Source organism: Ylistrum balloti, unplaced genomic scaffold (genome assembly GCF_031769215.1).
Source record: "Ylistrum balloti isolate Yb309-2 unplaced genomic scaffold, AGI_CSIRO_Ybal_v1 Utg370466, whole genome shotgun sequence".
NCBI lineage: Eukaryota > Metazoa > Mollusca > Bivalvia > Pectinida > Pectinidae > Ylistrum > Ylistrum balloti.
The window spans coordinates 662,789-806,967 of record NW_026782307.1 but is presented as its reverse complement, the minus strand read 5'-3'; the positions used below and the strand labels follow the sequence as shown (position 1 = coordinate 806,967).

General features: G+C 35.8%; 3 protein-coding genes across 3 annotated transcripts in view; 2 read left to right on the top strand and 1 right to left on the bottom strand.

The window, feature by feature from the left end:
• Positions 1-32,780: 32,780 nt before the first annotated feature.
• Positions 32,781-93,355, top strand: LOC132555256 (mucin-17-like). The gene is made up of 34 exons (XM_060219605.1): positions 32,781-32,915; positions 36,695-37,037; positions 37,937-37,966; positions 46,295-48,481; positions 48,932-50,098; positions 50,558-50,857; positions 51,335-51,643; positions 52,420-52,523; positions 55,265-55,323; positions 56,610-56,809; positions 57,072-57,164; positions 60,355-60,544; positions 61,192-61,316; positions 62,529-62,828; positions 63,440-63,730; positions 64,190-64,489; positions 64,969-65,277; positions 66,052-66,155; positions 69,154-69,212; positions 70,496-70,695; positions 70,958-71,050; positions 74,469-74,658; positions 75,306-75,430; positions 76,643-76,942; positions 77,546-77,836; positions 78,296-78,595; positions 79,083-79,391; positions 80,166-80,269; positions 84,212-84,270; positions 85,557-85,756; positions 86,019-86,111; positions 89,495-89,684; positions 90,330-90,454; positions 93,351-93,355. Exons 1-34 carry the CDS (start codon positions 32,781-32,783, stop codon positions 93,353-93,355), a joined length of 9,189 nt encoding a protein of 3,062 aa, XP_060075588.1.
• Positions 93,356-105,507: 12,152 nt separating this feature from the next.
• LOC132555255 (monocarboxylate transporter 14-like) lies at positions 105,508-112,411 on the top strand. Its single transcript, XM_060219604.1, has 5 exons — positions 105,508-105,797; positions 106,769-106,983; positions 110,576-110,719; positions 111,103-111,978; positions 112,194-112,411. The coding sequence occupies exons 1-5, from the start codon at positions 105,508-105,510 to the stop codon at positions 112,409-112,411; spliced, it is 1,743 nt and encodes a 580-aa protein (XP_060075587.1).
• A 31,406-nt stretch (positions 112,412-143,817) lies between these two features.
• LOC132555253 (monocarboxylate transporter 12-like) overlaps positions 143,818-144,179 on the bottom strand; it is a 4,775-nt gene continuing 4,413 nt past the window's right edge. The window contains exon 5 of the mRNA XM_060219603.1: positions 143,818-144,020. Coding sequence (XP_060075586.1) covers positions 143,818-144,020 — 203 coding nt within the window. The remainder of the gene's footprint in view (positions 144,021-144,179) is intronic.

Genomic DNA, 144,179 nt, shown 5'->3' with positions numbered 1-144,179 from the left:
ATTACACTCAATGTGGCAATTCCACTTACAGTAAGCGTAAATGAACACGCCCAGATGTCTATGAGAGTCAATTAGTTCAACACTAGTACCTTGCAGGTTTATGTCACGGGTCATAAAAACACACAGTCGCTGAATAATTACGGGACGCTGAATGACAGACAGTAGTACATGATTTCCAATATGTTGTCAAACACAAAAAAAGCTCCGAATTAATTCCATCAAACCGAACACCATCCCCTGCCACCATTTCATCAACTTCAACAGTTACTAGGCCTACATCTGATGTCACAGTGTGTTTACCATCGTCATCACAACAAGAAAACACGGTTAACACCTACAATCCTGTATCACAGAAACAATCTGAAAATCGCATCGAATCCTTGTTTTCTGGTTCTCACATTGAAAATTGCCAAATCACCGTAAATATCACCAAAAATGTTCCACCGCCCAAACGTCGTCGAATCATGGTGATCGAGAGCGACAGCGACTCGGAATAGGAGATCGTGTGACGTCACGCCTTGAATTTATGAATGGAATTCCTTTGACTATGGTGACGTCATGTCAGCGTCACAGTATTTTGAAAAAAAAAATGTTAAAACAGTAAAAAGATACATTGATATATTTCTTAAAATGATCAAATATTTGATTTTGATGATAAAACTATATGTTGAATTATAAAAATCCGTTCCTTGTTGATTTCTTTGAAGTATTTGTATTATGTATGTCATTCTATGAAATACATAAGGAAGGGGAGGTAACTGTAATTCTACTTTCACTTTTGTTTCTAACTCTCCTAAATAGGAGGCGGAATTAAAAAAAGTTGAATAAAATAATAAAAATGGAAGACGTGCTTTGTTCTTCTGAAGCTTTCCAGATCGGTACTCTATGATCCTGGAACATGGTGGAGAATTCTAATCGTGTTGTGGCACATTGACGGTTTGTACAATGTTTTCGCTGAATGATGATTACAGTTTTATGAAAGACTGGGATATTTCTGACAGATCTTCTACTCCCCGTGGTCAATCGCGCACCAATAACCCAACCAATATGGCCGCCCCAAACGGCGGGAACTTTTCATTTTTCACCCCCAGACCCTTACAAACTTTTCATGGCTATGCTCATGAGGATCCGTGTGGATTTTTGCAAGAATTCACTTCCTATGAGGTATTGCAAGGACTAGAAGGAAGGATGCCCAAATTATTGCAGGTTTTCACCTACATTTAGGGGGTCCTGCACTCACGTGGTTTAGCCAGCTTTCTACCACAACGTTAGTGGCTTGGCGCAGAGTGAAACAAGCATTTGAGCAACAATTTATGTCAACAGATCCAAGTCAGAACCCACAGTTGATAGCTGATAATGAACTGTTTAACACTGTCATTTTGAAAGTGGGACAGCCAATAGAAGACTTTCATTCTGTATTAGTCCAGAAAGGGCGGAGATTAGGAAAGGCAGAAATTGATATCATGAACAGGTTCATCGATGGTCTTCCAGATCAGCTAAAACTCTATGTGCGTACAGGCAGACCCACATCTTTACACGAGGCTTTGTCACAAGCGAAAATGGGGGAAGCTTACAAGTTGAGGTATTCTCCATCTCCCTTTTCTCCAACTGCAGTTCAATCAGTGCCAGCACAGGTCCCACATGTGGTACCAGCACCACAACCTCATCAGCAACCAGCACTGGTCCAGTCAGTACCAGTACAGGTCCAGCATGTGGTACAAGCACCACAACCTCATCAGCAACCAGCACTTGTCCAGTCAGTACCAGTACAGGCCCCACATGTGGTACCAGCACCCCCTATGGTCCAGGCTGCCACGATTCAACAAGACAATGGTAATGCTGCAGCTTGTCAATCTTTGGCACGACGGATGGAGGTGATTGAGTCAAAACTGTCCAATCTTGTGTTAAATTCACAGACCCAGCAGCAAAATTGCCAAGGTACAAGTTCTACACGGCGGACATGTTACAAGTGTAAGGGACAGGGCCATACTAAAGCTTACTGTAAATGGAATGGCAAAAGATCCAGCACTCCTGAGATACAGTGTCAAATATGTGAACAATTTGGACATACGGCCACAGTGTGTTTGGGAAACTAGCCAGTCCCAGGCGGTTACAGGCGCCATCGTCTGGGGAGAGACTCAAATGTAATAACTTTGAGCGCCAAGTGTTAACGGACCAAGACAATGAAAATTTTTCTTCGGACACTGATATTGATTGTGATCAAGACAATTTTTCTCATTTTTTGTTTATGCCTATTCATATTGGTGTCATGAAAGTGTCAGCATTGTTAGATTCTGGTAGTTCAATTAATTTGATCTCTAAATATTTGTTTGACAAAATACCAAATCATTGTAAAGGAGCAATAAGTAGCTCAGGTCAAGAAAGTATGAGACTGGCCAATAATCAGGTTGTTAGTGTTCAAGGTCAGTCAAAGGTCAAGGTCAAAATGCATAACAAAGGTACATGTACAATTACAGTGTATATTATTGACCAGGTATCACACCCACTTATTTTGGGTACAGGTTATTTGAAGTCAAACAGTATTGTTCTAGATTTTTCTGACAGATGTGTGAAATCTTCAAAGTTTAATGTGAAATGTAAACAAACAACAGAAATATTGCCCAATAGTGAGGCTATTATTTGGGGAAAGGTACCTGATGGACTTGCATTTGGTACTCAGGGTGTGTGTACTATTGGTGCTCATGTGTCTAGAGCAGGTCTGTTGGTAGCTAAAGCTGTAGTTACTGTTACCTTAAACCATATGGTTCCTGTGAAAATACTTAACCCAACAGACTCTACTGTTACTGTGTTTAGGGGTAACAATTTAGCAAAATTAACACTACTTGATAGTAATGATGGTGTTTTAGTGTGTAGTAGTCCAAACCAAGTATCAGATGGTAACAAAATGTGTGCTAATGTACAGACATCTAAGGTTACTCAGGACCATACTGGTATGTCTGAGGGTACATGTAAGCAAAACAGTGACAACACAAACTATGAGGAAGAATTTCATGAATTTATTGAGAATTTTGACATGTGTAATGACAATTTGAACAATGCACAGAAAGAAAAGTTAATAAGATGTCTGTTTGAAAGTAAAGACTTGTTTGTTACCAAAGATAATCCAGCCTTAGGCTTTACTACTCTTGTTCAACATAACATTCGCTTAAAGCCGGATGCGAAAACCTTTCATCAGAGGGCGTATCGCTTGTCGCCAGAGAAGCGCGAGGTGTTACGACATCAGTTGGAGGAACTAGTCAAGCAGGGTATTATTTCCCCTGTGAGTGATGGTGAGGATTTACCCATAACAAGTCCTGTCGTACTTGTATCTAAGACAAATCAACGAGCAAAGGGGAATAACTCCCGGAAATGTAAATTTGCCCAGTCAGAGATTGTGTTTTTAGGCCATTTGATAACTCGGTCAGGTATATCACCACCACCCAAACAAGTTGCTGCTATTAAGGAGTACCCCCCGCCCACCAATGTCAAATCATTGCGACGGTTCTTGGGAATGATCGGATGGTTTCGGAAATATATCGCTAACTTCAGTCCGATAGCCTCTCCTCTACATCGGCTACTCAGGAAGGATGTGGCATTTGTATGGTCATTCGAACACCAATCCGCTTTTGAGGAGTTGAAGAACAGCTTGCTCAATTCTCCAGTACTCGCTTTTCCTCGTTTTGATAAACAGTTCAGATTAGCAGTGGACACATCAAGCCATGGTATTGGGTACATGTTGTACCAATATCACAGTGATACCGACACAGAATCCAAGATTCCTCATGTAGTACGGTTTGGATCTAAAGCCCTCTCTAAGTGGCAACGTTCCTATGGTCCGACAAAACTAGAACTATTAGGTATGACAACAGCCATCCTGGATTGTGCTTCATACTTACGAGGAAACAAGTTTATTGTCGAATGTGATCATCAAGCACTCCGTCCGCTGTTTCAGCAGAAACTCAAAGGAGCCATTTATGAACGTTGGTTGACAATTCTACAACAGTTCAATTTCGACATTGAATACAAACCTGCAGCACAGATGGTAGTTGCGGACGCATTATCTCGTTGTATGCCACATACAAATAAGGTCGATTTCCAAAGCCCAGATGAGGAAGATCCACATTTTCCCTATGTACCGGAATCTACAGGACATATAAGGCTACCAAATGGACGACACATTGAAGAGTTGCTAGGCAACAGAGACAGTGACAGAGCTAATGATACTGAAAATGACAATTCTTGTGGTAATACAAACAGTGGTACAGTGAACATGGACAAAAATGTTGTGAATTCTGTTGCCATACCGTTACCCATAGTACCCATGAACACTGACATTGATTTGGGGTATGACGGAGATACTGATGAGTATACAGTCCAAGGTAAAAGGTCAGGTGTCAAACGTCACCGTCATGTTAAGCGTCAACGATCTATTGACAGTAAGGAGGTCAAGCTAGATGACGGTCATAAAGCTGATCTTAGTCAAGTCAAGGAACCAAAATCTCGGAAAAAGCAACCCAGATTTATGGGGAGTGCGTGGGAACGCAGACTCCAAAGTGTTACTGAATCTGAACGCGAGTGTATGATATCTGGATGTCATTCCGACACTGATTGTGTTAAGACGACCCCTACTATCTCTACACTTCCTACTTGTTACTCTACGGTAGACGACAACTCAGACAAGGCTAGCACAGTTACTGAAAACCCAGTTACTCAAACATCTAAGGACTCTTTGGAAAACACAAATGTTTCTGATGTTACAACAGACATTGACCAAAGGGTAGATGTATCACAGAGTTATATCAGTACAGAGGTTGACACAGATGTGAAGTCGTGGTTTGATAAAACTACAGAGATAGACACTACAAGTACTTTGAAAAGTGATTCAGGGGACATAACTCTAGAACCTACTGATTCGGATAATCAGGAGCGCTTACAAAAGAGGCTAGATTCGGTTTCTCGGATTAACTTGACAGACCAACAAATCAGGGAGTTTCAGAAACTAGATTCAGGTTTAAAGCCACTTATTGAATATTTACAACATGGAAATCTACCAAATTCTCAAAAATTGTCTCGTCAAATTCTGTTGGAGTCCAGTGACTATCTTCTAGTGAACAATATTTTGTTTCATTCTCGAGTGCCTAAGTCAAATCGAGCTCAACATCTAAACCCATATCAACTTGTGGTACCTGAAGTGTTACAAACGACAATCCTTGATTTGTACCACAATTCACCGCTTGCTTGTCATGGTGGTATCCAGGATACATTGGATAAAGTCAAAGAACATTATTTCTTTAAACGTATGCACACTGTCATACCAAACTATGTACGGTCATGTAATGAATGTCAGCGTAGGAAAATGACACAACGGCACACAAAGAATGGTATGACAGCGTTCCCTTCCCCTCATGCACCATTTCAAGTGTGGGAAGCAGATTTATTTGGACCTTTACCAGTAAGTTACAGAGGCAATTCATACGTTTTTACAGCAGTAGATATGTACAGTAAAATGTTGGTGGCTACACCAATCGCAGGAAAGGATGCGTTATCAGTGGCTACATCAATATACAACATGTTCACACAGTATGGTGTGTGTGACACTCTCATCACTGACAATGGTTCAGAGTTTACAGCACAAGTTACAAAGATAGTATGTAAATTGTTGGGACTCAAGCAGGAATTTACTCCACCTTATGCACATCACTGCTTAGGGGCTTGTGAGAGAACTCATGCTTCATTAGCTGTACGTATGACGACAGTACTGGAAAAAGATACTCGATCTTGGGATGAACACGTGGCAGGAACGGTTTTTGCTATAAACTCTGCAGTTAACGCCAGTACAGGATACTCACCTTTTGAAATTGTGTTTGGAACACGTCCTCGTTTCCCATTGGCACCTTGTCATACTCAGCTAGGAGGTGTTCCTGATGATCTTTAAACTTACCTGAAACACTTCATGGAACGGTTGGAAACCATACGTACAAACATGTTGGAAACGGTTGAGAAATCTAAGGCAACCATGATTGATAGAATGAACAAAGGTGTGAAACAATTACAACTTCAGCCAGGTGACTATGTTTATCGTTTACATGACCCCACAGGTCCAGGGCAGAAACTGCAGGACAAATATGATGGTCCCTTTGTTGTTAAGGAAATCTGTTCCGAACATGCCGTGAAACTGCGACATCCGAATTCTCAAACAAAACTGGATTCTCTTGTTCATATCGAACGACTTAAAATGGCATATGTGCGAGAACCCTATCCATCTCCTTACTTTCTGGGTAAGGTAGTTACCAATGAGCAAAGCCGTACTCGTGTACATGTTTCAACGCAGACCTTAGAACTTGTGAACAGCCAAGAGTCTCAAGGTTCATCGGTTGGTTCAAGATCAGAGGAACTTTCCTCGGAGGACACTAATTTGGACGTTCCTTTGGGAAGACAACAGCAACTTTCTCGTAAACGTCGACAACTGCCTGCTTTGCCTCAGCAAGTTGAATCTGAAGCTGCAGATTTGCCTTCACTAACCAGACCTCGTCGTAATGCGCCGAAACCAAAGCGATATTGCAGTGATGATAATGTGAACACTTTCTCTTCTGAGGTCGCAATGGACACAAATGATGTGTATTATAAAGTTAAGAAAGTGATAGGGCAGAGAAAGCACAATGGTGTTATTGAATATCTGGTACATTTTGTAGGAGAATCAAATGTTAGAAAGGCTGTACAGAAAAATCCGCCACCCACTCTGCACTGAACTGGTATATTAATAATGTACATTTATAGAGACAGTTCAAATTTGATACATGTTAAGGTGATGACAAAAATGTGTTTTCGTTTAATCAGTTGTTTCTTGAACTTTCTGAGTTGCATGTAGTTTTTGCATTTCAAACTCAAAGTGTTTGGTTTTTTAATTAGGGATATCCTAAAATGTTTGAAAATGTTGTATAACAATGGTAACACTGATATTTGGTGTTTGATATAATTGACATTTTCTATTCACCATATTGTATTTGAGTGAATTTCACATAATCAAAGCATATAGTTTTCAATGATTTATGAACTGTTGTTTTCCACAGCATACAGTAACAATGTTCATTTATTTACACCATGAGAATAGTATCCAATTTTTAAGAATTTTTTTTCATTTTTGTGAGTTCAATACATGTTATGAAGTTACTGAGTTTTATGATAATCAACTCACAAGATAATTGTATTTTGGATGGATTTCATAATGGTGAACACTGAACAATGACCAATTCTAGTAATGATCATAATTCTGCAGTTTTTCCAGTGACTCATCTACAAATTTCATTTTGTTCAATACAATATATGATGTAATAAGATTATGTAATGTGACTTAATTCCTATATGCATGGTCATAAGTTGATAATACTTTGATATTGTTGCATATGCAATTATTTTTTTTTAATATCTTGATTTTGAATATGTCAATCTTACTTTCTGATGTTTCTTTTGAATGCAATAATGGAAATTGTGGTATTATGTTCTTCAGCAAATTTGGACTATATATTTGGTCAAATGTACATGTATTAAGAAATATTCATTAAATGAATCAATTACAATGTGCTTGAATATAAGTCTTCAGATTTATGTACTGCAAGAGTAGATAAAGGATACTAAGTACTTGAGAAATCTTAGTTAATGTTCATCACAATTTTGTCCAAATTGTTTGCATATAATTTTTGTCCTTGTATATTTTCAGACACCAAAAGTAGTTCAGTTATGAAAATATTGCTTATTATCACAGAAGCTCTGAGACTATATTGTATTAATTCAAATGATAGTGAATTATCTTCCTTGTTTCTAAGTGAGCTTGCTAGTATTTGCTAATATATGTCAATGCTTTTGCCATATTTTCTCTTACAATTCATGTTATCTCCATACCCATCGAAAATTTGGTTGCAAAATTTTGTTTTGTGGGGGGATATTATGTATGTCATTCTATGAAATACATAAGGAAGGGGAGGTAACTGTAATTCTACTTTCACTTTCACTTTTGTTTCTAACTCTCCTAAATAGGAGGCGGAATTAAAAAAAGTTGAATAAAATAATAAAAATGGAAGACGTGCTTTGTTCTTCTGAAGCTTTCCAGATCGGTACTCTATGATCCTGGAACATTTGACGGAACAATTTCTTTTCGCGGATGTTAACTTACACGTTCTATATAATCACACGGAGATCATTTTTGGTTTTTTCCATCTGCAAATATTATATTCATCTTGCAATATACCGAAAAATGGTTTGAAATTTTACAGCAAACTAGAAGTTTGCAAAATATGGGTATAATCGTTAAGAATATCCAGTTCGTTTTTTATATAAAACCTCGGATTAAAAAAATGAAAAAAAAAAAAAAATGATAAAGATAATGGCCGACCGACTGTCCTTTTCCCAAAATTTTGGTAAAGATATGAGAGAAAAAGACTCGGCAGAGCCTCGGGTTTCACCATATTTTGTGACCCTCGGGTGGAATATCCCTATCCTACATACACGCATATGAAAGAGTCTTATAATCTATTCTTGTCGGTCATTTGACCACGTTAGTCAAATTGTAGGATTTCATTAAGTCAACGAGTGTGTGGTTATCATCTAATGCTAGAAAGTCAACATTTATATTACCAAGTATAACTGCATGCGGAGTTTCATTCAAAGCTGTTTCAATTGAGAAACGAAAGAAGTCCCAAAAGGTTTGAGGACTATTTGTTGGTCTATAGACTATGCATAAAATGTTTTTTTTTTTTTTAACTTGGAAATTGGACCTCCACCCATACAACTTCACCGGACGGAAATTCTAAGTCATTTCTACGACACGTCCATAGGAGACTGGAAATGTATACATTATTCCCCGGTGACCGCCTTATATTCCGAAGGCCCAATAGTCCGAAGGCCCTAAAGTTCGAAGGCCCAATAGCCTGAAGGCCCTAAAGTCCGAAAGCCCGTTAGTCCGATTTGTCTTAAAACATTTACATAATATTGCATAATTTCTATCCAAATACTTGCCCTGAATAGGCCAGTCAACTACAATCATATACATGTACTTCTGTATAAAAAATACTGATTTCTATTCTAGTCCCGTCAATGGTCTGGTCGTCTTGGTCTATGTGGATCAAACTTCACCTCTGTTTATTTGGTTGTTTGTGTATTTTTTTTAAAAATAAAACTTCATAATAGTTACCAAGTTAATCATCAATAAGGATTTATTAAGGACACACTTGACTTTGAATGTCAATACGGCGAGTAATTTTACTTTTCAGATGCAAAGAAAAATAAATGGCAGACAATTTTGTCATATTAAGCAGTTCATGTAAATATGTATGAATGCTTATACGTTTGATCTTGCCTGCAATCTCCCTACCCGTTGAAAACAATATGCGATTTTTGGAATAGTTGAAACTAACTCAATTATGAGGTTTGAGTAGAATATTCACAACCACCAGAAGATGGAATTATTGTACTCAACCCACATATTTTCACTATTTCGAAACTCCCTTATTGTCATTGAAAAAAATACACAAAAACCAATGATAAAGTTTTAAATTTTGATATTCGATTAACGAAGTACGTGTACAATTTTCATAGACACAAAATAACCCGTTATGTAGTCATGTTCAATATTGATATCAACACACTCTGGTACAGTCAGTTTCCATGGAAATGCACGGTGCGGAATCAAGTCCCACACTGATATCGACAAGAAAAGGCGTGGTAACTTATCTGAAGTCCTTAACGACATAGGATATAGCGGCCCAGTACTGATCCTATGTGCGTGCCCCCGATCTATATTGTCGCTTCTGTCTTCGGATCCTCCTTTCCAGTCGTCGCCACTTTGGCCTTGGTTTCAACTCGTTCTGTCCTTCATTAGCTGCGATTCGGATACGTTCCCGTCTTTCTTCATCCTTATGTTTCCTAATGAAAACCCACATGGAAGAATGTTTTACACCAACTGAACTGTTCCAGCGACTGTGGAAGCCTGAAATGATTCAATTGATAAGCCATATTATAAATTTGTTTTTGGTTTTTGTTTTTGTTTTTTTGTTTTGTTTTTTGAGAATTTTATCTTTCCCTCAAAATAACATCTTGTGCTCATGTACTATTGGTCATTGATAAACAATTTATCTGCCTAGTTAACTGGACTAGATCGCTATGAAGCACCGGTGTACAGGGTTGTGAGTAGAAAGTTTCTCTTATCTAAGGCTTTGGCTCATAGAATGGATCGTGATGTAACATAATACTGTAATGCGTTTATATTTGATAAATTCATTTATAGGATTAATTACTGTTATTCCAAGTTTTTGGTAAGTATTTCTTCTACTAACTTCAACAAGATTGAAAAAAAAACTCAGTTTCTTATTTTATTATCTTTTTTTCTTCTTCTTCCTTTTCTTCTTCTTTTTTTTTCACCAGCCAATCGTGCCCGCACGTTTTCTTGAAAAGTACTCAACCGATGTTGATGACACTGGTTAAGAGGAAATGCGCAGCACGTGATAATTTGATCACCGTGTACATCATACTTGACCACTCAGTGTGTCCGAAAATAAAAACAGTCGATCGTCGCTCTATAGGAAACTAAATCATTACCCAACATACTATGCTGAGAGGTATATCACCTAACACAAACTTTATGTGGATAACGAAACAAATTAAAATTAATATTAAATCGGCACTGCCTAAAGAGCGCAAATTGATAAACATCTGGAACTGCGTGATTCATCGCTTCACTGAAGCGTGGATTTTTTTTATTAGCTTAACTGTTGAAAGATTTTAACAAGACACACTCGACATACCCACATATACCAATGTGTTACCACGGATTCGATCTATCTCTGTGGTGTGATCGCCGTTTTATATACGAAGACCATGTCAGAGATTGGAAACTGATGTTATGAAAATTGCATCTTTATGAACCAGGTCGTATTTCATCATTGCATACGGTATCTAAATATCTAACTATTCATATCAATAGGATCTGTTATTCTGTTATTTCTTCCATTCGTTCAAAAAAAATTTGCGTAAGTAAATAAATTCATTGCTGTGTAACACATATACATTCACTGGTGTGTAACACATATACATTCACTGGTGTGTAATACATACATTCACTGGTGTGTAACACACATACATTCACTGGTGTGTAACACATATACATTCACTGGTGTGTAACACATATACATTCACTGGTGTGTAACACACATACATTCACTGATGTGTAACACACATACATTCACTGGTGTGTAACACATACATTCACTGGTGTGTAACACACATACATTCACTGGTGTGTAACACATACATTCACTGGTGTGTAACACATATACATTCACTGGTGTGTAACACATATACATTCACTGGTGTGTAACACATACATTCACTGGTGTGTAACACATATACATTCACTGGTGTGTAACACATACATTCACTGGTGTGTAACACATATACATTCACTGGTGTGTAACACATATACATTCACTGGTGTGTAACACATATACATTCACTGGTGTGTAACACATATACATTCACTGGTGTGTAACACATATACATTCACTGGTGTGTAACACATATACATTCACTGGTGTGTAACACATACATTCACCGGTGTGTAACACATATACATTCACTGGTGTGTAACACATATACATTCACTGGTGTGTAACACATATACATTCACTGGTGTGTAACACATACATTCACTGGTGTGTAACACATATACATTCACTGGTGTGTAACACATACATTCACTGGTGTGTAACACATATACATTCACTGGTGTGTAACACATACATTCACTGGTGTGTAACACATATACATTCACTGGTGTGTAACACATATACATTCACTGGTGTGTAACACATACATTCACAGGTGTGTAACACACATACATTCACTGGTGTGTAACACATATACATTCACTGGTGTGTAACACATACATTCACTGGTGTGTAACACATATACATTCACTGGTGTGTAACACATACATTCACAGGTGTGTAACACACATACATTCACTGGTGTGTAACACATACATTCACTGGTGTGTAACACATATACATTCACTGGTGTGTAACACATATACTTTAACTTTGGCGAAACACATATACATTCACTGGTGTGTAACACATATACATTCACTGGTGTGTAACACATATACATTCACTGGTGTGTAACACATACATTCACTGGTGTGTAACACATATACATTCACTGGTGTGTAACACATACATTCACCGGTGTGTAACACATATACATTCACTGGTGTGTAACACATATACATTCACTGGTGTGTAACACATATTCATTCACTGGTGTGTAACACATATACATTCACTGGTGTGTAACACATACATTCACTGGTGTGTAACACATATACATTCACTGGTGTGTAACACATACATTCACTGGTGTGTAACACATATACATTCACTGGTGTGTAACACATACATTCACTGGTGTGTAACACATATACATTCACTGGTGTGTAACACATATACTTTAACTTTGGCGAAACACATATACATTCACTGGTGTGTAACACATATACTTTAACTTTGGCGAAACACATATACATTCACTGGTGTGTAACACATACATTCACTGGTGTGTAACACATACATTCACTGGTGTATAACACACATACACTTACTGGTGTGTAACACACATACATTCACTGGTGTATTACACACATACACTTACTGGTGTGTAACACACATATTTGTTATTAACTGTGAAAAATATTCAATTCTCTACAAGTTGATGGGTAGAAGCTTTTTTGAGTTACTTTCAGTTATATAGGACAAAACTAAAAATACCACACGCTACCATTTCCCTATTTCTTATCACAATCCGAAATTAAAGCAGATAGTTAGTACTTGCATTTCATTAGGGTGTATGGCGGAACTGTTTATACAAAATGGTCTTTATGGCCTGGATCATATACAGAGTAAGTTTGACGACGACTTGTGTCTAATCTATTGTTATAGTGTCAATAAAATTTATTGATATTGAATTCATTTTCAAATCCATGGATTTGTGTTTCAGCGCATAGAAGTACCTCCATATACAGATACATCATACAACTGTTTCGTCCTGCTAGGACTCGTCAATGATGCTACATCATACAGCTATTTCGTACTTCTAGAAATCGTCTGTGATGCTACATCATACAGTTTTTTTTTAAACTTCTAGGACTCGTCTTTGATGTTACATCTTACAGCTGTTTTAACCTTCTAGGACTCGTCATTGATGTTACATCACACAGCTGTTTTGTCCTTCTAGGACTCGTCAATGATGCTCCATCATACAGCTATTTCGTAGTTCTAGAAATCGTCTGTGATGCTACATCATACAGCTTTTTTTAACCTTCTAGGACTCGTCATTGATGTTACATATTACAGCTGTTTTAACCTTCTAGGACCCGTCAATTGTGTTGCATTTTACAGCTGGTTTATCCTTCTAGGATCCGTCAGTGATGTTACATCATACAGCTGTTTCGTCCTTCTAGGACCCGTCAGTTGTGTTGCATTTTACAGCTGGTTCGTCCTTCTAGGACTCATCAGTGATCTTGCATCTTACAGCTGGTTTGTCCTTCTAGGACCCGTCAGTTATGTTGTGTTCTTCACACCTGTCAGGTCAATTGTGATACGAGTAATAACGAAACATTACACAAAGTAGTTGTGTTTCTACGGTGGTACGTGTATCGTAACAAAACATTATGCAATAATATAAAAATACACTTAAAGAAGATCTTAAAAAAACAAATTAGATAAATAAATAGCATAAAACAAATATGTATACAGTTTATATATAAATAAACAAAATAGAATTAATAACGATAAATCGGTTGGAATCTGCTTAGCATGTTAATCATAAGAATAATATATATATATTAGTATGTAGACATTGATATATCTTTGCAAGGTAACTACATACGTTTTGTCACGTGTTTAATTCAAAATCATTTTTCGACGGAGCTTCAAATCAATAACATAATTATTTATTCTTGATAGACTCTAATACGTTTCCTAATAGACAACAATCTGCCTACCAGAAGAACATGTGTAGTTTGTGTACCTCTTTCAATCTTCAAGAATGTGTCAGATATAATTTGGAGCACAATTCTGATTCACAAGTTGCTTTTCTGGACAGCAATAAATAAGAACGGGCTGCTTCTTAAGCTGTATAACCTTGGGTTAGCCATGTCACTTTTAAAGGTCATCTGTCATCTCCTGTACATAGGAAACGGGGAATCTTACAAGGTAGATCATTATCTGCTAAAATGTATTTTGTCTTTATCAATGACTTACTTAACGATGTAGAATCATTAGATCAATGTGTAATGGTGGTTAATTCGAAAGTTGACATTCCAACCCAGGCTGATGACATATGCTTAATTAGCAACACATGTACTGGATTACAACATATGGTTGCAGTGTGCAAAAATTATAGTTATAAATGGAGATTTTCTTTTTCTGTTAATAAAAGTAAAATTGTTGTATTTACCATTAGTAGGAAACAAGCTTTGCCGAAAAATGTGTTTGTATATGGCAAAGCATTGCCAGTTGTTGAAAACATTACACATGTTGGAGTTTTACTGAATTTCAAGTTGTGGTCATATGACAGGACTGATATGGGTTGTAAAAAAGCTAAAATGTGACACAATGGTTCCTATAAAATCTGGCTCTCTTTCCCAGAACTCTCAATCCGTTAACTGTGGCAAAAATTGTCAAGTCTAAAGTATACTCTCCTCTTTTATATGGATGTGAATTATGGCAAACAACAAAATCAGAGCTTGTTAAATTAGAACGCACTCAGAATTTTATTGTAAAATCGATACAAGGTTTCAGCATTAGACCTAGAACAGACACGGCTAACTCCTTAATCGGGCAGACATCTGTTGAAGCGTATATGGATATTAAAAAGTTAGAATACAGATAGAATCTGTAGGATGAATTGTAAGTATTATCACATGAAATGTTTCTTAAACGTGTATCTATGTATCGTATACACGAGTTTGCTTAAGGTGGGTTTATTCCCGATATAGTGAAAATACTGTAAAAATATGATTTTTTTTAAAACTTTTTACTTGTGTATTTAGCAAACGCAGTTTTTCCGAGCAAGTCGCAATGGAAATCGTATGTATGTAAAGCGGTATATAGCTTTGAAGAATTAACGATGTGTAATAGAATGGAAAGCGACTCTGATTTTTCTAGATTTTTGTTGATTCATGATGTGTTTATCACCATACTTTATTAAATACGTCTGATCGTTTGGGATATAGTAATATCTCAAAATCAAATGCAATAATAGATGAACGCATTCAAAGTGTTGATGCTTCAGTGTTACTATAATGTGGTGATGCTTCAGTGATACTATAAAGTGTTGATGCTTCAGTGATACTATAATGTGTTGATGCTTCAGTGATACTATAAAGTGTTGATGCTTCAGTGATACTATAATGTGTTGATGCTTCAGTGATACTATAATGTGTAGATGCTTCAGTGATACTATAATGTGTTGATAGTTCAGTGAAACTATAATGTGTAGATACTTCAGTGATACTATAATGTGTTGATACTTCAGTGTTACTATAAAGTGTTGATGCTTCAGTGATACTATAATGTGGTGATACTTCAGTGTTACTATATAGTGGTGATACTTCAGTGATACTATATAGTGGTGATACTTCAGTGATACTATAATGTGGTGATACTTCAGTGATACTATAATGTGTTGATGCTTCAGTGATACTATAATGTGGTGATACTTCAGTGTTACTATACAGTGGTGATACTTCAGTGATACTATAATGTGTTGATGCTTCAGTGATACTATAAAGTGTTGATGCTTCAGTGATACTATAAAGTGTTGATACTTCAGTGATACTATAAAGTGTTGATGCTTCAGTGATACTATAATGTGTTGATGCTTCAGTGATACTATAATGTGTTGATGCTTCAGTGATACTATAATGTGTTGATGCTTCAGTGATACTATAATGTGGTGATGCTTCAGTGATACTATAATGTGTTGATGCTTCAGTGATACTATAATGTGTTGATGCTTCAGTGATACTATAATGTGGTGATGCTTCAGTGATACTATAATGTGTTGATGCTTCAGTGATACTATAATGTGTTGATACTTCAGTGATACTATAAAGTGTTGATGCTTCAGTGTTACTATACAGTGGTGATGCTTCAGTGTTACTATACAGTGGTGATACTTCAGTGTAAATATATAGTGGTGACACTTCAGTGTTACTATGAAATGGAGATATTTCATTGTAACTATAAAAAGCTGAATCTTCAGTGTTACAATAAAGTGGTGATACTTCAGTGTTACCATAAAGTGGTGATACTTCAGTGTTACCATAAAGTTACTATAAAGTGATGATACTTCAGTGTTACCATAAAGTTGTGATACTTCAGTGTTACTATAAAGTGGTGATACTTCAGAGTTACTATAAAGTGATGATACTTCAGTGTTACCATAAAGTTGTGATACTTCAGTGTTACTATAAAGTGGTGATACTTCAGTGTTACTTTAAAGTGGTGATGTTTCAGTTTTACAGTAAAGATATGATACTTCAGTGTTACTACACAGTGGTGATACTTCAGTGTTAATATATAGTGGTGATGTTTCAGTGTTACTGTAAATTTTTGATATTTCAGTGTTACTATATAGTGGTGATACATCAGTGTTACTATAAAGTGCTGATACTTCAGTGTTACCTGACAGTGGTGATACTTCAGTTTTAATATATAGTGGTGATACTTTAATGTTACTACACAGTGGTGATACTTCAGTGCTACTATAAATTGGTGATGTTTCAGTGTTACTATGATGTGGTGTTGTTTCGGTGCAACTGTAAAGTTGTGATACTTCATTGTCACTTTAAAGTGGTGATATTTTAGTGTTACTATGATGTGGTGATGTTTCAGTGTTACTATACAGTGGTGATGCTTCAATGTTACTATACAGTGGTGATGTTTCAGTGTTACTATGATGTGGTGATGTTTCAGTGTTACTATGATGTGGTGATACTTTATTGTTACTATATAGTGGTGATGTTTCAGTGTTACTATAAAGTGGTGATGTTTCAGTTTTGCTGTAAATTTTCGATATTTCAGTGTTACTATATAGTGGTGATGTTTCAGTGCTACTATAAATTGGTGATACTTCTGTGTTACTATACAGTGGTGATACTTCAGTGTGACTATATAGTGGTGATACTTCAATGTTACTACACAGTGGTGATACTTCAGTGCTACTTTAAATTGGTGATACTTCTGTGTTACTATACAGTTGTGATACTTCAGCGTTACTATACAGTGGTGATACTTCAGTGTTACTATGATGTGGTGATGTTTCAGTGTTACTATATACTGGTGATACTTCAGTGTTACTGTACAGTGATGATACTGTAGTGTTACAATATATTGGTGATATTTCACTGTTACTATGATGTGGTGATGTTTCAGTGTTACTATGATGTGCTGATACTGCAGTGTTACTATACAGTGGTGATACTTCAGTGTTACTATACAGTTGTGATACTTCAGTGATACTATAATGTGGTGATACTTCAGTGTTACTATAAAGTATTGAAACTTCAGTGATACTATAATGTGGTGATACTTCAGTGTTACTATACAGTGTTGGAACTTCAGTGATACTATAATGTGGTGATACTTCAGTGTTACTATAAGGTGTTGAAACTTCAGTGATACTATAATGTGGTGATACTTCAGTGTTACTATACAGTGGTGATACTTCAGTGTTACTATATAGTGGTGATACTTCAGTGTTACTATAATGTGGTGATACTTCAGTGTTACTATATAGTGGTGATACTTCAGTGTTACTATATAGTGGTGATACTTCAGTGTAGATATATAGTGGTGATACTTCAGTGTTACTATAAAGTGGAGATATTTCAGTGTAACTATAAAATCTGAAACTTCAGTGTTACAATAAAGTGGTGATACTTCAGTGTTACTATCAAGTGGTGATGTTTCAGTGTTACTATGATGTGGTGATACTTTATTGTTACTATATAGTGGTGATGTTTCAGTGTTACTATAAAGTGGTGATGTTTCAGTGTTACTATACAGTGGTGAATCTTCAGTGTTACTATATAGTAATGATATTTCAATGTTAATGTGAAGTGTTGATGTTTCAGTGTTACTACACAGTGGTGATACTTCAGTGCTACTATAAATTGGTGATACGTCTGTGTTACTTTACAGTTGTGAAATTTCAGTGTTACTATAAAGTGGTGATACTTCTGTGTTACTATACAGTTGTGATACTTCAGCGTTACTATACAGTGGTGATACTTCAATGTTACTATAAAGTGGTGATGTTTCAGTCTTACTATGATGTGGCGTTGTTTCAGTGCAACTGTAAAGTGGTAATACTTCATTGTCACTATAAAGTGGTGATATTTCAGTGTTACTATGATGTGGTGATGTTTCAGTGTTACTATATACTGGTGATACTTCAGTGTTACTGTACAGTGATGATACTGTAGTGTTACAACATATTGGTGATAATTCAATGTTACTACGATGTGGTGATGTTTCAGTGTTACTATGATGTGATGATACTGCAGTGTTACAATGATGTGGTGATACTGCATTGTTACTATATAGTGGTGATATTTCAGTGTTACTATATAGTGATACTTCAGTGTTACTATGATGTGGTGATACTTCAGTGATACTATAAAGTGGTGATGTTTCAGTGTTACTATGATGTGGTGATATTTCAGTGTTATTATAAAGTGATACTTCAGTGTTACTATAATGTGGTGATACTTCAGTATTACTATAAAGTGGTGATGATTCAGTGTTACTATGATGTGGTGATGTTTCAGTGTTACTATAACGCTGAAGTATCAGCGCTTTATGCTTACACTCAAGTATGAAATTGCATATTTCATATTAAGTTTCTGTCTGTAGTCTTTTCCCAACATTATTCAAAACACTTGCAGATTCAGGGTTGAAAACGTTTTAAAAGGTAACATTTACCAACAGAAATTTTGCAACATTGTTTATCTGTATTCATAAGATTTTTGCCACAACAACAATTAAATTACAGATTACATGTGCTCCTAATTTACCTCGGGTATGACAGAGCGTAGTACGTAATGATCATAGGGTTATAAGATACGATACACAATATTGATACAAATTAACATGTTTAACAGAGCAAAGAAACACAGGAGAGTGACTATAGTGTATGTTCTTATATTGTCCACATAACAAACGTAATAAAGTAATTTTATAAAAATGCACGAGAGCTTCAAAGCAAATCTTATATATTTAACAAAGTTATACAAATCTTTTATGTTATTAACACTGAGCAATTGAACAAGTTTTTATACACCTAGACGACGAAAGTAATACGCCTTCAGTTATCTTGCCCATTAATCTGGATAAGTAGACTTAAGTATAAAGTGAACCACACCTACAATGTCATCAGTATTTCAAACTGTACTCTATTGGGCCTGGATGCAGTATTGTATCTTCCACTTTCAATATTAAACTTATGAGAACTTGAACGAATATATGAAATAATATTCTTATATAACTGGTCGATAGTTTTTTCAGGTAATATTTCAGCCCATATTTGTCTACTTAATGCTGATACAATGTTCCTTTTGGAGAATTTTTGTCTTGCGCGTGTCATTTATTCCATAACTACCCTAACCAATCCAATCATCTTTATCAACCATTCTCTGTTTATAACATACTTTCAATAAACAAATTCCTCTTTCTTTCAATTTAACCTAATATTACAATACTTTCATTTACCTAACAATATACATTACACGTCTGCCTAATTCGTTATATACAATGTCATTACATGTATTTTTACCCACATCTTGCCTTTATTTTTCTACAAAAAAATTGTATGAACCTTTCAATTTCTAAGGCTTTAAAAAAACCTATACTTCACTTGCATACCCCAATATACATCTTCCATAGGTGTCGAATACTGAACATAATATTTCAGTATTAAATTTCTGGTTCTTTATTTCACTTTTTCCTTTCCTTTTCTGCTACTAGTTGTTGGACTTGATGAAATCCATTAACTACCCCAACTTCGCCTTAGCCATAAAAACATCTCTCATCATGTTTTACAATACCACCATTCCTTCAAACTGCAATATTATTTTTTTTCTACATTAAGGTTGAGCTTCCATTCATTGTTATATAAAGCCTCTAACATAACAGTGTTTATTCAATAAGAACTGTGTCATCTGCGTATATCAGTAAAAATAATGATATCATACCAATTCCAACCGGTTGACAATTTTCTTTCATAAAATTCAGTTCACAGTCATTGACAAATACATTGAATAACCTTGTGAGAGAATTTCTCCATGGAAGAGACCGAATCTGTTCTAAAATATTCTGAAATACAACAGTTGTATTTAACAAAAAGGTTTAACATTTTCTTACAAGGTGTATAATCTTTGGCACTTTACCTTGAACTCCTTGTTTAATTAGTTAACTTTCCTCTATCTATAAGGTCGAAAGTCTTCTTGTAATCAACGAAACAGCAGTATAACATTTTCTTTTTACCTAGAGATCGATTAATAAATGTCTTAAGTACAATTATATCATCTACAGTTAGGTGACTAGCTTTAAAACCAAAATGAACATCAGTAGTAATAGACTGTTTCTTTATCCCATTGCACAAGTCTTCTATTTAGAACTTCGGTAAAACATTTGCCCAAACAGCTGACAAGAGGTATGCCTCTGTAATTAACAACATCATTGATATCACCCTGTTTGTGTAGAGTGGGACAGTACAGTCACGTGACAACATTTCCGGAAAGAAACCCGATTCAAATATTGGACTGAAAAGGTTCGTGATACAAGGGATTGAAATGTCTTCACGATCTATGAAAACTTCATTAAAATCAAATCTCCACTACAGCTTTTATCTCTTTTTCAGATTGTGGATTGCAACATGAACTTCATGTTCTGTAAAAGATTTTATGTAGTTCTTCAAATATTGTCAAAGCTATGTCTTAATATAAATCTGATTTCTATCAGAAAATGTTTTTCATTTTCCACTTTATGCTGGTCACATTTGGAACAAAGTCTGTACATCGGGTAGCCTGGCGTATCGTCCCGTCTCAAAAGGCCATAGGAAGTGAGCCCTGTGATGTCTTGGTAACGTCATTCTTGAACTGTCTTTATGTTTGAAGCTTGTTTTTCGTTCACATTATTACAGTTGTCAATAAAGCTGAGCTTGCCATTCACGACTATGTTTTAGTAATAATTTCGACGAGAGTTTTCTTACTACAGATTTTGATGAAGTATAAATTGGATTTTAGGTTGCGTCTATAACGTCACATAGACGTTGTACTGAAGCATTTAACAATGGTTTCACACTCGAACCACTTTGTTTATAGATACACGAACGCCACCCCATATGACCGCTGGTAGTGATATTGGAGGTATATTTTCCAACACCTAGGTAGAAGCAACATGCTTTGTTTTGCGCAGTGTTTATAATAGAATGCATCTTGATTCCCCTTATAGCACTGTGTACATAAGCATTGGTTCTACAGCTGAATGTAAAACACCGTACGTCATAACATCAGCTGAAGATATCGACAGTGATTGTAACCTCTGGAATAAAAATAATGATACATAGCTATTCAATAAAAACGTAATCAAACAGTGATGGTTGAATCCTGGTATTGGGTGTGACGCAATAAGATATATGGTCGTTGATACATGATAAAATGAGGTGAGATGTTCAAACTAATGAATTTCTTACAAAAACAGTAAACGTGGCGAAGGTTGTGTTTTATGGTCTAAACCAGACAACAATGAGTGTAATGCTGTTAATATTTAATGCCGTCGAAAGATCGATTGAAATTAAATTGATAAATGATTGATTGATGGAAATTTATTGTCTGTAATTGACTAATTAGTTATATTCTAGAGGTGTTTAAACTGTCATCATTCATAACCGTGATAAATGACATAAATAATCTCGTAAATTATGGTTTTCTAGTGTTGAAATTGAGTCGTTACTGACATCGAGGTATAGGATGTAACACCAAATGAAATAAACTTTCCTATTAACACTCCTAACGCTCGACTAGCCGACTAAGATGTTTCTATCACAGCCTTTTACGTTCTCAGATGATCTTCTATCCACATTCCTAGGTATTTATACAAATCTGTTGTTCACTTCCTCCGGGTTGCTATTTTCTTTTTCGCCTTCCTGTTCGTTTTGTTGTGGATCTTTGTTGTTTTCCTCTTCTGTATTATCCAACTGTACTTCTTCGTAAATTTACGTATTGTTTTCAAATGATTGTTGATGTTGTCGTGGCTGATGATGTTGTCGTAGTTGTCGTGGCTGTTGTTGATGATGTTGTCGTGGCTGTTGTTGATTATGTCGTGGCTGTTGTTGATGATGTTGTCTTGGCTGTTGTTGATGTTGTTGTAGTGGCTGTTGTTGATGATGTTGTCGTGGTTGTTGTTGATGCTGTCGTTGCTGTTGTTGATGATGTTGTCGTGGCTGTTGTTGATGGTATTGTCTTGGTTGTTGTTGATGTTGTCGTGGCTGTTGTTGATGATGTTTTCGTGGTTATTGTTGATGATGTTGTCGTGGTTGTTGTTTATGATGTTGTCGGGTCTGTTGTTGATGCTGTCGTTGCTGTTGTTGATAATGTTGTCGTGATTGTTGTTGATGTTGTTGTCGTGGCTGTTGTTGATGTTGTTGTCGTGGCTGTTGTTGATGATGTTGTCATGGTTGTTGTTGATGTTGTCGTGGTTGTTGTTGATGTTGTCGTGGCTGTTGTTGATGATGCTGTCGTGGCTGTTGTTGATGATGTTGTCGTGTCTTGTTGATAATGTTGTCGTGGCTGTTGTTGACGATGTTGTCTTGGCTGTTGTTGAAGTTGTTGTCGTGGCTGTTGTTGATGATGTTGTCGTGGCTGTTGTTGATAATGTTGTCGTGGCTGTTGTTGACGATGTTGTCTTGGCTGTTGTTGATGTTGTTGTCGTGGCTGTTGTTGATGGTATTGTCTTGGCTGTTGTTGATGATATTAACGTGGAGTTTGTTGTTGATGATGTACTCTGATTGATGCGTTTGAAGTAGAATAAATGCAAAGATAAAGAAGACGCAGATTTCGTGTTCTTAACAACTCTATTGTTTATTGTTACCATTTTGTTAAAATGTACAGATAAATTCAGGTTCTCTTTTTTCATATTATCCTATCCTTTTCTTTATCTACGTCACTTCAACCACTCACTCCATGCTGTAATATGCAGAATCCGTTGTTGAAAAAGATACCGAAAAGGGTAAGTAAACAAAAATGATGACGTGACACACTCCAATACATTATATACGAAAAAAACATACATTTCTGTGTTAGGTAGACCTATTGCCGTTTGAGTTCGCGGTTGAACGCGCGGAGAAAGTGTACATAACATACCCGCTGTAAAATTAAGCTCTAGATATCCGTGCTCGTAGGGTAGTGAACAGACATCTGCTGTTTCGATTTGATGACGTAATTTTTTTGAGATATAATTGGACACTTGGTATTTGGAAATCGTTTAATAATTTAAGGATGCCAAGACGATCCAGAAAAAAGGTAAGAATTTATCTTGATGAGAAGAGATATAAGCGACGTTTATTTAGTACGTCGTTATTACCATTTAACTATACATTGGGAGATCATGGTGCCATCTTTTTCCTTAATATCACTGTAAATAATTATATTTTCAACACAGATATAACACAACTAAATGTTAGAAATAATTAGTTAACGGTTTTGTTTTCACACCATTAGAATGGTGATTGCGATGACTCGTTAGATGTAGGATCACTCTTGGCACTGAAACATGAAACAATGGGTTAGATTACCATGACAGCGGACTAAACTGACCTTTATTATTATTCCTTTATTTCCTCCAAAATGAAGATTCTTTAAGTTCTTATGTACAATTGATTAACGCAAATTAAGTTGATTACAATAACATCATAAATACATGTATATATACGATGACACTAGCGAATTTGTTATCGTAAAGTAAAAGGTTAGTATACTTGCCATTTGTAAAGCATGACATAATAGACGTTCATTATAACATACATTTTTATCCAAGTAACGTCATATCTGTAGTACAATCTCAGCATTTTATCGATGAAAATTGAAGAGTGTAAAACAAATATTTCGTAATCATTTTGGTCCATTCTGAAGTTAGGAGCACCACCAAGCAGTATATACAAAGCCAGGGAGCGCATGCAAATACACACGAGATTCATTATCAAGCAATGTGATTAAAAGGCATCAGAGATCATCCCGAAGACTTTCAGTTTTTTAACAATGGAGAACGATGTATGTTGTACGGCCATTGTACAAAAGATAGCAAAAATGACATAGCTCAATATCACTAGACAATTTTAAATCTACACATAATCTCACTATATTTCCGATCTTTTCCAAATGTTCGGGAAACTTTAAAGCAGTAATCCATTAAGTATGGTGATAAACACATCATGAATCAACAAAAATCTAGAAAAATCAGAGTCGCTTTCCATTCTATTACACATCGTTAATTCCTCAAAGCTATATACCGCTTTATATACATACGATTTCCATTGCGACTTGCTCGGAAAAACTGCGTTTGCTAAATACACAAGTAAAAAGTCAAACAAATCATATTTGACCAGTATTTTCACTTTATATGGAATAAATCCATCTCAAGCTCGTGTATACGATACATCAATAAAGGCTTAAGAAATATTTCATGTGATAAATACTTACAATTCAACCTACAGAGTCTCCCAAAACAATTATTATTATTACTGCGTTCTTAACGGCCCGTCAACACATAAAAGGTCATTAGGGTCATGAACTGGTAAAACACAGAGCGATCCAAAAGGAAAGAACAAACCAAAAGATATAAGACAAATGCTAAAATTTTTGAATGGGTGTATTAACACAAAAGATTTAAATGGTACGTCATAACTCTATTATATAGACCAACATCGTTCAGGTAATGTAGAATTTTACAAATTTCAACAGTTTCAAAAATGGTTTTTAGACATGTAGTGTTACGATAAAAACATTCTGGAGTAGACAGAAGGTCAATGCAGTCCAACAAAAAATGTTTAACGGTGAATGGCTCATCACATCCTATGCGCCGAGAATTATCTTCTCCTTTCAACATAGATGAATGTGTAAGGTATGTATGGCCCATCCGAAGACGGGCAAGGACAACTTCGTCTCGGTGGTTGTCTCTATAGCATGGAGACCATTCACTGATAACAGGTTTTACGGAGTGCAATTTGTTATTGGTATATGTATTACATTCCTTCTGCCACTGAGCTTTTAAAATTTGTTTAATAAATGGTTTAAAATAGGTAAAATGAAGTTTAAAAACAACAGGTGGTAGCGATAAAGCTTCCTTTGCAGCACGATCTGCTTTTTCATTGCCTAGTATTCCCATGTGCTCAGGAATCCAGCAAAAAGCAATACGAAAGTTAAAGGCAAGATTATGATATAGTGCTAATGTATTACGAATAAACATATTTTCGATATTTCTATTGCTAAGACTCTGTAGAACAGAAAGAGAGTCTGAAGGAATAACAGCTCTAATTGCTTTGTTTCTTTGAATATATTCAAGGGCGAGGTAGATAGCTCGCGCTTCCGCGGAGAATATTGAGGCGTTGTTCGGTAGCCGGCATCCATAGGTTTCATCTTGTGTAACCATGGCCGCAGCAACCTTATCATTATCGTTTGAACCAGCAGTATATCAATGTAGTAATGTTTTATATTTTAACTGCAATTTCGAGAAAAAGGAACTGTGGTTGTGTTTGTTTTAACCATTTCATGAAGTGAAAAGTCAGCTTCAGGTGAAATTCATGAGCCAGGGTGGAATTTCTATCGTTCCAAATGACTGAATTTGGTCAATAACAATATTTGTGTTTTGTAAAAGAGCGGAAATTTGAATACTGAATGATGGAATTGTTTTGCTGTAGGTGTGGTCTTAAAAGCTCCGAGAGCGAGCCTGAGACCTTGGTGTTGAACAGTGTCGAATGATTTGAGATATGAAGGTCTAGCAGATCCATACACAATAGAACCGTAGTCTACTTTTGTTCTAACTCTATAGAGTATTAGCAAAACTTTTCTTACAGCTCCTAAATCTGTGTGGGACACAACCTTTAGAATATTCAGTGCCTGAAGGGATTTGGCTTTTAAGGTATTTTATATGTGGAAGGAACGACAATTTCCTGTCGAATATTACACCTAAGAATTTCGTTTGCTTAACAACCGGAATGGGTACACCACAAAGAGACAGATTTGGATCGTCGTGTTGTTACCGAATTTGACAAAAATGCATACAAACTGTTTTTGTTTGTGAAAATTTAAAACTATTCTCGTTTAGCCAAATTTGTAGTCGATTCAAACATTGTTGTAGTTGTCTTTCGATAGTTTTCATATGCTTAGATCGATAGCATATGATGAAATAATCGACATAAAGAGCGCCCTCCATTGAAGGGTATATTGTTTTGGCAATATTTTTAATGTTAAGTCCAAAAAGTGTATCTGAAAGAATGCTGCCTTGTGGTACCTTCATTTCCTGCTGATGAACATTGGAAAGGGCCGTTCCATTCCGGAATTGAAATACTCTTTCTGATAGAAAATTTGAAATAAAAATTGGTAGATTACCTTTAATACCTATATCGTGCAGATCTTGCATTATTCCGTATTCCTACGTTGTGTCGTAAGCATTTTCCAAATCGAAGAAAACAGCAACCAAGTCCTCCTTCTTTAGAAAAGCCCTCAAAAACAATAACATTTTAATATCAATATACGCTTCAACAGAAATTCACCCGATTAAGGAGTTAGCCATGCTGAAACCTTGTATCGATTTTACAATAAAAATCTGAGTGCGTTCTAATTTAACAAGCTCTGATTTTGTTGTTTGCCATATTTCACATCCATATAAAACAGGAGGGTATACTTTAGACTTGACAATTTTTGCCACAGTTAACGGATTGAGAGTTCTGGGATGAGAGCCAGATTTTATAAGAACCATTGTGTCATATTTTAGCTTTTTTACAATCCATATCAGTCCTGTCATATGAGCAAAACTTGAAATTCAGTAAAACTCCAACATGTGTCATGTTTTCAACACCTCTTTTTCCGCAAAACTTGTTTCCTACAATTGATAAATACAACAATTTCACTTTTATTAACAGAAAATGAAAATCTCCATTTATATCTATAATTTTCGCACACTGAAACCATATGTTGTAATCCCGTACATGTGTTGCTAATTAAGCATATTTCATCAGCCTGTGTTGGGATGTTAACTTTAGAATTTACCATCATTGCACATTGATCTAATGATTCCACATCGTTAAGTTAGTCATTGATAAAGACCAAATACATTTTAGCAGATAATGATCCACCTTGTAAGATTCCCCGTTTCATATGTACAGGAGATGACAGATGACCTTTAAAAGTAACATGGCTAACGAAGCCAGTGTACATGCTCTTTAATATAGTCCAAATTTTACCTGTAAACCCAAGGTTATACAGCTTACAAAGCTCTGTCAAATGGCATCAGAGGCTTTATTGCTGCCCAGAAAAGCAACATATGAATTAGAATTGTGCTGCAAATTATAACTGACACATTCCTGAGGATTAAAAGAGGTACACAAGCTACACATGTTCTTCTAGCAGGCAGATTGTTGTCTAATAGGAAACGTATTAGTGTCTTACAAGGAATCCATTCTTTGAGCCAGAACTGACTCGAAAATTTTGAAGAAAACTGGTATCAAAGTTATACCTCTATACATGTAACTATTGGGGTCATTTCTGGGATTTCCCCTGGCTTTTATACAAGTAAAAATTATACCTGTTTTGCTAGCTTAAGGTATTTGTGCATTCTTCATAATGAAATTGAATAATTTACTGATGTAAGTGAGCAAATTATCTCCTCCATATCTAATATGTTCATTAACCAAATTATCACAACTCCAGCTTTGTTGCTTTCCATACAAACACGTCGTATTTCATCAACACTAAAATATCTGATAAAAACGTGTTTTTTTCTATGTGAATATCAGTTCGGATTTCACTAATCTTGAGTAACACATTTTGAGAAAATTGTCGTCAAATGACTCAAAAGAGTTATATCATTATGAAAATGTTTACTGAAGTGATCACCCCAGAGAAAAATTCTTAAAAAGTTTCTAAAAGAGTTCTTCGTCGACATCGCCACATTTATCGAGCTCAGTGAATTTTTCCTTCAAATACACATCAAATGCGCAACGAAGAAGTCGTCTAAATTTGGTTTTGATAGACTTGTAAATTCTAAACAAATTACTTTCGCCTCTTGGTCGACTCGATGCGATCCGAGTTGAAGTTTTGAAAACCATCTCACTATGGAGAAGTGATAATTCTTTGTTCCAGTATGGTTTTAAATATTTCTTAAAGGAACTTCTTTTTATCGACCTCTCTGCAGCCTTAAGTAAAGAAGATTGGATCTGACTGTAAAAAACTTCTACGTCATCTACTTCTGTATCATCTTCAGGTACACTTATATTATCTAGGAGTTCATTAACAGTGTAAAAGTCAATCGATCCATTTATTATTGCGTCTCACATTTAAATCTCACTAAAGCGGGGCTTAACGTTTTACTAGGTTTTATTTAGAAATATTCATAGTACATTCGGTTCATGATCATCTAAAACTTCACAATTGATAACCAAATCTAAACAAGAAGACTCGATCATAATATGATCAATAGTAGTATTGTGGCCTGTTGCAGGAAAATACGTGTACGTAGGACCTTTACACATCTATGAATTTGAATGACCTATCGTTCCCAACAAAGTGACACCGACTACCATGAATTTGGACATTCATATCTCCCAATATAATGATCTTTCCTTTTACGGAATATACAGAAGCTAAAGATTCCAGCATATCAATATGTCTCACAAAAACTATTGACCTGGCGGTTGCTGACATGCAAACAAAAAAAGATATATTCACTACCTGGCAACTGAATTTCAAGTCCTAATATTCTTAGACTTTCAACAATATATTCCTGTATTCTGAAGTGATCTCTAAACAATACACACACCTTTGATATCACACCTGTAGCGAAACGGGTTTAGTTCTTGAACTGGTTTAACAAAACAAGAATAGCCCGTGCCTCTAAATGAATCAAAAAGGGACAAGTTACATTCCCTGATCCAATGCTCTGAAATTCTACATATATCAATGCCATACTTCTCTAAAGAGGTCAGGAGGTACGGCATCCCAGCCATAATACCTTCGATGCTCCAACACATAAGCTTTGAATTATCTTGTGTCTTCATGTTGATTCTGGAAGGCACCTCGAGGTATCCACTCACGAACATTGACACTATCTGGCCAAAACGATGGATCTTCAATTAGGTTTATGAAAGTTCCATCATCAGTTACAATGAGTTGAGCCGATGAAGTACGTTTCCAAGAACGCGAGAAATACCGTACATAAGAATATTTGATAGAGTTCAGGACAGGTAATCGCGAAGTGCCTCAGCTGATGACTTTAACTTGTTTATGCCATGTATGTAGTATCTTCGGACTCGTCTCATTTTTTGTTGATGTGAATCCGACAAAACGAGAACTAGAGGATGTTGCCGACTGCGGTGCTTGAACAGCAACTTTCTCTATACTATATGAACCGCACACGGAAGAAGGAAAATGAACTGGAATCGGGACTTCAGTCTCTGTTTTAATTCCTTTATATTTTTCCTGCTCGTTTTGCACAGTTTCACTCTTATTCGACTTGAGGAGAGTCTTACCTCTTACTACATCAAAGATGACTGTTCTGAGGTTTAGAGGTACTCAGGTGTGGCGAAGAAAGGATGTGGAGGCGGTTGTGCGGGTTCCTGGTTTCTGTTTTGTTCTCCAGTTACGTTAGGAGTCATATGTCCTGAATGTCCCTCCTTTTCCTGTTTCATTTGTCTCTTGATATCGTTTACTTGTTTCTGAAATGCCACCATTGTCTGTTTACAACGTTCGCTGTTTTCTGTTGTCAATTCAAGACTTTTGTTCATTTCCATGACAACCTCTACACGGTTCTTAATTGTCTGAAGGACATATTTCAGTTTGTTTTTGAACCTTTCGATTCCGCTTGAGTGATCATCATTGAATCCCTGAGTAATTATCTCACAATTAGTTGTTTTTGCCAATGTCTCATCAATTCGCTCTTTAGAATTGCGCACGACTTTTAGAGTTTCTGACACACGCTTTTCCAGTTGATCACTCTTGACACTGAACCATGAAACTACTGGTTACATTAGCATGACAGCGGACTAAACTGACCTCATTTTACCACTTTCCAACTTGTAAATTACCATGTTGATAGTTGAAACAGCCTCGCCAATCTACGGCTAAACATTAAAGGGTCATGCTTCAGTTAGGACGACGTCTGGGATCGGACAGCAGTCGCGTGACACAACCCAGACAAGGGCAAAGGCTACCCAAAAATCATTATTATTTGACTCTACTGTATGTAATTCTTATTTGTATTGATAGGTACTATACATTTGTGTGTTGATCTTCTTAAAAAATCTTCGTGGGCTCAAATTTCGTCTGAAGTGTAATTTCTTTGACCCTGGAATTCGATCACGAATGGCTGTACACACACAATTATGCTACTGTCAATTTAAACAGAACTCGATGTTAAAAGATATCTAAGAATTATTTCTTTACTAATGTAAACAGTCAACAGTTTCATTGACATATCAATTCAAGTTCAGCGGTAACCATTGAAAGAGCGAAAATAAATCCCACGCAAATGAACTATTTTTCGGTATTGCCCTTCAAAACATCAAGAAAAACATGATAGAAATGTACAAAAAAATGAGCGGCGAATGTTACACCTGTGTAAGAATTTAGTTTAGTTTAGTTAGTAAAATTTAACCTTCAAACAACAACTGTGGACATAAGTGCAACTTCCCCTGCGCATTGGTCTGTAAGACTACCTCCCTGATGTGTTGTTCAGTAAGACTACCTCCACTGTGTGTTGGCCAGTAAGACTACCTCCACTGTGTGTTGGTCAGTAAGGCGACCTCCCCTGTGTGTTGGTCAGTAACACTACCACCACTGTGTGTTGGTCAGTAAGACTACCTCCATTGTTTGTGGGTCAGTAAGACTACCTCCCCTGTGTGTTGGTTGGTAAGACTACCTCCACTGTGCGTTGGTCAGTAAGACTACCTCCACTGTGTGTTGGTCAGTAAGACTACCTCCCTTGTGTGTTGGTCAGTAAGACTACCTCCACTGTGTGTTGGTCAGTAAGGCGACCTCCCCTGTGTGTTGGTCAGTAACACTACCACCACTGTGTGTTGGTCAGTAAGACTACCTCCATCGTTTGTTGGTCAGTAAGACTACCTCCCTTGTGTGTTGGTCAGTAAGACTACCTCCACTGTGTGTTGGTCAGTAAGACTACCTCCACTGTGTGTTGGTCAGTAAGACTACCTCCCTTGTGTGTTGGTCAGTAAGACTACCTCCCCTGTGTGTTGGTCAGTAAGACTACCTCCCCTGTGTGTTGGTCAGTAAGACTACCTCCACTGAGTTGGTCAGTAAGGCTACCTCCCTTGTGTGTTTGTCAGTAAGGCAGTAAGACTATCTCCCCTGTGTGTTGGTCATTAAGACTACCTCCCTTTTTGTGTTGTTGAATAAGACTACCTCCCGTGTGTGTTGGTCAGTAAGACTACCTCCATCGTGTGTTGGTCAGTAAGACTACCTCCCTTGTGTGTTGGTCAGTAAGACTATCTCCCCTGTGTGTTGGTCAGTAAGACTACCTCCTTGTGTGTTGGTCAGTAAGACTACCTCCACTGCGTTGGTCAGTAAGGCTACCTCCCTTGTGTGTTGGTCAGTAAGACTATCTCCCCTGTGTGTTGGTCATTAAGACTACCTCCCTTTTTGTGTTGTTGAATAAGACTACCTCCCGTGTGTGTTGGTCAGTAAGACTACCTCCACTGTGTATTGATCAGTAAGACTACCCCCACTGTGTATTGGTCAGTAACACTACCTCCCCTGTGTATTGGTCAGTAACACTATCTCCACTGTGTGTTGGTCAGTAAGACTACCTCCCTTGTGTGTTTGTCAGTAAGGCTACCTCCCTTGTGTGTTGGTCAGTAAGACTACCTCTATTGTTATCAGAAAGAATCTCTTTGATGTGTCATGTGTTATATTTTATAGATCACTAAAGTTGATACCTGAAGCAATATGCAAAAAAACATGGGGTTTCCTCGTCTTCAAGTGCAATTTTAACACACAGCGAATACATGTACTAACTTCAAGGCAGCTGAATCTAAACACATCATTTTCGGGACGTAAATGTTCTATATTAAGACACGGTGACTCCGAATACACATTTACTGAAATAGGTACTCCGCCATGGTAAATGCACTTCCCCATCTAGATACTGACATTTCACTCTATTACTTGTGATTTTCTTCCTAGGTTTCAAAATTTAGGCCCTTAGCATCACTGACGAGTCCTGAAAAGCCTGAGAGGTGCCATGTTCGGTCTCCCAAAACGCTTGTGTAGTGCGATGTTCGGGTTCCCGAGACGTTTGTGTGGCGCGAGATTCGGGTTCCCGAGACGCTTGTGTGGTGCGAGATTCGAGATCCCGAGACACTTCTGTGGTGCCATGTTCAGGTTCCCGAGACGCTTGTATAATGCCATGTTCCGGTTTTCGAGACGCTTATGTGATGCCATGTTCGAGTTCCAGAGACGTTTGTGTGATGACCGTTCCGGGTTCCCGAGACAATTATATGGTGCGATGTTCCTCTGGTTTAAGATAATACCCTCAAAAGGGCTGATTTATGAAATACGGCTAGTTAGCAAGATGGTATGTTGTGTATCATTATCGGGTTTGGTTACATAGTTTAGGTTTCTAAGATTGCTGAAAGAGTTGAGGTACTCTTGACGACGCAAAACACTGACATTCGTCGGCAAGACATCGCCAGCCACAAGAACAGTAAAGGAACCGGCAAACCTGTAACCAACCAACCACGTGCCCTTGTCGCATATACCTCAATAACGTAAAAATAGTTTTACAGTTAATCCTTATGATTTACTTTTAAAAGATACCAAAAAATCTTACGTTCAATTTCCAATGTTTATTCCCTTCAAAACAAGTCACCTGTTACTGACTATGTTAGAGGTATGTCAGAGTGGTGAACCATCTAGTCACTTTTTACTGACTCAGCTAGAGATATATCACAGTGGTGAAAAATCTGGTCACTTGTTTCTGACTCAGCTAGAGATATATCACAGTGGTGAAAAATCTGGTCACTTGTTTCTGACTCAGCTAGAGGTATATCACAGTGATGAAAAATCTGGTCACTTGTTTCTGACTCAGCTAGAGGTATGTCACAGTGGTGAACCATCAAGTCACTTGTTACTGACTCAGCTAGAGGTATGTCACAGTGGTGAACCATCTAGTCACTTTTTACTGACTCAGCTAGAGATATATCACAGTGGTGAAAAATCTGGTCACTTGTTTCTGACTCAGCTAGAGGTATATCACAGTGGTGAAAAATCTGGTCACTTGTTTCTGACTCAGCTAGAGGTATGTCACAGTGGTGAACCATCAAGCCACTTGTTACTGACTCAGCTAGAGGTATGTCACAGTGGTGAACCATCTAGTCACTTGTTACTGACTCAGCTAGAGGTATGTCACAGTGGTGAACCATCTAGTCACTTTTTACTGACTCAGCTAGAGGTATGTCACAGTGGTGAACCATCTAGTCACTTGATTAACTCAGCTAGAGATATGCCACAGTGGTGAACCATCTAGGCACTTGTTACTGACTCAGCTAGGTATGTCACAGTGGTGAACCACATAGTCACTTGTTACTGACTCAGCTAGGTATGTCACAGTGGTGAACCATCTAGTCACTTGTTACTGACACAGCTAGGTATGTCACAACTGATCTAGGTAGAATATTTTAACAATTGGTATACCAAAAAGTCACTTGTTACGGTAGTGGCAAGCTGATTATATTTTTTTCACTTTTCTACAGATGTGACATCTCAACGTATCATATATGAGGGATATGATTTGTCTACATAAATAGATATTACCATTTATTCTGAACAATGAGACGTTTCAACAATAACGTTATCTCTGTTATTCTGTCTAGAAATGGATATACTTGTCAATCTGCACATTTGAAAACAAAACTTTTCAACCATGAACACCAGACAAGAGGTATATAGTATCTATACAACCAGCCTTTATCAGCAGAGAACCTTGTCCGCTTGTTTACACCCAAGATATGCTCTCATTGTTCTGAACACTTATTGGGCCAATTCATATTGGTTATATAGTGTCCTTATTTTACATATCATACGCAAATCATTTCAATGAAGTTAACAGCGCATGACCATGGACACGCATTTACCACGAGAGAGTGCGAAGCCGATGTCACAGTTATTCATCCAGTTATGAATCAGAGCAAAACCTTCGTTTGATCTTGCTTTATACATTTCGACTTTAAAATCTATCTTTTTTTTAAACATTTCATTTCAGAGGCGATATGACTAACTCGTCTCGGAAGGTTTGCTAAAGTAGACACTTTTTTAGTAGGGGCATATTAGTAAAATTTTAATTTTTGGGATAATGGCATTTATAGACACTACACATTGTGAACTTTAAATACATATAGTTATATATATCTTTGAAGACTGCAATGTTCACAAAAAAAAATAAAAATAAATAAAATAAAATAAATAAAATAATGACAAACAACAATCCTTAATCACAATGACGTCATAAAATCTTTCAACTACATGTGACATTGTTTGATTGTTATGGTATTTGGTCCATGTGTCAGTATGCCACCTGATACAAGGATATCAGAAATACAACCAAAGTACATAGTCCAACAAGGTTTGTAATGATGATAGGAAGGTCATCAGATGATAATTAAAATTAGCACAGTAATGATATGCATGATTATCGTATTTGATACACTTTGTCAAACATTAAGGATACTAGGCCCGACCACTGTGGACCAGTCTTCATGAGAGAGTTTCCAAACATTAAGGATGATAGGCCCGACCACACTGGACCAATCTTTATGTGAGAGGGTCCAAACATTCAGGATACTAGGCCCGAACACACTGGACCAGTCTTCATGAGAGAGGTTCAAACATTCAGGATACTAGGCCCGACTACTCTGGGCCAGTTTTCACGAGAGAGAGTCCAAATATTAGTATACTTCATGAGAGAGAGAGATGGTTCAAACATTAAGGCCCGACTACTAGTTTTCACCCAAATATTAGGTATAACACACCACCGGACCAGTCTTCATGAGAGAGGTTCAAACATTCAGGATACTAGGCCCGACTACTCTGGACCAGTTTTCACGAGAGAGAGTCCAAATATTAGGTATACTAGGCTCAATAACACCGGACCAGTCTTCATGAGAGATGGTTCAAACATTAAGGATATTGGTCCGGTCTGCGCAGTAAAGTATCCAGTCATTAAGGGTAAGTGGCCCGAACATACTGGCCCGGTGTCGATGAGGAAGCGTCCTGTCAGTAAGGCTTCTTGTCCTCACCATACTGGCCCAGTGTCGGTGAGAAAGCGTCCTGTCAGTAAAGCTATTTATCCTCACTATACTGGCCCGGTGTCGGTGAGAAAGTGCCCATAAAGCTAGTCAGTCCTCTCTCAGCTTGTACCTAGTCATTAAAATGTATTTGACTAGACCATACTAGTCTGATTTCGGTTAGAGAGCGTTCATTCATTAAATCCACGGTCAGGTCTCCATGAGAGAATGTGCCGTGATTAAGGCTACTTGCCCCAAACATGCTGCCCTGGTCTCAGCGTGAGTGCGTGCAGTCATTTCAACCGTAATATAAGTACAGAATCAGCTGCACAAGTGGCATGCATTCTTTCTGAGATATGAAGCCGGATGTGTTTGATGCTCGTTATCAGGTGGTCCCGTTGTTGCTCCACCTGTTAATTTTTGGGAACATGACGCTACATGGATTGACTTGGAGGGGCACTTACCCTTCCGGAACACCTGGTATTTTTCTAATTGTATTGCGATGACTTTTTTGGGAAATCTTTTTTTGTTTGTTCATATTTTGTAATGTTTTTTTCGAAATTTGTGTTTGAATCATTATTCTGTTAACATGCCGGTCTTTTCACGTTTTTGTTCTTAAACTGACAACTAATCATACCATACCATATAAAATTGTTTTGCATTAAAATAGCATTTGATGGTTCACACGCAGACAACATAAATAACGTTATATCTAATATTCCATTTCTAAATAGTATTATACTTCCTTCTGAAAAAGGTGTTTACATGTCCAGCGTAATTCAACTTTCTTTGGCCTTTAACCAAAGAGAGTGTCGAGAGATGAGAGTAGATGAAGACTATTTGAAGGTTTAATGGTCTCAGTCATGTTGTTGTGAAATATTTTATTCCTGAGAATGATATGAAGTTCGATTCAATTCAACACAATTTAAAGTAGATTTTTTTCTTCCATAATACACCAATTATTTGCGTAACAGTTAGTAGATTTCGTTATTTCACATGACTCTTCCTTTGTGAACATGACATTATTTCAATTGATCCAGCTTCTGTGATACATAACATGTGCTTATTGTAGGAGAGGCGTCACAGTCATGATGACGATATAGATTACACCTACGACAATGCTTACAGAGGATATCAGTACTCCGACTACAACACTCCGGACAACCATGGTTATGAAAACACTCTGAAAGAATCTGCCATAAGATCGTGGAATCCTTTGAACTATCTCGACTTTTATAACCATGACAACTTCCACAACACGCGCGGAACCTGGAGATCAAGGTCGGATGAAAATATCAAGGACTCTAGCAGTGGGTCGTTCCGGAGACTCCTCATCGGTGTTGTTATGGCGATTGTCTGCATACTCATCATTATCGGAGTGACTATCGGGTTGCTGGTTTCCTCAAGTGATTCATGTGGGTATTCATTAATATACAGAAGTTATGAAAATAATATTCACTCGTAAGGAATGTGGTTATTAAAGCTAATGAATTGACACATCTATTGATAACTCATGTTTATTTCGTCTTTTTATTTTGTTTTTGTTTACTTTTGTGTTATCTGTCTATTCATTTTTGTTTGTTTATAAAGTTTTTTGGTTTGTGTTTTTTCTCTCACATAATTATTCCCCAACAAATGCATGGAATTCATCCTAAGTGGCTAAACACAACTTCCGGACCTATCACTTTACCCTCTTTTTAGAGGCTTATGAATGACTGAGGTTATTATTTACCAGTGACAATTGACGACAGAAAAGGGAAATAGTTAATTTATTGCAAGATTTAAGGCCAAGACTTTCTTAACTTTCTTATTTGAAACTTTACAAGCGTTCCACAGCTTCATCTATAAGGGACATTTTTTTCTTATAAAATTCATACACTTATGAAGGACAATACCATGTGGGAAAACTTTGAGTTATTATGTTATATAGGGACAAGATCAATATCATCGTTGCTATTTTGAGTAAAATGTAATCCTCGCAATATTGACCTAATTCCTCGAGAGATTTTGATTAAATTTCACTCACTCCATTGCAATTTTTCCAATTCTTCTCTATATCGCAGTGACGAAGAAGAATTTTCTGCACAGCGCATGCGCACACAGTTTAAGGGCTGTCCTAATCACCGTTAAGTAGTAATATGTACGCTGTAACCAAACCGGCTCATTTACTAAATAACTGTGTTCCTCTAATAAATTGATTTACTGTTTACACATTACATCTTCTTGCACAAACGTTTGGACGGATTCCTATCACATATCTTTTTAGTGCTGGGATTTTGACAACATTGTGTTACTTTATTCCCTCTTTTTACAGCTTCAGCAATGCCTAACACTGACCAACCTGGTACGTATCAATGAAAGTAAATGTTTTTTACGTTAAACTTTAATATCTATTGCCATAATGGTTGACGCATTATACTTGTGATAAGTTTTATGGACGTAATAACATTTTTTCATAAAGTAATATGTATGGAAAATAATTCTTTGAGCAATATGATGATAGTATTTAGTTTAAGCGTCGAAATACGAAATCGGTATTTCTTTTTACAATTTCTACTAAACTACCCTTTCAGAATTTCCCACTGAGAATGTTATCGTTTTAGTATTGACCAATAAAATGACACTTTTCAGCGTTAACGAATAAGAGGCCATGATACCTTTTTAGTATTAACCAATGAGAGTGGTACATTTGAGTATTGATCAGTGAGATTGGTACATTTGAGTATTGACCAATGAGAGTGGTACATTTGAGTATTGACCAGTATGAGGGGTACATTTGAGTATTGACCAGTGAGAGTGGTACATTTGAGTATTGACCAATGAGAGTGGTACATTTGAGTATTGACCAGTGAGAGTGGTACATTTGAGTATTGACCAGTGAGAGTGGTACATTTGAGTATTGACAAGTGAGAGGGGTACATTTGAGTATTGACCAGTGAGAGTGGTACATTTGAGTATTGACCAATGAGAGTGGTACATTTGAGTATTGACCAGTGAGAGTGGTACATTTGAGTATTGACCAGTGAGAGTGGTACATTTGAGTATTGACCAGTGAGAATGGTGCATTTTAGTATTGACCAGTGAGAGTGGTACATTTGAGTATTGATCAATGAGATTGTACGTGTTTTAGTGATGACCAATATGAGTTGTACTTATTTAAGTATCAATGGATGCGAGCCGTGCTATCTTTAGTATCGGCCATATTTAAGCATTGACCTGTGAGAATGTTGCTTTCTATCTACAACACACCATCCCCTGATTTTCAGACACGTTTGAAATCGATATTTCATTCCTAATTCGCACACAAGAACATTGATATTCTCGAGTTTACCTAAATTTCATCTAACAATTTTCTCATTGAAAATGTGTATGTTAACTTGCTGCATGCTTAATGAATCACACTTTGAGGAGATTTAAAGTTTCGAATAATGCTTGTATGATGTAGCTAGTTTGAGATGTAGAGTTAAGCAAAGCAATATCTCTTTATGTTGGTAGAGAATAGCAAAGAAGACAATAGACTTTTGAAATTGTCAATTACTTGTTCCATTATACGTTTTATAGCGGAATACATCGGGGAATTAAGTTTACAAAGACCCTGGGATCCAGACTATTTGAACACCAACAGTCCAAAATACCAAGAGTTTCGTCAAAATTTCATCAACATGGTGAGAATATGTCATAGATATGAATCCTTTACAAAATACCAAGTAAATTAAGAAAAGGAATCGGCAGACTTTAAAAAAAAAAATAGAAAAGAAGAGAGGAAAATGGAAAAAATAGATATCTCTTATTTATAACATAAAAACGTAATAAACAAAATAAAAATGTAAATGTTGAAAGTGATAAACAGGATACTGAACGGCAAATATACATGTACCTATCTTTATCAATAGAAATGACTGTAATTTTTCTTTATTTTTTGTGTTTTTACTTCAGAACATCTATAATGCTTTGATCGTAGTTAATCCGGAAAACCTGTTGTTTGTTAAAGCGGTCACACGCATGAATGCTATTTAAAACTCTACTGTAGGTAACAATACTTACATTGACAGATGGATGCTGGTTTCGGCAGAGGTAATTTGAACGATAATTACGCTGGCACAACACTGACAGGACTGAGGTAGGTACTGGCGAGCAGTAGCATTCGATTAGAGTACAAATGGCAGATCAGTGAATAACACATTTTAATACAATATAGTAGAGTCAAATAATGAATTAAATTACATCATACAGCTGTTTCTTCCTACTTGGACTCGTCGAAAAACATCGAAGAAGAGAACAGAGATAAATGTCAAAATTTTGATAAGAAGATGCACTAAGGTCCATAATTTAATAAATATCACGATTTTTCGTGTATTTGATAAAACTGTATTTTGTAAACCACTGCTCGAATAGATTAAAGCGTTGCATGAAGGTTATGGCAAACCTTGATGTAAAATTGTAACATCTAAAATGTCGAAACCAACGTAGTCTATACCTGTATACTTCTTAGTAACACAGTCTATACCTGTATACTTCCTAGTAACGAAGTCTTTACCTGTATACTTCCTAGTAACAAAGTATATGCCTGCATACTTTCTAGTAACAAAGTCCAGACCTGTATATTTCCTAGTAACAAAGTCCACACGTGTTTAATTCCTTGTAACAAAGTCCAGACCTGCATACTTCCTAGTAACAAAGTCTTTACCTGTAAACTTCCTAGTAACGAAGTCTTTACCTGTATACTTCCTAGTAACAAAGTATATGCCTGTATACTTCCTAGTAACAAAGTCCATACCTGTAAACTTCCTAGTAACAAAGTCCATACCTGTATACTTCCTAGTAACAAAGTATATGCCTGTATACTTCCTAGTAACAAAGTCCAGACCTGTAAATTTCCTAGTAACGAAGTCTTTACCTGTAAACTTCCTAGTAACGAAGTCTTTACCTGTATACGTCCTAGTTACAAATTATATGCCTGTATACTTCCTAGTAACAAATCCTATGCCTGTATACTTCTTAGTAACAAAGTCTATGTCTGTATACTTCCTAGTAACAAATCCTATGCCTGTATACTTCTTAGTAACAAAGTCTATGTCTGTATACTTCCTAGTAACAAAGTATATGCCTGTATACATCCTAGTAATAAAGTCCAGACCTGTATACTTCCAAGTAACAAAGTATAACCTGTATACTTCCTAGTAACAAAGTCCAGATCTGTATACTTCCTAGTAACAAAGTCCAGATCTGTATACTTCCAAGTAACAAAGTGTTTACCTGTGTACTTCCTAGTAACAAATACTATGCCTGTATACTTCCTAGTAACAAAGTCTATGCATGTATACTTCCTAGGTACAAAGTCTTTACCTGTATACTTCCTAGTAACAAATGCTATGTCTGTATACTTCCTAGTAACAAAGCCTATGCCTGTATATTTCCTAGTAACAAAGTCCAGACCTGTATACTTCCAAGTAACAAAGTCTTTACCTGTGTACTTCCTAGTAACAAAGTCTTTACCTGTATACTTCCTAGTAACAAATGCTATGTCTGTATACTTCCTAGTAACAAAGCCTATGCCTGTATATTTCCTAGTAACAAAGTCCAGACCTGTATACTTCCAAGTAACAAAGTCTTTACCTGTGTACTTCCTAGTAACAAAGTCTTTACCTGTATACTTCCTAGGTATAAAGTATAACCTGTGTACTTCCTAGTAACAAAGTATATGTCTGTATATTTCCTAGTTACAATGTCCATACCTGTATACTTCCTAGTAACGAAGTCTATGCCTGTATACTTCCTAGTTACAAAGCCCATACCTGTATACTTCATAGTAACGAAGTATATGCCTGTATACTTCCTAGTTACAAAGTATATGCCTGTATACTTCCTAGTTACAAAGTATATGCCTCTATACTTCCTAGCAACAAAGTCTATGCCTGTATTCATCCTAGTAACAAAGTCCAGACCTGTATACTTCCTAGCAACAAAGTCCAGACCTATATACTTCCTAGTAACAAAGTCCAGACCTGTATACTGTCTAGTAACATAGTCTATACCTCTTTACGTCCTAGTAACAAAGTATATGCCTGTATACTGTCTAGTAACATAGTCTATACCTCTTTACGTCCTAGTAACAAAGTATATGCCTGTATACTTCCTAGTCACAAAGTATATGCCTGTATACTTCCTAGTCACAAAGTATATGCCTGTATATTTCATAGTAACAAATACTATGTCTGTATACATCCTAGTAACAAAATATATACCTCTATACTTCCTAGCAACAAAGTCTATGCCTGTATTCTTCCTAGTAACAAAGTCCAGACCTGTATACTTCCTAGTAACAAAGTCCAGACCTGAATACTTCCTAGTAACTAAATCCATATCTGTATACGTCGTGGTGACGTAGTCTATATCCTTCCTAGTAGCTAAATCCATATCTGTATACGTCCTAGTGATTTGGTCTATATCCTTCCTATTAACTAAATCCATACATGTATAGGTCCTAGTGATTTGGTCTATATCCTTCCTAGTAACTAAATCCTCACCTGTATACGTCCTTGTGATTTGGTCTATATCCTTCGTAGTAACTAAATCTATACCTGTATATTTCAAGTTCTACCCAAATCAGACTCAATGAAACTACTAAATGTGATCTGTTTCACTTACCGATGAATTTGAACAGATTAACATTGACAGTGCGTATGAATACAAATATTAGGTAAGGGGAGAAAACTCCCAAACTTCTACTAAACTGGCAATATACCACAAGTATGAAATTTAGAATTATCAAAATAAAAATTTAAAAAACTATTGAAAACTATTAATACAATTTTTTTAAAAAAAATATGCATTCAACATTTAATAAATGTAACTTTACGTTTCAAAAGATTTGAAGCGACTGAAGCCTGATATTTCTTGTTCTCCGCTTCGATGTCTGTAAAAAAAAATGGCCGACAACGCTTCATTTGCGAACCGGCTCACCACATCTAGACGTTATTCCTCCGCGGGGAAAATGCATACTGTCTTTGTTTCACAGTATGATTTAGATCTCATTTAAGTTGTCGAAAAATGTATTAAATTTTGTTCTTATTTAAAGTTTCCACGCTGAAATAGATTTCAACCTGTCACAATGATATGTCTTCAAAGGACGGACTATTTGCTTGTATGACGTAAAACGATACGATGACAAGAAATGAAAATGAAAGTAGAAGATAAATTGCGTCAGTTGCCATGCTATAGAAAAAAGAAGCGTGAATTGAAATATAAGTATTGAATCTTGCTTATGTCAATTTCATGGGATGATGAATTAAGTTGGTCTTCAGACGAATTCAACAAGAACTGCGAAGTTTGTCTCAAGACCAACTCAATTCATCATCCCATGAAATCGACATAAGCAAGATTCAATCCTTAAATACATCCTAGTGACTTTGTCTATATCCTTCCTAGTAACTAAATCCATACCTGTATACGTCCTAGTGACTTGGTCTATATCCTTCCTAGTAACTAAATCCATACCTGTATACGTCCTAGTGACTTGGTCTATATCCTTCCTAGTAACTAAATCCATACCTGTATACGTCCTAGTGACTTGGTCTATATCCTTTCTAGTAACTAAATCTGTACATGTATACATTCTAGTGAGGTAGGCTATATCCTTCCTAGTAACTAAATCCATACATGTATACGTCCTAGTGACCTGGTCTATATCCTTCCTAGTAACTAAATCTATACCTGTATACGTCCTAGTGACTTGGTCTGTATCTTTCTTTGTAACTAAATTCATACCTGTATACGTCCTAGTGACTTGGTCTATATCCTTCCTAGTAACTAAATCCATACCTTTATACGTCCTGGTGACGTAGTCTATATCCTTCCTAGTAACTTAATCCATACCTTTATACGTCCTAGTTACGTAGTCTATATCCTTCCTAGTAACTAAATCCATACCTGTATACGTCGTCGTGACTTGGTCTATGTCCTTCCTTGTAACTAAATCCATACCTGTATACGTCCTAGTGACTTGGTCTATATCTTTCTAGTAACTAAATCCATACCTGTATACGTCCTAGTGACTTGGTCTATATCCTTCCTAGTAACTAAATCCATACCTGTATACGTCCTAGTGACTTGGTCTTTATCCTTCCTTGTAACTAAATCCATACCTGTATACGTCCTAGTGACGTTGTCTATATCCTTCCTAGTAACTTAATCCATATCTGTATACGTCCTAGTGACTTGGTCTATATCCTTCCTAGTAACTAAATCCATACCTGTATACGTCCTAGTGACTTGGTCTATATCCTTCCTAGTAACTAAATCCATACCTGTATACGTCCTAGTGACTTGGTCTATATCCTTCCTAGTAACTAAATCCATACCTGTATACGTCCTAGAGACTTGGTCTATATCCTTCCTAGTAACTAAATCCATACCTGTATACGTCCTAGTGACTTGGTCTATATCCTTCCTAGTAATGTAACTTTATCTGTATACACTTCCACGCAATGTAGTGTACGTCTGAATCTTTTTGGGGTTTTCATTGGAAGTGATTACGACGATATACTGAGTGTTATTTGTTCTAATATCTTTGCAATGAATTTTGGTTCAGTGAAAAAGAATGGATTCAGTTCGTAATCTTTTTTCTACATTGCATGAAAGCAAACACTGATACTTATCTGAAGTTTCACTACAAATCACCTGTCATACACTTTCTTTTTGAAAGTTAATCTTTTTTTGTACGGTCTGATCAAGAAACATCATATCAGTGGATCTGATAATCAGGACTCAACAAATATGTGTTTAACCTTCTCCTCGTTCGATGACGAAGGCAAGACAGTATACAAATGTTAGCAACATTATATATTGATGTTTTAGTGTCCGTTGTTGGCTAGTATCATTGTGTATTGCTCCGAAATACTTCCAGTCAGTGCATCCGACTAAATACAAAGGAATTTGCGTTTCAGTGAAGGGAGTGTGGTTTGCAGTTTTATCGTTTCATTCACCTCCATCACAGTTGGTCAAGCCATCGTGAGTCCTCAGCAGATCGGTGATATTTTGTTATCAGGACTGTCATCTGTGTCCAGCGAGGCGGGACCTACCGATAGTACACGGCTGCTCATAGAGGACTTAATCACCTCGACACTGCAGGGCACCGTACAAGGTAGACTTAATTCAAATAATAATTCTAGTGTTTTTTACCAATAACTAGGGAACAGTTATTACAACACGTTAAAATGCGTAAAAAATATCTATATTTTTTCTTTGATACTCTGGAGTCATTTCGCCAAAAGTTGTTACCTTGGAAACCATAAAATTTGTTTCCAGATTTTGGCACAGGTTTTGAAAACATATATATTTTATTTTTATGGAATTTGAAAAATTCCTAATATCACTGTTTTTGTCTTTTTTATTTTTTACATTGTTTTATTCTATTTTGTTTCTTGTTCTCTTTATTTGTATTATAATATTCAGTCGTTTTTCATCGCCCATTTTGTCTTTTTTTCCCATATTTTTACTTTTTTCATACCCTCGTCATCATTATCATTTACGGGAGGGACATTTAGTATTAACCATATCTTTCCGTCCAATAATCTCACATCCCTTTCTGTGAAAAATGAACAAAAAAATACCAACATGTCAACATAATCATAATCAAAACTAAAATGTTTTGATCTAGGGCAAAATATGAACAATAGAAAAAATACATTATTATTATTATTTATGATAAGTACAAAAGAACAAAATCCAGTGGTCCGGAAGGATAAGCGCCTTCTAAACTGCTGACAGCTAGTGCTAACACATCAAACAGTCGCGGGAACATTCATGTCTTAGACATTTTCTAGTGTAGAAACTTTCTATTTCTTTGTGTGATATAAAACTGGACGTGTTTGACGCCAGTACGTTTGCCTGTTGTTTTCGTTGTTGTATACCTTGTTCACATTTGAGAACGTGGTTATATGGCGGATGCCGTCGACGAGATAGAAAACGTTTGCTCTTCCGGAACACCTGGTCTTATTCATCTCGTACTTTTTAAGGAGTCTCCGGGAAAATCTTAATTTTGTTCATATTTAGCCCTAGGTTGATTCAATATGAGTTTGGATTATGTTGACATGTTGGTATTTTCTTGTTTTTCAATATTCCACGCTAAATACTGAACAGTATGCTTACTTTCTTTGTTCTTCACTATTTTTTGACAAGGACGGATGAAACAACGGTGTCAACCAATTAACAGAATTAGGTCAAATTTCTGATTTACTAGCGGGTTATCAATATTGAATCCAAATTACATCGAAATGTTTCAATGTGAAGTTTAATAAATGCGTAAGAATTTTCAAACTTACAGCAAATATTTTGAAAAGCTGGGTTTAGCTCACAGTTGTGTTAGAATGATGATTTTATTGTTTTTTCTTTACAGCCGTAACAGCTGTTAGAACAACAACAACGACTACGACTAACACCCCAGCAAATACAACCGAAACTACTACAACTCCAACAACTACAGCTACCCCAACGACAACTACAACTCCAACAACTACAACTACCCCAACGACAACTACAACTCCAACAACTACAACTGCCCCAACGACAACTACAACTTCAACAATTACAACTACCCCAACGACAACTACAACTCCAACAACTACAACTACCCCAACGACAACTACAACTCCAACAACTACAACTACCCCAGAAGCTACGACAACTACCAGTACAACAACTTCTACCCCGGAAGCTACGACAACTACAACTCCAACAAGTACTACCAATGAACCTACGACAGCAACTGCGATAACTACTACCCCGGAAGCTACGACAACTACAACTCCAACAAGTACTACCAATGAACCTACGACAGCAACTGCGATAACTACTACCCCAGAACCTACGACAACTACAACTCCAACAACTACTGCCCCAGAACCTACGACAACTATAACTCCAACAACTACTGCCCCAGAACCTACGACAACTACAACTCCAACAACTACTACCCCAGAAGCTACGACAACTACAACTCCAACAACTACTACCCCAGATATTACGACAACTTCCACTCCAACAACTACTACCCCGGAAGCTACGACAACTACCAGTACAACAACTATTACCCAGGAACCTACGACAACTACCAGTACAACAACTACTACCCGAGAACCTACGACAACTACAACTACAACAACTACTACCCAGGAACCTACGACAATTACAACTCCAACAACTACTACCCCAGAACCTACGACAACTACCAGTACAACAACTACTGCCCCAGAACCTACGACAACTACAACTCCAACAACTACTGCCCCAGAACCTACGACAACTACAACTCCAACAACTACTACCCCAGATATTACGACAACTTCCACTCCAACAACTACTACCCCGGAAGCTACGACAACTACCAGTACAACAACTATTACCCAGGAACCTACGACAACTACCAGTACAACAACTACTACCCGAGAACCTACGACAACTACAACTACAACTACAACAACTGCTACCCCAGAACCTGCTACAACTACAACTCCAACAACTACAACTACCCCAGAAGCTACGACAACTACAACTCCAACAAGTACTACCAATGAACCTACGACAGCAACTGCGATAACTACTACCCCGGAAGCTACGACAACTACAACTCCAACAAGTACTACCAATGAACCTACGACAGCAACTGCGATAACTACTACCCGAGAACCTACAACAACTACAACTCCAACAACTACTGCCCCAGAACCTACGATAACTACAACTCCAACAACTACAACCCCAGAACCTACGATAACTACAACTCCAACAACTACAACCCCAGAACCTACGATAACTACAACTCCAACAACTACTACCAATGAACTTACGACAGCAACTGCGATAACTACTACCCCAGATATTACGACAACTTCCACTCCAACAACTACTACCCCGGAAGCTACGACAACTACCAGTACAACAACTACTACCCAAGAACCTACGACAACTGCATTTTCAACAACTACTACCCCAGAACCTACGATAACTACAACTCCAACAACTACTACCAATGAACTAACGACAGCAACTGCGATAACTACTACCCCGGAAGCTACGACAACTACCAGTACAACAACTACTACCCAGGAACCTACGACAACTGCATTTTCAACAACTACTGCCCCAGAGACTACGACAACTACAACTCCAACAACTACTGCCCCAGAACCTACGACAACTACAACTCCAACAACTACTACCAATGAACTAACGACAGCAACTGCGATAACTACTACCCCGGAAGCTACGACAACTACCAGTACAACAACTACTACCCAGGAACCTACGACAACTGCATTTTCAACAACTACTACCCCAGAACCTACGACAACTACAACTCCATCAACTACTACCCCAGAACCTACGATAACTACAACTCCAACAACTACTACCCAAGAACCAACGACAACTACAACTCCAACAACTACTGCCCCAGAACCTACGACAACTACAACTCCATCAACTACTACCCCAGAACCTACGATAACTACAACTCCAACAACTACTACCCAAGAACCTACGACAACTACAACTCCAACAACTACTGCCCCAGAACCTACGACAACTACAACTCCATCAACTACTACCCCAGAACCTACGACAACTACAACTCCAACAACTACTACCCAAGAACCAACGACAACTACAACTCCAACAACTACTACCCCAGAACCTACGATAACTACAACTCCAACAACTACTACCAATGAACTTACGACAGCAACTGCGATAACTACTACCCCAGATATTACGACAACTACCACTACAACAACTACTACCCCAGAGACTACGACAACTTCCACTCCAACAACTACTGCCCTGGAAGCTACGACAACTACCAGTACAACAACTACTACCCCAGAACCTACGACAACTACAACTCCAACAACTACTGCCCCAGAACCTACGACAACTACAACTACAACAACTACTGCCCCAGAACCTACGACAACTATAACTACAACAACTACTACCCAAGAACCTACAACAACTACAACTCCAACAACTACTACCCCAGAACCTACGACAACTACAACTACAACAACTACTACCCAGGAATCTACGACAACTTCCACTCCAACAACTACTGCCCCAGACCTTATGGCAACTACCACTACAACAACTACTACCCCGGAATCTACGACAACTACAACTTCAACAACTACTGCCCCAGAACCTACGACAACTACAACTACAACAACTACTGCCCCAGAACCTACGACAACTATAACTACAACAACTACTACCCAAGAACCTACAACAACTACAACTACAACAACTACTACCCCAGAACCTACGACAGCTTCCACTCCAACAACTACTGCCCCAGAACCTACGACAACTACAACTACAACAACTACTACCCCAGATATTACGACAACTACCACTCCAACAACTACTGCCCCAGACCTTACGGCAACTACCACTACAACAACTACTACCCCGGAATCTACGACAACTACCAGTGCAACAACTACTACCCAGGAACCTACGACAACTGCATTTTCAACAACTACTACCCCAGAACCTACAACAACTACTGCCCCAGAACCTACGACAACTACAACTCCAACAACTACTGCCCCAGAACCTACGACAACTACAACTCCAACAACTACTACCAATGAATTTACGACAGCAATTGCGATAACTACTACCCCAGATATTACGACAACTACCACTCCAACAACTACTAACCCAGAAGCTACGACAACTACAACTACAACAACTACTACCCCAGAAGCTACGACAACTACCAGTACAACAACTACTACCCAGGAACCTACGAAAACTACAACTACAACAACTACTACCCAGGAACCTACGACAACTACAACTCCAACAACTACTACCAATGAATTTACGACAGCAACTCCAACAACTACTACCCCAGAACCAACGACAACTACAACTCCAACAACTACTACCCCAGAACCTACGACAACTACCACTACAACAACTACTACTCCAGAACCTACGACAACTACAACTCCAACAACTACTACCCAAGAACCTACGACAACTACAACTCCAACAACTACTACCCCGGAAGCTACGACAATTACAACTCCAACAACTACTACCCCAGAGCCTACAATAACTACAACTCCAACAACTACTACCCCAGAAGCTACGACAACTACAACTACAACAACTACTACTCCAGAACCTACGACAACTACAACTCCAACAACTACTGCCCCAGAACCTACGACAACTACAGCTAGAACATCTACTACCCCGGAAGCTACGACAACTACCAATACAACAACTACTACCCAGGGACCTGCGACAGCTACAACTCCAACAACTACTGCCCCAGAACCTACGACAACTACCAGTACAACAACTTCTACTCCAGAACTTACGACAACTACAACTCCAACAACTACTACCCCAGAAACTACGACAACTACAACTACAACAACTTCTTCCGCCGAAACCTCTACGCTGACAGGTAAGTATTTAAGTATCTGATTGCTCCAATTAACTAAATGGTTATTGCAAGTAAAATTATTTTTCATGTGGGATGGGGCTCAGATAGTTTTTATTAATTTGCTCATAGAAGATGCACGTTTGAAATAATTCACATACACAAGAACTTGATACTGTATAGTCAAAGAATGAATTCAACCGTACCATACAGTTAACTCGTCCACCGTGGTCAAAAGAAACGTCATAAACCAGACGAGAAGGTGCATTAAACTTGCAAAATTCAATAAATTTCATGATTTTTCACATTTAATGAAGGAAATAAAATGAAATGAATTTAGTTTTTCAGAAAGATTAAGCGATTGTACAAAAACAATGTTTCTTCATCAAGAGAAGTGAGTCAATGTATTTGTTTTGTTATTTCGAAAATGTATAATAACATACAACAACATATATTGTAAAGATGTTGTTTTTTTTTTCAAAGATATTCCAACAGTGACGGTTCTTGTCCGGAATATAACAGCAATTGCTGGTGACAATGTGACGCTAGCCTGTAACGTGACCGGAACGCCTATTGTGACTGATGTGTTCTGGCAGAGAATAGTCAGTGGGGGCGAGATCGAGACACTGGTGGTCGATGGTGTCCGTTACACGGGCGTGACCCCAGGTGACCCTTCTCTAAGAATAATCAGCGTAGCGATATCAGACAGTGCTGTATATATCTGTAAAGCCAACAACAGTGTTGGAACTGGAAGTAGCAACCTCATCACTCTTGAGATAGAAGGCGAGTAACTACCACTAAAAAGCGAGATTTTTAGTTATTTGATTAATAGTAAATACAATTATTTGACTTTTTTATATTTATATAAAAAGGTCCTTGTTATATCATACGACTCCATATCTCCTGTGATAAAATGCGAATGGATACCCACAAACAGAAGACGCGGGTTATTTAAGATAAAGCAATTGAGGTTGTGGTGATGAGAATGCCTGTTTTGAAGCATATGATATAGTTTAAAAAGTGAAGCAAAGGGATCTTAAGGAATAACTCATTTAATAATTTTTCAGAGAAGGCGTAGGGTTCAGGGGTTGGGGGAGTGGGGGAGGAGGGTTGTGTGTTACAAAAACACATTGAAGGTTGCAGTGAGTTGCAGGGGGTGGGTGGGGGGGGGCAGTGTCAATGTTAAGATTCTGTTGAGACCATGCTATTTTCTTTATTGTTTCTAAGCTTAACGCTTAAAATTATAGCTTCTTTTTAAAGGTGTTCCCATCGCTACAATTCCTAATACATTTGTATCTGGGGATCTCGGATTCAATGTGACTTTGACGTGTAACGTCACTGGAAACCCCCCGCCTGTTGATGTATACTGGCAGATGAAAGTCAACGAGACAGAACTTAGAACGATATTGGTTGATGAATCCGACTACAGTGGAGTGACCCTGAATGATGCTTCTCTCATCATTATCAAAGCTAGTTTTGACGACAGCGCCGTTTACATCTGTAATGCAAACAATAGTTTAGGGACCGGAAGTAGTTTACCGATAACTCTTAACGTCTCAGCTGTTGCTGGTAAGTAATTTTGGAATGTTTTTACACACGTTCATTACCAGAAAACTACAAATCCAGTATTTATAAACATTTTCAAACCTTCTAAAAATTGGGTATCGATGGTTAAATTACCCATTTCTATAAGGTTTCATACTGTGTATAACTACTGGACTTAAAGTGCTTATAAAGTGACGTCATACATTACTCAAAATCCGGAACCCCTGTGAGAAAATACTTCTGCATCATTATAATTGTTTGCTAAATAATTCCTTTACGTCAATGTCAAAAATGACAAAAAGTGAAAAGTTAGAATATTTATTTTTTACAATCCCATAATTTTCTCCGTTGAAGCAAGTGAATTTTCAATTGATAATATAAAATAACCTTTCTATTGATGATGTAACATTTCCAGGGAAACATAACTTTCGTAGTTTTGACCAACCAGAGCGGTTCATTTCTAATATCTACATTGAAATTCGCCGTATTTCTCCAACAAATTGGTATTCATATGGGAAATAACTGTCCCACTGTTGGCTGACTTTTGTTTTATACGAGGCTAATTTCATCAAAACTTATCATAATAGCTCACAAAAACTCTTTAAATAACGAAATTCATTGATAACGTTTATGGTATATACCCACCTAGGTGTCGGCGATGAAGTAGAAAAAAGACTATTGTACTTCTTCAGGCGTTTCCATGAAAATCTTTCTTTTGTTCATATATTTTCCCTAGGTTTATCAAATTCGAGTTTGGATAATGGTGATGTTCATATGATGGTATTTCCTTGTTTTTATAGTGAACTACAATGCAAGCCTGTCATTAAATGAAACATTTAATCCCGAGTTACTCAACACAAGCAGTCAAACGTTTAGAGATAAGGCAGAAGAGTTTTCTAATGCGGTAAGTAGAAAAATTTAAAAACAAGGTGTGGTGTACAGTAAATTCTCAACCCAAGGAGGAGATTCACATCTGTCTAACCCGAGACTTGGCTTTTCTTGGGCTTATACAGTCATGAATTTCTTCTTCAGGTAGGGAGTTCCCTGTCCTAACTGAAGGCTTAGCTTCGCCTCAGGTTAGACAGTAGTGAATTTCCGCTTCAGGTAGAGAGTTCCCTGTCCTAACTGAAGGCTTAGCTTCGCCTCAGGTTAGACAGTAGTGAATTTCCGCTTCAGGTAGAGAGTTCCCTGTCCTAACTGAAGGCTTAGCTTCGCCTCAGGTTAGACAGTAGTGAATTTCTTCTTCAGGTAGGGAGTTCCCTGTCCTAACTGAAGGCTTAGCTTCGCCTCAGGTTTGACAATAGTGTATTTCCGCTTCAGGTAGAGAGTTCCCTGTCCTAACTGAAGGCTTAGCTTCGCCTCAGGTTAGACAGTCGAGAATTTCTTCTTCAGGTAGGGAGTTCCCTGTCCTTACTGAAGGCTTAGCTTCGCCTCAGGTTTGACAATAGTGAATTTCCGCTTCAGGTAGAGAGTTCCCTGTCCTAACTGAAGGCTTAGCTTCGCCTCAGGTTAGACAGTCGAGAATTTCTTCTTCAGGTAGGGAGTTCCCTGTCCTAACTGAAGGCTTAGCTTCGCCTCAGGTTTGACAATAGTGTATTTCCGCTTCAGGTAGAGAGTTCCCTGTCCTAACTGAAGGCTTAGCTTCGCCTCAGGTTAGACAGTAGTGAATTTCTTCTTCAGGTAGGGAGTTCCCTGTCCTAACTGAAGGCTTAGCTTCGCCTCAGGTTAGACAGTAGATAATTTCTTCTTCAGGTAGAGAGAGTTCCCTGTCCTAACTGAAGGTTTAGCTTCGCCTCAGGTTAGACAGTCGAGAATTTCTTCTTCAGGTAGGGAGTTCCCTGTCCTAACTGAAGGCTTAGCTTCGCCTCAGGTTTGACAATAGTGTATTTCCGCTTCTCGTAGAGAGTTCCCTGTCCTAACTGAAGGCTTAGCTTCGAGGTTAGACAGTAGTGAATTTCTTCTTCAGGTAGGGAGTTCCCTGTCCTAACTGAAGGCTTAGCTTCGCCTCAGGTTAGACAGTAGATAATTTCTTCTTCAGGTAGGGAGTTCCCTGTCCTAACCTGAGGTTTGGCTTCGTCTCACGTTAGACAGTAGATAATTTCTTCTTCAGGTAGAGAGAGTTCCCTGTCCTAACCGGAGGCTTGGCTTCGCCTCAGGTTAGAAAAGCGTGAAACTCCGCGAGTAAAAAGTTCTCTATCCAAACCTGAAGCTTGACATCGCCTCGGATTAGACAGTCGTGATTCTCCTCCTCGGGTAGATATTTATCTGTCCCATCCTCACCCTTTATCTCCAACATGCTAGAAATATATGAATAACGGGATAAAATTAATACATTCTGACAAATATAGAAACAGGCAAATAGCGACCGTTGTTTTTATCTTGACCGATTTCTAATTTACATTTACGTTGTTAAAAGTCAATAGTGATGATAAATCATTGTCATGTCATTGTTTTAAACATATTTGAATACACAATGATGTTACGGACAAAATGCTCTTCATACTGCCTTGGTATGTACGCATTTTCGAAAGATTTTATTTTTGACGATAGTGACTTACACAAGTTAAAGATGCTTGAAAGGAAATAAAATGACAAGCTTTGACCCACTTTCAAGGTTTTTTTTTTTTTTTTTGTACAAAAGTGATATATTGGTTGTTGGTAACCTTGAGGAATATTATTTACCGGTTGTCGTCAAAAAAGCAGAAAACGTTTATCCTTCTCGAACGCCTGGTTCTATCTTCTTTGAACCTTTTTTTGGGGGTCTTCGTGGTAATTTGTGTTCGCGTTAGTTTTATCTTGGTTTCATCAATTGTGAGTTTGAAGATTCTATGGACATCATTTTGTTGTCTTTGTTTTGTATGAGGTCAAATGTTGATATAACATTTGAACATTAGCACACTTTCAAGGTCAGATGACTCAAACATGTGAATGCATAAGGCAGAACTGCCCAGTCCGTTGAAAACCGAAGAAAAAAGGAAATACTGACATGTCAACAGAATCAAATTCTGTGAAACTAGGGCAAACGTAGTACAAAAGACACACAAGTGAATAGCACCTTTTCACAACTTAGAGTAAGTTATAGTATAGCCAAATAATTAAACTGCATCATACAGCTGTTTCCTCCAAAGTGATCAAAAGCAAAAGTCAATATCAAGACGGGGAGGTAAAGCAGCCCCATAATTAGATATATTTCATGATTTTCAAACATCAGATAATTTTAGAAAAAGCATCAAGTACATGTGTATTTTCTGAATCGTGCCACTATTCAAAGGAATTGAAACGTGGCAAGCACAAACGATTTACATCGAGAATGTTGAAATAATACAAGGTGATTAAGGTCATGTGTTCCGGAAGGATATGCGTCTTCTGCTTCAACGATGACACACGGGAAGTATTTATCGTGCTTAACTTTAATGATCACAGTTAGCTCATTAGATAAAGGTAAGTTACCGTCTACTCTAAGGTAATGACATTGGTATTAGCTGTATTTGATAAAAGTGCATGCAAAGTCAAAGAGATTAAGGGAATGATACAGGACATTGCATATGCAGTCCGTCTGTTTCTGAAGAATTTATGTGGAAAGCGGTATTTGCTATTTATTTATAAATGTGTTATTATTTCTCTCTTTGTATCGTTTTCTTGTAGATGGACAGCACAGTTCTAAGTTCAATAAATGGCACACTGACGCAGGTGATAAGTTTCAGGTAGGTATGACTGTTGAGGATTGTCCCTGATATAACGATTTTTCGTGGAAGTTGTCAGAAATTGACAACTGAAACATATTGATCTTTTCAGGAAATAATTCATTTCGTTAACCTTCTCATTTGGGAATGTAATTTTACTTTTGTATTTGGATTGACCAAGGGTTACATTATGGTTGTCGTCGATGAAGTAGAAGAAGCTTACTCTTTCAGAACAACTTGTTCTATTCGCCAGGTACTTTTTTCATGGATATCCGTGTAAATGTTTCTTCTGTTCATATTTTGGTCGTTTGTTCCGTCGCATTTGAGATAGAATTCAGATTTTATTGACATGTCTGCTGCTTTATTGGATCCTTTTTTGTCTCCAATTCAATATGTTTTTAGGTAGCCTATATCCCTGTTACTAGGTAGTCTATATCCCTGTTACTAGGTGGTCTATATCCCTGTTACTAGGTAGTCTATATCCCTGTTGCTAGGTAGTCTGTATCCCTGTGGTTAGGTAGTCTATATCCTTGTTGTTAGGTAGTCTGTAACCCTGTTGTTAGGTAGTCTATATCCCTGTTGCTAGGTAGTCTGTATCCCTGTGGTTAGGTAGTCTATATCCCTGTTGTTAGGTATTCTATATACCTGTTGTTAGGTAGTCTATATCCCTGTTTTTAGGTATTCTATATCCCTGTTGTTAGGTAGTCTATTTCTCTGTTGTTAGGTAGTCAATATACCTGTTGTTAGGTAGCCTATATCCTTGTTGTTAGGTAGTCTATATCCCTGTTGTTAGGTAGTCTATTTCTCTGTTGTTAGGTGGTCTATATCCCTGTTGTTAGGTAGTCTATTTCTCTGTTGTTAGGTAGTCTATATCCCTGTTGTTAGGTAGTCTATATCCCTGTTGTTAGGTAGTCTATTTCTTTGTTGTTAGGTAGTCTATATCAATATGTTGCTAGGTAGTTTATATCCATGTGTTGCTAGTTAGTCTTTGTCCATGTTGCTAGGTAGCCTCTAACAGTACAATAAGTAGCCTGTATATTGCGATGGAACCTAAGTCGACACACTGAACATAGGCTGAACTTGACGTTATGTTGATATGAAGTACCCTTCCAAAAGAAATGGTCTGATTTTCATCGTACGTTTTAAGGTTTACCATTTATTCCTGTCTGTTGCTGATGTATTTCCGTCCTTTCATAAATTTTGAAAAAAAATGCTGACTGTGACTTTTTTCATTGTTATCTTGTATTCCGTTATCTTGCTTATATTCTACCGTTTATGGAATTGAAATGTTATTTTTTATATTTCAGTAATGGAAGCAGCACGATTGTCGATTTTGTCATCTGGTTCACCAGTAATTTGTTAACGAGAAGTAATACTACAGTTGTGCTGGATGAGAGTATAATCTGGACCGTGATTGCAGATTCTCTGCAGACCATCAGAAATCAGTCAAACACTCCAACAATCATATCATCGATAATTTTAGAATCTGTCCAAGGAATCGTAAAAAGTACTATTAAGTATTACATAAGTCAAATAATTGTTAATTTGACAGAAAAAGGTAGTATAGTAAAATAAAATGTAGTATTGCATGGAAAGCTTTTTATCAATCAAACAGCCAGCAAAACCCTGGTAATAATGTACAAAAGAGCAAAATGTGTGGGAATCTAACTAATGGAGTTAATTAACTTTTTATTAATGCGTTTAATAGTAATACCATATTCATAGATCACTTGGAACTCACATTATTGTACTTTTTTGTTGTGTTTCAGTCTTTGATATGTTTTCGAATATGAGTGACATTCTCCCCCGAAAATCATTCATCCATACATTATTTGTATTAGCTGCCTATTCGTCAGATGTCCGTACATGAATTGTTCATACATTTGATAGATCCATGTACATAACACAGGCTATTTGTTTATTAATCATTTTATATACATTCTACAAAATATTAAATAATCAAATAATATTAACCACCCTTATTGACACGAATTGGAAAACACGTGGGGTGTTCTTGGGGAAGAAAATCGCAGTACGCAGGGAAAACGCACGTGGTCCTGCCACACAATGTGTCTTATTCGATGGGTTTGCAATTCAAAATTATGTGCATGAAACACAGCCATAATTCATCATAGTAGCATTGTAATGTATTTAATGGTTTCCAGCTTGTCCGGAAGTATATTACCATATCCAATCAATCCAGTGCTCGCTTCGTGAAATTGGTATTTTACAGTAACCACTTGTTCACAGATATTGGGTTTAACATGGCATACACTGCAATTACAGGTACCTTGCTGTTCTATAATTGTATTAATCACTTTTAACAATAATCTACCTTCCACATTTGAAAAAAAGTAGTTTTTGTTTATAGTTATTTTTAGCTCATCTCAGTCATCCAAACGTTTGATGCTATTGTACTATTTTGGTTGTCCGTTCATCCATCCTCGCTTTATAATTTTTCTTTGAAATGTTGATAACCTCTAAATCAATATCTTATTGATTCTAATACATCTTTGGTAAAGGGGTTTGATTTATCGCTTTAACCTAAGTCTCACTCATCAGTGCCTGTCTCTGGGCCGACTGAATAGGTAAAATTAATAATCATTTCAGACAGGTTTCATGTCTCAGCATATCAGTGATATATAACAAGATATTCTACTCAACATGTTATTGTGTAGTCTCACTAAGCAACTTTGATCCATCTGAATGCAGTGCTTTACTGATGAGCTTAATATTGTGCAAAAGTTACAATTTTGTTCGAACAATAATCAAAATATCATGATATTACTTCCGTTAAATGAAATGATAATTCTCAATTTACAAATCTCTTATCAGCTGTTAATAAACGTGAAATGTGAACATACTAAAATGGATTCAATTTCAGAGTGAATCTAATCAATGCTGTCTTCCTCTTTTAAAAGAATTAACGGCTGAAAATATAAAAACAAATAGGAAAGTCTAAATTCCTCTATTTCGACCGTACTTGATTTTGTCTGTTGATATTCAATAACTTTATGATTGTTTGTAACATTATTGCATTTTATGTTTACAGAAAGAAATAAGCTCAAACACTTAGGAAATACTTCGCTAATACAGAAACAATTGTTTTGATAAAAAAATGATAATTATCTTAATTATTGAACTTCATATTCTGAAAAGCAGGTTCTAGTGAGTTCATTGTGTCTAAGTTTTACCCAAGTTGTCATTTTCCCCAAAAAAGCATTGAGAAGTCTTTTTCGTACATTTTTTATATATATATATATACATATATATAATAAATATGCAAAGTCCATTATCAATCATCTTCGTATTCAAACATGGAAATCATAAAAATCATATCAGTTCTAACATTATAATGCACGTACATCATTATCATCCTTATCATCATCATAATTCTTGCACAAAATGGACCCATGATCGTTCATTCATTCAAAACAATTGATACCGTTCTCCGAAAGATTTATATTGTTTTGGAGTGGACCCTCTTTATTTTTTTTTTTTTGGCTCCTTAACAATATGTAAGGGTTCAGTCTGGTACGACAGTAAAAGTTTTAGTAAAAATTTGATTTTATTTACAGGAATGTGTTAAAAAATCATGTAAATTAATAGAAATTATCATAACTACATGCATATCCTGTATAACTGATTATTTCCCGAGGTATAGATATATATTCACTTTTTCGTGGTACGTGATGTGATCGCGAAAATTTAATAATGAGACTGGTATGGATTTTAATTTTTAGAAATCCCAAATCGTGAAATCATTTTGATCATTTAAAAAAAAAAAGCCAAAACTTTGACCTGTGAAAGATACCAACTATTCAGTACATATTCCTCACAATTTGCTAAAAATTATCTATATTAAAACACAAAAAAAAACCAAATAAAAACAAAAACAAAAAAACAAAAAACAAAAAAAAAAACAAAAAAAAAAACAAAAAAAAAAAAAAAAAAAAAAAAAAAAAAAAAAAAAAAAAAACCCCTTGAATCGATTTGATTTCTTTTACTGATATGGCATAAGATGCTTCAATGCTGTAGAAGTGAGTAGGGGTACCATAATGTTGCCAGCTGGCCTATTCTAACGTCAGACTGCGGATGTCTCAAAATTATATGATGTCAAGAATGTATAAACATTCTAAGCAAACAGAGACCCATTCAGACATCATTCTATAGGCTGGTTAAGGTCCACAGCACAGTGCCAAGGCCGATTTTCGCTCATACACGCATGGTTTCACAGACAGCAGACTGTCACTGCTTTACGAAATGGCTTCTGTTAAAAGTACTTTGGTAGCCGTTCACTTGTAAGGAAGTGTCTTAAAGATGTTAGTTTAAAGATAATTTCCAACCATGTTAGAGACTGATTAAATTAAATAAAAATGAAATATTTTTGCCTCAAAATTGAAATAATTCATAGTACTAGTACTATTTTCGAGTAAGATAACGACAGCTATCGGATTCACACATAGGATTTTGAAAGATGTAGGTAGGTGTAGATTATAGGGAAGGTTAATGGTCATCATAGTGATCGAACCTATTATATTTCTTTGTATGCTATGACGTTTAACGTGTTGAAGGCTTGTTGGCACGTGGTTCCATTGTCGTTTACATTGTTCTATTTTGGGAACAGGATGTTATTCACATCGATTGACCAAGCTTTACGTAGCAAGTTTCTTCAATAAAAGAGAAGACAGTGTTACCCTTTACAGTGCGCCTTGTCTATTCTACTCTGTTTTGATTTTGTTTCGTCGAACTGGAGATTCTGTTGACATGTTGGTGTTGTTTGTTGTTGTATCTATTAAAACCAGATGAGTTACATAGGCATGTTGTCCATCTTGTTGAATTATGGAAGGACTCTTTTTCTTGATGATTAAAAATTGTTTTCCATGAAATGATTTTGAAACTTTGATGTTTATTCATATTGTTAAAATAAGGAATTCTGCAAAACAGAAGTGGATTTATCTATGATTCAGAATTTTTTTTTGCTTCTGTATTCATTGAATACATTTGTATTCATTGATCAGTTCTTAATTTGAACTTTTGATCTTATTTCAGACACTCCAAGGACTATATACAGTCCTAACTTTCCACAAAACTACAACAACCATGACAATGTTCTGTGGATTAAAGAAGTAGATCCTGGATATTACATAACTGTAACTTTCATGGTTTTTAAAGTTGAAAATGGCTTCGATAAGCTGAGGATATATGATGGATATAATACGTCTGCACCACTGATTTCAAGGTAAACTGAAAAGTGTGGAAGCTACTGAATACAGTTATAGAGGGGAGCTACATAACCAATTTATACAAAAATAACTTGATAATTCTTTGTAATAAACTGTTGTTACCTTACCCTCTAATATTATCGCAATCCACCATTGTAACCCCCTATGTTGTAAACTCACCCTCTAATATTATCCGAATCCAATATTGTAACCCCCTCTGTTGTAACATAACCCTTTAATGTTACCCTAATCCACTATTATGAACCCCACTGGTGTAAACTGACCCTCTAATATTACCTAAATCCATTATTGTGACCCCCTTCTGTTGTAACCTTACTCATGAACATACCCAATGGTGAAATATCATTGTGACAGCTGTGATAATATTCAACATTCACCATTTTGCACCAAGACACACAACACTCAACATTCAGAATTTTGATATAGCATATCACAATACACAACATTCAACATTCAGAATTTGAATATAGCACACCAAGAAACGCAACATTCAACATTTAGAATGTGAATAAAGCACACTATGACACACAACATTCAACATTCAGAATAGAAGTCTGATCCACTGGTCTCGCATGGAATACAATGTCTCCAAAATGCTTTCAGCATCTCAATGTTTACTGACTCTTCTTATTTTTGTTTTCAGTTTGTCCGGACATAGTCTTCCTCATCCTGTATCATCCACAGGCAGTGTAATGTTGCTACATTTTACAAGTGATTATTCAATCGTCTACCAAGGGTTTTTTGCCACGTATGCTGCTGTAGTAAAAAGTAAGTCAATAACTGTTCCCATTATACAAATCGTAACAATTGTCAATTTAAGTCAATTTTATTATTTACAAACAAAAGTTTACAAACAAGGGGATTTGACAACAGGTCGATATACAAAGGTATTAGTGTAAATAATAATGGTTCATAACTTGACAGTACTTAGATAAAATTTAATGAAAACTGGTCAAATGTAATGATTTATAAAAGTGTAAGTTTCCAAAGCCTTTACTATGGAAAAACAATTAAGGATCCTGATTGGTCAAAATAAAATATTGTCCAATCATGTTAATGTTTTAGAATGGCAATTACTATTTTCCAAAAGACCTAATGTCATTTAGTTGTCATGATAACCATATAATGCCCATGGAATTTGGAAAATAATTTTAATGGAACTATACAGAAATATTATGAGCCATATGTACAATGTAGATGTGTATTGAGGTCTGTTCTGCTCATTGCAAATTTTCTTGGGGGCAAATAGTCCATCTTTCCATTTGTCCTTTCATGTCTTTACCTAAGAAAACAAAACCTAATGTATACATTGATTATACTAAGACCGTGAGCAGTACTAAATTCAAGATCCGCAACTGTTTAATTACAGAGTTATTACCCTTTGTTAACTTTTTTTGTCTAGAGCACATCTTTTGCATTAAAACTGTGCTGTGTCCCAAATGAAGGTAGGATAATGAAACTTGTTGTAAACATAGAGGTTCTACAACGAGTGGGGGGCAGTGTCAATGTTAAGATTCTGTTGAGACCATGCTATTTTCTTTATTGTTTCTAAGCTTAACGCTTAAAATTATAGCTTCTTATTTTTCATGTGGGATAGGGCTCAGATAGTTTTTATTAATTTGCTCATAGAAGATGCACGTTTGAAATAATTCACATACACAAGAACTTAATACTGTATAGTCAAAGAATGAATTCAACCGTACCATACAGTTAACTCGTCCACCGTGGTCAAAAGAAACGTCATAAACCAGATGAGAAGGTGCATTAAACTTGCAAAATTCAATAAATTTCATGATTTTTCACATTTAATGAAGGAAATAAAATGAAATGAATTTAGTTTTTCAGAAAGATTAAGCGATTGTTTAAAAACAATGCTTCTTCATCAAGAGAAGTGAGTCAATGTATTTGTTTTGTTATTTCGAAAATGTATAATAACATACAACAACATATATTGTAAAGATGTTGTTTTTTTTTTCAAAGATATTCCAACAGTGACGGTTCTTGTCCGGAATATAACAGCAATTGCTGGTGACAATGTGACGCTAGCCTGTAACGTGACCGGGACGCCTATTGTGACTGATGTGTTCTGGCAGAGAATAGTCAGTGGGGGCGAGATCGAGACACTGGTGGTCGATGGTGTCCGTTACACGGGCGTGACCCCAGGTGACCCTTCTCTAAGAATAATCAGCGTAGCGATATCAGACAGTGCTGTATATATCTGTAAAGCCAACAACAGTGTTGGAACTGGAAGTAGCAACCTCATCACTCTTGAGATAGAAGGCGAGTAACTACCACTAAAAAGCGAGATTTTTAGTTATTTGATTAATAGTAAATACAATTATTTGACTTTTTTATATTTATATAAAAAGGTCCTTGTTATATCATACGACTCCATATCTCCTGTGATAAAATGCGAATGGATACCCACAAACAGAAGACGCGGGTTATTTAAGATAAAGCAATTGAGGTTGTGGTGATGAGAATGCCTGTTTTGAAGCATATGATATAGTTTAAAAAGTGAAGCAAAGGGATCTTAAGGAATAACTCATTTAATAATTTTTCAGAGAAGGCGTAGGGTTCAGGGGTTGGGGGAGTGGGGGAGGAGGGTTGTGTGTTACAAAAACACATTGAAGGTTGCAGTGAGTTGCAGGGGGTGGGGGGGGGGGGGGGGGGGGGCAGTGTCAATGTTAAGATTCTGTTGAGACCATGCTATTTTCTTTATTGTTTCTAAGCTTAACGCTTAAAATTATAGCTTCTTTTTAAAGGTGTTCCCATCGCTACAATTCCTAATACATTTGTATCTGGGGATCCAGAACCTACAACAACTATAACTCCAACAACTACTACTCCAGAACCTACAACAACTACAACTCCAACAACTACTACTCCAGAACCTACAACAACTATAACTCCAACAACTACTACTCCAGAACCTACGACAACTACAACTCCAAAAACTACTACCCCTGAACCTACGACAACTACAGCTAGAACATCTACTACCCCGGAAGCTACGACAACTACCAATACAACAACTACTACCCAGGGACCTGCGACAGCTACAACTCCAACAACTACTGCCCCAGAACCTACGACAACTACCAGTACAACAACTTCTACTCCAGAACTTACGACAACTACAACTACAACAACTTCTTCCGCCGAAACCTCTACGCTGACAGGTAAGTATTTAAGTATCTGATTGCTCCAATTAACTAAATGGTTATTGCAAGTAAAATTATTTTTCATGTGGGATAGGGCTCAGATAGTTTTTATTAATTTGCTCATAGAAGATGCACGTTTGAAATAATTCACATACACAAGAACTTAATACTGTATAGTCAAAGAATGAATTCAACCGTACCATACAGTTAACTCGTCCACCGTGGTCAAAAGAAACGTCATAAACCAGATGAGAAGGTGCATTAAACTTGCAAAATTCAATAAATTTCATGATTTTTCACATTTAATGAAGGAAATAAAATGAAATGAATTTAGTTTTTCAGAAAGATTAAGCGATTGTACAAAAACAATGCTTATTCATCAAGAGAAGTGAGTCAATGTATTTGTTTTGTTATTTCGAAAATGTATAATAACATACAACAACATATATTGTAAAGATGTTGTTTTTTTTTTCAAAGATATTCCAACAGTGACGGTTCTTGTCCGGAATATAACAGCAATTGCTGGTGACAATGTGACGCTAGCCTGTAACGTGACCGGAACGCCTATTGTGACTGATGTGTTCTGGCAGAGAATAGTCAGTGGGGGCGAGATCGAGACACTGGTGGTCGATGGTGTCCGTTACACGGGCGTGACCCCAGGTGACCCTTCTCTAAGAATAATCAGCGTAGCGATATCAGACAGTGCTGTATATATCTGTAAAGCCAACAACAGTGTTGGAACTGGAAGTAGCAACCTCATCACTCTTGAGATAGAAGGCGAGTAACTACCACTAAAAAGCGAGATTTTTAGTTATTTGATTAATAGTAAATACAATTATTTGACTTTTTTATATTTATATAAAAAGGTCCTTGTTATATCATACGACTCCATATCTCCTGTGATAAAATGCGAATGGATACCCACAAACAGAAGACGCGGGTTATTTAAGATAAAGCAATTGAGGTTGTGGTGATGAGAATGCCTGTTTTGAAGCATATGATATAGTTTAAAAAGTGAAGCAAAGGGATCTTAAGGAATAACTCATTTAATAATTTTTCAGAGAAGGCGTAGGGTTCAGGGGTTGGGGGAGTGGGGGAGGAGGGTTGTGTGTTACAAAAACACATTGAAGGTTGCAGTGAGTTGCAGGGGGTGGGTGGGGGGGGGGGCAGTGTCAATGTTAAGATTCTGTTGAGACCATGCTATTTTCTTTATTGTTTCTAAGCTTAACGCTTAAAATTATAGCTTCTTTTTAAAGGTGTTCCCATCGCTACAATTCCTAATACATTTGTATCTGGGGATCTCGGATTCAATGTGACTTTGACGTGTAACGTCACTGGAAACCCCCCGCCTGTTGATGTATACTGGCAGATGAAAGTCAACGAGACAGAACTTAGAACGATATTGGTTGATGAATCCGACTACAGTGGAGTGACCCTGAATGATGCTTCTCTCATCATTATCAAAGCTAGTTTTGACGACAGCGCCGTTTACATCTGTAATGCAAACAATAGTTTAGGGACCGGAAGTAGTTTACCGATAACTCTTAACGTCTCAGCTGTTGCTGGTAAGTAATTTTGGAATGTTTTTACACACGTTCATTACCAGAAAACTACAAATCCAGTATTTATAAACATTTTCAAACCTTCTAAAAATTGGGTATCGATGGTTAAATTACCCATTTCTATAAGGTTTCATACTGTGTATAACTACTGGACTTAAAGTGCTTATAAAGTGACGTCATACATTACTCAAAATCCCAAGACGGAATCCCTGTGAGAAAATACTTCTGCATCATTATAATTGTTTGCTAAATAATTCCTTTACGTCAATGTCAAAAATGACAAAAAGTGAAAAGTTTATTTTTTACAATCCCATAATTTTCTCCGTTGAAGCAAGTGAATTTTCAATTGATAATATAAAATAACCTTTCTATTGATGATGTAACATTTCCAGGGAAACATAACTTTCGTAGTTTTGACCAACCAGAGCGGTTCATTTCTAATATCTACATTGAAATTCGCCGTATTTCTCCAACAAATTGGTATTCATATGGGAAATAACTGTCCCACTGTTGGCTGACTTTTGTTTTATACGAGGCTAATTTCATCAAAACTTATCATAATAGCTCACAAAAACTCTTTAAATAACGAAATTCATTGATAACGTTTATGGTATATACCCACCTAGGTGTCGGCGATGAAGTAGAAAAAAGACTATTGTACTTCTTCAGGCGTTTCCATGAAAATCTTTCTTTTGTTCATATATTTTCCCTAGGTTTATCAAATTCGAGTTTGGATAATGGTGATGTTCATATGATGGTATTTCCTTGTTTTTATAGTGAACTACAATGCAAGCCTGTCATTAAATGAAACATTTAATCCCGAGTTACTCAACACAAGCAGTCAAACGTTTAGAGATAAGGCAGAAGAGTTTTCTAATGCGGTAAGTAGAAAAATTTAAAAACAAGGTGTGGTGTACAGTAAATTCTCAACCCAAGGAGGAGATTCACATCTGTCTAACCCGAGACTTGGCTTTTCTTGGGCTTATACAGTCATGAATTTCTTCTTCAGGTAGGGAGTTCCCTGACCTAACTGGAGGCTTAGCTTCGCCTCAGGTTAGACAGTAGTGAATTTCCTAACTGAAGGCTTAGCTTCGCCTCAGGTTTGACAATAGTGAATTTCCGCTTCAGGTAGAGAGAAGGCTTAGCTTCGCCTCAGGTTAGACAGGTTAGACAGTTAGTGAATTTCTTCTTCAGGTAGGGAGTTCCCTGTCCTAACTGAAGGCTTAGCTTCGCCTCAGGTTTGACAATAGTGTATTTCCGCTTCAGGTAGAGAGTTCCCTGTCCTAACTGAAGGCTTAGCTTCGCCTCAGGTTAGACAGTAGTGAATTTCTTCTTCAGGTAGAGAGTTCCCTGTCCTAACTGAAGGTTTAGCTTCGCCTCAGGTTAGACAGTAGTGAATTTCCGCTTCAGGTAGAGAGTTCCCTGTCCTAACTGAAGGCTTAGCTTCGCCTCAGGTGAGGGGAGTGAATTTCTTCGCTTCAGGTAGAGAGTTCCCAGGTGTCCCTAACTGAAGGCTTAGCTTCGCCTCAGGTTAGACAGTCGAGAATTTCTTCTTCAGGTAGGGAGTTCCCTGTCCTAACTGAAGGCTTAGCTTCGCCTCAGGTTTGACAATAGTGAATTTCCGCTTCAGGTAGAGAGTTCCCTGTCCTAACTGAAGGCTTAGCTTCGCCTCAGGTTAGACAGTAGATAATTTCTTCTTCAGGTAGAGAGTTCCCTGTCCTAACTGCAAGGCTTAGCTTCGCCTCAGGTTTGACAATAGTTTTCCGCTTCTTCGCCTCAGTCCCTGTCCTAACTGAAGGCTTAGCTTCGCCTCAGGTTAGACAGTAGAGTGGTTTGACTTTTCATTTCCGCTTCTTCGTAGGTTAGACAGTCGAGAATCCCTGTCCTAACTGAAGGCTTAGCTTCGCCTCAGGTTTGACAATAGTGAATTTCCGCTTCAGGTAGAGAGTTCCCTGTCCTAACTGAAGGCTTAGCTTCGCCTCAGGTTAGACAGTAGTGAATTTCTTCTTCAGGTAGGGAGTTCCCTGTCCTAACTGAAGGCTTAGCTTCGCCTCAGGTTAGACAGTAGATAATTTCTTCTTCAGGTAGGGAGTTCCCTGTCCTAACTGAAGGCTTAGCTTCGCCTCAGGTTAGACAGTAGTGAATTTCTTCTTCAGGTAGGGAGTTCCCTGTCCTAACTGAAGGCTTAGCTTCGCCTCAGGTTAGACAGTAGATAATTTCTTCTTCAGAGTTCCCTGTCCTAACTGAAGGCTTAGTTCCCAGGTTAGATAATTTTCTTCTTCAACCTGTCCTAACCTGAGGTTTGGCTTCGTCTCACGTTAGACAGTAGATAATTTCTTCTTCAGGTAGAGAGAGTTCCCTGTCCTAACCGGAGGCTTGGCTTCGCCTCAGGTTAGAAAAGCGTGAAACTCCGCGAGTAAAAAGTTCTCTATCCAAACCTGAAGCTTGACATCGCCTCGGATTAGACAGTCGTGATTCTCCTCCTCGGGTAGATATTTATCTGTCCCATCCTCACCCTTTATCTCCAACATGCTAGAAATATATGAATAACGGGATAAAATTAATACATTCTGACAAATATAGAAACAGGCAAATAGCGACCGTTGTTTTTATCTTGACCGATTTCTAATTTACATTTACGTTGTTAAAAGTCAATAGTGATGATAAATCATTGTCATGTCATTGTTTTAAACATATTTGAATACACAATGATGTTACGGACAAAATGCTCTTCATACTGCCTTGGTATGTACGCATTTTCGAAAGATTTTATTTTTGACGATAGTGACTTACACAAGTTAAAGATGCTTGAAAGGAAATAAAATGACAAGCTTTGACCCACTTTCAAGGTTTTTTTTTTTTTTTTGTACAAAAGTGATATATTGGTTGTTGGTAACCTTGAGGAATATTATTTACCGGTTGTCGTCAAAAAAGCAGAAAACGTTTATCCTTCTCGAACGCCTGGTTCTATCTTCTTTGAACCTTTTTTTGGGGGTCTTCGTGGTAATTTGTGTTCGCGTTAGTTTTATCTTGGTTTCATCAATTGTGAGTTTGAAGATTCTATGGACATCATTTTGTTGTCTTTGTTTTGTATGAGGTCAAATGTTGATATAACATTTGAACATTAGCACACTTTCAAGGTCAGATGACTCAAACATGTGAATGCATAAGGCAGAACTGCCCAGTCCGTTGAAAACCGAAGAAAAAAGGAAATACTGACATGTCAACAGAATCAAATTCTGTGAAACTAGGGCAAACGTAGTACAAAAGACACACAAGTGAATAGCACCTTTTCACAACTTAGAGTAAGTTATAGTATAGCCAAATAATTAAACTGCATCATACAGCTGTTTCCTCCAAAGTGATCAAAAGCAAAAGTCAATATCAAGACGGGGAGGTAAAGCAGCCCCATAATTAGATATATTTCATGATTTTCAAACATCAGATAATTTTAGAAAAAGCATCAAGTACATGTGTATTTTCTGAATCGTGCCACTATTCAAAGGAATTGAAACGTGGCAAGCACAAACGATTTACATCGAGAATGTTGAAATAATACAAGGTGATTAAGGTCATGTGTTCCGGAAGGATATGCGTCTTCTGCTTCAACGATGACACACGGGAAGTATTTATCGTGCTTAACTTTAATGATCACAGTTAGCTCATTAGATAAAGGTAAGTTACCGTCTACTCTAAGGTAATGACATTGGTATTAGCTGTATTTGATAAAAGTGCATGCAAAGTCAAAGAGATTAAGGGAATGATACAGGACATTGCATATGCAGTCCGTCTGTTTCTGAAGAATTTATGTGGAAAGCGGTATTTGCTATTTATTTATAAATGTGTTATTATTTCTCTCTTTGTATCGTTTTCTTGTAGATGGACAGCACAGTTCTAAGTTCAATAAATGGCACACTGACGCAGGTGATAAGTTTCAGGTAGGTATGACTGTTGAGGATTGTCCCTGATATAACGATTTTTCGTGGAAGTTGTCAGAAATTGACAACTGAAACATATTGATCTTTTCAGGAAATAATTCATTTCGTTAACCTTCTCATTTGGGAATGTAATTTTACTTTTGTATTTGGATTGACCAAGGGTTACATTATGGTTGTCGATGAAGTAGAAGAAGCTTACTCTTTCAGAACAACTTGTTCTATTCGCCAGGTACTTTTTTCATGGATATCCGTGTAAATGTTTCTTCTGTTCATATTTTGGTCGTTTGTTCCGTCGCATTTGAGATAGAATTCAGATTTTATTGACATGTCTGCTGCTTTATTGGATCCTTTTTTGTCTCCAATTCAATATGTTTTTAGGTAGCCTATATCCCTGTTACTAGGTAGTCTATATCCCTGTTACTAGGTGGTCTATATCCCTGTTACTAGGTAGTCTATATCCCTGTTGCTAGGTAGTCTGTATCCCTGTGGTTAGGTAGTCTATATCCTTGTTGTTAGGTAGTCTGTAACCCTGTTGTTAGGTAGTCTATATCCCTGTTGCTAGGTAGTCTGTATCCCTGTGGTTAGGTAGTCTATATCCCTGTTGTTAGGTATTCTATATACCTGTTGTTAGGTAGTCTATATCCCTGTTTTTAGGTATTCTATATCCCTGCTGTTAGGTAGTCTATTTCTCTGTTGTTAGGTAGTCAATATACCTGTTGTTAGGTAGCCTATATCCTTGTTGTTAGGTAGTCTATATCCCTGTTGTTAGGTAGTCTATTTCTCTGTTGTTAGGTGGTCTATATCCCTGTTGTTAGGTAGTCTATTTCTCTGTTGTTAGGTAGTCTATATCCCTGTTGTTAGGTAGTCTATATCCCTGTTGTTAGGTAGTCTATTTCTTTGTTGTTAGGTAGTCTATATCAATATGTTGCTAGGTAGTTTATATCCATGTGGTGCTAGTTAGTCTTTGTCCATGTTGCTAGGTAGCCTCTAACAATACAATAAGTAGCCTGTATATTGCGATGGAACCTAAGTCGACACACTGAATATAGGCTGAACTTGACGTTATGTTGATATGAAGTACCCTTCCAAAAGAAATGGTCTGATTTTCATCGTACGTTTTAAGGTTTACCATTTATTCCTGTCTGTTGCTGATGTATTTCCGTCCTTTCATAAATTTTGAAAAAAAATGCTGACTGTGACTTTTTTCATTGTTATCTTGTATTCCGTTATCTTGCTTATATTCTACCGTTTATGGAATTGAAATGTTATTTTTTATATTTCAGTAATGGAAGCAGCACGATTGTCGATTTTGTCATCTGGTTCACCAGTAATTTGTTAACGAGAAGTAATACTACAGTTGTGCTGGATGAGAGTATAATCTGGACCGTGATTGCAGATTCTCTGCAGACCATCAGAAATCAGTCAAACACTCCAACAATCATATCATCGATAATTTTAGAATCTGTCCAAGGAATCGTAAAAAGTACTATTAAGTATTACATAAGTCAAAAAATTGTTAATTTGACAGAAAAAGGTAGTATAGTAAAATAAAATGTAGTATTGCATGGAAAGCTTTTTATCAATCAAACAGCCAGCAAAACCCTGGTAATAATGTACAAAAGAGCAAAATGTGTGGGAATCTAACTAATGGAGTTAATTAACTTTTTATTAATGCGTTTAATAGTAATACCATATTCATAGATCACTTGGAACTCACATTATTGTACTTTTTTGTTGTGTTTCAGTCTTTGATATGTTTTCGAATATGAGTGACATTCTCCCCCGAAAATCATTCATCCATACATTATTTGTATTAGCTGCCTATTCGTCAGATGTCCGTACATGAATTGTTCATACATTTGATAGATCCATGTACATAACACAGGCTATTTGTTTATTAATCATTTTATATACATTCTACAAAATATTAAATAATCAAATAATATTAACCACCCTTATTGACACGAATTGGAAAACACGTGGGGTGTTCTTGGGGAAGAAAATCGCAGTACGCAGGGAAAACGCACGTGGTCCTGCCACACAATGTGTCTTATTCGATGGGTTTGCAATTCAAAATTGTGTGCATGAAACACAGCCATAATTCATCATAGTAGCATTGTAATGTATTTAATGGTTTCCAGCTTGTCCGGAAGTATATTACCATATCCAATCAATCCAGTGCTCGCTTCGTGAAATTGGTATTTTACAGTAACCACTTGTTCACAGATATTGGGTTTAACATGGCATACACTGCAATTACAGGTACCTTGCTGTTCTATAATTGTATTAATCACTTTTAACAATAATCTACCTTCCACATTTGAAAAAAAGTAGTTTTTGTTTATAGTTATTTTTAGCTCATCTCAGTCATCCAAACGTTTGATGCTATTGTACTATTTTGGTTGTCCGTTCATCCATCCTCGCTTTATAATTTTTCTTTGAAATGTTGATAACCTCTAAATCAATATCTTATTGATTCTAATACATCTTTGGTAAAGGGGTTTGATTTATCGCTTTAACCTAAGTCTCACTCATCAGTGCCTGTCTCTGGGCCGACTGAATAGGTAAAATTAATAATCATTTCAGACAGGTTTCATGTCTCAGCATATCAGTGATATATAACAAGATATTCTACTCAACATGTTATTGTGTAGTCTCACTAAGCAACTTTGATCCATCTGAATGCAGTGCTTTACTGATGAGCTTAATATTGTGCAAAAGTTACAATTTTGTTCGAACAATAATCAAAATATCATGATATTACTTCCGTTAAATGAAATGATAATTCTCAATTTACAAATCTCTTATCAGCTGTTAATAAACGTGAAATGTGAACATACTAAAATGGATTCAATTTCAGAGTGAATCTAATCAATGCTGTCTTCCTCTTTTAAAAGAATTAACGGCTGAAAATATAAAAACAAATAGGAAAGTCTAAATTCCTCTATTTCGACCGTACTTGATTTTGTCTGTTGATATTCAATAACTTTATGATTGTTTGTAACATTATTGCATTTTATGTTTACAGAAAGAAATAAGCTCAAACACTTAGGAAATACTTCGCTAATACAGAAACAATTGTTTTGATAAAAAAATGATAATTATCTTAATTATTGAACTTCATATTCTGAAAAGCAGGTTCTAGTGAGTTCATTGTGTCTAAGTTTTACCCAAGTTGTCATTTTCCCCAAAAAAGCATTGAGAAGTCTTTTTCGTACATTTTTTATATATATATATATACATATATATAATAAATATGCAAAGTCCATTATCAATCATCTTCGTATTCAAACATGGAAATCATAAAAATCATATCAGTTCTAACATTATAATGCACGTACATCATTATCATCCTTATCATCATCATAATTCTTGCACAAAATGGACCCATGATCGTTCATTCATTCAAAACAATTGATACCGTTCTCCGAAAGATTTATATTGTTTTGGAGTGGACCCTCTTTATTTTTTTTTTTTTTTTTTGGCTCCTTAACAATATGTAAGGGTTCAGTCTGGTACGACAGTAAAAGTTTTAGTAAAAATTTGATTTTATTTACAGGAATGTGTTAAAAAATCATGTAAATTAATAGAAATTATCATAACTACATGCATATCCTGTATAACTGATTATTTCCCGAGGTATAGATATATATTCACTTTTTCGTGGTACGTGATGTGATCGCGAAAATTTAATAATGAGACTGGTATGGATTTTAATTTTTAGAAATCCCAAATCGTGAAATCATTTTGATCATTTAAAAAAAAAAAGCCAAAACTTTGACCTGTGAAAGATACCAACTATTCAGTACATATTCCTCACAATTTGCTAAAAATTATCTATATTAAAACACAAAAAAAACCAAATAAAAACAAAAACAAAAAAACAAAAAACAAACAAAAAAAACAAAAAAAAAAAAAAAAAAAACAAAAAAAAAAAAAAAAAAAAAAAAAAAAAAAAAAAAAAAAAAAAAAAAAAAAAAAAAAACCAAAAAAAAAAAAAAAAAAAAACCAAAAAACAAAAAAAAAAAAAAAAAAAAAAAAAACCCAATAAATTAGTAAGGAGATATTATTCCTTCTTTTCTAATTTCGGTGAACATTTATGCCTTATTAGCGGTCACGGGTTTACGCATTTCAGGTGTACATTTCTTTCAAAAGTTAAGCTTTGTTAAGTAAGACTTTGTGCTAACTTGAATCGATTTGATTTCTTTTACTGATATGGCATAAGATGCTTCAATGCTGTAGAAGTGAGTAGGGGTACCATAATGTTGCCAGCTGGCCTATTCTAACGTCAGACTGCGGATGTCTCAAAATTATATGATGTCAAGAATGTATAAACATTCTAAGCAAACAGAGACCCATTCAGACATCATTCTATAGGCTGGTTAAGGTCCACAGCACAGTGCCAAGGCCGATTTTCGCTCATACACGCATGGTTTCACAGACAGCAGACTGTCACTGCTTTACGAAATGGCTTCTGTTAAAAGTACTTTGGTAGCCGTTCACTTGTAAGGAAGTGTCTTAAAGATGTTAGTTTAAAGATAATTTCCAACCATGTTAGAGACTGATTAAATTAAATAAAAATGAAATATTTTTGCCTCAAAATTGAAATAATTCATAGTACTAGTACTATTTTCGAGTAAGATAACGACAGCTATCGGATTCACACATAGGATTTTGAAAGATGTAGGTAGGTGTAGATTATAGGGAAGGTTAATGGTCATCATAGTGATCGAACCTATTATATTTCTTTGTATGCTATGACGTTTAACGTGTTGAAGGCTTGTTGGCACGTGGTTCCATTGTCGTTTACATTGTTCTATTTTGGGAACAGGATGTTATTCACATCGATTGACCAAGCTTTACGTAGCAAGTTTCTTCAATAAAAGAGAAGACAGTGTTACCCTTTACAGTGCGCCTTGTCTATTCTACTCTGTTTTGATTTTGTTTCGTCGAACTGGAGATTCTGTTGACATGTTGGTGTTGTTTGTTGTTGTATCTATTAAAACCAGATGAGTTACATAGGCATGTTGTCCATCTTGTTGAATTATGGAAGGACTCTTTTTCTTGATGATTAAAAATTGTTTTCCATGAAATGATTTTGAAACTTTGATGTTTATTCATATTGTTAAAATAAGGAATTCTGCAAAACAGAAGTGGATTTATCTATGATTCAGAATTTTTTTTTGCTTCTGTATTCATTGAATACATTTGTATTCATTGATCAGTTCTTAATTTGAACTTTTGATCTTATTTCAGACACTCCAAGGACTATATACAGTCCTAACTTTCCACAAAACTACAACAACCATGACAATGTTCTGTGGATTAAAGAAGTAGATCCTGGATATTACATAACTGTAACTTTCATGGTTTTTAAAGTTGAAAATGGCTTCGATAAGCTGAGGATATATGATGGATATAATACGTCTGCACCACTGATTTCAAGGTAAACTGAAAAGTGTGGAAGCTACTGAATACAGTTATAGAGGGGAGCTACATAACCAATTTATACAAAAATAACTTGATAATTCTTTGTAATAAACTGTTGTTACCTTACCCTCTAATATTATCGCAATCCGCCATTGTAACCCCCTATGTTGTAAACTCACCCTCTAATATTATCCGAATCCAATATTGTAACCCCCTCTGTTGTAACATAACCCTTTAATGTTACCCTAATCCACTATTATGAACCCCACTGGTGTAAACTGACCCTCTAATATTACCTAAATCCATTATTGTGACCCCCTTCTGTTGTAACCTTACTCATGAACATACCCAATGGTGAAATATCATTGTGACAGCTGTGATAATATTCAACATTCACCATTTTGCACCAAGACACACAACACTCAACATTCAGAATTTTGATATAGCATATCACAATACACAACATTCAACATTCAGAATTTGAATATAGCACACCAAGAAACGCAACATTCAACATTTAGAATGTGAATAAAGCACACTATGACACACAACATTCAACATTCAGAATAGAAGTCTGATCCACTGGTCTCGCATGGAATACAATGTCTCCAAAATGCTTTCAGCATCTCAATGTTTACTGACTCTTCTTATTTTTGTTTTCAGTTTGTCCGGACATAGTCTTCCTCATCCTGTATCATCCACAGGCAGTGTAATGTTGCTACATTTTACAAGTGATTATTCAATCGTCTACCAAGGGTTTTTTGCCACGTATGCTGCTGTAGTAAAAAGTAAGTCAATAACTGTTCCCATTATACAAATCGTAACAATTGTCAATTTAAGTCAATTTTATTATTTACAAACAAAAGTTTACAAACAAGGGGATTTGACAACAGGTCGATATACAAAGGTATTAGTGTAAATAATAATGGTTCATAACTTGACAGTACTTAGATAAAATTTAATGAAAACTGGTCAAATGTAATGATTTATAAAAGTGTAAGTTTCCAAAGCCTTTACTATGGAAAAACAATTAAGGATCCTGATTGGTCAAAATAAAATATTGTCCAATCATGTTAATGTTTTAGAATGGCAATTACTATTTTCCAAAAGACCTAATGTCATTTAGTTGTCATGATAACCATATAATGCCCATGGAATTTGGAAAATAATTTTAATGGAACTATACAGAAATATTATGAGCCATATGTACAATGTAGATGTGTATTGAGGTCTGTTCTGCTCATTGCAAATTTTCTTGGGGGCAAATAGTCCATCTTTCCATTTGTCCTTTCATGTCTTTACCTAAGAAAACAAAACCTAATGTATACATTGATTATACTAAGACCGTGAGCAGTACTAAATTCAAGATCCGCAACTGTTTAATTACAGAGTTATTACCCTTTGTTAACTTTTTTTGTCTAGAGCACATCTTTTGCATTAAAACTGTGCTGTGTCCCAAATGAAGGTAGGATAATGAAACTTGTTGTAAACATAGAGGTTCTACAACGAGTGGGGGGCAGTGTCAATGTTAAGATTCTGTTGAGACCATGCTATTTTCTTTATTGTTTCTAAGCTTAACGCTTAAAATTATAGCTTCTTATTTTTCATGTGGGATAGGGCTCAGATAGTTTTTATTAATTTGCTCATAGAAGATGCACGTTTGAAATAATTCACATACACAAGAACTTAATACTGTATAGTCAAAGAATGAATTCAACCGTACCATACAGTTAACTCGTCCACCGTGGTCAAAAGAAACGTCATAAACCAGATGAGAAGGTGCATTAAACTTGCAAAATTCAATAAATTTCATGATTTTTCACATTTAATGAAGGAAATAAAATGAAATGAATTTAGTTTTTCAGAAAGATTAAGCGATTGTTTAAAAACAATGCTTCTTCATCAAGAGAAGTGAGTCAATGTATTTGTTTTGTTATTTCGAAAATGTATAATAACATACAACAACATATATTGTAAAGATGTTGTTTTTTTTTTCAAAGATATTCCAACAGTGACGGTTCTTGTCCGGAATATAACAGCAATTGCTGGTGACAATGTGACGCTAGCCTGTAACGTGACCGGGACGCCTATTGTGACTGATGTGTTCTGGCAGAGAATAGTCAGTGGGGGCGAGATCGAGACACTGGTGGTCGATGGTGTCCGTTACACGGGCGTGACCCCAGGTGACCCTTCTCTAAGAATAATCAGCGTAGCGATATCAGACAGTGCTGTATATATCTGTAAAGCCAACAACAGTGTTGGAACTGGAAGTAGCAACCTCATCACTCTTGAGATAGAAGGCGAGTAACTACCACTAAAAAGCGAGATTTTTAGTTATTTGATTAATAGTAAATACAATTATTTGACTTTTTTATATTTATATAAAAAGGTCCTTGTTATATCATACGACTCCATATCTCCTGTGATAAAATGCGAATGGATACCCACAAACAGAAGACGCGGGTTATTTAAGATAAAGCAATTGAGGTTGTGGTGATGAGAATGCCTGTTTTGAAGCATATGATATAGTTTAAAAAGTGAAGCAAAGGGATCTTAAGGAATAAACTCATTTAATAATTTTTCAGAGAAGGCGTAGGGTTCAGGAGTTGGGGGAGTGGGGGAGGAGGGTTGTGTGTTACAAAAACACATTGAAGGTTGTAGTGAGTTGCAGGGGGTGGGGGGGGGGGGCAGTGTCAATGTTAAGATTCTGTTGAGACCATGCTATTTTCTTTATTGTTTCTAAGCTTAACGCTTAAAATTATAGCTTCTTTTTAAAGGTGTTCCCATCGCTACAATTCCTAATACATTTGTATCTGGGGATCCAGAACCTACAACAACTATAACTCCAACAACTACTACTCCAGAACCTACAACAACTACAACTCCAACAACTACTACTCCAGAACCTACAACAACTATAACTCCAACAACTACTACTCCAGAACCTACGACAACTACAACTCCAAAAACTACTACCCCTGAACCTACGACAACTACAGCTAGAACATCTACTACCCCGGAAGCTACGACAACTACCAATACAACAACTACTACCCAGGGACCTGCGACAGCTACAACTCCAACAACTACTGCCCCAGAACCTACGACAACTACCAGTACAACAACTTCTACTCCAGAACTTACGACAACTACAACTACAACAACTTCTTCCGCCGAAACCTCTACGCTGACAGGTAAGTATTTAAGTATCTGATTGCTCCAATTAACTAAATGGTTATTGCAAGTAAAATTATTTTTCATGTGGGATAGGGCTCAGATAGTTTTTATTAATTTGCTCATAGAAGATGCACGTTTGAAATAATTCACATACACAAGAACTTAATACTGTATAGTCAAAGAATGAATTCAACCGTACCATACAGTTAACTCGTCCACCGTGGTCAAAAGAAACGTCATAAACCAGATGAGAAGGTGCATTAAACTTGCAAAATTCAATAAATTTCATGATTTTTCACATTTAATGAAGGAAATAAAATGAAATGAATTTAGTTTTTCAGAAAGATTAAGCGATTGTACAAAAACAATGCTTCTTCATCAAGAGAAGTGAGTCAATGTATTTGTTTTGTTATTTCGAAAATGTATAATAACATACAACAACATATATTGTAAAGATGTTGTTTTTTTTTTCAAAGATATTCCAACAGTGACGGTTCTTGTCCGGAATATAACAGCAATTGCTGGTGACAATGTGACGCTAGCCTGTAACGTGACCGGAACGCCTGTTGTGACTGATGTGTTCTGGCAGAGAATAGTCAGTGGGGGCGAGATCGAGACACTGGTGGTCGATGGTGTCCGTTACACGGGCGTGACCCCAGGTGACCCTTCTCTAAGAATAATCAGCGTAGCGATATCAGACAGTGCTGTATATATCTGTAAAGCCAACAACAGTGTTGGAACTGGAAGTAGCAACCTCATCACTCTTGAGATAGAAGGCGAGTAACTACCACTAAAAAGCGAGATTTTTAGTTATTTGATTAATAGTAAATACAATTATTTGACTTTTTTATATTTATATAAAAAGGTCCTTGTTATATCATACGACTCCATATCTCCTGTGATAAAATGCGAATGGATACCCACAAACAGAAGACGCGGGTTATTTAAGATAAAGCAATTGAGGTTGTGGTGATGAGAATGCCTGTTTTGAAGCATATGATATAGTTTAAAAAGTGAAGCAAAGGGATCTTAAGGAATAACTCATTTAATAATTTTTCAGAGAAGGCGTAGGGTTCAGGGGTTGGGGGAGTGGGGGAGGAGGGTTGTGTGTTACAAAAACACATTGAAGGTTGCAGTGAGTTGCAGGGGGTGGGTGGGGGGGGGGGGGGGGGGGCAGTGTCAATGTTAAGATTCTGTTGAGACCATGCTATTTTCTTTATTGTTTCTAAGCTTAACGCTTAAAATTATAGCTTCTTTTTAAAGGTGTTCCCATCGCTACAATTCCTAATACATTTGTATCTGGGGATCTCGGATTCAATGTGACTTTGACGTGTAACGTCACTGGAAACCCCCCGCCTGTTGATGTATACTGGCAGATGAAAGTCAACGAGACAGAACTTAGAACGATATTGGTTGATGAATCCGACTACAGTGGAGTGACCCTGAATGATGCTTCTCTCATCATTATCAAAGCTAGTTTTGACGACAGCGCCGTTTACATCTGTAATGCAAACAATAGTTTAGGGACCGGAAGTAGTTTACCGATAACTCTTAACGTCTCAGCTGTTGCTGGTAAGTAATTTTGGAATGTTTTTACACACGTTCATTACCAGAAAACTACAAATCCAGTATTTATAAACATTTTCAAACCTTCTAAAAATTGGGTATCGATGGTTAAATTACCCATTTCTATAAGGTTTCATACTGTGTATAACTACTGGACTTAAAGTGCTTATAAAGTGACGTCATACATTACTCAAAATCCCAAGACGGAATCCCTGTGAGAAAATACTTCTGCATCATTATAATTGTTTGCTAAATAATTCCTTTACGTCAATGTCAAAAATGACAAAAAGTGAAAAGTTTATTTTTTACAATCCCATAATTTTCTCCGTTGAAGCAAGTGAATTTTCAATTGATAATATAAAATAACCTTTCTATTGATGATGTAACATTTCCAGGGAAACATAACTTTCGTAGTTTTGACCAACCAGAGCGGTTCATTTCTAATATCTACATTGAAATTCGCCGTATTTCTCCAACAAATTGGTATTCATATGGGAAATAACTGTCCCACTGTTGGCTGACTTTTGTTTTATACGAGGCTAATTTCATCAAAACTTATCATAATAGCTCACAAAAACTCTTTAAATAACGAAATTCATTGATAACGTTTATGGTATATACCCACCTAGGTGTCGGCGATGAAGTAGAAAAAAGACTATTGTACTTCTTCAGGCGTTTCCATGAAAATCTTTCTTTTGTTCATATATTTTCCCTAGGTTTATCAAATTCGAGTTTGGATAATGGTGATGTTCATATGATGGTATTTCCTTGTTTTTATAGTGAACTACAATGCAAGCCTGTCATTAAATGAAACATTTAATCCCGAGTTACTCAACACAAGCAGTCAAACGTTTAGAGATAAGGCAGAAGAGTTTTCTAATGCGGTAAGTAGAAAAATTTAAAAACAAGGTGTGGTGTACAGTAAATTCTCAACCCAAGGAGGAGATTCACATCTGTCTAACCCGAGACTTGGCTTTTCTTGGGCTTATACAGTCATGAATTTCCTCTTCAGGTAGGGAGTTCCCTGACCTAACTGGAGGCTTAGCTTCGCCTCAGGTTAGACAGTAGTGAATTTCCGCTTCAGGTAGAGAGTTCCCTGTCCTAACTGAAGGCTTAGCTTCGCCTCAGGTTAGACAGTAGTGAATTTCCGCTTCAGGTAGAGAGTTCCCTGTCCTAACTGAAGGCTTAGCTTCGCCTCAGGTTAGACAGTCGAGAATTTCTTCTTCAGGTAGGGAGTTCCCTGTCCTAACTGAAGGCTTAGCTTCGCCTCAGGTTTGACAATAGTGTATTTCCGCTTCAGGTAGAGAGTTCCCTGTCCTAACTGAAGGCTTAGCTTCGCCTCAGGTTAGACAGTAGTGAATTTCTTCTTCAGGTAGGGAGTTCCCTGTCCTAACTGAAGGTTTAGCTTCGCCTCAGGTTAGACAGTAGTGAATTTCCGCTTCAGGTAGAGAGTTCCCTGTCCTAACTGAAGGCTTAGCTTCGCCTCAGGTTTGACAATAGTGAATTTCCGCTTCAGGTAACTGAAGGCTTAGCTTCCCTCAGGTTAGACAATAGTGAATTTCTTCTTCAGGTAACTGAAGGCTTAGCTTCGCCTCAGGTTAGACAGTAGTGAATTTCCGCTTCAGGTAGAGAGTTCCCTGTCCTAACTGAAGGCTTAGCTTCGCCTCAGGTTTGACAATAGTGAATTTCCGCTTCAGGTAGAGAGTTCCCTGTCCTAACTGAAGGCTTAGCTTCGCCTCAGGTTAGACAGTAGATAATTTCTTCTTCAGGTAGAGAGTTCCCTGTCCTAACTGAAGGCTTAGCTTCGCCTCAGGTTTGACAATAGTGAATTTCCGCTTCAGGTAGGGAGTTCCCTGTCCTAACTGAAGGCTTAGCTTCGCCTCAGGTTAGACAGTAGAGAATTTCCGCTTCAGGTAGAGAGTTCCCTGTCCTAACTGAAGGCTTAGCTTCGCCTCAGGTTAGACAGTCGAGAATTTCTTCTTCAGGTAGGGAGTTCCCTGTCCTAACTGAAGGCTTAGCTTCGCCTCAGGTTTGACAATAGTGAATTTCCGCTTCAGGTAGAGAGTTCCCTGTCCTAACTGAAGGCTTAGCTTCGCCTCAGGTTAGACAGTAGTGAATTTCTTCTTCAGGTAGAGAGTTCCCTGTCCTAACTGAAGGCTTAGCTTCGCCTCAGGTTTGACAATAGTGAATTTCCGCTTCAGGTAGAGAGTTCCCTGTCCTAACTGAAGGCTTAGCTTCGCCTCAGGTTAGACAGTAGTGAATTTCCGCTTCAGGTAGAGAGTTCCCTGTCCTAACTGAAGGCTTAGCTTCGCCTCAGGTTAGACAGTAGTGAATTTCTTCTTCAGGTAGGGAGTTCCCTGTCCTAACTGAAGGCTTAGCTTCGCCTCAGGTTGGCAATAGTGAATTTCCGCTTCAGGTAGAGAGTTCCCTGTCCTAGGTAGAGAGTTCCCTGTCCTAACAGGCTTAGCTTTTCTTCTTCAGGTTAGACAGTAGTAATTTCTTCTTCAGGTAGAGAGTTCCCTGTCCTAACTGAAGGCTTAGCTTCGCCTCAGGTTTGACAATAGTGAATTTCCGCTTCAGGTAGAGAGTTCCCTGTCCTAACTGAAGGCTTAGCTTCGCCTCAGGTTAGACAGTAGAGAATTTCCGCTTCAGGTAGGGAGTTCCCTGTCCTAACTGAAGGCTTAGCTTCGCCTCAGGTTAGACAGTAGATAATTTCTTCTTCAGGTAGAGAGAGTTCCCTGTCCTAACTGAAGGTTTAGCTTCGCCTCAGGTTAGACAGTCGAGAATTTCTTCTTCAGGTAGGGAGTTCCCTGTCCTAACTGAAGGCTTAGCTTCGCCTCAGGTTTGACAATAGTGTATTTCCGCTTCTCGTAGAGAGTTCCCTGTCCTAACTGAAGGCTTAGCTTCGCCTCAGGTTAGACAGTAGTGAATTTCTTCTTCAGGTAGGGAGTTCCCTGTCCTAACTGAAGGCTTAGCTTCGCCTCAGGTTAGACAGTAGATAATTTCTTCTTCAGGTAGAGAGAGTTCCCTGTCCTAACTGAAGGTTTAGCTTCGCCTCAGGTTAGACAGTCGAGAATTTCTTCTTCAGGTAGGGAGTTCCCTGTCCTAACTGAAGGCTTAGCTTCGCCTCAGGTTACAGTAGTGAATTTCAGTTCCCTGTCCTAACTGAAGGCTTAGCTTCGCCTCAGGTTAGACAGTAGATAATTTCTTCTTCAGGTAGGGAGTTCCCTGTCCTAACCTGAGGTTTGGCTTCGTCTCACGTTAGACAGTAGATAATTTCTTCTTCAGGTAGAGAGAGTTCCCTGTCCTAACCGGAGGCTTGGCTTCGCCTCAGGTTAGAAAAGCGTGAAACTCCGCGAGTAAAAAGTTCTCTATCCAAACCTGAAGCTTGACATCGCCTCGGATTAGACAGTCGTGATTCTCCTCCTCGGGTAGATATTTATCTGTCCCATCCTCACCCTTTATCTCCAACATGCTAGAAATATATGAATAACGGGATAAAATTAATACATTCTGACAAATATAGAAACAGGCAAATAGCGACCGTTGTTTTTATCTTGACCGATTTCTAATTTACATTTACGTTGTTAAAAGTCAATAGTGATGATAAATCATTGTCATGTCATTGTTTTAAACATATTTGAATACACAATGATGTTACGGACAAAATGCTCTTCATACTGCCTTGGTATGTACGCATTTTCGAAAGATTTTATTTTTGACGATAGTGACTTACACAAGTTAAAGATGCTTGAAAGGAAATAAAATGACAAGCTTTGACCCACTTTCAAGGGTTTTTTTTTTTTTTTTTTTGTACAAAAGTGATATATTGGTTGTTGGTAACCTTGAGGAATATTATTTACCGGTTGTCGTCAAAAAAGCAGAAAACGTTTATCCTTCTCGAACGCCTGGTTCTATCTTCTTTGAACCTTTTTTTGGGGGTCTTCGTGGTAATTTGTGTTCGCGTTAGTTTTATCTTGGTTTCATCAATTGTGAGTTTGAAGATTCTATGGACATCATTTTGTTGTCTTTGTTTTGTATGAGGTCAAATGTTGATATAACATTTGAACATTAGCACACTTTCAAGGTCAGATGACTCAAACATGTGAATGCATAAGGCAGAACTGCCCAGTCCGTTGAAAACCGAAGAAAAAAGGAAATACTGACATGTCAACAGAATCAAATTCTGTGAAACTAGGGCAAACGTAGTACAAAAGACACACAAGTGAATAGCACCTTTTCACAACTTAGAGTAAGTTATAGTATAGCCAAATAATTAAACTGCATCATACAGCTGTTTCCTCCAAAGTGATCAAAAGCAAAAGTCAATATCAAGACGGGGAGGTAAAGCAGCCCCATAATTAGATATATTTCATGATTTTCAAACATCAGATAATTTTAGAAAAAGCATCAAGTACATGTGTATTTTCTGAATCGTGCCACTATTCAAAGGAATTGAAACGTGGCAAGCACAAACGATTTACATCGAGAATGTTGAAATAATACAAGGTGATTAAGGTCATGTGTTCCGGAAGGATATGCGTCTTCTGCTTCAACGATGACACACGGGAAGTATTTATCGTGCTTAACTTTAATGATCACAGTTAGCTCATTAGATAAAGGTAAGTTACCGTCTACTCTAAGGTAATGACATTGGTATTAGCTGTATTTGATAAAAGTGCATGCAAAGTCAAAGAGATTAAGGGAATGATACAGGACATTGCATATGCAGTCCGTCTGTTTCTGAAGAATTTATGTGGAAAGCGGTATTTGCTATTTATTTATAAATGTGTTATTATTTCTCTCTTTGTATCGTTTTCTTGTAGATGGACAGCACAGTTCTAAGTTCAATAAATGGCACACTGACGCAGGTGATAAGTTTCAGGTAGGTATGACTGTTGAGGATTGTCCCTGATATAACGATTTTTCGTGGAAGTTGTCAGAAATTGACAACTGAAACATATTGATCTTTTCAGGAAATAATTCATTTCGTTAACCTTCTCATTTGGGAATGTAATTTTACTTTTGTATTTGGATTGACCAAGGGTTACATTATGGTTGTCGTCGATGAAGTAGAAGAAGCTTACTCTTTCAGAACAACTTGTTCTATTCGCCAGGTACTTTTTTCATGGATATCCGTGTAAATGTTTCTTCTGTTCATATTTTGGTCGTTTGTTCCGTCGCATTTGAGATAGAATTCAGATTTTATTGACATGTCTGCTGCTTTATTGGATCCTTTTTTGTCTCCAATTCAATATGTTTTTAGGTAGCCTATATCCCTGTTACTAGGTAGTCTATATCCCTGTTACTAGGTGGTCTATATCCCTGTTACTAGGTAGTCTATATCCCTGTTGCTAGGTAGTCTGTATCCCTGTGGTTAGGTAGTCTATATCCTTGTTGTTAGGTAGTCTGTAACCCTGTTGTTAGGTAGTCTATATCCCTGTTGCTAGGTAGTCTGTATCCCTGTGGTTAGGTAGTCTATATCCCTGTTGTTAGGTATTCTATATACCTGTTGTTAGGTAGTCTATATCCCTGTTTTTAGGTATTCTATATCCCTGTTGTTAGGTAGTCTATTTCTCTGTTGTTAGGTAGTCTATATACCTGTTGTTAGGTAGCCTATATCCTTGTTGTTAGGTAGTCTATATCCCTGTTGTTAGGTAGTCTATTTCTCTGTTGTTAGGTGGTCTATATCCCTGTTGTTAGGTAGTCTATTTCTCTGTTGTTAGGTAGTCTATATCCCTGTTGTTAGGTAGTCTATATCCCTGTTGTTAGGTAGTCTATTTCTTTGTTGTTAGGTAGTCTATATCAATATGTTGCTAGGTAGTTTATATCCATGTGTTGCTAGTTAGTCTTTGTCCATGTTGCTAGGTAGCCTCTAACAGTACAATAAGTAGCCTGTATATTGCGATGGAACCTAAGTCGACACACTGAACATAGGCTGAACTTGACGTTATGTTGATATGAAGTACCCTTCCAAAAGAAATGGTCTGATTTTCATCGTACGTTTTAAGGTTTACCATTTATTCCTGTCTGTTGCTGATGTATTTCCGTCCTTTCATAAATTTTGAAAAAAAATGCTGACTGTGACTTTTTTCATTGTTATCTTGTATTCCGTTATCTTGCTTATATTCTACCGTTTATGGAATTGAAATGTTATTTTTTATATTTCAGTAATGGAAGCAGCACGATTGTCGATTTTGTCATCTGGTTCACCAGTAATTTGTTAACGAGAAGTAATACTACAGTTGTGCTGGATGAGAGTATAATCTGGACCGTGATTGCAGATTCTCTGCAGACCATCAGAAATCAGTCAAACACTCCAACAATCATATCATCGATAATTTTAGAATCTGTCCAAGGAATCGTAAAAAGTACTATTAAGTATTACATAAGTCAAATAATTGTTAATTTGACAGAAAAAGGTAGTATAGTAAAATAAAATGTAGTATTGCATGGAAAGCTTTTTATCAATCAAACAGCCAGCAAAACCCTGGTAATAATGTACAAAAGAGCAAAATGTGTGGGAATCTAACTAATGGAGTTAATTAACTTTTTATTAATGCGTTTAATAGTAATACCATATTCATAGATCACTTGGAACTCACATTATTGTACTTTTTTGTTGTGTTTCAGTCTTTGATATGTTTTCGAATATGAGTGACATTCTCCCCCGAAAATCATTCATCCATACATTATTTGTATTAGCTGCCTATTCGTCAGATGTCCGTACATGAATTGTTCATACATTTGATAGATCCATGTACATAACACAGGCTATTTGTTTATTAATCATTTTATATACATTCTACAAAATATTAAATAATCAAATAATATTAACCACCCTTATTGACACGAATTGGAAAACACGTGGGGTGTTCTTGGGGAAGAAAATCGCAGTACGCAGGGAAAACGCACGTGGTCCTGCCACACAATGTGTCTTATTCGATGGGTTTGCAATTCAAAATTATGTGCATGAAACACAGCCATAATTCATCATAGTAGCATTGTAATGTATTTAATGGTTTCCAGCTTGTCCGGAAGTATATTACCATATCCAATCAATCCAGTGCTCGCTTCGTGAAATTGGTATTTTACAGTAACCACTTGTTCACAGATATTGGGTTTAACATGGCATACACTGCAATTACAGGTACCTTGCTGTTCTATAATTGTATTAATCACTTTTAACAATAATCTACCTTCCACATTTGAAAAAAAGTAGTTTTTGTTTATAGTTATTTTTAGCTCATCTCAGTCATCCAAACGTTTGATGCTATTGTACTATTTTGGTTGTCCGTTCATCCATCCTCGCTTTATAATTTTTCTTTGAAATGTTGATAACCTCTAAATCAATATCTTATTGATTCTAATACATCTTTGGTAAAGGGGTTTGATTTATCGCTTTAACCTAAGTCTCACTCATCAGTGCCTGTCTCTGGGCCGACTGAATAGGTAAAATTAATAATCATTTCAGACAGGTTTCATGTCTCAGCATATCAGTGATATATAACAAGATATTCTACTCAACATGTTATTGTGTAGTCTCACTAAGCAACTTTGATCCATCTGAATGCAGTGCTTTACTGATGAGCTTAATATTGTGCAAAAGTTACAATTTTGTTCGAACAATAATCAAAATATCATGATATTACTTCCGTTAAATGAAATGATAATTCTCAATTTACAAATCTCTTATCAGCTGTTAATAAACGTGAAATGTGAACATACTAAAATGGATTCAATTTCAGAGTGAATCTAATCAATGCTGTCTTCCTCTTTTAAAAGAATTAACGGCTGAAAATATAAAAACAAATAGGAAAGTCTAAATTCCTCTATTTCGACCGTACTTGATTTTGTCTGTTGATATTCAATAACTTTATGATTGTTTGTAACATTATTGCATTTTATGTTTACAGAAAGAAATAAGCTCAAACACTTAGGAAATACTTCGCTAATACAGAAACAATTGTTTTGATAAAAAAATGATAATTATCTTAATTATTGAACTTCATATTCTGAAAAGCAGGTTCTAGTGAGTTCATTGTGTCTAAGTTTTACCCAAGTTGTCATTTTCCCCAAAAAAGCATTGAGAAGTCTTTTTCGTACATTTTTTATATATATATATACATATATATAATAAATATGCAAAGTCCATTATCAATCATCTTCGTATTCAAACATGGAAATCATAAAAATCATATCAGTTCTAACATTATAATGCACGTACATCATTATCATCCTTATCATCATCATAATTCTTGCACAAAATGGACCCATGATCGTTCATTCATTCAAAACAATTGATACCGTTCTCCGAAAGATTTATATTGTTTTGGAGTGGACCCTCTTTATTTTTTTTTTTTTTTTGGCTCCTTAACAATATGTAAGGGTTCAGTCTGGTACGACAGTAAAAGTTTTAGTAAAAATTTGATTTTATTTACAGGAATGTGTTAAAAAATCATGTAAATTAATAGAAATTATCATAACTACATGCATATCCTGTATAACTGATTATTTCCCGAGGTATAGATATATATTCACTTTTTCGTGGTACGTGATGTGATCGCGAAAATTTAATAATGAGACTCGTATGGATTTTAATTTTTAGAAATCCCAAATCGTGAAATCATTTTGATCATTTAAAAAAAAAAAGCCAAAACTTTGACCTGTGAAAGATACCAACTATTCAGTACATATTCCTCACAATTTGCTAAAAATTATCTATATTAAAACACAAAAAAAAACCAAATAAAAACAAAAACAAAAAAACAAAAAACAAACAAAAAAAAAAAAAAAAAAAAAAAAAAAAAAAAAAAAAAAACAAAAAAAAAAAAAAAAAAAAAAAACCCAAAAAAAAAAAAAAAAAAAAAAAACAAAAAACAAAAAACAAAAAAAAACCCAATAAATTAGTAAGGAGATATTGTTCCTTCTTTTCTAATTTCGGTGAACATTTATGCCTTATTAGCGGTCACGGGTTTACGCATTTCAGGTGTACATTTCTTTCAAAAGTTAAGCTTTGTTAAGTAAGACTTTGTGCTAACTTGAATCGATTTGATTTCTTTTACTGATATGGCATAAGATGCTTCAATGCTGTAGAAGTGAGTAGGGGTACCATAATGTTGCCAGCTGGCCTATTCTAACGTCAGACTGCGGTTGTCTCAAAATTATATGATGTCAAGAATGTATAAACATTCTAAGCAAACAGAGACCCATTCAGACATCATTCTATAGGCTGGTTAAGGTCCACAGCACAGTGCCAAGGCCGATTTTCGCTCATACACGCATGGTTTCACAGACAGCAGACTGTCACTGCTTTACGAAATGGCTTCTGTTAAAAGTACTTTGGTAGCCGTTCACTTGTAAGGAAGTGTCTTAAAGATGTTAGTTTAAAGATAATTTCCAACCATGTTAGAGACTGATTAAATTAAATAAAAATGAAATATTTTTGCCTCAAATTGAAATAATTCATAGTACTAGTACTATTTTCGAGTAAGATAACGACAGCTATCGGATTCACACATAGGATTTTGAAAGATGTAGGTAGGTGTAGATTATAGGGAAGGTTAATGGTCATCATAGTGATCGAACCTATTATATTTCTTTGTATGCTATGACGTTTAACGTGTTGAAGGCTTGTTGGCACGTGGTTCCATTGTCGTTTACATTGTTCTATTTTGGGAACAGGATGTTATTCACATCGATTGACCAAGCTTTACGTAGCAAGTTTCTTCAATAAAAGAGAAGACAGTGTTACCCTTTACAGTGCGCCTTGTCTATTCTACTCTGTTTTGATTTTGTTTCGTCGAACTGGAGATTCTGTTGACATGTTGGTGTTGTTTGTTGTTGTATCTATTAAAACCAGATGAGTTACATAGGCATGTTGTCCATCTTGTTGAATTATGGAAGGACTCTTTTTCTTGATGATTAAAAATTGTTTTCCATGAAATGATTTTGAAACTTTGATGTTTATTCATATTGTTAAAATAAGGAATTCTGCAAAACAGAAGTGGATTTATCTATGATTCAGAATTTTTTTTTGCTTCTGTATTCATTGAATACATTTGTATTCATTGATCAGTTCTTAATTTGAACTTTTGATCTTATTTCAGACACTCCAAGGACTATATACAGTCCTAACTTTCCACAAAACTACAACAACCATGACAATGTTCTGTGGATTAAAGAAGTAGATCCTGGATATTACATAACTGTAACTTTCATGGTTTTTAAAGTTGAAAATGGCTTCGATAAGCTGAGGATATATGATGGATATAATACGTCTGCACCACTGATTTCAAGGTAAACTGAAAAGTGTGGAAGCTACTGAATACAGTTATAGAGGGGAGCTACATAACCAATTTATACAAAAATAACTTGATAATTCTTTGTAATAAACTGTTGTTACCTTACCCTCTAATATTATCGCAATCCACCATTGTAACCCCCTATGTTGTAAACTCACCCTCTAATATTATCCGAATCCAATATTGTAACCCCCTCTGTTGTAACATAACCCTTTAATGTTACCCTAATCCACTATTATGAACCCCACTGGTGTAAACTGACCCTCTAATATTACCTAAATCCATTATTGTGACCCCCTTCTGTTGTAACCTTACTCATGAACATACCCAATGGTGAAATATCATTGTGACAGCTGTGATAATATTCAACATTCACCATTTTGCACCAAGACACACAACACTCAACATTCAGAATTTTGATATAGCATATCACAATACACAACATTCAACATTCAGAATTTGAATATAGCACACCAAGAAACGCAACATTCAACATTCAGAATGTGAATAAAGCACACTATGACACACAACATTCAACATTCAGAATAGAAGTCTGATCCACTGGTCTCGCATGGAATACAATGTCTCCAAAATGCTTTCAGCATCTCAATGTTTACTGACTCTTCTTATTTTTTTTCAGTTTGTCCGGACATAGTCTTCCTCATCCTGTATCATCCACAGGCAGTGTAATGTTGCTACATTTTACAAGTGATTATTCAATAGTCTACCAAGGGTTTTTTGCCACGTATGCTGCTGTAGTAAAAAGTAAGTCAATAACTGTTCCCATTATACAAATCGTAACAATTGTCAATTTAAGTCAATTTTATTATTTACAAACAAAAGTTTACAAACAAGGGGATTTGACAACAGGTCGATATACAAAGGTATTAGTGTAAATAATAATGGTTCATAACTTGACAGTACTTAGATAAAATTTAATGAAAACTGGTCAAATGTAATGATTTATAAAAGTGTAAGTTTCCAAAGCCTTTACTATGGAAAAACAATTAAGGATCCTGATTGGTCAAAATAAAATATTGTCCAATCATGTTAACGTTTTAGAATGGCAATTACTATTTTCCAAAAGACCTAATGTCATTTAGTTGTCATGATAACCATATAATGCCCATGGAATTTGGAAAATAATTTTAATGGAACTATACAGAAATATTATGAGCCATATGTACAATGTAGGTGTGTATTGAGGTCTGTTCTGCTCATTGCAAATTTTCTTGGGGGCAAATAGTCCATCTTTCCATTTGTCCTTTCATGTCTTTACCTAAGAAAACAAAACCTAATGTATACATTGATTATACTAAGACCGTGAGCAGTACTAAATTCAAGATCCGCAACTGTTTAATTACAGAGTTATTACCCTTTGTTAACTTTTTTTGTCTAGAGCACATCTTTTGCATTAAAACTGTGCTGTGTCCCAAATGAAGGTAGGATAATGAAACTTGTTGTAAACATAGAGGTTCTGCAACGAGTGGTAGTTGATTATCATCGTTATCTAGCTCGAGTTAGTTAATTTTAAAATTTGGAAAAGACACGAGGCTCTGCCGAGTGTCTTTTCTAAATTTGAAAATTAACTAACGAGGTCAAAGGTTGGGAAACCAAAATTACTGCATTTACCAATTACTATCCCCTTTTCCCTCCGCATCACCGATCTTGACCGCTGGCAAGAATGACAGATCGTCACTGTCAGCCATGTTGATGATGGACAGCAGACGATGAAAACAATCGCACGTTGCGAAAGTAGTTCGGGGGCACAGATCATTGTTGGGCCAAATGTCAATGCCTCGTCCAATAATTTGGCTGTCACCAATAATACACTTTTGTATTATGCGTATGAATAAACAATTGATATGGTATTTAATGAATAGTCTGGGCGTGAGATAACATACGCAGGTTATGGTAGAAATTGATTTTACAAAGACTAAGGGCAATGTACTAATGTTAGGGCATACATCTCATTAATAGAGAGTTATTGCACTTTGCGAAAATTTTGTGTCCGGAGCATTAATTGCCTCCATGTAAACTAGTATATTGAAACATGATCTATGTATCAGTCATACAAAATCAAGGTGCAGTGTAGCAAAATCAGTGTCCATGGCCCCTCAGTACACAGTTATTGGCCTTTGTTTAAAGTATGTCTCATGAGGATAGCTCTGCTTACATAAAAAGTAGGATAATGAAACTTGATGTATATATTAGTCATAATTAGAGAAAATGTACTATAACAGATTCAGGGCCCGTAACTTACGTAACATTTTTACATGGTTCAAGTGAATTTAATGAAAATGATCCCTTTAACATAGCTTTTACAGAAATACAATACATATCAATATCATGTTTTATTTTAACTCTTGTAGAATTTATAACTGATTGAAAATGTTCTCAAAAATCACACAATATGTTCAAATGTTGATTGCGTTTTTCTTAAAATTGTTGATTGCGTCCTTGCAGATTTCAATAATAGTTCTGTGCAATCAACATTAAAACCTCACTTTCTGAGTGCGGGAAGGAATATACATTTTAACATGTTGAAATACTGTCCACTGTTTACCGATGCTGTTTCCCCTTCTGATTCAACGAAAAATGGTATAATTTCACCAACCGAACTTAGCATAAACCAGCCAGTCACTTTGTCACCATGCAGGTTCTCTTTGAAATAGTCTGGTTTTTCCTTTCTCCGTACATGGCAGTTCTGCCTGTTAAGTTGTGAATTTAAATAAAAGTGGGATTCATCTGAAAACCATACGCTATCAGTGATACCCATGTTGTTAGTCATCCGATGAGCAAATTGTAGTCTCATTGTAACATCTGTATCCCTCAAATTTTGCATCACTGGGACTTTGTATGAAAACAGATTCAAGTGAAAACCATAACATTCTGTTAACTTTTCCATAGCCAGAGCTTAAATTAGCAGATCCCATATTTTCAATGTCATCTAGCACTTTTCAAACTGACCTCTCTGAAGTTTCCGATATAATCTTCTGAACAACCACAGCGCGCATGCTAGTCTGTGGACGTGCTTGGATCTTTGCCTTCCACAGATCCTGTCTGCTGGAATTTATTTACCAATATCTTTACTTGTTGCTTTGATAGTTTTGCATCGGTTGACTTTCGAAATGAAGTTGGCTATCTCCCTAGCCTTCTGATTTTGTGACGCCATTTTGAAAAAGACTGCAATCAGATGATGTCATAACGACATGACCATGTTTATATTTCCCGTATTTTTCATCTTACACAAAAAATTATAGATATAGCAGGTTAATATAATATCTTACTAAATAATATATCTTAAGTTATAAAAATAATATGTAGCCTTGAAATGGTCACAGAATGTATGAATTACCTGGTAGTTCAAATTATTTCCCTTTAGTTGATATCATGATTTTTATGATGTATAACAGCTATTCAGACATTTACAACTCGTGGTATACATTAAGGCTCTTTATTGGCTATGCTGTTTTCATCAACTTTTTATTAATCTTTTCAGTATATCAGTTACTGAAAGGTATTCTTTTATATACAATGTAATAAATAAATAAATAAATAAACGAAAACAGTATGAATGGTGTTAGGAAATCTAGGATTGGCAAAATATCATGATAACCACTGGTTTTTGTGTAAAAGACCATTGCTTTTTGTATTTCAGGTTGATTTTGGTGGACCTCTATTGTGTTAGAACCAAGAGGTAAAATGGAATTAGTAGGACTCTCACGTTCGGTGCTTCTTCCTGTCTGAACTCAGAATTTACAGACGTCTATGAAAATATAATGTATTATTTGGACTTTATCTATGATAACACTGTAAGTAATTTGTCTCCATTTTGTTAAGGGAGATAACGGGTACAATTTGTGTATACATGTATGTACAAAAGAGTGTCTGTCTTACTGCATGCACGCCTTGTTTACAAAATGTCTCATGGACCTTTGGACAGATGTAGCTCATATTTGAAAAAGATGCAAGTTATTGAAAATCATGAGAAACAATCAGTCTTATTCTTACACTTTCTTAGGAGTCTCTATGTAAATCTTTCTTTTGTTCATATTTTGCCATACTTTCGTTGAATTTATATTTGAAGTAAGACTTTGTGAAATGTCAGCATTTTCTTTGTCGTGTTTTTTCTTCAATGACATAAGCATCACAATGTTATGTCCGGTGTCATCTACTGGCCACAGGTTTATCTGAGTCTTGCATGACTGCCTCTGTGGTCTAGGTCGGGAGTCTTGCTCTAATGTAGCGTTTGAGTAGAATTATTCCCTACTTCAATAAAAATGACTTTGATAACAGGGATAGTTTGGGGGACTCATGTAACAATCTTTGTTACAACTAGAACTTGTTTCATAAGGAGATTCTAGAATAATTCAACATGATTGTTTTTATAAACTGTTGGTTTTTGTATTATTTTTGCAGATCTAGAACAATAAAACGCCCCCTGTGAATTTAGTCCATGGTTTGAAATATAAAAATGCTAAAACATATGAAATTCGTTTATAGAACATGAAATGTCTGATATCGCTAACCGTTTCTGTATTATATATTTTAAAGCATCAGAACACACCCCTGACTAGTTAGGAGATTACGTGTTTTGATTTATAATCAGAAAAGTACATTGCTTTCTGTTCATGCAGGGGAATGAGTGCATATGATATTTGTGCATATGACATCTCAAGATATCATTGACGGTTAACTGTATCTTGACTCCCTCAATTCATAAAAATCTACTAGAATTACCCAATATTTTATCCGGATTTTGAAATTTCAAAATCATGTTATGGACCTAATATTGACACAATAATGTTCAAACATGATATGCAACATCATTTATATACATACGGATGTGAAAGCTATACAATACAAACATAACATAGAACATTATGTATATACATATAGATGTGACAACTATACAATACATACAGATGTGAAAACTATACAATACAAACATAACATAGAACATCATGTATATACATACAGATGATGTAACAATACAATACATACAGATGTGATAACTATACAATGCAAACAAAACATAGAACATCATGTAAATACATACAGATGTGATAACTATACAATACAAACATATGTGATAACTATACAATACATACAGATATGATAACTATACAATACATACAGATGTGATAACTATACAATACATACAGATGTGATAACTATACAATACATACAGATGTGATAACTTTACACTACACCCAGATATGACACCTATGGAGTTGATTGCATGGTCTTTGTTCCTTACAGACATTTCAAATAACTTATTAGCCAACCTGGATTATGAAGTGCTATGGCCAGATGTTAGATTTCTAAACGTTAGCGACATAAGCCTCCATTATAGAAGTCCTTTTTTAACCATTGTATGTATTTCAGTTATGCCAGTTCAATGTAAGGCTGATCAGAAAAACTAATCCAACAGGCGAACACGATAGATTTTGACAAAGAAAGATTGTTATCACTATTCCTTGAGAAGTACTGGATGGTTCTTTCCCAAATTTCTTATATATAGGATTGTTCTTGAAAGACGATAGACGACAGGAAAATATGTAAATCTTAAAGAACAAATAAAGATAAAACAATGGTGGGCACCAATATCATTGCAGGATCTCTTGTTCATTATCTATAATAAACTGTATTTATCTGGCAATATGCTAATATCTAGGATATAGTCCATCCATATAAGTTACTGTTTAGAAGAATAACAATGCTATTTCCACACTCTGACTTTGAATTAATGCTTATTGAATGATAGATTCAGTATACAACCAACACATATATTGCCCCTAGTGAAAAGTTTTGTCTGCGGCAGTCGATGATTACTGATTAGAAGCATGTAAAAATGAATATGTCATATATATTGTAAATGTTAGGTTAAATTATATGAACATCTTGAAATTAATATGAAGTACTTTTGAAAAGAAATTTTGTGTCAAATGTTATATGCACTTGTATACTGAATATCATTAATTTTGTGTATAACCAAATATAGCTTTGTTACGTTCATCTTGTGCCTACCTTCTAATGTGCCATAAAATGGAATAGTTTGACCAAAGATATGTCTTTACATCTAAATCTCAGATGTATCCAGTATGACGGAGGAATTACTTCTTAATTAAGCAATTTATAAATAAAAATATTGAAACAGCAATTAAAGTATTTTTTATTTGTCACGAAACTTTATTCATCATCAAATAAAAAGTTTGTGTGCAAGTGGAACTACATTAGTAGTTCAATCTGACACCAGAATATTTGCAGATAAAAAGTTTGTGTTCAAGTGGCTAAAGTAGACAATGTTGTCATTGGAACTGTCCGATGTGCTAAACTGCTTGGAGTTTAGATTGATAATTATTTATCATGGAATGACCATATTGAATATTTATGTAAGAAACTGTCAAAAAAGATTGGTGTTCTAAAACGTGTTAGAAAATTTATGTTAATTGAAATGTACAAAAAGTGTATACAACTATTGTCCTACCACACGTTATGTATTGTTCTTCTGTTTGGAGTACCCCTTCAAATACCTCACTTACAGAGAAGCTTTTTAAGCTCCAAAAAAGAGCAGCCAGAATTATTTCAAACATAAAAGAAATCATTACTCCAACCTCTCTGCTTTTAAAGAATTTGAACTGGATGCCTATACTTCATTTTTATATTTATTTATATAAGATCCTAAATGATGAGGCTCCTGGATATCTGAAGCAAAATTTATCTACATATGTCAGCCAAATTTCAAGCAGGACAACTCGTTCTCTTAGTTCAAACAAATTATATATTTCTAAGTACAGAACTACTTTCTACAAACGTTCTTTAAAATATTCATACACGTCCCTATGGAATAATCTTAGTGAACAGATCAGGAATGCAACAATTTTTTGTCTTTTAAAAAAACTGTACCTGAAAAAATATTTTAATCCAACTTCATAAAATGTTTTCGTCAATTATTGGCTCATCTGTGATAGTACTGTATTGATTTTGTATTGTGTATTTAATTATTTCATAAATCATATCCATTATGCCCAGAAAACTTTTGATATTTAATTTGATATTTAGTTTTTTATGCAACCAAATGATGAACTGTTCTTATCCATACTTACTGAGGTATCTTATTTAATACATTATGTATATCATGTATTGTCATGTCAACATGTTAATGTTCTGTATTCGTCTGTAATGTGCTGATGTAAATATGTGTTTCATAGTGCCATATTGTAAACACGCAAGTCTAAATATGCTACCCGGTTTAAATAAAAGAATTTATTATTATTTATTAATTATTATTATTGTACTTAAGGATGACAAAGAGGCTTAGTGTACTTTTATATGCTTCCTCACGCCAACATGCTTCATCTTTTCATATGATATTCTCAGCAATCAACATAAAGATATTCTGTGTTACCGCAAGCCTTAGCCAGAGCTCTTTAATACCACTAAATGTTGAAAAAATTGTATTGTTTGTTGTTTTTTATTTGGTTTGAGAGGGTAATTGTGAATAGTTAACATACTATATACTATATCCTTAACAGGTGAGTAAGACAGGAAAAGTCATTAGGAATATTGAAAAAAATGGCGAAACCGTAACATCAAACAAGTTTCTTGCTAAATGACACAACCACGTCAGCGCAGGACAGTCTGTTCTCAGATAATCTAGAATTTTGTGTACCTAGGTTTGTTACATTATCATGCCACCTGTAGAATGTTTCTATCAAGCATGAAATATCCATGACATACTATATACTGAGGATGGTTTGACACCCCACATTGATCATATCTTGTCCCTGTCTATCTTTATTTGATATTTCCGATTCCCCACTTGTCAAAGAGACAAAAGCAACAAGCCTACAACATTTGTGTGTAAAAACGCCTTAATTTGACAACTGTAGATAACATTCTGAGAAACAGATAAGATGTCAGAACATAAAACTGGTCTTAATAACATATTTCTCTTTATATGTTAAAGCCTTATATACCAGTACTTTAATGGTTAATGTAATGATTTTTCATTACATTAAGCATTGCCACTGCTACACTTCGTGTGATAATTTTCAGCCCACCATCATCAGATAGTGGGATATTTAAATCGCTCTGCGTTCCAGGTCCGTGGTCCATCCATCCGTCAATCCGTCATCTGTCCGTCTATCTGTAATCAATTTTTGTTATCGATATTTTCTGAGAAATACTCGATGGATATGTAGGTTCCTCTTGGTCCCTAGTTGTGCCCATGTAATTGTGGGACTGATAAAAAAAAAACAAAATGATCTTGGAATTTTTCAATGAAGTTTGTTATCACTATTTCTTGAGAAGTACTGGATGCCTCTTTCTTAACTTTCATAGGTCGGTTTCCCTTGTACCCTAGTAATTTGCCTGTTTGATTTTGGTGCTGATCAGGAAAAAACAAAATGGCCCACAAGCGTCCATCTTGAATTTTGGCTTCGAAAGTTTTCTTTAGAACTACTCTATAGATCTTTCTCAAATTTCATCGGTTCTTTTAGGTTCCTCATTGTGCCTGTTTGAGTTCAGAAAAAACAATATGGCCGACAGGCAACCATTTTAGATTTTGCCTAATAAACTTTGTTAACGCCATTTCTTAAGAAGTATTGAATTGATATCTCTCAAATTTCATACATATGTTTCTGTTGGTCTCTCCCTGTGACCGTTTGATTTTGGGACTGATCAGAAGAAACAAAGTGGCTTCCAGGTAGCCAATTTGGATTTGACAGGTAAATATTGTCATCGCTTATTCTGCAAAGGGATGTTCAAATGTCTTATCAAAAGAGGAAAATAGAGAAGAGAAAAGATCCAACTTTCGAAGGGCATATAAAGATGAAACAATGATGGGCGCCAAGATCCTCTGGGATCTCTTATTTTATCACATTAAGCGTGACGACTACTACACTTAGTGAAACAAACAAAAAATTCAAATTAAGCTAATGTAACAATTGTTTACAACGATAACCGTCGATATTTTACCAGATAGTGTATGCTCCCGTCAAGTTCGTCTGCAGCTAGAAGAAAGTCCATAAAGACAAAGCAAAAGCAAGACATTTTACCACAACACATTTTGTTCACGCAAATTAGCAAGTTTGAACTGTCATGTTATTGCTTTTAGGGGTTGTTAACAGATCAACGATCATACTCAATAATATAAGGTGTACCAAATGACAGTCTTTAATAATGTACTATTTTATCCAACTACTAATTGTTTACGAACTACGATTTAAGTCATGAACATAAATGACGATTCTTTTTTAATTTTATATATGAAATGAAGTAGGTCAAATTCAGGGACAAGTCTCAATTTTTGCATAAAAAAGTCAACATACGATATATAGCAATGCTATAACACCCTTTTAAAATGCAGTATGGGTTAAGTCATACCCTTTGATATGCAATACAGTGTAACACATATGATAGGATATTGCCATCCTATATTTCTTCTCCTCTAAGCTTTCCGATGTAGGGCTGCTCTCATATTGATAGTTAAAACATTTCAAAGTACCAGTCTAGAAAATGTATGAAATAAAAATAGTAGATATGTTTATTAACTGTAGGGACTGCATTTTAACTGTTACCACTATCGTTATAGTTATTACATTAATGGTAAGGACTATATTGTAACCACTACCACTATTGGTATAAATATCATAATAACAGTATGTTTATTCATGTAAGTCAAAAATCTTCACCAGGTGAAAGCGATAGGCCGTAAATATCACACTTTCATTTGTGATCTTTAAGGGTTTCTATGATGGTGGGCTTTTCAAATCACCTAAATTCCGTGGTTTGTCCGTCCGTCGTCTGTCTACCCATCCATAAACAATATTTGCTATCGCTATTTTCTTCACAGGTACTGGGTAGATCTTAAGATTTTAAGGTTTTAAGGCTGATAAGAAAAACAAAATGGCCGATAGGCTGCAATATTGGGATTTTTTTTATTTATTTTTTAGTTTAAACATATTTTATTGCCAAAATAAATTTGAACAAGGGAATTGGGCACAAGTTATTACAACTTATTGGAGCCCTCTCCCATCATAAATTTTCAAATACATGCTTATAAAGAGATAGGCTTAAAGATAAATGATACATATTAAGCATTCACACACAGACATAAATACATCATCGTGTAAGACTCTTTTAAAACCGTTTGCTGGATTTAATGAAAGTTTGCACATGTGTAAAGACAAAATAGTTTAGGTCCTCAGAAAAATCAATACTATCAAAAAAAAGCTCTAAATTCAAATCTACTTCTAATGCAGCCAAATTTTGAAACAAAGTGCGTCTTTCATTTCTGAAAGTTTGACACTCAAAGAAGAAGTGAAAGGCATTCTCAAATGGATGTCCACAGGAGCAAACTGGATTTTTTTAGCAAGATTTACTCGATAAAGATCGTATTTAAGGGAACTACAACTGTGTCTAAGTTAAGTATGTATTATGTTTAACTTCCATTCACCATAGCTGAAATAGATACGTGGGGATTGTTGTGTATTTAAAGTAAGTACTGTGAGGTTTTAAACAAATTTATGGAAGGCTGTGACCGTACAGAGAAATCTAACAAATTCCAGCTACGAAGTGTAGAAGGTATAAAGGAAAGGTTTGTAAGAGAAAGCCCAAATAAAGGAACTCTATAATCATTGTTATTTCTAAGATTGTATCGGTTATTATCTGCAACAATAGGTGACAAGAGATCGTTTAAATAATCTGGAGTTAGCTTGTTATGCATTTTAAATAAAAGTTGAAGTTTTCTTCGTTTTCGACGATTCGAAAGTGTATCTAAACCAGTTTCAAAATGTAAATCTTCTATACGTGCATAAGAGGGAAGGCCAGTTATAATACGAGTAGCTTCTCTTTGGGCTTTCTCTAATTTATCTGATTCAGTATTAGTGCAACCGTCCCACAATTCACACGCATACTCTAAAATTGGTAAAATAAAAGCTTTGTAAATTTTAAGAGACTATTTCTATTTAACAAATATTTCAACCTTCTTAAGACATTGATTTTCTTCCTAACAGATATATATGTAGCATTGATATGATCCCCCCGTTTTGCGCTATAATTAAAATATACCCTCAAATGTCTATGATGATCAGTAAAATTCAAATCTTTCCCATCTAACTCCAAGTCTAAAGCATCATCTATGTCAATCGAATTAGAAATAAATATTACCTCAGTTTTGTCTGGATTGAAAGTAACCAACCAAGTTTTAGCCCAAAATTTTAAAGAATCAAGATCCCTATTTAAGACAGTTTGGATTTCAAGACATGATGAGGAAGACTTTAATAAAGAAGTGTCGTCTGCAAAAAGACGAGCAGATGATTCAAGCACATCGGCAATATAATTTATGTATATAAGAAACAAAAGTGGTCCAAGAATGGAACCTTGAGGAACCCCTACTGAGTTTGAACCTAATTGAGAATAAACACTATTCAGGAAAACCTCCTGCTGCCTATTAAATACATAGTTGTCTTCCCACGTAAATAGCTCACCACAAAGTCCGTAAGATTTTAATTTTACCATCAAACCTTTATGCCAAACACGATCGGATGCTTTAGAAATATCACAGAAAAACTATACATACATGTTTTTTTCTCTTCAATAGCAATACAAATATTGTGATAAATTTCAATGAGCTGATGTACAGTAGAATGTGCATGCACAAAGCCAGACTGGTGTTTATAAAACAATTAATTTTCTACGAAATAATTATGTTGATGTTTGAAAATAACTCGCTCAAAGACTTTTCCAACAGTAGATAAAAGAGAAATCGGTCTATAGTTAGAGGGAGAATGCCTGTCACTTTTTTAAAACAGTGGCATAACTTTTGCTACTTTCCAATTGGCTGGAAATATACCTGACGATAAAAGACATGTTAAAAATAATTTCAAGTGGAATACAAACAGTTTGTGATGTATTTCTGAACATATGATGACTGATCCCATTATCACCCGAGGCCTTTCCAAGCTTCAATATCTGTAAAACATCACGGATTTCATTTCTATCTACTCTTACAGAACTTAACGTTTTGTTGGTTTTAGACTCAACTACAGGAACTGCTGTGTTTCTATCATCGCCTTGTTTAATATTACAAAAATATTCATTTAATAAGTCTTCATCATTAGTAACATCATTATTAGTATGAGGATCTACAAGAGAAAGGAATAGATTGTCAAGTTCCAGTTGAATTCATTAACCTTTTAATAAGTCTCCAATAAGATTTTGGATCAGAAGACACAAACGTAAAACCGGCAAAATCAGTTCATTCTGAAGAAGGTTTGATATGATCTAATGAAACATGATTCCAGCACCGATCTGTTACTAGAAATAAGTCCCGCTTACTACATTTACACGTATTTATAGACCTGTCGTAGACAATTATTTTCTTTTCCGAAACGAACTATAATCGCCACTGAAGTCAGCCTCAATAAAACGTTTAGCACCGGTTGAACATCCACAAACATGCAGATGATTCAGCACATGATTGGTGTCGTCTGCTAAGAAAGCACAAATATGAAAGTGAGTAATCGATGCCCAAATTTGCTTAAAATTGATTACATGAAAGAGTTTTGACGACTCACAATATAATCTAGCCGCTGTCAATTCTTCTTTTCATTAAACATTTTGATAGTTTCATGATAACGAAGCAGTAATGTTAGCAATCCTGAAGTGGCGTCACTAAGGTTACAGCAGTAGCGTCGTTTTTATCTCAGTCTAATATGTAATTAAACGTAGAACATAAAATTCTAAAAACAGCTGTAACGTTACACATTGTAAAGTATAAGTAAAGTCGAATACTGGTCAATATCAAAGACGCGACTTATTTTGTGCCTCTAAAGACGGGGCTTATAATTTGTACCACGTCACATGGAGTCTATGATTATTTAATTTGTACCTCTGAAAGTAGAGCCTATAATCTGTGCCACTAAAGGTAGAGCCTATAATTTGTGCCTCGACAGGTGGAGCCTATAATCTGTGCCACTAAAAGTAGAGCCTATAATTTGTGCCTCGACAGGTGGAGTCCATAATCTGTGCCACTAAAAGTAGAGCCTATAATTTGTGCCTCGACAGGTGGAGTCCATAATCTGTGCCACTAAAGGTAGAGTCTATAATTTGTGCCTCGACAGGTGAAGTCTATAATCTGTGCCACTAAAGGTAAGGCCTATAATTTGTGCCTCGGCAGGTGGAGCCTATAATCTGTGCCACTAAAGTTAGAGCCTATAAGGTAGAGGTTTTAATTTGTGCCTCGACAGGTGGAGCCTATAATCTGTGCCACTAAAAGTAGAGCCTATAAGGTAGAGGTTATAATTTGTGCTTCGACAGGTGGAGTCTATAATTTGTGCCACTAAAGGTAGGGCCTATAAGGTAGAGCCTTATAATTTGTGCCTCGACAGGTGGAGTCTATAATCTGTGCCACTAAAAGTAGAGCCTATAATGTTTGAGCATGTAATCTTATTCAATGTCTTATTTATTCCACATGAAGCCTGTTCTCTGGAGTTGTGTGGCGCTACTTTTTTCTCTCCGGCTTCTACCTAGAGGTGGAGGCTCACTCCTGTTACGGTGATGGCATGTCATGTGTAGATCGAGGAGGAAAAAAATATGAATATACTATCATTGACATGTGCATTCAACAAAACTGACGCTCCAAGACAAACGTTTCATTTGAAAAATTATTTTCAATATCAAGCAATTATATTAACGAGGCATTTAATTTGTTGCTTAAACAATAAGATTTGTTTATAAAAAAGTAACAGTGTCAGTCTAAAGACAAATGGAACACTGCTGTATTTTGTTATGTGGTACTTAAAAGTAACAAGATTTACTATCGATATATCAGTATTAAATAACAACGATCTCCTGAATAACAACAATTTCCTCGCATAACTACTTCAACCAACAAACTTGCTTGAGTCACAAAGAATCATGGTACTGTTCATTGTGGTAAAATAAAAGTTATACAAAGCGCCGAAACGAAGGCGTCGACAAAATCAAGTTTGGAACTGACATAAAGAAATGAGCATTAATGAAGGACAAATAAATGTATACATTTTATACATGAATTTTTGTTTGTAATACAATCAGCCCCTTCGAGCTGGGCTTTAAGGTGAGTGTATTCTGTGTTATGATGCTAGCGTCTATGTAGTTGTGTTCAGATGACCATTGCCATCTGCCTAAAAAACAACAAACACCATAGCCTCACTTCCATGATTTTTCCATGCACACAAAACAGAATGAGGTGTTGGAGAGAGAACCAATAGATTGCATCACGTAAAATATAACACAGGTAGTTAAGGCACATTTCAAAGTAAATAAGTGACCCAAAATGTTTGCCATATTAATATGTAGATAATCAGTTGTGACAACATAACTTCATAATGTTTAAACAAATAACATCACATTTAAAACCATATACTTTAAAACTAGAATAACAACAAAACAGTCGACTGATATAAGGAAAAAATGGTCAATTTGTAAATCTTGATGTTTCATATCACATTTTTAGATCTAAATCTTTACATACAAATTCGTGTTTGTTGTTGAAAGGGAATACCACTTTTATATTAAAATTTTTTTCTTTGAAAGAAACCATTCAGGTCAGTACAGCGGATCACTACTTGGTGATTCTGCCTATCCTACCAGACGATTTATGATGACGTCATACAACACTCCATTAATTCAACAACAATACAAGTTCAAATATTTGAGAACACGTTTGAGAAACATCATTTTGAGAAATTATCAACTAAGTACGTACTCAAGTTGAGAATTTGGAGTTGAGAATCCAAAATTTAAGAAGTTTCGAGATCATGGGGCCTGGTCACAAAGTGTTATCGAGTTGAAACAGTATTCGGTGGTTTTGAAAGAAAATCGAGAAATTCACAAGCTTTACGATATCCATATATATGTTGTATAAGTTTAGTGAGTTTTTGTATTGTTCAGATACATTGATGATACGTTGATTATATACGATTGTTTAATTCCTGTACCTTGTCCAGCTCTGTTGCCGATATAAACGTTGTGTTAAAATGTGTTTCCCATATAGTTAGAACTATTCTGTGATAGCACTTCGTGTAAACGAAACTCCGCCGTATTTGTTTTACCATCAGTTTAGTAAGTGACAATTGAAACGCATCCCAAGTTTGACCCATTTGCCTTTCAACTGTGAACAATCCTGATTTTACTGTGAACTCTCATTAAATTTTCTCGCAATCAATTGTCATATTTTTTTTCTTAATATTTTGGATATGTCGAAAAGGCCTTATATTCATACAGAAGACTGATCATTAGTTCGGTAGTTTCCACATTTCAATTTATCTGAAAACTAAAGATAAAAATAGCATTTCAAAGTACTGATATTGAAAAACATTCATCCAATACATTAGTATGAACATTTCCCTGCAAATTATGAACGGTACGCTAAACATATAAACTAAATACAATAAATCCGGTACACTGCACCATTTGAAATTACCAAGTTTTATTTCGAATGTAGCTTGTTTGAGAATTAATACAGTATGAAGTCCATCTATTTTTCATAACTTCTAATTAACATATTAGAGACCGCTTAACAATGCCTTAGTCATATATTTACATATTAATACGTTCGATCGTGAGCAAGCATCTTGTAGAAGCACATTAAGATATGAACGGTCAGGTGGGATAAAGCGAAAATTGTAGATTCTGGAAATTAGTTTGTGTGGTTAGATTTTACTGGACAGATAAATATTACATACCAATATTTGAAATGGTAACTCAAAGGGTTAAGTTGGTATTACAACTCAATAGTATGAAATATTAATCTTAATTCAAATATGCAACAGAGGCAAAACGGAAATATTTCCTCTGGAAATAGACTTCCTGTTTCTAACAATGAGTTGGAGTTGCCGTCGCAGGACAACGATATTCAAAGACAGACATCAACATCACGAAGAGAGGTTACTTCCATTAATGTCATTGAGGATCGTGTTGTAGAAGATCTTAATTCAAATAAAATCAACAGAGAACAGAACTTTGGTGGATTATCACAGAATGTCAATGACGCAAATGTTTTTCCTGTTGGAATATACCGCAAGATCAGTGAAGCAACGTCGATATCGGAGAGGTAATTTTAAGCGAATGTCCAATGTGACCAAGCGTATCTGAAAAGGTTAGATGCTATTTTTTCTGAATCTAAGTCATATATAGATTTTATTAGGCACATTGTTTTGTTTTTTGCACTTCATCATAAAGATATTTTAAAAAATAAAGTTTGAATGTTTGGCTTGCCACAGAAGCCTTAAATATACACTATGCAAAAACGGATAATTTATATAAACGTACTAAACGGATACGTTTCCGCCTGCCAAATTCTGTCACGCGTTTCTGAATTTGAATAACGGAAAATGTTCTGCTTCATTAAAATATTTAAATCAGGTACAATGTAATCATATTAACAATGTAGAACCAATATTTTGTTCAATAATGGATCAATTAAACCAAAGTATGCGTCAAGGGGGTATATTCTTACTTGGTTTACAAGGTAATGAAGTCGTGCGTCAAGCTCTCAACATTCATAACACGAGGGTGAAACATGAACAAATGAAAGCTAGACACGACCAACTTTAAAAAAATACGCGGAGAATAAAACCAGATGTTAGGAACTGGTAAGGATACTTAACATCATCGATAACATGGTTTATCAAAGTTTAAGGTTAAATAAAGTATATTTCAAAAATCTGAAGTTTTAAAATGTGAATTGGATAAACCAGAATTTAGTCTCTGTAAATAGGTATAATGTGATTGTTGCTACATATAGTAAAAACCTGGTTGATGTCATCCTGCATCTGTCCCTTTATTAACGTGACATGAACAGTTCTATTGACAAATTATTCAAATTACTGTTTAAAAATGACCATGCGTGTGTAATGTGTGTAATTGCTGTTGGTATTTTTAGTGAAATCAACAAAGTTCCTTTTTGACACGGAAGTTAAACAGACATTGCTCCTTATAAAAGAACCATAGCTCCGTTATACCCCCTACCAATTCTTGGAAGCTTATGTATCGATGTCTATAAATTATTCATAAATGTTCCAGTTTTTATCAGTCAAAGGAATCGCAAGAAGGATCCGAAACGGCATCATACAGAAAGTGGGTTGTTTTGTCTGCTGGGTTCCTGGAATTATTCATATGTACTGGATTCCCCTTCAATATGTCCGTTTTGAACCTAGCATTTCTGGAGCAGTTTGGCAGAAGTAAAGCGGAAACCTCATTTGTTCAATCTGTCGCAACTGGAATGTTCTTCATTTCAGGTAAATTGAAAAGTTTCTCACATATGCAGTATTTAGAGTACGTCAAATGATATCTAATACAGTTTCAAAGGAACATGTAGGTAATTCAAGAGATAAAACAATAAATGTATTAAGCAATATTTGAATATTATAATTTCATTGATACATGTCGGAATACTGAAAAGTTGAAAAATGTTTTTTTTTCTTTTGAGACACAGTTTGTGGTCGGAAAATTTGATGTTGTTTTGAAATATTCTTTATATTTGATATATATTAAGTAAAAGCTTGTTTTATATCCACCAGAATGCATATACTTAGGGGGAATGTTGTTTCAGTTACATTGTTTCATATTCCATACAGTCTTCTCTCCATATTCGTACATAAATTGGCACGTGTTTTAGAGTGAGAGAAGTCACCAACTGACTTATAAACTCGAGGGTTCAAAAGATTCGGGTGCGAGTGTCGTCGATGAAGCAGAAGACACTTACGCTTCCGGAACACCTGGTCTTATTATCCTTGTACTATCCTTGTACGGAGTATCCGTGTAGATCTTTCTTTTGTTCCTATTTTGCCCCAGTTTTATAGAATTTGGGTTTATGAGTTATTATTGCCATGATGGTATTTTCTTGATTTTTATATACGTTTCGAAGTCGTAAATGATGGATTAGATAATAAAATAGGACACATCGAAAGTTACTACTTAACGAGATATAATAATCAAAACGCAATTCATAATTCAAAATAGTATTGCTTCATGTTGTATTGTGAACATGGTTTGGAATACATCTGCATGTTGTTGATGTCTCGTCCTGTCCCTTTAGCATCACCGTCACAGGAGATGGTGATAAGCAGTATGGATTTTATATTATATGATTGTTAACATGATAAATTGCTGCCAAAGTTTTAAGTTTGTGTCAGTTACAAATTAAATTCCATTGTTATTCATGAATGTGTTGATCAGAAATTATGATTGAATTTTGAAATCGTCATATTGATGTCATTGAGTAATTCTATTTCTTTGTGAGATATGAAGCAGGGCGCGTTTCGTTAATTAACCATTTGGTTCCCTTGTTATATACCGTATTCTGGCCTGGGAACCTGATATTACTTACTTAGATTGCGCAAGATTTACAAGGTGGGTGTTATAGATGAAGCAGAAGACGCTTACTCTTCCGGAACATCTGGTCTTTTTCGCCCTAAATTTTTTTGAGGAGGCGCTATGTAAATCGTTCTTAAGTTCAGTTTGAATTATGATTGTGTTGACATGTTGGTTTTTCTTTTGTTTTTCTTTGTTTTTAATTTTAATTGAATTGAAATACGTGTGTGTAAATTATCATTATTATTATTATGATATTCCTAACGGACCGTCAACAAATAAAAAGTCCTTAGGGCCATCAACCGGTAAAACACACAGCGATCCAAAAGGAAATAACATCAAACACATTAAAAGGTAAAAGACAAACGCTAAACATCTTAAATGGTTATATTATCACAAAAGATGAAAGTGTATGTCAAAAGGCCATGTATATACAAAGATTTAAAGTGCATAGGGATACAGACGTTAAACTATCACTTTACAAACATGAAACAAATGTTCAAAATCTGTCAAATGTTATTCTATAATTAAGAGATATCACCAATGCTACCATGTAGTACAGTTTTAATTGCAAAAGCATCTAGAGAAATTGGACAAGAATGCATTTCTTTTTTTTTCTTCACAATGTGGTAATTGGAAGGAATATATTTGGAGGAGAAAGCTTAGGAATGTTTTTAAATAAAACTAAAAAGTTAATATTTTAACTCGCAGTTTTACTAAAATATATAAATACAAAGTGTGTTTTGAAAACATTTATAGTTTGGCCCTGCATCTAACTCTAAACTCACACAGCGATCCAAAAAGGAAATAACATCAAACAAACTAAATGGTAAAAGACAAATACTAACAATTTTTAATGGTTATATTATCACAAAAAATTGTCAGTCATAGTCTATAATACAGACCAACATCATTCAGAAAACCTAAAACATTTTATATATCTCAACAGTTTTAAAAAGGGTCTTTAGACTTGCAATGTTACGATAACAAGTTTCTCGAGTAGACAGAAGGTCAATGCTGTCCAATAAAAAACAATGTTTAACGGTGAATGACTCATGAATTCCTATGCACCGAGGGTTATCTTCGCCTTTCAACATATATGAATGTGTTAGGTATGTATTGCCCATCCAAAGACGGGCAAGGGCAACTGCATCTCGATGGTTGTCTCTATAGTATGGAGACCATTCACCGATGTAGTACGTCATCTACTCCTTCATCTTGCTATGGTGTGGGAATAAAAAAAGAAAATAACACGTGTCTAATCCAGACGCTAATTAGGTGATAATTGACTATCATCTGTTTCAAGATGTTCATCCAGCTATGGCGTGAAAGGGGTGTCAGTACGTAATGAAATTTGTATGGCTGCCAGTCACCATATATAGAAAACTTGAAGCGGAGGTCTCATTAGATATGTACCCATGGACAACATGTACCATAATGCTATAGGGTATTGGAGTGTCATATAAAAACTTTCATGTATGTGTATACCAGTCTGTAACGGCTGTTGGATATTCTTATAGCTGTAATGACATCGCATATTTTAGAAGAGGGAGATTACTTAACGCAACCGAAAAAAGCCAAAATGTAGACAGGTTCTGGGCTCGAACCGCACCGAGTGGTGAAGATGTTTTTTTTTTTTTTTGAAAATGGGAAGACCAGATGAATATTGTGGCTATTGACCATTAAAACACAGATTTGATTCATCTTACATTGACCGAAGTTCAATATTCTATTACTTACAAATTCATTATTTCTTGTACCCTGGCTGTATAGTACGTACATATATATAGCGATAGCCTCACTGTATGTGGCTCCGTAGTGTTCAGGTGTATTAGTACTTCCTTTTCTAGATAATAGACTTCAATATTGAATCAGTGACTATTTACTACCTATACTAAACTGGATCTTCAGTTATTGCCTGTTTGTTCTGTTGTTGATTACCTGTATATCTTGATCTCATTCGATAACTTGACATTGTTTTCTTGGATTGACCAAGATTTACATGGCAGGTGTATTCCGAAAAATCTGGTCTTATACTCCTTCTACTTTGTTTCGGGAGTCTTGGTGTAAATCGTTCTTTTTTTCATGATTTGCCTTAATTTTATTGAATTTGAATTTGGATTACAGTCATATTGTTATTTTCTTATTGTTTTAAAATAAACAATTTATTTACTTTTCAACAATTTGGAAACAAATTTTAGACTTTTATAAATCACTCTTTTTGGCCCTGATGAAAGCGAGCAAGAGATCTATGAGAGGCAGCTGAATCACAATAGGGAAACCCAAGGGGTTGGATGGATGACCTTATGCTTTATCGCCTCTGTTTCGGGAATTACACCCCGGACGTCTAGATGAAAGGTGAATTTGTCGCCATTGTGCTACCCGGCGACGCAATGTACTGAAAATAAAGGCAAAAAATATTTTCATTGTAAACAAATGTTTGCTGCTATCGTTATGATTTATTCAAGTAATTTTGTATCTCATATTTTCATGTTTTAATTGCGCCTTCTGTTTCAGGTCTTCCAATGGGAACAGCAGTTAGTCAATTCGGAGCAAGAAAGGTCGGAATATTTGGTGGATTTCTTAGTTTTATTGGAACTGGTTTGGCATTTTTTTCGACCAACTTACTTTTTCTCATAATGACATTGGGCTTCACTACAGGTAATGTTGAGTGTAAACCTGGAGGGAATTTACACCTAATAATTAGAAGTCTTTCGGCTGCAACAAATAACCTAAGCATATGATTTTGTGTCATATCATACTTTGGAATTTTTAAAAAGTATAAATAAAAAATTCCATGTAAGATGTTATTTTATGACAAACCTTTCACCGTAAGTTTCATTCGAGCAACCTATTGCAATTTGATATACGTTTAAAAACAGATATTTACAACCGTAGCTACGCAATAATTTACTTCTATATTTCTTAACAACAACCTAGCACACTTTACACATACATCTACTTCACTTAAGTCTAAAGGAAGATTAGAGGAATGACAATCACAGTTCATGAATACTATGCTCAATTCTATTTCTTACGAATAGGTGTTGGGCTGTCCGCTTGCTACATTTCAGCATCTACAAGTGTTGGAGAATATTTCGACGGAAAATCGAAACTGATAGCTTTGTCCTTCATATCATTTGGATCTGGATTTGGATCCATGCTGTTTCCATACCTGCTTGACTTCCTGACGAGAGAATTCGGTTGGAGAGGTTGTTTGCTGATAGTATCAGGAGTAATGCTGAATATGGTTCCGTGCTTTGCTGTATGCAAACCCCGCATGGTCGGTGTGTGTTCTTCGCAGGTGACTAATGTCAGCGGTATGCAGTCCTTTATGCGAAATTTGTTTCCGTGTCTTCAGAAGAAAATTGACAACAAAAGCCGATTGTCCGTTGTATCGACAATATCAACCACTAGTACATTGTATTCATCCAGAGAGGATAAGTTCAGTGTCAAGCTAAAATCTCTGGCGAAGAACAAGGTTTATGTGTTGTTTACAATGGCGATGGTTGTTGCAATTCCTTCGGTGAATTGCGTTATGATTTTCCTTGTTAGCGCCCTTCAAAGTAAGGGTTTTGATCTATCGACTGCGGTATTTCTGTACTTTACCATGAATCTGACAAGTACCGTGTTCAGACTGGTTCCTGGATTTTGTAAAAGAATACCTCACATGAGTGTCCTAATGATACCCGTTTTTTATATGGGTATTGGTGCTGTTGCGTGTGGTTTGCTGCCAGGAGCAATCACGTATGAACAACACGTGGTCTTGTTAGGGTCATTAGGAGTTATGCTTGGTGGAACAGTGACTGTCATGTCCGTAACTACCATGAAGCTTGTAGGAATGAGAAATTACTCGACTGGACTTGGAGTTTTGATCACTGCAGTAGGAATCAGCAATACGTGTGCGGGGCCGATAGCAGGTACACAGCTTCTTGTCTCTAATGCTAGATACGATTATACTGGTTCGACTCGAATATGAATTGCTCGCTTACTTGGTGTTATCTTTCGCTTTCGTTCATCCATGTGTTTCACCAACTTTGACCTTTGAAACATTATTCATCCATTACTCAATAATACCGAATATAATCATTACCAAATTCATGTTTGTTTAACAAAGTCCCATGTTATATTTCAGGATATATGCGAGACGTTACAGGATCCTATATGGTGTCCTACTATGGTGTTTCTGCTGGTCTTGTGGTTGCCATGTGCCTTTCCCTAGCGGCAACTACAATGCGAAAGTGCGGCAGAAACAATTCCGATAATCTTGAAAAATATTTGGAAAGCAGAAGAGGAACTAAAAGACGATCAAGTATCTTACCATGGAAAGGCAAAGTTGAATTTATATTTTAAAGTGGGGCTAGGCTATGTCTAAACACGTATTTCAAAATGATGAAATATTATAAACAATATCATGAACCAGTATGTCATTATTAAATATCTGTGAAATATTCCTTTATAAGGTGACAAGGACAATTATGCTTAATTGAAAACCATGTCATAGTATCTACTTAAAACTCCACGTAAGTTTTTTTGTATTATACTTTTTGATGAAATAAAGAAAAAACTACGGATAGATTTTGCCCACATTTTCAAACCTTGCATCCATCCATATTCATGACGGGTATTGAAAACCAAGTTTATTAATGGTTATTCAGACTTTGCAGAATATCAAATCGATACTATAATAATAACTAGATCTGTAACACAGGGCTTACTTATAGCTAGTTGGTTTGCCTGTTGATTCTATTGTTGCATACCTTATTCTCATTTGAGGACGTGGCATTTATTGGATTGAGCAATATTTAAATAATGGGGTTCGTCAACACAGAAGATGCTTACTCTTTTGGAACACTTGGTCTAATTTTCCTTCTACTTTTTTCTGTAGTCCTTGTGTATATCGGTCTTATGCTCATATTTTTTCCCCTAATTTTATTGAATTTGAGTTTGGAATTATGATTATATTGACATTTTTTTTTGGGGGGGGGGAGTTGTTTTGTTTTTTTATTATTATTATTATTTTTTTTTTTTTTTAATTCCCCCCCCCCCCCGAGAAATCGGTGGTTCTTATAGAAATTATTTCAACAAAGAACGATAACTTGGATAATACTGAACATAAAATACAATTTATATAGATATACCATTTAATGTAAATTTCAAACGTTTTCTTCGACGAACTAGCAATCAACTTAATTCCTATCTTCCATATGCAGGACTAAGAATAAAGATATATTTAGAACCGTTATCAGCAGATCAGCCATTGTCAGTTTTTGACCTATAACCAGAAGTCATTTTTTGTTTGTGATTTTAGTATTACAGTTAAACTTGTATATAGGCCTAAGTCGTTATATACTAATTTAGTATATAACAAGTGTCTGAAGAATAATCTATGGATTTAAAGGGAAAGCATAACGCGTTGTTCAGTACTCATGCCGTAGATGGAAATTCTGGTAAATAAACGGAACGGCAAAAGTTGCACTGGAGGAAACTAAGTCCGAAAAACCTGTTGAAAAATCGATAAATGGAGTATATACTGGAATGCACCTACTTAGTTTGTATACATTTATTGATCATTTTCGCATTTCTGTTTCAATTTCTTGTTTTGTGTACAAATGGTTTGCTGACATGCATGTGAACAATATTTGTTTTTTTCTCATTTCATATTATGCGCTATATTGACTTTCAGAGTAAATTAGATCATTCTTAGTGAGAACTAAACAAGTCCTTATTGCTTAAGTCTTCACGATCCTTCACGATATATATGCATGATAAGTGTGTTATTGTGCCTGCAAAATTAAGCTTTGACTATGGATTATTTTATGTCAAAAGCAACTAGACTTGCTAGACAACGAAGGAAACCCTGCCTACTCTTTACTGAATATTTCCGAAGAAATGCTAGCTCTTCATGCATTCACATCACAACCATTTAGATTGCCTATTACTGATAAATATACGGACATCACTGATTGATACTGGATTCCCATACTTCACAAGATCCATGTCGTAATTCGATTTTTCAAATCTGAAATAATATTCTTTTACTGGGTGTGACAGTTTACGATTTAAGATCGGAATACTGCCCTTGTCATGAACAAAAGCGAAGAATATAAGACTCTTTCATATGCGTGTATGTAGAATAGAGATATTCCACCCTCGGGGTTACAAAATATGGTAAAACCCGAGGCTACCATAGTTTGTAACACCGCGGATGGAATATCCCTATCCTACATACACACATAATGAAAGAGTCTTTTCTCTCATATCTTTACCAACATTTTTGGAAAAGGACAGTCGGTCGGCCATTATCTTCATTTTTTTCATTTTTTTAATCAGAGGTTTTTTTTAAAAAAACGAACTGGATATTCTTAACGATCATACCCATATTTTGGAAACTTTCAGTTTGCTGTCAAATTTCAAACCATTTTTCGGTATATTACAGGATGAATATATCATTCGCAGATGAAAAAAACCAAAAATGATCTCTGTGTGATTATATAGTATGTTTAAGTAAACATCCGCGAAAAGAAATTGTTCCGTCAAATACTTCACAGAAATCAACAAGGAACGGATTTTTATAATTCAACATATAGTTTTATCATCAAAATCACATATTTGATCATTTTAAGAAATATATCAATGTATCTTTTTACTGTTTTAACATTTTTTCAAAATACTGTGACGGTGTCATGACGTCACCATAGTCAAATGAATTCCATTCATAAATTCAAGGCTTGACGTCACACGATCTCCTATTCCGAGTCGCTGTCGCTCTCGATCACCATGATTCGACGACGGTGATTTGGCAATTTTCAATGTGAGAACCAGCAAACAAGGATTCGATGCGAGTTTCAGATTGTTTCTGTGATACAGGATTGTAGGTGTTAACCGTGTTTTCTTGTTGTGGTGACGATGGTAAACACACTGTGACATCAGATGTAGGCCTAGTAACTGTTGAAGTTGATGAAATGGTGGCAGAGGATGGTGTTCGGTTTGATGGAATTAACTCGGAGCTTTTTGTGTTTGACAACATATTGGAAATCATGTACTTCTGTCTGTTATTCAGTGTCCTGTAATTATTCAGCGACTGTGTGTTTTTATGACCCGTGACATAAACCTGCAAGTATCGGGTACATGGTTGTCGGTCATTTTTTGTACAAAGGATTTTCGGACGTTGTAAGAGTTGTCTCCCCTGAACACAGATTACTCCGCGCACGTGTTTGCCCATGTAAGATAGAATTTTCTTACATAGCTATCTTACATGGTCAAACTCTATCCAATATGGCGGGATATGAGAGAAATGTACCTGTTATGCTGTATCAAGTATAGGTTTCTTTAATATTCCGACTTCGGAGTTCAGAATATCATTTGCTATTCCAATAGGGAAATCCATGATAAAATAAATTCAATTCAATACTTTATTCAGTATTCAAGGCATCCAGCCCACAATATATGACATTTCGATGATTTAATGTTTTGCATAACAAAGTCACATTTAAAAAAAATGTATAAATAGTTGAAAATGAGTGTGTTCATGAATTCTAGATTTCAATTGGTTAAGATCATTACTGAATACTTTCACCGAATATAACATGCAGTGATGAGAGCCTTATACACTCTCTTAGATAATTAACACAATAGCTCATATTTTGTGGTACTTAAATAATCATTGATAACTAGAAGTATTCTCAGCTCAGTGTTGATCTAGTACATATTCACATGACATCAAAACTCTAACATGTAAGATACATTTTCTCTATTTCATTACAGTCCCGTTAATGCTTACGGTTGCACGAATAAACGTTTTCATGTTCTCGGCTTCACTGTCGTCACTTAGCTCCTTTTGCAGGGCAGTTTCTTCCCGCATGTATACATTACTCCAGGGTAGGAAGGCCAGTGCTCAATGAAATGCAAATCGTCCACAATTAGGGCCATCCTGTACACACAACAGGCATTATTCTACATGATGTTTCTACGATCTGACAACATTATTTATACCTTATCTAAATTCAATAAATCATCCAAGCTTCTGTCCATACTCTTGAGCACATATATTTACTGCTCTAAAGTAGATATCATGAATAGGTAAGTACCGTTTTTACTGTAACTGTCAATATTCGATATCCATGACTGCAGCGCAGTCTCTTAGTAATATCATTACACGTGAAACCCATGTCTGCCTCATTATTGGTAGACATATCTCGAAGTAGCCTACACAACTTAAGATGCGTCTTTTATATACCGCCTCTTCCTATCTCCAGAAATTGGGTCCAATTATTCTTTCAATGACAAAAAGTCAGACCTCGACACGTAATTGAGATTTATGCACCGATCTTAAGGGTATATGGTGGGCCTTTCATGGTCAGAAATTATCACAGGAGTTACTCCATGACAGCTTCGTCATAAAAATTCAAAAGATTTTTGTAAATATAGTTTGATTGGGTCAACTTCGTCAACTAAACGCTAAGATACAAGACACTAAAATTCTTTTCCATTGGTCTGCCATACATTTTACCAAGTAAAGAAGCAACACATAAACTATAACAAAATTCCAATGTTCAAAACAATGAAATTAATGCAAAATGTCGAGTTAATATTTACACGAAAACAATTGGGAAAAGCACAAGATGAACTATGTTTTATCAAAGGTGAAAGCAGGTAACAAGTAGGTATTAAATAGTCTACCATACACAATGTATGTTAAAATATTGATAAATGCTGTACATGTTGAGGTTGTCACTAATTTGAATGGTTTCCGGATGAAGCTTGACTCTGTTTATAATTCACATGTTGGAATCGTTGTTTATGGGTTGTCACGTTTGAATATTCATGTCAGGTTTTGTTGGACAGGCGTTATAATGTTTGCCTTATATTGACCTATAGGAGTTCATGACTTCGCATGGAAGGCAGATCATTATAAGACTCTGTGTCCACATATATTAACGCCATGTACATGTCTGCAATCCGCACTTTGTATGCAGAATAATCACTTCTCTGACCTGGTCTGAAATCTACAAAATAAAGAAATTAAACTGAGGCATATTAACTAGAATGCTGCATTTTCTTGGCACTTTGACTACAGAATCTAAAACGTTTATATTTAGTTTTTCTTCGGATATAAATTTATCAATTAGTTCGCTGATGTGAAATTTTACGTATATGTCACTTGCGTGATATGCCTTACATTACGCCAGTCAGAAATCGATTGTGACAATATGGAGAACGTTACGATACGAATTGAATTGAAAATATAATTTTTTTTTGTCCTCAACACATTTGGTTTGAAAAGTTTACTAGATCAGAACCCGATTGACAATGTATCAGTTATGCTTTAATACTAGAGGTAATTTTATAAGGATTTTTCATTAAATCTGCCTTGTTCCGAAATATATAGATTATCTTATTAACCATTATAAAGTGATGCGATTATACTGTATCTACGTTACGAATTTATTACAAAATGTATTTATTGTTAAAGAGTTTTTAACTCGAAATAATTATGTTTGCGGTATTTGTGATATAATCTATCATTCTGTCTTTGGAAAGGTTGGTATTTAATCCCATGTGATATAATTCAAAGAACGAAATTCTGGTGAAAAATAGTATGTATGTTTGCAATTAGTAAGACGTAAAATGACTACTATGAAATCCGTCAACTTAGAATATTTATTGATTAACACCATGAACCCTAAAATACCGGAGAATTAATAACCTGGCATAAATGTTTATTATTACAGCATGACTTTCTTTAAAAAAAAACACCCTCATACATCTCGAGTAACAGGAACATTAACAATAAGTTTTCGACCTTTGCGTTTGGATTTTAACCCGAGGACTTCTAAAAATAGATAGATAGATAGATATAAATAAATAGAGTCAATCATGCGATCGATCACTTAATTAGATTTTGAAAGCTGGATAGACACACCCCAACAGACTTCATTGATATAATCTGTACAAGTTAATTAAGAAATCTAAATACTTTCAGTAATTATACCAAATGATATCTCGTCACTTGTTGATAACAATATGTGTTGATAAAAATAAATGACAACAAAACCGGGCAATACATAGCAAGAACGTATTAAATGACTTGGCTGCTGATTGTAACGTACTTTGCCGGTATCGTAGTCATTGGTTCGAGTTTGGCGATAATTTTCTGTCGAATTTCGCGATAATTTCTTTACCAGCGTTGAAGGCCAAATATAATCTATATCAGAATGACACTATTTTTTCTTTAATTTCCATCGTTATTTAAATTCTAGTTAGACAGGATTTCAAAATTACTTGTAAACGAGGCACAGTTATCAACAAGGAATCAAACTGTCTAAACAGGAAATATGTCCAATTGACAGAGAATCAAGACTTGCTGTCAAAAGACCTTTGAAATCTCTTATAACAGATGGTATACTAGACGAGAGTATAAAAATGAAAATTATAGTTTCCTGTTTAATTGTCCGCTAGCGCATAATTTAGTGCAATATCAAGACAGTCACGTGTACGGTACATTTGAAATATGTTATTGAGGTATTGCATACAAGGGCTTGTACTCCATAAAGACAAAAACTAATAAGATGAATTTTTGATGAATGAAAATAAGTGTTAACCAAAAATAGGGGTCACATTAACGTACTTACCATCACTGACGAGTCCTTGAAGAACGAAAATAGTTTAATTCATTGTTTAGCTCTACTGTATCGGTTGGTTAATATTACGGATTGAAAATTAAACGGAAAACCCGTGTATTTATGATGAAATAACAATCACAAACGTATTAAAATTGATTAGTGATTATACAAATTATGTTTATTTAGAAAATGTTGGATATATCACTGGACCCTGCATTAATTATTAAGCGGTGTGCCTCGGGCAACCAAAAATACCCACATACGTGACAGGTCCTGGTCTGTACCGACTGAGTCGCAAGTATGATAAACACGATACGTCAAAATGATAGATAAAATGAGAGTAATACAGAAGTAATGAAAAATAATTTCCTTTCCGATGGTATGAGATTTATATGGTTAAGTATGGTCACATGTGGCACTGTTCAAACAAAATGCTTTAAATTATGAGTGAATGTAACTATAAATGGATTTTGTGGAACTCTTATATATTTAGGAAATAATTAAACGACATCCCACACTAATCTATGGGTCATTCCTAAATTTATATCAACCACGATAGAATCGCACAGGCGTGCGATAGCTGATTTCGTCCAGTTTTCCTATCTTGCAGACATCGTGCACACATCCTGTAACGTTGTGTGAACCCACAACTATTAGAGAATATTGATGCAGGGTCATTTAACACTGTATGTTCTTACACCTTATCTCAAACCTAACAGTGCCTGTAACGTAAGTTCTAATTGGTCGATCTGAGAAGAGTTTTCGCACCACTTTGTAATGTAAATCGACGATTGGCTAAGAGAGATCACATGACAGAGCGTCGGTCAAGAAAAAAATGACAGGTACACTGGAGCAAATGACCGAGTGAAACGGAGGGTAGTTCCTACACCAAGTTTCGATCTCCTGGTATAAATGCAAGCAATTTAAATATGTTCTCTGGACACATAAGTTTAAAGGGCAATAACTCTGTAATTAAGATGCTGCAGATCCTCCATTTGGCACCATGCATACCTTCTTAGTAGGATCAATGTATACACCATCTTTCATTATCGTATTTTAAATGCAAAGTTATAGTCCGGACACAACATTTTAACAAAGGGCAATAACCTTGTAATCTAAGAGCTGAGGGCCCATGTATATATCAAGCTTCACTATCATGTGCAAGTCGTTGGTGAACGACGTAAGCTGAACAAAATTTGGGCGGGGTCTGCTGAATGTTATGACTGTCAAGAATATTATGAAACTTTCCGGTCGGAATATATCTATAGTTGAATTAAAGTATTATCAGTTGTAAACCTCTCAAAATATTTATGTGTGAAAATCCAGCAATGAAGAGTACTTGTCGCTCTTTGGACAAATTGAATGAAGAAAAATAAAATACAGTATTGGAACAAGTTTTAAAAAAGGAATCATTTAATCCAGGATGACTTTTACTAAAAAACACTGTTAATGCCAATGGTGACTAAACTTATATCCCATGTGAATATCTCGTGATTATATACCCAACGAAAATCTGTCTCAGTCGTTGGTTAATTACAAACATAAATATATATGCATGTACAAAGTTAATTGTGTTACTATTCCTATTGACTATATGCTTAGAAACGTTGTAATTACTATATAAAATAAAATGCAACAATCAAACCAGCTTTCAGATAAAGAGCATGTATAGTTATGAAGTACATGTAACACACGTTTTATCCTGTATTTTGTATTTCTATTGCTTAAAAGCCCTTCGATAATCGCCCAATTACGACCAACAAAGAATTATTGTGAACATTTTCCTGAATATTTTACTCTAAAAATATAATATGAATATTATATGTTAATGTGTTTTATATTTTCACTCGTTTTTACCAATTCGATCACAGCATTAGCAGTGAAAATATTAATTCTCCTCGAGTGCAATGCAGACTTAAGAATATACACTTATGGTACCTATGTAAAGATGGGAAACTCCCGCTTTACTGTACGGTTTTGATGCTGATCAAAATGAATTTGATCATTGGAGTGCCGTATGAGCTGTATGTATCTTAATTGTTAGATTATATGAAGACCTGTGTCAAAAGGTGAAATTATCTATTGGTAATATAGCGCGCATATCAGATATGACAGAAGCAAATCCATACTGACATTAATAAAGGATCTGAAATATAATGGTTAGAACATTCATTGTTTCATATTATAGTCTCAAGTCAATAAAGATATTTAAGGATTAAACTTTCTTCATGACGGTCAATGCAAATATCCTTTTAAACTTTATATGCTACCAATTCCAAATTGCTTTGTAGACGTGTTTGTGTATACATACATGTACTCATGAAACTGTCCTATGCACTGGCACAGTTTTCTTTTTTCCTTTCAGTATCTCATTCAACCCTCTGACTCTAATGGCAGAAAAAGATGAATTTATATGTGTTTACTTTGGTATCTTCTTAAATTAAATCGACTTTAAGCGTTTGTTAGAGATCCGTGTTTCCTCAGTCTCACTTATTCAGCGGCTGTAAAATTGTTAAATATAAACTTTGACATCATTGTAATGAAAGCTTAGATTATCATGAAAACTAAAAATAATTGTGTTCCTACCTCAAAAACAGCCAGTGGTTCGTTAACGAAGAAGACGTCAGAAAATGAAAATAGTTCATACCATCGAAAATGGTTTGTGCTGATTGTGTGTTTCTGTGCAAACATTTGTATCGGATTTGTGACCAATATGACAGTTTTGAATGCAGCATTCCTAACGGAGTTCGATAAAAGTAAAGCGGAAACAGCACTTGTCCAGTCGCTGGCAACAGGAATATATCTAACCTCGGGTAAGTTATAAGCAAAAAACATTAGTTTTGGGTCCTTGTCATTAATACGCTGTGTGACGTGCTTAAAAGATCTGCCATTGGTGCACTGTAATAATCTTCTTTAAGGATCTACCATTGGTGCACTGTAATAATCTTCTTTAAGGATCTACCATTGGTGCACTGTAATAATCTTCTTTAAGGATCTACCATTGGTGCGCTGTAAAAATGTGCCTTAATGATCTGTCATTGGTACACTGTAACAATGTGCTTTAAGGATCTACCATTTGTACACTGCAAAAATGTGCCTTAAGGACCTGTCATTGGTACACTGTAACAATATTGTTTAATGATCAACTAATAGAGAAGTGAAATCTTTTTTCAGCAATAAATGTATCTTTTTTCACAATCAATATCACATATGATCAATATCATTATTACAAAAAATTCAATTAACTTCAAAAGCATTCATTTTCTATACTCAAGACCTCCATACATCATTCGTGACTGATACTAGTCATAAATTGAAATACAATAAGAGAGTACAATATTGACAAACAAACAAAAATATAAATGTTTTAATTTCCTTTTGTTTCAATATGAAACCAAGGATAACAAGAGGCCCATGGGGTCTGTATCGTTCATCTAGTTTAGTTTGCTGAAATTGATTAACTTAAACTAAAGGAAAGTTATTTCTTAAAAATTGTATCTATTTCCCCTGGGAGGAACAGAATTCCTACAAAAGAAGAAGGATTTTATAGAATTTCCTCTATTTCATCTGTTGGGCCCTGTTGCTCTGTACCCCTTCCTTTCTAGGGGGAGCCGAATCCCATTGTTAAAACAAAAGTTATTCCCCTTCACCCAAACAAAATCATTTCTAAAGGTAGAGCAGGACTCTATTTCCCTATTGGGACCACCGCCCTACGGGACCGACACTCATCTCTAATACAGAATTGATTACGCTTCACCTAAGAATGTCTCATACTAAAGGACAAAATTCAAAAATTCCAACAGGAGTAGGATTTTAAAGAATTTGCTCTAATTCCACTTTAAGTCTCCGCCCCAATGGTCTGATAATCACCTTTTATACAAATCTGTATTCACTTTACCTAATCATAATTCTGACCAACCTTGGACAATATCCTGCAGTTCCGGAGGAACAAAATCGAGTTTAGATAAAGGCGGGGTTAATATTTAGCCCCCACATAGATTTCTATTATTTTTTCACCATATGTAGATACATGAAAACACCTGCAACCGCATAAATGATTAGTCATTATGATCACTTATAGTCACTTTGGACCTCCTTGTATAACACCAGGTTGAGTGGCAAAGGTACCCTAGCATAATGACAAATACTTGCTTCATGAGAATTTTAAATGAAAATATTTATATACCAGCTTAAAGTACATAAAAGGTCCATTGTTTTGATACCACATATGTTATATTGGCATAAGAAATGTAAGAATATTGATAACTTTGATTTTAAAAAATGCAAAATTTTCACGAAATAAAGAATATATCAAAGTTTGTCAAGTTCATTTTGTAAAGTTGCAATCTCAATCTATATTTCATACTTCTTTAAAAGCTTTCTACGTATATATGCTATTTGTTGAATAAATTTTAACTTCAAAACCGGTAAAAATATCCTTCGAACAATTTAAATATGCTTATTGCATAATTTGCCATAATCAGTTTAATTGTCGTTGTGTTTTGTGCCAAATACTCCTATATTTACCAGTTTTGTGTAGTACCAAAGCACATTAAGTATTTTGTATTTGTTTTAAAATTAAATTCAGTAGGTATAGCTTAACATGGTGTTTTCTGCACTGGAAATCTACCCTCTAAAGAACAACTGGCAGTTTAGTTTGTATTATAAAAACTTAGCAATGATTAGATAATCAGTATTACTGATAACATGTTATCGTCATTCCTTTTTTTTTCTTCGTTTATCATTAAACATACCAATAATGGATATAAATTAGTTAGATATTCTATTTAATAATTAATAAATGAGGTCAGAAATGATAACCTTGTCTGACACCTGGTAGTGCAAGTATGTTAATTTCCTGAAGCATATAAAGTTATTACTATAAAGTATTCATACCATTTTTGCTAAGTATCTATAGCCAATTACATAGACAAAGTTACACTTAGGTCAGACATTCTGTATTCAATTCAAATTACCGCAAATCTCCCAACAAGTTTGCTAATAAGCATGTCAGACGTGTGCATAGGTCGTGGTTGCAAAACCAGGTTGAAAAATTTATCTCAAGGAGCCCGAGCTCAAGTAAGACATGTACGTTTACAAAAGTAAAACTGGCTGCACCAGCTGCTGACTGCTGAGATCATTAGTATAACAGAAGAAAGCATATTATGTGGAAAGTGATACAAGCGGTACCTCAAGCAAAGGCTATTGCAGTCTGAAGTGTATTAACCTTCTGGTATGAGCACTCCAGATGACCTGGCGAATGATGCAGATGATACTTACACTGATTTCATGTCATCCAACCAGCTACCACTGATCTCTATTGAGAAGTTGTTTTATGGTGGCAATTCATATAATAGATATGTCGTATGTGGAAAAGAGGGCACTGGGCTATACAATATACCCAAGCGTGCCAGGACCAACTTGATATTTTTTCCAATTTCTATGGTATCTCCCTGATGCTCATGTTTGTAATGACCATGTAATTGGTGCCTTTCTGAATCAGGGAACCGTTAGCTCTTTAAGAAAGAGCTAATCAGGTTATCAATGACCTTCTTGAACTAATCCATTTCCTTTCTGCTGGTATTCCAACCAACACAGGTATAGATGAAGACCATCTCAGAAATGAAGAATTCAAAGCATGGATTGGTTACAACTATACTTATACAAATGCAGCAAATCCATAGCATTTGCTTCTCACACATCGATAGAAGATCATGTTCCTCTACATTCAATGCTTTGGTTCTTTTCTCGGTTAAACTGAAGATCAATATTTCATGGTCTCAACTTGGTGTCTTGTATGGTCTGACAAAAAACAGTATGTGTCACACACATTTCATAGTGTCTTAAAAGCCTTGAGCCAGACTATTGTGCCCCATTTCCTTGGTCAAAGACACATTACGGGGAAAAAGTAACTTTAATGCTTGATGGTACATATCTTTATGTCCAAAAAAGTGCTGATCATCGCCTTCAAAGACCCTCATACTGTGGGCAAAAGAAGTGCAACTATGTTAAATTCATGAGCATTGTCTTTCCAGATGGTATAGATGTACTAGATACTATTAGGCCTTTTCATGACAATGAAAATCATGCAAATATCTTGACAAAAATTCTTGGGACAGTTGACCTTGTGGTTCAGTGAAGATGACAATGTGATTGTTGACCGGGGGTTTAGGAATGTGTTGGAGCTGCCTTCCTATCTCCTGTCAGGCCAGACACGGCATGATACACTTACTGCAAACGAGGACCGCCAGTGTACTATGTCAAGATTGGTTATGGAGAGCTACAATGGTCGACTGAAACAGTGGAAACTGTTCAAAGAACAAATTAGCTCAAACTAATTCCTTAGTGTCATAGAGGAACTGATTAATGTAGCTACTACTTCCTTGATTGCTATTTGTGGACCAATTTATGTGTCCACACCAGAGAGGGTGTTGAGGGACCGTCGCCTTGCTAAGCGAATGCAATCCCGTTTGGCTCTGCCCAACACCTTGGCCTCAAAGTAACCTGCGGATCATACCAGTTGAATGTAGCACCCAGATATATTGCTGAACATCTGAATCCTGCTGGAGACTTTGAAGTTTGGGTTTATCAGCATGATGAATATCTTCTCCGAGGCCAAATCCATTCAAGGCACAAATCACAGTCAAAATACAAAATTTGGATTGCGTTTGACAGAAATGATCAAGATGACCCTGTCAAAGATTACTACTGTGTCTGTCCAGCGGGCAAGCGAACCGTTGGAATGTGTGCATTTTGTATTTCTTGGGCCATGATCAGCATCAAGATCAAACTAACCCAGTCCATGCAACACTCAAGTTCAGACAAGCAATCACTTGAGCAGTTCTGCTTTACTAAAACGCAATGCAATGTGCTGCAAACTACAACTGTTCTATCTCTTATTAGTTTCTCAAAGTGCCTCAAATTATGGATCAGAACTGACAAAGGCAAAACCCGTCACTATTACTGTACATAATCTATCTAATAAGGTCATTCTATTGACCCTCATCAAAAGATTTGTATAAAGCTGCTAACTAAATCTTCAAATTGTGAAACTTGCACAAATATGTCTTTATCATTTGTGTGACCTTGAACAGAGGTGAAGTTCAGCAATGTGAACCAACCTGATATAAATTGACATGAACAACCACCTTGTCAAATAGCAAGACCTACAGACTTTTGGTTATTAAGCTGTCAATTTTTAACGAAAATGGAAAAAAAAAAAACAGTGTTTCTTGGTTTTTTAAGCAAATGTGTTAAATTACAAATTGATCGGTTTTCATTTTTTCAAAGAATCCTCCTTTTGAAAGATATCATTTGTGGCCATCTTTTAAGCAAGTATGAAAAATAGACTGGTTCCGGAAGTATGAAAATTAAAGTGTCCAAAACAGTACTTTTCTCAAAAGTAATGGCTTTTGATATGAATTTTGGCTGCATTTTTCAACATAAAAGAAAACATTTCTCCTGAAATAGTGTGATATGTGGTATCAAAATTTTGGTTGGCACAATGTGCATAAATTTATGCAAAATATTATTAAAGTTACCTCATAATATTGCACTAGAAGGAATTATATAACAACTACTTTAACATCCACCAAGATGTTAGTAAAGGAGCTCCCATTTAATAAGAAATCAAGTCCGAGACTTTCCGTATCTAAGCTTCTAATGCCTATATCTGGTTATGGTTATCATATTTTGAAATTCCAAGTTGGGCCGATGCTAATGTTAAATCCCCATATATGTTGACCCCAACTTTGAAAGATGTTCTCTATTAGGCCCTACACTTCGGGCCCCATGGGGCCGAGATCCATCGTTTATACAAAAGCGATAATCCTTAACCCAAGCAGGCTTCAGTCCAACTTTGGAGAATATCCTGTAATTCCTGAATAAAGATAGATTTAGAAGAAATTGATCGAATTTCCCATTTGGGCCGGCCCAGAAGGCTGGGACGTTTATGCAAATTGATTTCCATTCGCTAACAAAAATTATCAATTAGTCCTCGCGTGAAACATTTTGGAAACGTAAGAATACAATTGACATTTCTGACACAATAAGATGAAATACATTCATGATTTTATTATCAATTCATAACTGCCAATGTATATGAAATTCTGAAATCGAACAAAGGGCAATACATCTTCCAATAGTTAAATCGAAATGCTACAATGCTACAAGGAATAGAGTAGTCAATATGCTATGATCAAAATTAGAAAGACCACTGTATAAAAATACAACACGTCAATACACAACTGATAGAACTGCATAGCTTGAACAAAATCGGAATGAATTTGGCAAATTAACGAGCAGTATTTATATACATATATAAAGGGCCCTCGACGTTCATCGGGCGAAGGGATTATCGAGACACCTAAATTTACACAACCGCTCTCGACTTAGATTAATAACTTTGTATTTGTTTTATGTTCAAGGTATGTGATTGATGTAATAGTTGTGCCTTGATAAAGGGATAAGTTGCCTCGAAAAATTGACAATTCGCTTCTTTGTACTGTTGTAATTACTTCATTAAACATATACATATATATATTTAAGTATAAAAAACATCACTACATAATAATGATTTTATGAAACAAGTAATAAAAATGATTCGCTGACAGAGTTATCTCCCTTAGACCAGAACATTTTCAATTCGACACCTAACCAGGTCAGATCCGTAAACGGGTACTCCGAACACGATGCAGGCTTTCATGATTTAAACGATCTTCTATCGTAAGAGTTTGAAAGATCTTGAACACGTACACTAAATATAAATACAACATATCACACAATCACTTGTACCTACACATTACAAACTGCATCCATTAGCCAGATCTATATAGCATTTCTACAAATTTAATATCGTTTCTTGTGTCGGTGCAAGCTGTAAGATTTCCATAATACTATAGTAGTGCATGTTTTTTTATATATAAAACAGAATCTCAATGTGTTCGGATTATGATTTTGCGTGGAAACTAATATTCCATGTTCAGTCAAAAGCAAATTTTGATCTCCATACAATATGCGAATGTATTATGTTCATGTTGCTCAATAAAGTGAACAATGTGTAAATTTTGAATGGTTCAAGGCGTGGTCTTTGGAGCTTGCGCTGCCAAATACGGCACGAGGAAGGTTGGAATGACAGGAGGAGTTCTGGCAAGTCTTGGTACCACTATCTCGTTCTTTGCGACATCCATTCCGTTCTTGGTGGTCACGTTGGGTGCTCTGACAGGTGATCCTTTATTTTGACAACCTAATGTGAACATGGTAACATGATTTCCCACCCAGTCACGTGTATCTGTTAATGGGATAATCAGTTCTGCTGAATAAAATTTAACTCGATTCAAAAACAAAAGTTATAAAGTAGTAAGATGTACACTTGAAAGAAAGTGAGGAGATAAGAGCTAAAGTATAGTTGTACCTTACGGCCATGGAATGAATTGGTGGCAACAAGTACGTTTAACACACAGTACTGGGTCTCTAATGTTCTTTATACCCGTGTTTTGGAAATAGATTATTCATAAGTTGTAGACGGCATACATCAGCCGCTTATCTCGAACATTTTCCTACGATGAAACCAACATGCACAGCTTTCCGTCAAGCTATATGATAAACGTGTTGCTTCCAATTTTCCTGGTGTGAATTTTCCGTTTTTGGATAGTCACATTCCTGTATCTCCAACCATGGCGGTTACAGATTTTGGATTCCGTTGGTTCCGTTGATTTATTTTTTTTTCTGAATTGTGAACGTGATATCACTTACTTGGATTGATAAAAATTTACATGGTAGAAGTCGGCAATGAAGCAGAAGACGCTTACTCCCCCGGAACATCGGACTTTCTCTGCTTGTACTCGTTTATTGAATATAATTATGATTAGGGTCACATGTTTGTATTTCCTTGTTTTTTTCTAGCTGAATATTGAAATCATTCACGTGGACTGGCGATCAATGCTTTGTACTTATTCAATTTTACAGGTTTCGGACTTTCAGCCTGTTTCATTGCTGCTGGTACAAGTGTTGGAGAAAACTTTGATGGTAAACCCAGACTGTTGGCTTTGTCGTTTATATCGTTCGGTTCTGGATGTGGTGGTATAATGTATCCTTATCTACTCGATTTTCTCATTGGAGAGTTCGGATGGAGGGGATGTTTGTTGATAATAGGAGGGTTAATGATGAACATGGTTCCCTGTTTTGCAATATGTAAACCTACAAGCATTTTGAAATCGAATCTAAATGACATCGGATGTGGAAATGGTGGCTCAAAACGTCGTGATTCCAAAGGATCTGACAAGTTATATACAATAAAAATGGAAAATCTCGACAGGAGATCCGCATTATCTGATGTCCAACAATCCAACGAAAAGAACAACATTAGAGCCAAATTGATCAAACTTCTTCATAACAAAGAATATTTACTCTTTACACTTGCTATGGTTTTTGCGATTCCTGCTGGCGACTCTTTAGTGATTTTTCTTGTCAACCTCCTGGAAAAGAAAGGTTTTGATCGACCGACTGCAATTTCTCTTTATTTTTGCGTGAACATCTTCAATGCGCTCTTTCGATTTGCACCCGGCCTCCTGAACCTAATACCATATCTAAATGTCATGATGATTCCTGCCATAATAACAAGTATTGGGGCCATTGCTTGTGGGCTTCTTCCCACGGTTAACTCGTACGTTCAGCACTGGATAATACTGGCTTGTTTTGGAATGGCTCGTGGTGGCAACCTCGCCAGTATGTATGTTACCACAATGACGTTGGTTGGCAAAGATCTGTATTCTACCGGACTCGGTGTAGTATTCACGATCTTAGGATTCACTATGCTGCTATCAGGACCTATTTCAGGCAAAGTATCTTAAATACCCATGATCTGAATTTGGTAAAAAATGTATTTGTGAACAAATCGCTCATCGTTTGTGGTCATTCCACCTTTTAACATTTCTCGTTTACGCTATTTTTTGTTTTGTTTTGTTTTTTTTACTTGTTTTTTAAGTACTGGATAAATCATTATCAAATACATATGTATTTACTCCCATGCTATCTGGTCCTACATTTGCCAACAGGTGCCCGTTTGGATTGACAGGTGCAGGTCGTAATCGATGTTTTTGAGAGGTTCCGGATCAATTATTTTAAAATTACTATTTTCATTTCTAGTTTGGAATTGTCTATTTATATATTGATAGGGGCAACTTTGATAGTCATATCGGGTATTGACAATTGTAGTTATCGTTAATATATGATAAGTTCTAAATGAGTCATTCTCAGTTTTCCTACGTATTTTTCATTTTGTCCTTAGTTAAATATTGTCTCCATTAGGAATCATCAATGAAAATAGAAAATGACCAGCTGGTGGCCATTCTGAATTTTCGGTTGCTATTGGTAATCGCAATTTTCATAAAAGTGTTGCATGAATCACTCTCAAATGTCATGACAGGTTTTTTGGGGGTTATAATTACACTTTGTGAGACTGGTCAAAAACAAATTTTAATAACAATAAAAAAACGTCCAAAGCACAGAATATATACAGTTTTGTTGTAAGGATCAAGCTTCACTTTAATCTATAAGTACCCTTAGGTCCGTATTTGTGTAAAATGGTTTTGTCACCAACTCAATTCGAAGTCAATGAAAAGAAGGGAACAATTCCATCTGTAAAAAATGTCTAAAGATCATTCAATTCTTGTTTGAATTTTGATCCTACACACTAGTGACCGATTAAAATCCATGTAAAAAAATCTATGGTTAAACCACCGTTTTTCATTACATTACATTTATCACTAATGCCACTTCAAGCAATAAACTATTGATCAAGATGTGTCATATATTGAAAGTTCTTTATTTTTATTTCAGGGCATGTGAGGGACGTTTCCGGATCGTACGACCCGATGTTATACGGTACATCAGCCGGTATGGGTGTGGCCACATGCCTTTGTGTAGTGACGGCCATATTAAGAAAATGTAACAAGAGCCAATCGAGAGAGTATAGCATGGAGGAGTCTGCAAAATGCAACGGAAATAACTGAAAAATCTTTTCAGGTTGAATTATTTTGAGATCAACGGAATGGTGTTTCCGAATAAGTTATTGTTAGAGTATAAGGGTTTTAATCAAGTAATATTCATAGTGTACAATTATTTGCTTTCAGCTACCTGTCAAGTACCCACGATAAAAATTTTAATTAAAACATAACTGTATAAGTGTATGAATAATGTACATTAAATTGATCTGGAATAGGTTTATTTTATTAGAGAGTTCAATTGTATTATGCTTTCCACAATTATTTTACAATTTTTGAATTTAAAGTACTTCACCCTTACGTCGACAGTGCGTGAAAGACAATTGTGTTTTTCCACAATCACATAGTATGACATATCAAGTTGTGAAAGTACATAAGTGTTTCATTTACGAAACAAAAGTTAATTTTGTATGATTAATCTATTGATTTATCACATGTTCTTTTTCCCAGGCTGTTGATAAAATTGAGACCTTCTAGAGTGATATTTGCGTCCACTAATATTGTCAATAATCGTTCTTTTAAAAGTGTCCTAAAGTTTAAAAATATCTGTTCTATTCTTTGTCTTTTTCTTTGTTACTTGAAATTTGAAGATTCCTCTCAGAATAATGATATGATAATCTTGCCAAACCCATGATAGCTGGCGTCTATTTTTCCAAAATCAAAAGGGACTAGGGACTAAGTGAAACGCATTTATATAAAATTTGAAAAAGAGCCATCCAGTACTTCTTAGAAAATAGCGATAAATCCAGAATCCTTAGCCGTTTCCGTCTTCCTTTTGTGGGCATAGAAACGGCGACGGTTGCGTCAAAATGGTATTTTCTATTGACTGGTTAGTCAGTGACGGATATTCTACCGTAGTTTTAATAGAGATTTGACTACAAAATGCTTTTGAAGTTTGTAAGAGCTATCTATGCCACAAAATAACTCCAATGCTTAAATATACATAAAAAGGGTTTAGCTTCTTGGTTGGGATTGGGTTATGACTCAACAACCAAATTTAAGATTCTTATATTGTGTAGGAGAACCCTACAAAACACAAATTATTGACATGAACACATGCTGCATTAACGCTTCAATTATCCGCTACATATAATATCTATAAACACATAAATTCAGACTAACCAAGGTTGGTAACTCTTATAACGAGCATGAGTCTGATGCACGATGTGTTGCCTGTATAACTGCTTGATGGAGAATGAATTGGGAGCTGGGAACAGAATAACATGTGCATGCATCAGGATGAAAAGTCCATGCAACACTCCCGTCCTGTCAAACCTCTCGCACCGGAAGACGTTCAATTATATACCCGTTTGACTTTGAAACTTACCTGTGATTGACACATGCATGTTCCAGGTGATGAAATGACTCATGGCATTACATAAATATCCAGCTAACGTTTTTTTTACCTAAGTTAACAGATAAAATGACAATGTATTGCACTGAAACAATAACATACTGTCTCTGACATTCACCCGGAAAACCAATCGTAATAGGAATTTTAGAATTAATTACTAACTGTAAAGAAATAACTAAGTTCGGCGAAGAGTAACAGGATGTGTTCCTATACAGGATTTTGTTTATACAATACCAATCACGTGGGTTAATAAAACAGATTGGGACGAAATATCATATGCGAAAGTAACAACACATGTTTGACATAAATTCTTATAATAATATCGGTGTCATGCTTGATTACTCCGGTAAAACGCAAAATGGTCATTATTTGTATCATGTTGTCACTATTTTAAAAAAGATTACTCAAAGTTGTCCAAAAAAACAAATTGTCCAATCATAAAATTGTGTTCAATGACTCGCTGCGGCAGCTGGCTCGAGGAATAGGAGATAACACACACTGACCAACAATTTTATCCTTCACGGAAAAGCATTCCAGCACACGATTAAACTCATTTTCTTTAGCCAGCAGGGGGAATAAGGTTTGTAACTCAGCTCATTATCATTGGGAATACAGGTAGGATGGCCAATCGACGGTGAGACTTGGAAGAAAAGCTATGGCATCATCCATAAATTTCGTAAGTGGGAACAAAGTTGTTGTCCTGATGACCATAAAGCCAAAGTTGTCTTACATCTCAACGTTAACTTGCATTATGAAATATTATTTAAAAAAAAAGAAATATCTGTCGTGGATAGACCTTCCTTTGTCGACCGTCTGTTCTTTAAAAGTGCCCTGCTCAAACTTCGTATGTAGGTCCCTAGTCGTGACCTTTGGTTTTGGAACACGTAGATAAAAATAATAATGATCGAGAGGCTGCCTTCTTGAGTTTAGTAGTAAGTAGTTATCGCTGGAGAGGAAATGATTGGATTATTCTCAAATTTTATAAGTACTTTTCCCGCCCATTTGCAATTTTAGATTGACCAGAAATTCCATGGTGGTAGGGCATAAGAATTGGATCCTAGCCCCTGGCCGAGACAGTTGTACGTACTAATGCATGGGTAACGTTCAGCATTGTGGTAGTGCATCGACTTGATAGCCTGCACCTGGTGACCTCATTGCATGATCCTTGTAACATACAATAGCATCTACCATTTACGTCAAAGAAATGAACATATATTTAACCTTGTTTTGTTAAGCCTAGATTTACATCCACGTGACATGTATAAGAACAAGATGGTTTTAAAGAATTACAATAACGTACAAACAACAACAAATTCTGCAAGGAAGGATATTATATTCTGTTTTGCATTTTAAGCAGGTCTTGTATCAATTAGGTTAATTATTCCGAACTCAACAAAGATTTGAAGAAACTGAAAACTCTTTATCATAATCACACATTGTCGATTTTGTGTCAGCGAATTTAATTCCTGTCATTCACGAACAGCATCAAACAAAGACGGAAGATAACTGTATTTTGTGGTAACTGCCTGTTTATTCTTTATATGGTTTCGGATTTCCTGAAGGAGTTTGGAAGAAATAAAGCAGAAGCTGCTGTCGTGCTGTTGTCAACAAAAGGGATATTTCAAACTGCAGATAATATGAAATTGGAATATAAGGTAATAAGCTACCTTTGTGGAACGTAACAATTCCAAAATTCTTCCGGATGATGTCGACTAACAGTAAACGAAGATGGAAACTAGATAACGACAGCTACAGTTGTATCTCATAAGGGAATTTGGTCTCACAATTTCTTATGAGTTCGATATCTGCATTAATCCTGAGAATTATATGCCCGTTTGTGGTATACAAAGAGTGTCGGTTAATTAACAGAAACATTAGTAACAGGCGCACAGTATGAAGACAAGAAACAACTAGAGGGGCAGTAAAATTTGTTAATGTTTTAATAGAAACGAGAGTTACGGGCACACGGGATGAAAACCTGGAAAAACAAGAGGGGCCAGCATAGAGTGTCGGTGATTTAATAGAAACGGTAGTGTTGGATTTCTTTTTTATTTTTGTCAATAAAATATTAATAATTTTAAAATTTTATTCTTTTCTTTGTCTTCCTTCGAGCACTAATGGTTCTATGCTTGCTTGCCTGCAGATCAAACACTACGGCCAGTCTGGCGGTATAGGATCCTAGCGAAATCTGAAATAAAGAAGTTTTAAAAAGTACAAACGAGATTCATAAGGGACAGCATATTATATTGATATATATTCCTGATAATTGAATCCTTCTTAAGTTAAATTAACCTTTGCCATTTCCATCTATTCCATCATGTGTTCGTAAGTTAGCATCATATAGAGATTCTAAATGGATGGACAGACATCATCAAATATAATCTCCGGAATCGTTTTCAGACAATTAAACACAGCAAAATAATATCAGCATAATGATAATTCAAACGCAAATTCCATAAAACTAGGGCAATGTAATATTTACAAAGAGACTTCTGAAAAAATGCAACTGGAAGAAGACCAAGTGTTCTGGAAGAGTAACCTCATGTCTACCTGCCTCTTCACACATCTTGCAGATCTTAGTTTTTTACGCTGTATCCTATACGTTTGCCTGTTTCAGAAACAATCAGTAACATTGATGTAAGAAAAAGATAAGAAGTTTGGTAATGTCTTTAAAGTTCTAACATTATTTAGTTTATAGAGCTTTATTGAAGTGGATACTATCACAAGGAGGCATACATTAACTAAGTTTAGCATCAATGTTCACAAAAAATCACGGATTTCAAATTCATGAAATATTTATTTCCCTTATTTTTTGCACACGAAAAATGAAAATTTCAACTGTTTTTTTGATAAACTGACTCTTTGAATAAAAGTTACAAAGATAAAAGATACCTCGACTCACTTATGTTTTAATATTTAAAAAGTGATAATGACAATAACACAAACAATGCCTATCATTAGTGGAAAATATGTAAAAATGAAATAGTTACTGATGTTTTTTTTCTGAAGAAGCGCAACAACCTATTGATGTTTGCTTTCAAATTACTTTGTAAAATTTAACCTTTCGAAAAAGATAATATTCCGATAAGGTATTATTCATCGAGCACGATAGGAGAGGTAAATGTTTCCCCGATTAGGTAATATTCCTAACAGTAATATTTAAGAGTAGATAAATCATCGTATTCACCTCAAAAAAGTAAACTTTTACTTTATTATATGGCAATGACTTGTTTTTTTTAATTCTGTTATTTCAAATACATATAAAGAAGGCGCGTTCAAACTGTTCGAAGTCAATATTGAGGCTTTTTTCATATGAATAAGAGCAAAAAAATTCACAACGTAGCCTGTAGCTTTCCTGGTATTCTCGGAATCGTCTGTCAATAATTATTTGAATTTAGTATCCTCCAAGATGGCAAACCTGTTTTTAGGTTGCCCTGAATTGTCCTTCGTCTTCGACATGTTTACATCTGCCAATAACAGCAACCCCAAGCGTAGAAGGAAGCGGCGTTCTGATTGGACCGCTCAGTGATCAAATATTGTAAATCGCCTGGTTTCTATTTAATGGTAAGACTGAAATGTTATATTTACCTGTTCAGAGCACGCGAGGTAAAGATAACGATTTCCTTAGCTGATCCTATTGAAAATGAGCTAATCAGTGGCCAGGTAAATTGCAAGTCATATGATATATATGTATATAGTTACCGCTATCGAAACTTAACAACTTTTAACTTTAGTTCACTTGACTCGTGTGGATGTGGTGATATGCCTTTGATGTTACATGATATCAAAATGTTCACATAAATGTGTTTTTAAGTATCGCATTATGCTAACGTGACTTGTTTTGGTGTATCATGTGTCATTTTTATCCATGGACAGTTTTCATCAGACATATCCTGTAACGAGCACTTTCATACCCAAAAATCAACATATCTTTTTTTAACGGTTCAAACCAAGACCCACATTTGAACCGAACATTACCTAATTGAGAAATTATGTGACTTTACATACTGTGACATATTTGTCTTCAAGAAACAGTTTTAACGCACGATGTCAGTCAACACGTGTTTTCAAAAAAGGGAATAAAGAGAACAGGAAGAAAATAATCAAGTTTGTCTTCTTGTGAAGAGCATTATTCAATGATGTGAGTCGAGCAATATGTATGTAAAGTGCATATTGGAAATATATGTTTTTAAATAAACGATAAAATAAAACAATTCACAGGTTCATAGCGTTGCAGGTTACCCTGAAAAACCATTGATGTAAAAAATATTTCAAATATCGGAGGATTATGAAATAAGTAATGTCACCTTTAACCTTTCCTTGATCATTGCTATATCAGATTTTTCAGACTGTCCATTTCCAATTATTCAACTGAATGCTCTTAGTTTAATGCATCGTTTGGTGACAAAACAGCTTTGTATATAATGCGGGATACAATAGCTAAAAATGTTGTTATCCTTTACGAATGATTGAACTTTGTCCCAATTTTGTCTGAAGGATGGGTTAGAGGAATGGTGCCTAATTAGGAAATAAATGTAAATATTCTAAATACTTTTCATTGAGTTTGAATGAAGCAATTTCAGCTGACTTAACCATATGAGCAATCCAGGTCTTCTTGGCCTCTTGTTGATAGCAGTTCAAAGATCATGAGCTCACCTGGTTTCTCCCCTTTCCCCTACTCAAACACCTACTTTAGTAGACCTTAATCTGAGAAATATGAAAAGTCACGTTTCTCATTAATTCAGTCCCTTGTCGAAAAACAGCGACACAAAGGTTCGTGGCGAGACCAGAGGTTTAATATCAGTTTAACACAGTATTTTAACCTTTACCAACTGAAAATGGTGTTTTTCAAATATCTTTTATTTTGGATACTCTGAATATCAATCTTAAGGTAAAAACGCCAGAACCCCTTAATGGATGTAAGTATTCATCTAGTTAATTTAATTGATAAATAACACGTAGTATGTTTTAGTTGGAGTATTCTCGAATTATCTGGTTAACATCAAGTCAATAATTGGTCTATATACGTTTAATTTATCTATTAACTGAATAATGATTCTGATAAAGCCTGAAGTGTCACCAGTTACCTGCCATTATGTAAATATTGATTTTCTTTTTACATGAAAATTATAAACATAAGTGAACCTTCGTTTTTGTAGAGATTTTTATTTAAATGGTAACATGAATGTGTATAAGAACAGCCAGATGGATTTGAAGGGAAATCAGAACATACAAACCACTTTGCTTGCCAACCAAGCCAATGAAAGTCATTCGGTTGAAATAGGTGGAAAAGGACTGACTTTGCCTGAGGAAGATAATCTCATCAAACAAGATCAAACTACGATCGAAGAGAGGTATAGAGAGTCAACACTTCTATGATAATCAGATATTAAAACTTTTTTAGCAAGTAAAGGAATATATCAGGAACCGGTTTATAATATTACTGTTATCTTGCGTTCCAGGTTCTTTCTTTAAATATCTTGTGTATGGTTGGAGTCTCACAGAAAACATTTTTTTTTCGCTTGTATTTCTTAATAACAAACAATATAAAAAGATGATTAAATCACACACTTTTTTCTTTGACTTAGCTTGTTCACTGCACGTGGTTCAAAATCGGCATCAAAGACAGATGAAGATGCTTCATACAGAAAGTGGTTTGTTCTAGCTGCATGTTTCTACGCCAATTTTTGTATGGGATTTGGGTTCAATATGACTATTTTGAACGTAGCTTTCCTCACAGAGTTTGGAAGAAGTAAAGCAGAAACTGCTCTCGTGCAGTCGACAACTATTGGACTATTTCTCACAACAGGTAAATGAAAATATATGTCCATATATGTAAGGATACATTGAAATCTATCATGTTTTAATTTAACATAAAACACTATTTAGAATTTAGGTTTGAATAGTAAAAGAAAGGAAAAACGAGATCACTGCGAAGATGTATGTTACAAGGTCGATGGGTCTTCAATTTTTATATTTGTTGGATATCTTACGAAATCTATACACTTATTTGCTTGTTTGTACTGTTGTATCTCGGAAATGGCGTATTCAGTAAAAGATCCATTGGAACTAGACCCACTATAGAAATTTGGTTCCCCTTCCCCAGAGAAATATGCCTCTGGTCTTTCGTAAAAAAAAACCCTACCCAGTCGCTCAAGAATAGTAGCGATTTTTAAAAACAAAGTTGACGCGGATACCGGACGCCGGTCCTTCTGACCAGGTAAGCTAAAACAATTATTCAGTGAATCAGCATTCACTTTTGTATGGAATTCTTTCTCTTTTTTTCTCAATAATTACATACAGTTCGGAAGCTACTAGAACCTGTCCCCAACATATCACAAAACCATTCGAATTCTGGATCTCCCATATCAATAGAAGATCATTCAAGTGTGTCTTTGAGTTTATAGAGGATTGAATATGAATATACAATTGGTTCCAGGAGTATTGATCGGAGCTATCACTACTAAATACGGTGCGAGGACGGTCGGAATAAGTGGAGGAGTATTGACAACTCTTAGTACCATCACTTCCTTCTTTGCTACATCTATTCCCTACTTGGTGGTTACTTTTGGTGTTTTCTTTGGTAAGCTTTTGTCTGCTATATTTAGGCTTAGAGTAATTTTATTTTGTTTCAATATGCATTATCTTCATTTATGTAAAATTAGTCTTGCTATGGTAAAATTTGAAATCAATTGTATTTGTAATATACTTTAAATTCTGTATATATGTGTGTGTCTTTTGTTTTCGTTTATTCTGAAAGTTATTGAAGAGCATTTACGAGCCGTCTACGATTGTATGATTAACAGGCTTTGGAATGTCCGCATGCTACATAGCAGCTGCCACTAGTGTGGGAGAATACTTCGATGGAAAGCCAAGACTCATGGCTCTGTCACTTGCCTCCTTCGGAGCTGGATGTGGTGCTATTGTATATGCTTATCTCCTCGACTACTTGATCAGAGAGTTCGGATGGAGAGGATGTTTGTTGATAATTGGAGGAATGATGATGAATATTGTTCCGTGTTTCGCAATATGTGAACCAAAAACTAGAGGTGTTATGCAACTGAAAATGAATAATTTAGAACATGACGAAGGTGAAGGAAAACATTATTGCCTCCAGATGTTTCACAAACTGTTCAGTTTCAAGAATAGGTCTGGAGTAAAGCTCCACAAGGAAAATACAATTCGTGCAAAGATTGTCAAACTTTTACAAAACACAGACTATGTTATTTTTACGCTGGGTATGGTTTTGGCAATTCCAGCTAATGACTCATTAATGATTTTTCTAATTAACTTCTTGAATATGAAAGGCTTTGATCATCCTAGTGCAATATCTTTGTACTTTTGTCTCAGCGTCTCCAACGCTTTGTTTCGACTTGCACCTGGTGTCTTGAACCTGATACCACATCTCAATGTTATGCTTATTCCTGCCATAATAACAAGTATTGGGGCCATTGCTTGTGGGTTTCTTCCCATCGCTACCTCGTACGTTCATCACTTGATATTACTGGCTTGTTTGGGAGTGGCTCGTGGAGGTAACATCGCGAGTATATCTGTATCCACAATGAAGATTACAGGCAAAGATATGTATTCTACCGGCCTTGGCGTCACTCTGACGGTCTTTGGAGTCAGTGAGATGTTGGCTGGACCAATATCAGGTAAGATATCAAATACTTTCTACTTTTGATTTACTGCACAGCGACTATGTTAGACTTAAGATCATCTTATCAGCTGAATCACCCTCCATCTCTATGGTGAAATTATCGCTAACAACACATCGTTTTTCAAGCCTTCCTACAGTAAAGCACAATATGATATTGATTTGTTTTGCAGGATATCTAAGGGACATGTCTGGATCATACGACTTAGCACTATACTCCGCGTCGGCCGGTATGGGTGTGGCCACGTGCTTTTTTGTGTTGGCGCCCATATTGAAAAGGTGTGGCGGAAGAAGACAAAGCAAGGGGTCATGATCTCCGGAATAACAAACATGAAACTTGAAATTTATGGAAGTATATTTTTTTCTGCTCAAAATGATAAAAAAAGAAAATACAGAAGTGATATCAGAATAATTTCCTTCTTATGAAGCAATGTTTCAGACGATTCATTTCCGAGACAAGAAAAGATGATTACATACATGTATGTAATGGCTGTACACTTTGACTGGTCACATGCGGTACTTTGTAAACAAACTTATCTCGGTGACGAGTGTAAATAACTATGGAGTTTGTACTTGTTTGATCTACATATTTCTGATCTATAAATATATGGCTTAGTAAGGAAATATACTTAACTTTACTCTATCATATTTGGATAATAAAACCAATTCCACACTTATTTAGAGGTCTCTTCTAAACTTACATGAAACATAATTTAATCGTACATGTGTCCGATAGCAGCTTCCGTTCAGCTTTCCTGTCATGCAGACATCTTGCACACATCACACATCAGGTAGCGTTGTGCAGTCCCACAGACAGCTGTTCATTTGATCAATGCACAAGTTTCATCGAAGATCCTTACTTTCAAAAAAGAACATGTCTTTATGCAGATTTTACGTATTTAAGATGTTTAGGACCCAGTTCAGATGTGATTAGACTGACCGCCATTTCCTCATTGTCGTATACCCATATTCTTATGAATATGGTATTTCTTACATTTGGATTACCCGTTTACTAAATTCATGATTATACATATCTGTTTACGTTAATTTATAAGATGGCAATATTTTCTGAAACAGAAGTGCGTATACTTTTTGTATATTTTTTATCCACGACTTTTTTTATTCTTACGGCATCTGCGCATGCTTGTATTTGGGATAGTTGCAATACACCATTCAGCTAAAGTCAAATCCTTCAAATCCTCCTTTTTCACTTATATTTGATCCAAATTATAAACTTTGTTTCAAAACCATAAACCATTCCACCATTCAGTATTCGAATTTCCACTCTTTTAAAAAACACAAATTTTGATATTGACCAAATTCAGTCATTTGGAACGATGGGAATCTCAATCTGGCTCTTGAATTCACCTGAAGTTGATGTTTCACTTCATGAAATGGTTAAATCAAACACCGACAGTTGCACATTTCGTTCATACTTCTCTAAATTGCAGTTAGAATAAAAAACATTTCTACATTTATAGAATGATGGTTCAAAAGATGATGGTAAGGCCATAGTAACACATAGTAACATGGATGCCGGCCACCGAACAAAAACATTTTACTGATTTTAAACTATTTATCAATTCTTAACAGCTCAGTGTCAGGAGGAATGGCATCAATATACTAACATTAAATTGCACTCCGTAAAACATATCATCGGTGAATGGTCTCCATGCTATAGAGACAACCATCGAGACGGAGTTGTCCTTACCCGTCTTCGGATGGTCATACATCCCTTACGCATTCATATATGTTGAAAGGCGACGCTAACCCTCGGTGCATAGAATGTGATGTGTCATTCACCGTTAAACATTTTTTATTGGACTACATTGACCTTCTGCCTACTCGAGATTTTTTTATCGTAACATTACAAGTAAAAAGACTCTTTTTGAAACTGTTGAGATTTGTAAAATTCTAGATTATCTGAAAGATGTTGGTCTATATAATAGACAATGACGTACCATTTTAATCTTTTGTGATGGTTTACCTATTTGTCTTTTACCTTTTAGTTTGTTTAATGTTGTTTCCTTTATGGGTCGCAGTATGTTTACCAGTTAACGTCCCTTTATGTGTTGACGAGCCGTTAAGAATGTCATATTAATTATTATTTGGGATGATAATTATTTTTGATATATTCATAACATGCTGTCATCGATATGATTATTGCTGCAGTCATTCGTAACGTACATATCTCTTTTATTTCTAATCTTACTTGGAATCTCCTTCTAATTCATATTTACTTCTGGTTAGTAATGATATTGAATCTTATCAGGACCTCTGCGTTATCTTGCTATTAGAATTTACTTGTCCTGATATAGGTTTGAACGATGTTTTGTTAATAAGATGAAAAATTACGAAGGGAATTTATTCCAAGGAAAGATGTGCAAATATGTCTTTGTTAATCTTACACTTTAAAGTTTGAAAAAGATTGAAATAGTCATAGGTTTTGTAGAAAAATTATATATGTTCAACATGGATCCAAATTAGACTTTACTGGAATTCCTATTCGCGAAGAACGATTTACCTAAGTCTTTATTATCTATCCACATTTTGACCGATCCCACTTTTGAGATTTAAATTGAGCGTTAGTCGACGTGATATTGTTGAAGATTTTATCCATCGTGGGTTCCTGTCATACAAAAATTATTGAAGGACGTGTATTAATATTTTGTTTCTATTTTTGTCATGATGTAATGTATGCTTTGATTTTTACATTTATAACTTCAAATTAGATAATACTGAGTTATGTGTCTGGCGACGATGAAAGCAGCATCACAACTTAACAGAAAATATATGTATTATGTATGGTGCCTTCATCCGTTGGCACTCCAACATTGGACAGTCACGTCACATGAAAGACATAACATGGCATAGGTTTTCACATTCATATATTGATGATGGTAATGATAAATACATTGTACATATTTAGAGTTAGAAGTATTGCAAATTCGTTTCAATATTCCTGTGTCAAATACAAATGAATAATGATAATTTCGAATGGAAATGAATGCACAGGACATTCTTTATTTCAACCCGCTTTTGCCATTACTCTAAAACACTTTTTTCATAAAAGTCTTCTAATACTCGTCACTGATGTTAAGGGCCTAAATGTTGAAAACTTGGAGGCGACTAAGGAAAATTCAATATTATCGAAAGAAATGTCAAAATTTAGATTGGGAGGTGCACTAGCCTCATAATCCTTTAAATTTCATGAATCTGAGACTTTTAGAAGAATGTGTTTATTTTGAACTGTGACCAAGTGTCCACCTGCAGTGTATACCACCTGAAATCTCGATGAATGTTTTATTGCAAAATTAGAATGAAATGATAATTTTACTGTTAAAGAAACATCAGTTTTGAAAACAAATTAAGATTTTAAAGAAATCTAATGTACGTCCCTAGGATGCCTTCATGATATAAGTGGTTAAATGATTGTTTTTTTCTCTTTTGAAAATGTTCAGAAGTGACATAATAGACATACAAAAAACACACTTTAAATTCTATCACAAATATTACAGCGTTGGAACAGCGACAACGTAGTGGTTAAACATGACTTTCAGTTAGAGCAGAAACATCTGAACTTTCTCCATCTAGGCATGTAAAGGTATGCATGCTTAACTAAACAGTTCGGTTGCGAAACAATAACACTAAATCATGCTGTCTTGGCAACCCGATGAGGTTTATTAATGATGCATAACACGAAAACAATCATTCTACTAATAGGCAGTAAGAGATATGGTACAGAACGTAGACAGGGAAATCTCACACGTGACCCAAAATTTTTCTGCCGCCTATTTGTCTGATACCTTTATGATATTTCATGCTAATGACGTCATGATAACTTTTAGCAAATACAAGTTATATGATCTTTCTCACATATTGTCCCATATCTTAGCCATTACATGTGCATATTACTAACAGTTCTTACTTTGGGCCGAAGGATAATTATCCTTATCTAGCTTAAAATAGATTTTTGTACAAGATACGTGTCATCCTATTATCTATACATAAAAAGGAACATGTTACAATAAAAGCACAATTTTTGCATCTAAATGGACTATCATATGATAAACATAACCGATTTGGATATTAAAACATCAGCAATCAGAATCATTGTTTATTTAATCACTCTCAGTAACAAACATATCGACATTAACTGTTTTGGAATTCATTTGATTCCTTAGATTAATGTCTTTCGGAGTCCTTTTTCTGTCATACTTTCTAAATATAGCCGCCACCACACACAAGCAGGTGGCCATACAAAGACTGCCTGACGCACAGTATAATACCAGATCATATGAACCGGATACGTCCCTTAGATGTCCTGGAATACAGTATTTTATATAGGTCAAAGACAAAGGTATAAACGCATAAATAAATAGTATAATTCAAAGACAAATATATTGATAAAGAGGAAAGATTCAGTTAGACTTTTTTCCAATAAGCATTTTGTGTACTCCTCAACCGGTTAAGAATAATGTTT

What these genes read in the sequence shown, in the direction of transcription:
- LOC132555256 (XM_060219605.1), top strand. Translation starts at nt 32,781, where the DNA reads ATGTTCGAGTTCCAGAGACGTTTGTGTGATGACCGTTCCGGGTTCCCG. An exon ending in CATCACTCTTGAGATAGAAG is followed by an intron (nt 50,858 to 51,334) that starts GCGAGTAACTAC and finishes TTCTTTTTAAAG; the next exon opens with GTGTTCCCATCGCTACAATT. An exon ending in CGAAACCTCTACGCTGACAG is followed by an intron (nt 77,837 to 78,295) that starts GTAAGTATTTAA and finishes TTTTTTTCAAAG; the next exon opens with ATATTCCAACAGTGACGGTT.
- LOC132555255 (XM_060219604.1), top strand. Translation starts at nt 105,508, where the DNA reads ATGCAACAGAGGCAAAACGGAAATATTTCCTCTGGAAATAGACTTCCT. An exon ending in TGGAATGTTCTTCATTTCAG is followed by an intron (nt 106,984 to 110,575) that starts GTAAATTGAAAA and finishes CTTCTGTTTCAG; the next exon opens with GTCTTCCAATGGGAACAGCA. An exon ending in GACATTGGGCTTCACTACAG is followed by an intron (nt 110,720 to 111,102) that starts GTAATGTTGAGT and finishes TCTTACGAATAG; the next exon opens with GTGTTGGGCTGTCCGCTTGC.